The sequence below is a fragment of the Lygodium microphyllum genome, chromosome 1 (assembly GCF_053477565.2).
Source record: "Lygodium microphyllum isolate KBCC chromosome 1, Lygodium_microphyllum_v1.1.10, whole genome shotgun sequence".
Classification (NCBI taxonomy): Eukaryota; Viridiplantae; Streptophyta; class Polypodiopsida; order Schizaeales; family Lygodiaceae; genus Lygodium; species Lygodium microphyllum.
The window spans coordinates 108,499,981-108,617,150 of record NC_141135.1 but is presented as its reverse complement, the minus strand read 5'-3'; the positions used below and the strand labels follow the sequence as shown (position 1 = coordinate 108,617,150).

At 41.5% G+C, this 117,170-nt stretch overlaps 3 protein-coding genes across 4 annotated transcripts; 1 reads left to right on the top strand and 2 right to left on the bottom strand.

The window, feature by feature from the left end:
* Positions 1-21,747: 21,747 nt before the first annotated feature.
* LOC148041522 (uncharacterized) lies at positions 21,748-45,401 on the bottom strand. Its single transcript, XM_087680447.1, has 5 exons — positions 44,894-45,401; positions 23,923-24,399; positions 23,384-23,818; positions 23,158-23,277; positions 21,748-22,135 (listed from the first exon to the last, which is right to left on the bottom strand). The coding sequence occupies exons 1-5, from the start codon at positions 45,067-45,069 to the stop codon at positions 22,009-22,011; spliced, it is 1,335 nt and encodes a 444-aa protein (XP_087536573.1). The 5' UTR covers positions 45,070-45,401; the 3' UTR covers positions 21,748-22,008.
* On the top strand, positions 35,707-36,687 carry LOC148041523 (uncharacterized). The gene has a single exon (XM_087680453.1). The coding sequence runs from the start codon at positions 35,722-35,724 to the stop codon at positions 36,337-36,339; it is 618 nt and encodes a 205-aa protein (XP_087536579.1). The 5' UTR covers positions 35,707-35,721; the 3' UTR covers positions 36,340-36,687.
* Positions 45,398-65,178, bottom strand: LOC148041521 (uncharacterized). Of its 2 annotated transcripts, XM_087680444.1 has the most exons (12): positions 64,823-65,178; positions 64,300-64,694; positions 63,677-63,872; positions 63,522-63,594; positions 63,359-63,424; positions 63,024-63,234; positions 62,637-62,718; positions 62,431-62,503; positions 46,723-46,833; positions 46,389-46,616; positions 45,960-46,300; positions 45,398-45,818 (listed from the first exon to the last, which is right to left on the bottom strand). In XM_087680444.1, the coding sequence occupies exons 2-12, from the start codon at positions 64,484-64,486 to the stop codon at positions 45,398-45,400; spliced, it is 1,989 nt and encodes a 662-aa protein (XP_087536570.1). In that variant the 5' UTR covers positions 64,487-64,694; positions 64,823-65,178. The 2 variants fall into 2 exon arrangements, with proteins under 2 accessions (XP_087536570.1, XP_087536568.1); XM_087680442.1 differs by having other exon boundaries at positions 64,300-65,178.
* Between the last annotated feature and the right edge of the window lie 51,992 nt (positions 65,179-117,170).

The following is a 117,170-nucleotide window of genomic DNA, read 5'->3' as shown; positions in this document are numbered from 1 at the left end:
AAAAAGGTTTCGCTCTAGCAAAAGTTAACCAAATTTTACTATGTTAAATTAATGGGAGCAAATTGAAATGACTCTCTAACCTTATTTAATGGAAAAAGAAAGCCCATGTGTTTAAATTGTGAGTATGTATTAACTCAAGATTGACTCTATATGGTACTTACATTTTCTTCAATGGCACTTACACCACCCAAAACTATCGGTCTTTTAATGTCACTACATCGATCCAAATCTACAGCTATTTTCCAGGTTTTATGTATTGAACTATGTCTAGTTGATGCCAAAACCAACAAGCTCTAATTGTTAATGGCGATTGGGATTTATGCATACATTTGAAATGTTTATGCAAAAATTAGCATTGTGTTCTCTAGAAAACCATGTAAGGAGACATGTTACATGTAACTATATGGCCCCTTTACCCTCATGTGCTCTCTCTAATGGCATGTTGTGCCTAGACACATGCAAGGTTCGTTTTTAAATTGAACAACTTGGGTTTTTAAACTCATATGCAAGGCTCTCTTTCTTTACACACAACCCATAGCTACATGGGCTACATTTGGATCAACTTCCACCCCTTATAATATAGCTTGGACTCCCCTTTCTTAGAGCTCAGTTGAGAGGAGCTCAATACGATCATCAAGATGGATACTATTCAGCTACATACGACCAAGAATTGGTTGAGACCTACCTAGGATTTGGGGATAAATATGGCTTTCTATCAAAGCATCTTCTACAAGTATCCCTCAATGGTTTTGTGAGTTCAATTGAGATATGTGAGTGCACACCTATCCCATGGAGTACAATGTGCCATTGGTCATCTCCACACATGCTCGCATAAGTTTTATGGATGGAGATTGGCCATTATGGAGCAGATTCACTTCCTCCAGAGAGTTGAATCTGCTAGCTTTGCTAGATTGAGCCGAAGACCAAGGAGCACTGCATATGTAAGTGCCCAATGTACTATGAGATCAGAGTTGCACTGACATAGAGATCACCTCTTACTGTCTCAAGAAAGGCGTCTTGGGGATTCATGATAGTACACCCTTACTAACTTTTTTGGAGCTGTAGATACACTTGATACTTCAAACTATGCACCACTTCGACTCGTGGCTCCACCATATGGAGTCACCTTAGACAAAGCCATCGAGAGATATAGAGCATGTTGCCCATGGCCCACTAGTTTTGACATCCCAACTTGAGGCACCATAGGAGGATAAAAAGACGATATTGCCACATCATCCAACAACTCTACCCCAACACTTCAACTTATTCGTGTTGGATAGAACCATGAGAGATACATTAGGATGTTATTGATGCCCATATCAAGTCCACATTATATTAGATCCCAAATTCCTGGTGCTCTTTTTAGTATTTGTAGTTATCAATTCTTATTTGTTGTTTCCTAGCTACATGTTTCCTTTTAGATTACTATACTTGGGAAACATGACAATTCCTTGAATTTTAGATTTATCTATTTTTGTCTCATATGCCAATTTGGCATTTTGTAGATGTCAAGTTGCTTTTGGCCCAATTTCTCATTGCATATGAGTTTGTTGCTACTTTCGGGGCCCATACCTCTTTCCCTACAAGTCTCTAAGTGTGTGATGTGTGTGTGTACAAAGAGGTGAGAGATGGGAAGATAAAGCCACATAAATCCATTGCCACTAGTTTGAGGTTTTCGCCCAAGAAGTCCTTTCTCCTTTGTGCATTTGATCCCTTTCACCCCTAGTTACACATTAAATGTTTTGCCTCATCATCAATTAGATGAGCTCCATTTTTCACTATAGTAGTGGCAAGCAATCCCTCAACCTTAATGACATGAATATAATAAGTAACTTATTGTAGAGTACAATAGATTCTTAGGGTCTTTGTGAAGCAAGGATTTAGATAAGGAAGGGGTCTTTTGCTTATGAATTTCCATAGGATTGTATGGAGAAGCCAAGGATGAAGGAAAGAACCTAGTCAAGATCCAATGCTTCTTCAAATCTAAGATTTTAAGCTTCTACGTGTGATTCCTTTAAAGTGATTGCACTTGTCCTTGATCTCGACCTTGAAAAAGTCATTTCTCATATGTAGGCTTCTTGGATGTTGTTTTTATGTTTTGTGAGACTTCAATTCTATTGAGCATCATGTGATGTATCTCTTCTACTCAAACACTTAGGGCTCAAAATTCTATCACTTCTTGCAACATGGAGTACTTAAAATCATGGTCAAGTAAGGAATATGCTACCAATTGACTGTCAACAAATTCGTGGTCAAGTTGTTACGTATATCGAGTATGACACCATGCCCGTACCCCAAGCTAAAGGCATTGATTTTCATATATCTACATAGCAATCTCCACCAATGTGGATTTGCTCCTTCCATTGAAATCCAAATCTCTAGCATGGCTAGAAGGGACCCACATTCATTATGCTACCCTCTTGGTGGCCGTACCGGAGGCTAAAAACACACATGGTCAATAGAGGCCTATAAGGTTCAATGGTGGTTCTTCTTCTCGACAAACAACAAGGTTGTGAGTGAAGTGAATGTATGTAGGCTAGAGTTTGACTTAAATACATGGGGATGAATTTTTTCGCATTTGACTTCTCTCATCATTTTCAATTTTGCACTTTTTGACATTTGAATTACACCCTAAACCTAAGTATGACAATTAACCTCTAATGTCTCCTCAATGTTCTTTTTAATGTACTACTTCCTAACTTAGAACATGATTGACAATCCTTAGATTACAATAGTAATTGTAGGTTGACATGGCAAAAAGCATCAACCATTGAATTTGCACATAAGATCTAAGGTAAATGATTTGACACAAACTCGGAAATAGAATTGTGAATACTCCATGATGGTGTAATCCTTGCAGGTGAGATGGTAGAGCCAAGCCCTACATTGAACTTCAACACTTCGCCCATCTTGAGAGATTCCAACACTATATCCATGTTCCTTTAGCAATTTTAAGACTCTATGAAACTTTTGCAACTACAACTCATTGGGATGCTACTAACTACCTTTGATCATGTTTGCTCTCTTGATGGCTATGTTTGAGGCTAAGAGCAAGTGAGGAGACGAAGTCTTAGACCCACACATGCCATTTGCATTATGGTGGCACCATTGTTGTTGGGATCAAAGAGCAAGACACTTGCATCATTAGGATCATGAGAGTGTTTGGTTATATAATGTCCCACCTCCTTGTGCATGCCCATGCAAGTTGTTGGATTCGTAACATGACTCTACCTTACTGGTGACATTGATAGAGTACCTAGTGTTCTACAAGTTGTGTTGGATGCCATCTTATGTCATGCATGAGACTAGTGCATGCAATATCAAATCCACATATGCCACTAATGCTTCCCAGCAACACATGTGCTTTGGTAATACAAATGACATGATGGTGATGATAGATCATCTATTTGCCCTTAAGCATACAAAAGCATACATAGTTGCTCCTTAAGCCTCCCATCTTCTCTAGTAGATTAGCAACTAGAATTAGAGATAACTTCCTCTTTCCCTTTCCTAAAATTGATGAGTGCAAAATCATCTTCCTCTCATACACGTTAGTTGGCTAACATCTACCTAGACCTTCATATGCATCTTCACTTTTCGACCCAGGTTATCCATATTAAGAGTACCAACATCTATTGATGTGTGTCTCAAGTTGCAATATCCCTCTCACAGAGTAATGAATTGTAACATTGACTCAAACCCAAGCTCTAAAGTGTGGTATCCCAAGAATTTACATTTGTGTGAGCACTGCCAATGAGATAGAATTGGTATTTGGAACTTCATGAAATCAACAAAAAGTAAAAAATAAATTGCCTTTTACCAAGAAAATGATTAGTTGATTGAATTGTTTAATCATGTGAATAGACTTACATGTTTTGTGGTTTGGCTAAACTATAAATATGTATATGAATGTAAAGGTGTTCTTAAAAAAATATCATCAAATTTTCTTAACTCTACATTTCCATTGCCTTAAATCAACACTATGTAAGTGATGAGATTTATTATAGTCATGCATTTATACACATCTATCAAGTATATGATGTATCATGACAAACTTGACATTTATATAAATGGAATTTTCTAATGCTAAGTGGAGTACAACATGAAGGAGAATTCATAGTTCAAGAAGGATTGACTTATGGGGATATTTAGTGGCTAAAGTGAGCCCACCCTCACTCTAAAACTTTGTTGTCTAATACTTACCAAACAAGGCACATAGAAACAAGTGAATGTGAGCATATAGCATGTTGAAGCCTTGAAAAAAACTTTTATTGTTCTCTTTTTCTTTAAGCTACCAATTACTCTGTGTGTGTGTGTGTGCGTGCGCGCGTGCGCGCGTGCGCGTGTGGTGCACGTGTGGTGTGCGTGTGCATGTGGTGTGGTGTGCGTGTGCATGTGCGTGCACGTGCGTGTGCGTGTGCGTATGCGTGTGCGTGTGCGTGAGATAGGACCTTGCATATGCTTGCATCTTGAAATTTTGACATCTAAAAGTGAACTCCACTTGGCCTAGTCAACAAAGTTTTCAAATCTTGCATTTTCTTGCATCTTTGAACCCTTAATATATGGTATCTCTTGGTGTAATTTTCTAAGGTTGTCACCTTAGTTGACATTTTAGAAAAACCCTAATTTAGAAATCATGAAATAAAATAATCAATAATGATATTGATGAAGCACAAAAAATTTATGAACGATTAAATATGAGAAATCACATCCAATTTTTTATGATTCAATATTAAAAGAGGGATGGGAAAGTATGTAATAAAGTCAATCCAATTAAATAATGATAATAAAATAGGATGAATCATTTATAAAATAATGAAAAATAAGTTTTAAAATCACATTCAATTGATTATTAAAGTAGGGATGGAAAAATATGTACATGCAAAGATGAAGCAAATGAAGAGATGTAAAGACAAAAGTGTGGTAACTACATTCAATAAACAATCGCCAATGTAATGTTAGAGAGAGTATCAAAAGCTCAATATATGTTTTTTTTAAAATGTAGTATATTAGAGAGAGAGAGAGAGTGAGAGAGTGTGTGTGTGTGTGACCGTGAGCTCTTCAAACACATAAGAAAAAACAAAAATTATAACATATAGTACAAATGTATATAAGCAAAAAATAGCATTTAAAAATATAAATTAAACTTTAAAAACAAGAAGCATATAGTAGTTTTATTTTCTATTGCTTCTATGAGAGAGAGAGAGAGAGAGTCACCTATAGGTCGCAAGTTTCGCATGGAACCCTCAACCTGTAGGAGGAGATTTATATTGTCATGCATGTGGAGGAGGAGTTGTGATACCCTTTTATAGTTTTACTATGCAAGCCAAAAGTCATTGATAGGGAAAGTAACTATACCATGATAGAATTAGAGTGCTTGGCAATGTGTTTTCCTTGAAGAACTTTCAACCCTACCTTTTGTCAACTCATTTTAAGTTTTATGTGGATCATGAGGTTCTATTCTTCCTAATGAATAAAGTCAATGTGAAAGGAAGAATTATGAGATGGCTACTCCTATTCTAGGAGTTTGATTTTGAAGTAGTGACAAAGCTCAATCACTTCCATGTATTGACCAATCATCTATCGGGATTCCTTAGAGTGAAGAAGAGGTGTAGGATGATCCAGATATCCCTAATGCTTCTTTAGTTATATTGGAAATAATAATCCCATGGTATGTAGACATTGCAAATCTCCTAGCTACATAGCAATATCCTCCTATAATCTCTATTCAGGAAAAGAAGAAGCTTCTATTACAATCAAGCCCCCACACCTACTAGGTAGTGCATTATATAAGAAATGAAAGGATGAAGTGCTAGAAAGATATGTCGAGATTGGGATTGTGCTGAGAGCATGCCATGATGAGCCATATGGTAGTAGACAAAGAAACAACTTGAAAGGCTTTGCTTGCATGATATTGGTGGTCAACCTTACATAAGGATGCTTGCAACTATTGGAAGTGTTGTGACACATGTCAATGGATGGGAAAGCCTACCAAAATTAGTGTCATGCTATTACAACCTATCCTTTCCTTGAAGCCCTTTGAGAAATGGTTATCAACTTTGTTGGACATATCCACACTCCTACTAGAAGAAAGCATAACTATTTCATCCTAGTGTTATGATATTACAGCCCATCCTTTCCTTGAAGCCCTTTGAGAAATGGTTATCAACTTTGTTGGACATATCCACACTCCTACCAGAAGAAAGCAGAATTGTTTCATCCTAGTGTACACAAACTATGTGATGAAGTGGTGTGAAGCTAAGGACCTCAATGGAAATAGCATGGTCCTCTTCCTACACGAGAACATTATCAATCGCTTTGGTAGTTCCCTAGACTTGATAAGTGATCGTGGCACCTACGTCTTGAACAAGATCGTGGAAGAGATGATAGAGATCTACAAGATTATATATTGAAAGTCAACATCCTACTATCCCAAAGCCAATGGCTAAGTCGAAGTCACCAACCACATCCTTTTCTTGATCTTGACAAGAATGATTGATGCCCATCACCATGATTGGGATGATTAACTTACATAGGTCCTCTAGGCATAAAAACTTTCCACAAGGCCACAACAAGATAAACCTCTTTCCAATTGGTACTTTCTTATTGAGCTTAAATTGCCACCTCTACAAGTGGCTATTAATAAGGGGTGCTTAGGAGACGATGAGTCCCTACAACACCACCTTCTACACTTGGAATAATTGGATGAGATTTGATGAATCATTGTATAGTGCATGGAAGCTATGTAGGCCCATTGCAAAGCTTACCATGATAACTTTACCAAGCATAAAGTATTCAATAAAGGAGACCTCATTTTGGCACATGATTCATGCTTTTGAAAGTTTCTTGGAAAACTCCAACAGTGGTAGATGGGCCCCTACAAGGTACTCACTATCAGCCTTAACAACTTTTTCCAAGTCCAAGCCATCGATGCCTTTGATGATCCTTTCTTGATCAAGGGCTACCATCTGAAGAAGTACTTCCCTCCTTGGGGATCTTGGCAATCATAATGGCTAGTCCCTCTCCCCGCTTAGGTGTCACTTACTATTGGTTTTTATGCTATTGACAATAGTTTTCCTTCATATTCTGATGAGGTGGCATTTTGTTCCCTCAGCTTCTGCCACTGTTCCATTGCCTTCAATCCTACAAACATGGCGTAGATGGTCCTAACAAAGGGTGGCCCTGCTATAAAGAAAAACAACAAGGGGAAATTTTTTTGGTTATGGGAGAAACAAACCTTGGTCCTTGCCACTCTTAAAGAAAAGGTGGAAACAAAAATAAACTGTCATGGGAGAAAAGGGAAAAAAGTCACTGACATAAGCCCTATTCCAAAGAAAGGTAGCAAAATCCTTGGGTGGAAAGTTAGCTATGCAAAAGGTGATGACACCCACAGTCCAAACCAATCAAATCATCAGTTGCATTGTGTCACTCCTAGAACAGATGGAATATCTTACACTAACTATAAATTCTTAATCTATTGGCTATCTCCCTTGGTATGCCTCTTCATCAACAAATATTGTTAGACATCATCAACAAGCCACTCTTGATCAACAACCATTGTGTGACATGAGCTTTCATCTTAACAAGATGGGGATATGATTATGGATTGCCCTTTATATCTATCAAATGAGTATGAGACAAAGGGTGGGGTGAGTGGTGAGTGATCAGTCCTTTCCTATCCATCAAACGAGAGGTGCGATGTGTGAAAGGAGTGTTGCATGCATAGGTTGGGCCTCTTGATGCACCAACCATAATTTTTTTTGGGCATGCCATTGTAAGGCTCCCTAGACTTTTGTTTATCGCATCATATACTAATGCATGATTGCACCATCAATTGTACATAAGGCATACAAAATTTACATAAGTGGTAGTGAGGATATATGAATGGGTGTCAGGACAAGGGTTGCCCTCCTATATCTATCAACATAGTCTAATACAGAGGGGGGTGGGCATGACACTGATCTTTTGTTTCAACACTTGAAAAGTGAGAATTAAGGAACATTATGACCCAATGTGATAAGTATGTTCTCATTTTCCTATGTACACACAGGATCGGCCTCTACAACCACCGTTGTACTATAAGGCTCCCTCGCCTTCAAAGTTGCACTTATTTGGCAACTAGGTTGGGACATACTAATATACCATCAACTATGTATGCCAGCATACTCCCTTCAAACCCCTAAAACTTGTTAGCTTCTAAATTGGGCATGCAACAAGGGTTTCTTCATTCCTCCTTAAGTAATATGAGTATTCGAGAGAGTGAGTGCTTGTTTTATCATTTCACATTGAGTGATTGGTGAGTTGAGCCTTGAATTCTTCACCAAAAATAACCTAGTAGTCTTCAACAAGAAAGCTACCTCCATGGGTACTACGCAATGTCCCTAACTTGCTAAACACATGCTATGACGAGCCATGGTGCCTCTTATAATCAACTTCTTCAACACCTCACTTGTCTCAATGACCAACTACTAAATGGGCCAAGTATTTCTAATCCTACTCTTGGTATTCTATATATGCGTGTGTCATCTATTAAGTATGGGGATACAAGGGTAGGCTATTTATCAGTATCTAGGTCCTTGTTGGTCATGTAAGGTCTTAAGTGTATGGATCCATTTCACATGTCTATCTCACACAAAATCATTTCAACATCTCTTATAATTCTCTAATCAATGATATTTCTTTTTTGCACCCTATTAGGATCTCTTCCCCACCTATCCATCATGTTACACCTGTACCTAGGGTTTCCTTTTGTACCTTTTGTAAATTTTCTATTTTTTGTTCATTCCATATGAACACACTCTTGCATCACCAAATTTGGATTATGATGTTACAATCCTATTCATCCCTTTGAACTAGCCATTTTTCCTTTTTGAAATTTTTGTTTTGAGTTATAGATCATTTGCTATTAATTTTTGACGTTTTTTAATATCTTTTTATCTTTTGTCTATGGGAACATATATTTTAAGTGGCAAAATTGACATTTGACCTTTTAGTCCTATCCAATCCATCGAATAAGACATTTCTCCTTCTTACTAACCATCATTGCAATGTTTGAATTGTTCATTATTAATTGTTGAACGTTCTTGTGCGTTTTTCTTTCATGTTTTTTACGCTTCTCTATGTGAATATGCCTCTTTCGTATTGGAACTATATGTTAATTGGTCTATCTTATCTAGTTCTTCAACTCATACATTTTTCATTTTTACTATACTCCATTTCGCCTAACGAATTATTCAATATTAATCTCGGACACTTTTTGCATGTTTTCTTGCGTGTACTTTTCATTTGTTTTCCATGTGATTACACCTTTTTGGTACTAGAAGTGGACTTTGAGGTGCCCATCTTGTTTATCTCATTGTCCTACTTGAGTTTCCTTTTTCCTACACTATCATCAAACTCTTGGATTTTTAAAAATTAATTTTTGAATCTTTTTTTAGATTTTAGTTCTGGTGTGTTCTAGCATGAGCCATTCTTTTTTGTTTTTTCACATCACAATGCACCCCATATCCTCTAAAGTCCCATGCCCCATCTCGCCCGTACCCCCAGCGCTTTGTTTTCATTTACACAATTGCAAAATTTTTTTGTCCCCACCTTGTGTACATGCTTGGGGAGGGGGATGTTTCTTACTTACTTAATAAGATTTGAAATACAAAAAGTAATTAATAAAAATTCAAAAAATGGTCATATATTCATTTTTCTCCTTCTTCCTCTCCTCCTCCTCATGCATTTTCCATTACCTCCCTGTTCCTTGATGCTCCTCCTGTTGCTCCTAGCTCCTTTCTTCTCCCTCCTTGCCCTCCCCTCCTCTAATCTAGAGAAAACCAAGAATACAAGAAAATAACTACAAGTTGGAAGCCAAATTCATTTACCAAATGGCTTACAATGAATGGGTTTCCCCTATTTGTGGTTGTACCAAAGAAGAAGGGGAAGCTTCACATTTGTGTGGACTTCTACAAAGATAAACTCCAAGATGAAGAAAGATCATTTCTCTATCCCTTTCATATATCAATTGTTGGATACAATCACAAGACACAAGCTCTATTTTCTCATGATAGCTTCAGTGGATATAATCAAGTGTAGATTGTAGAAGAGGATCGATCCAAGACAACCTTTACTAGAATGGGACACCTATACCTATAGAGTGATGCCATTTGGGCTTTGCAATGCCCAACCACCTTTTAGCAAGTCATAATGGCTACATTCGAAACCATTTACATAATTTCATTGAGGTATAACGAGATTATTTTTATATCTTTAGCCTACTCTACAACCATTGAGGACACTTGTATTAGTGCTTTGATTGATGCAGCAAGTATTTGATCTCCCTCAATCTCGACAAATGCATTTTTTTGGTGTCTTCAGGTATTCTATTGGGCCACATAGTATCTGTATAAGGGATTGCAACCAATCTAGTAAAGTTCGAGAAGATTTCAGCTCTAACTACACCAATCAATCTACTACAAGGTTTCCATGGCCATTTGGACTACTACAAGAGGTTCATTCTACACTTTGCAACAAAGGCAACCCTCTTGCATAAGCTCTTGGGAAAATATGCATAGCTCATTTGGATAGATGATTGTGAAAAAGCTTTCAACACTTGAAATTTCCTCAAAATTTGATCAGCCTTTTTACTATGCAAGTCATAAAGTCATTGATAGGAAAAGAAACTATACAGTAACCTGATTGGAGTGCTAGCAATGGTATTTACCTTGGAGAAGTTTCATCATTACCTTATATTAATGCATTTGAAGTTTTATGTTGGTCATGAGGCTATGTCCTTCTTGATGAAAAAAGTGGATGTGAAAGGAAGAACGGTGAGATGACTACTCCTATTTTGGGAGTTTGATTTTGAAGTAGTGGCAAATCTCGATCACTTGCACGCTCTGGTTGATCGTCTCTTGAGAATCCCTCAAGATGAGGAGAAACAAGATGATCCGGGGACCTCCGTGATACTTCTTTATTTCTAGTAAAGGTTATTACCCTATGGTATGCAAATATGGCCCACTCTTGGCTACACAACAATACCCTCCTAGCAAATTTAGCTAACAAAAAAAGAAGCTTCTATTAGAATTAGCCCCTACACCCTGTTGGGTGGCACATTGTACATAAAAGAAAATGATCAACTACTGCAAAGATGTGTCATAGGAGATGAGATTGGGATCTTGTTGAAAGCATGCCATCACAAGCCTTGTGGCAGAGATTTCACAGGCGAAGCAACAACTAGGAAGGCTCTATTTGTAGGATATCGGTGGTGGCTGATCTTACATAAGGATACCTATGGCTATTGCAAGTATTGTGATACCTATTAAGAAATGGGAATATCCACCAAAACTAGTATCATGCTATTAAAATCTATCCATTCCTTGAAGCCATTGGAGAGATGGGGTATTGACTTTATCAAACCTATTGACCCTCCTACCAAAAGGAAGTAGAATTGCTACATTCTAGCATATATTGACTGTGACAAAGTAGTGAAAAGACAAAGCCCTCGAGAGATGATGGAGATAGCATGGTGTTATTCCTATATGAGAATAATATCACTTCCTTTGGTAGTCCTCTAGAGTTGGTAAGTGATCATGGCACCCACTTTTTGAGCAATATCATGGAAGAGTTGATAGAGATCTATAATATCAAACACTGAAACTCAATATCCTACTACCACATAGCCAATAGCCAAGTCGAAGTCACTAAGCACATCCTCTGCTCGATCCTAATAAGGATGATTATTGCACACCAATGTGATTAGGATGATCAACTTACAGAGGCCCTCTGAGCATACAAGACTTCCCACAAGGCTATAATACGATAGACCTCCTTTTAGCTGGTGTACAATGTAGAAGCTCTCTCCTATTGAGCTCGAACTACCCTCTCTATGAGTGGCCATTAAAGAGTGCTTAGGAGATGATAAGCCCCTATAGCACCACCTTCTACACTTGGAATGCTTGGATGAGATTCATCGGGGATGGCCCTATAGTTCATGTAAGCTACATAGGCCCGTCGCAAAGCTTACCATGATAGTTGTATCAACAATAAAGAATTCAAGGAAGGCAACTTGTTTTATCATATGATTCACACTTTGGAAAGTTTCTTGGAAAGCTCCAATAGCAATGGCTAGGCCCTTTCAAGGTACTCGTCGCTATAAACCCTAATGCTTTTGTCTAACTGCAAGCCATCGATGCCTCTAAAGATCCTTTCCTAATCAAAGGCTACCACCCAAAGAAGTACCTGTCTCCCTAGGGATCCTAACAATCATAATAGCTAGTCCCTCTCCCCCTTTGGCATCACTTACTATTGCTTTCCATCATATTGATGATAACTATCCTTCTTATTCTGAGGAGGTGGCATAGTTCTTCTATTCTCTCATCTCTAGCTTCCACCATTGTCCTACTACTTTTTACTTCAGTCATCTTACAATCATGAAATAGATGATTCTAACAAAGAATGGTCCTACTATAAATAAAAACAAAAGAAAAAAAGGAAACAAAAATAAAAGTTTGGTTATGGGAGAAAATTACCTCCATCATTGCCGTACCAACTTACTACTCCAGAAAAGGTGGAAACACCTTTATGGGTAGGGAGAAAAAAAAGAGAGAGAAAAAAACAATAACAATAAGAAACTATTACGGGAGAAAAGAAAAAGCATTGCTTATCACAATAGGCCCCACTCTAAGAAAGATAGCAATACCCTTGGGTGGGAAGCTAGCTATGAAAAAGATTGTGGCATCCCACAATCCAAACCAATTGAATCAACTAATGATCCTTCAAGGATGCAGTTCTAAAGCCACCTCCCTTGGTGTGATGTGTCTTGCGACTCTATAGAATGTTTGACTCCTACCACAAACAAAAAATCTTATGTCCAACACAAGTTCTTGACCTATCAAATACCTCTTTGGGAATGCCTCTTCATTAGTAAATACTATTTGACATCATTGACAAGTCAATATTCAAGGATAACCATTCATTGAAATGAGATTCATCCTAACAAAATGGGGATGTGAGCATGGATTGACCTCTATATCTATCAAATGAGCGTAAGATAGAGGGTGGGGCAAGTGACCAGTCTTTCCCCTTCCAATCAACAAGAGATGTGATGTGTGAATGAACTGTTGTATGCATGGCTTAGGCCTCTCAATGCACAAAGCACAATATGTTTTATGCACATCATTATAAATCTTCCTGGCCTTCTATTTCTTGCATTATATGCTAGCATAGAGCAAAATGCATGATTGCACCATCAATTGCACCAAGTCATGCAAAATTTACTTAGGTGATAGTGAGGAATACATCAATGGGTGTATCAGCACAAGGGTTGCCCTCCTCTATCAATAAAGCATAAGACAGAGGGGGGAGTTTGAGCGTGACTAACCTTCTATTCCAATGCTTGAGACCGTGAATTGTGCACGTTTGTATACTTCCTCTAAACGCTTGAATCTTGTAAACTTATAAACTAGGTACATGCAACAAGGCTTTCTTCATTCCTCCTCAAGTGGCATGAGTATTCAAGGGTGAGTGCATGTTCTATCATTTTACATCGAGTGATTGTGGTGAGTTGAATGCTAATTTTTTTGCCGATAAGAACTTGGAAATCTTTAACAACCAAGCTACCTCCTTGGGTGCTATGCAATGGTCCCTACCTTGCTAAATGCATGAATCGATGAGCCTTGGTGTCTCTTGTAGTGTTCAATGTTGTCAACGACCAAAACTGTTGAATAGACCTAGTGTTTCTAACCCCACTCTTGATATTCTAAATATGCATGTATCATGTCTTAAGTATAGGGACACAACGATAGATAGTCTGTCAATGTTTAGGATATGTTGGTCATTATAACCTGGTCACATAAGGTCTCTTAAGCACATCCCTACTCATTTGTCTTGCATAAAAACATGTGCACATCCCCTATATTTATCTGATCGATGTCATTTCTTTTGCGTACCTTGATAGGGGCCCTTTCCCATGTAATCATCATGTTTTATGTCATACTCGAGGTTTCCCCCTTACATCTTTTTTCATTTTTCTCTTTTTCATTCGTTCCATGTGAATGCAGTCTTGCATCATAGAAATTGGATTTTGATATTACAACATAATTTCACATAACTCCATCTAATAATATGCTAATAATTTACTTACCACAACACAAAACACATTAGTATCCTTCTATATTCCTTACAATGTATAATGCAACTAGTATTGCACACACACATTCATGTAATACGTCACAAATCATGCGGCAAATATACAATATCCACAATAATCGGAATGATCTAAATTCTATAAATTTTGATAAAATATCATAATAAATGTAACATCACAACACGAAACACATAAGTATCCTTCCATATATCTACCATGTGTAATGCAACCGTATTCATGCAATAAGTCATAGATCATGCAACAAATATATAAAATTCATAATATTTAAAATTATATATTTTACAAATTTTAATAAAATACTATAACAAATATAATTCCATAAGATTTTCTAGGGATTAAAAAGCAATTATTCCTAGTTGATAACTAAAGGAAAAATGCAAGGATGGCCAACCACATGCTAGTGCTGGCTCTTGCAAACAAATTCGTACTATAAAATTCCAACTAGTGTTGCCTTTTGTAGTGCAAATCTATACTATAAAGTTCCATGGTTTTTACACAAAACATTGCCTTCTATGGTGAATCTGTGCCTGTGGGATATTTTAATGTGACTATGAGTGGTAGGCATTTACTAGATTGTAATATATCGGAGTTAACATTGATTTTTGAATCTAGTATGATTCTTCCCACATAATGATTTTTTTGCATGACTAGATATCTATCAAATTGATTTCTTTTTGGTCATGGTCATGGTCATGGCCAAGGATTACTTCAGGAACTAGGATTTTAGTATCTTCCTCTAACAAAGTAGGGTCATCAACTGGAAGAGAAACTAGAGGAGTTTCCTTAAATGGTTTCAATAGACTAATGTAAAAAATAATTATGTATTTGCCAATTGCATGGCTAAGTTATGGAAATCTTTAAAAAAAATGTACTTTCTATTTTGATTGGAAAACATTTTTGTAGAGGTGGAAAATGATTCAACCATCTTTACAACTACCTCCACAATCTTTTTGTAGTTTGTTGGATGGCTCGCATCCACAAAGTGCATAATTTTTAAAAAAAAAAACATGCATGCATATAATAGTACTTTGGCATTTGTTTCAATGGATGAAAAATTTGATGAGATTTTGCCTTGAAATGAAAGTGGTTATACATTTTGGGTTCATGGATTAATATGTCATTGTATAGGTTTTTTGTTTCCAAATGTGGATGAGAGGTAGATATTAAAGTTTACATAACTTTAGGTGTATGATATTGAACACGAGCTATCAAATCACATGGGGATTGTCTTGAACTTATTAGAGGAGCTTCAACAAATGATCCATGATCACAATGTTTATGCCCAAGCATTCAAAGTAGTGGGTGCAAACTTGCAAACCAATCCCTCAATGGAAATAAAAGTGGCAATCTCTGAGAATTGGTCCACTTCCAAACAGTATCCTATTCCAACCATGAGTGAAGTTGTCACAATTATACATGGATAATGTGATGATGACACACTTAAACATGGCAATATTCAAGTTTGCACTCAATAAGGGCAATTGGTTACTATGTCTAATCTACATAAGGCATATATATATGCCTTTGTTGTATGTTCTTCTATTTTCAAATGGAGATGATAGATAGCATATTTGAGTCCCTTAAAGATATGAAGATTCTCAATTAAGTGCTGAAAATCTCACAAACAAAGAAGATTATGTTAATCAAATGCAATAATAGGCTTTTTGACTTCAAATTCGCAATGACACTAATGCATGTCACTTACGTGGTGGCTGCTTGCTACAATAATATATTGTTGATACTTATTGCAATATTGAGCAATGTAGATTAGCTTGGTGTCATCGTAATCAAACAACTTTGTGAATTGAAATATATAAGGGACTAGCAAATATGGTGAATGCACTTGATGCAATTGAGACCAATATTAGTGGAGTTACTGTAGGCAAGAGAATAGTATTGCCATCTTCTTTTACAAGAGGATCTAGATTCATGTAACAACTATATTAAGACACTATAGCAATTGTATGCATCAAAGGAAAGGTTGATTTATTTATTACCATGGCATATAATCCTAAGTGGTAAGAAATTATGGATGCTTTGTTGTCTTGGCAATCTGCACATGATGGTCAAATTTGATTGCATGAGTTTTCAATGAGAAACATAAAGAACGTGATGAAATCGATGGTGAAGAAGGAACTTTTTGGCAAGGTTACTAGTATGCAACTATTATAGAGTTTCAAAAGAGGGGCTTACCTCATTTGTACACCCTCTTGATATAAGTGCCACGTTTAAGCCATTAGAACCACAACATTATGATAGATTAGTATGTGTTGAGCTTCCTAATTTAAAAAATGTTCATCTTTGTATCAAATCATCACTAAGTGCAACATACATGGTCCATGTAGGGTGTTTAATGGAAGAAGTCCTTGCACAAGGGATGGGCAATGCATTAAAAGGTATCCAAAAAAAGCTTCTACATGCAACAACAGTTTTGATATCATTGGTTATCATTTCTAGAAACGTTGAGATTATGGGAAAAACCATAATGCCAAGGGCAATATCTTAGACAATTGATGGATTGTGCCTTACAATCCTTATTTGAGTTCCAAGTACATTGCTTATATAAATGTAGAGGTATGCTTGACAATTGCAGTAATAAAACATTTGTGTAAGTATATTTATAAGGGCCATGATCGTGCAACTATTAGATTGACAACTATGTATATTTTCATATCTAATGGAATAATAAGCAAGATAATGATTGTGGCAAAATATTGATGAAATTGAGAGCTATTGAGATGCATGATATGTATATGCTTTTGAAGCATGTTTGCAAATATTTGAATATAAACTTCATGATGAGAAACCCGATATATTAACAATTGTAAATGCATTTACCTTAGAAAATAATGTTGTTTTTCATGACTTTGATAGTATTCACAATGTGGTTCAAAATGAGAATGCTCAAAAGACAACTCTCACAAAATGGTTTACTTACAATCACCTACATCATGAAGCTAACACCCTTCTAAAAAAAACAAGACTTTTCCATGTATTGGATTTGGAATGCACAAAAAAAGATGTGGACAAAAAGGAAGCAAGGAAATATATGTGGCCGGATATATTTTGTTGCTCCTACATGTGGAGAAAGATATTATTTGCATGTATTCTCCCACTATATGTAGGGGGTGCACTTCATTTGAGGCATTGCGTACGGTTGATAATGTGTTGTATTCTATGTTTAAGGAGGCTTACATAGCAAAGAGTTTATTGGAAACTGATGAAGAATGAAAAATGTACTTATGTGAAGCTACAATAATGCAAATAGGTACACAATTAAGGGCTTTCTTTGTGTCTATTTTGGTATTTTGTTCACCTACCTAGCTTGGTGTACTTTGGGAAGAGTTTTTGGTGCCGCTTAACAGAGAATATAATTCATTGATTATCTTTGCAAAATTGACAAAATGTTTATATGCAAGATATAGGCAATGATAAAGATTTGATCCATATTAAAAAAATTTCACATCAATATGGATATTATAAGCCCATGGAAATCCTTTGATTCTCGATGAACAAGTTCATGATAGGATAAAAGAAAAAATATTTATTGGAAATGGAAAGTATGTTCAATGATGAACAAAGGAATTGCTTTATAGCAATGCTATTGAATTCGGATCATGCAAAATATTTTTCTTGGATGGCCTAGGTCATTCAGGAAAAATGTTTCAATATAAATGTTTACTTGCAAAGTTGTGAAGTCAAGGTTGCATTGCCATAGCTACAACATCCTTTGGTATCATTGTGTTGCTTTTCTCACATCGTCGTACAATCCATTCAAAATTTAAGTTGTCATTGCAACCAGATAGTGGCTGATATGCTTTCATGAGCAAGGTTTGAAGATGAAGAGGAGCTGATGGAAGATGAAGAGGATGGCATGATAGGTGCTGAAAATGACTTTATGACAATAGGGAATGAGTATGTAGCTGATGTTACTTCAACAATAGATACAACAGGTACAACTGTTGTAACAGGGATTTCAGTAGTAAGAAAAGAACTTACAGCCATGAAGAAGAGATGGGCAGTAGAGAGAAAGCATCATCAGTGTTATGCTTCAGGGAGAACACAATTTTTGAAAGAGTTGTATGAGGATGATTGGCTAAAAATAGGCAAATATCTCAACCTTATGACAAAGAAGGTTGCGTGGTCTCAAGCTGAATTCAAAAGGATTAAAAGAAAAGCTTATGGGTTTTTCTTGAAAGATGGATATTTATGGAAGCATGCAAAGAAAAAGAGAGGAGATCCAGTACGTGTATTGGGAGATAGGGCTTCTCAACAACAGGTGATGCAGGAGTTTTATGAAAGCTTATGGGTTGGACATAGAGGAGTTTGGGGCACATTTGCCAAGATCAAAGAGAAGTATTGGTGGCAAAACATGTATTCTACTTGCAATATACTTGTTCAAAGTAGTCTTGTAGCATTGTTAAAAGAGACATCTTATTTTATGGGATGAAGCTCCGATGATGCACTATTATACTTTTGAAGCACTTGACAAAACTCTTAGGGATATAATGCAATGTGATAAGCCATTTGGTGATAAGATTGTCCTTCTTGCTTAACATTTTAGTCAGATACCGCTTGTTGTACCAAAGGGCACCTGTGAGGACATTGTTGGTGCGACTCTATGCTATTCTAATTTGTGGAAATATTTCACTGTATTTAAACTTACATAAAATATGCAAGTGACTGAATGAAGATCACTTTATCGCATGCTTGCAAGATATTGGTGATGAAAAAAATTTGTCGCATAGTAAAAACATGTTACAAATTCCATCTACAATGCTATTGGATAGAGGGTCAATGGAAGCCTTGATTGATATTGTCTATCAGGAAGTACATTGAATACATGATTATGGGTCCAACAATTATTGCACCTCAAAATAGAGAGGTGAAAATTTTAAATAATCATGCATTGCAATGGATACTAGGAGAGGTTAGACAATACTTCAATGCTAATTTCGTCGATAAGGCAAAATAAAATTTCTTCATCTACAATGTGGAATATCTTAATCCCCTTAACCTCGATGAATGTATTCCTCCCCATATCTTGCTACTAAAAATAAGTGATCCAATAATTTTACTTAGGAATTTGAATCTTTTCAACTTGTGAAATGATACCAGACTTATATGCAAGACATATAATAACAAGGTCATTGATGCATAGATAATTAATAGGGACCAATATTCGAGGGAGAGTATTTATTCTAAGAATAACTTTTATCCCAACTACATAACAACTCACTTTCTCTATGAAATGTTTGCATTTACCTAACCATTTAACATTAAGAATGACAATTAACAAATCTCAAGGCTAAATGTTATCATATTTGGGGTTGTGTCTAAAAACTCCAATCTTTATTCATGGATAACTCTATGTTGCACTATTGAGAGTAAAGTCACCAAACAAAGTAAAAGTTTTGCTTCGTAACAAAGAGAAAGAGAATATGGTAAATGCTACCATCAACATTGTGTACAAGGAAGTTTTACATAAAGGCTTATAACCTCTAATATTCCTCTTCAACTAAAAGTTCTTTCAAATGTCAATCAGTTGATTATCTTTCTTTGCTTGCTCTGATTGCTTATTTCTATTCAAAATACATACACACAAAAGTTTTGCTACCATCAAATCAAATTTATTTTCTTTGCTTATTTGTTTACATATAGACAAATGAGCTTTAAAATAGGTATTTTACTCTCTCCTTCTCTATTGAGTGGTGTAATCTTTCTTTCCTTGCTCTAGGTGCTAATACGACTCTAAACATATATATGTGTAATTTTCAACTTTACGAATATCATATTTATTTATTTTGGTTATCTATTTACATATGTACTAGTTTTATACATTGTGTTGTAAAGTCTGTTTCTTTTCTTTAGCAGATAGTTATTTAAATTTGAAGTCTCTACATCAAGTGTTGTTTCAATTTTAGTACTGTCAAAGTGATTATCTTTTCTTATTTGTTTTTATTTTATTCTTAAAGTGAATAAATTTAAAAGATAAAATTACTATTTTTTTGTTTGTGTAATTAAAATGATTTTATTTTCTCATTTTTCTTTAATTTATTCTTAGAAGACTCTAAGGTGCCTTATCTTTAGGATTAACATAATTCTTACCAAATGCAATTTTAAGAGGCACTACAGCAATCAACAACAAATGATATCATTTGTAGATCTCTTGCAAGGCTAGTTGAAAGATTACAAACTAATAGATTCACCAATGGAAACTCTTCTTTATATATGGAGATTTTGTATTATGGGTATATTGAATGTTACTACATTATACAAATTAAAGATGATTACAATATGTACCGCTCACACATAAAACAGATAGCAAATGATTGGAAATGGGAGTTCCAATTTTTATTGTGCTTTGTTACTTTGCATCAGATTCATCTGAATTTGGTCAATTACTCTACCAATACTAGAGGTCAATATATCATCATACCATATAAAACCTACACAATTTTCACTTTTTTAATTTTATTACATCAAATACGTTGAGTAAAAACTATTATTTCAATAATTAAAAAAAAGACGTGTTAAGTAATGCTAAAAGACTACATGTTACAACACAGTTTGGGAGGGGAGATGGCACACTATCACCCTTACATATTGTGCAACCCACGTCAAGTTTAATAGTTCGAGTAGAAAGAGAAAGCTATCTTTCCAATAATTGATTTTGCAATAGAACAATGGATCTATGTTACCCAAACAATACATACTTTTTTCTTCATTCAGCTTTTCATATAATTGGAATATATGTGCAAGTGAAATTTATGTGAGCGTTATGAACAATGTTATTAACTTCTTTCTTCATACTAAAGTCAAGAAAATGCTAATTAAAACTGATAGAATATCAAAATAATGAAACTATATTTTGAAAGAGTAAGTAGTTCTCTAAATAATTGATATGGGACAATGAATTTATCTTAGGTGAAATATGTATATTTTTAAATTTATTTATCTTTTTGTGTGACTTAGATACACATAAAATTATTTTTATTATATACTAATCTATTTATGGTACTTGCACTAATTTTATTACTTGTATTATGCACTAATCTATTTATGGTACGTTAGCATCACTATGTGAAGGGATAATGTTTATATATAAGTATATGTGCAAGTTAAAAATTTATGTAATAAATTTGAAGTGTCCTCAATCTAGTATTGGATGGATTCATTCTACAATCATATTGAAAAAACATTTAAAATACTAGTACATCTGTAGAGCATGTTTATATGTGTAAACTCAAATGAGACATGCATAAGGATGAATAGAGTGCTGTAAGTATTATAGATATTGATACTTCAAACTTCCATGTGAAGAGCCAAGTGAATATCAGTGCAAAGCAACAAGAGAACACCAATGCAAAGCATTGGGGGAAGCTAGGCATCGACAAAGCGCCATGAGCAGCTAAGTGCAAGCACCTTGTAGCTCATTTACAGGTGATTACTATGCGGGGCGACCTTTGGCACAGATGTGTACTTGAGAGAGTGGGATGATAGACTTGAGTCTCCACCGTTGTATGTATGTGCCCTAGTCTAGTTATACACTCGGACAAGTGTTAAGCCATTTGCCTTGGAAAATACTCTTACCCTTCAATCAAATAGCGAGACATTTTTCAAATTACTTTGCATAGGCAAGTATAACAATAGTGACGAATTATTATTTAACAAATACACTAAAAAAAGAGAGGCTTTATTGTCTCCTGTCAACGAAGAATACTCGTACACGAAGACCGACGGAGGAGTCTCTCCTGCTAGAAATGCTGATGATGCCGCTGCAGCAATCCTCGTCAGTCTCTCGATGCTCTTACTGCAATGAATTTCAGAGACCTCAAGCGACATTGCCCAGAAACTCATTGCCAAGGCCACTTAAACCCAGCATTAGAGGTTGCACTCTCTTCTTTAACCATGGGTTCCTCTACCACTGCACCATTGTCAGTCAGCGGCGTGGGCGCGCCTGGCGGTTTCAGGTCAGGGAATCTGCAAAACAAAAAAAAAAAACAGGATCTTGATGGTGATATGTACAGAAAAATCTTTCAGTGTGTGCTCCTGCCTGCCAATGTAACGTCAGTTCAAGGATAATCACACGAGAAGATCTGTAAAGAAGAGGTTTTGAGGAGATCAACAATGGTAATACATATTAGCTCGAAAATGTTTAGTTTATGCTCCTGCCTGCCAATGTAATGTCAGTTCAAGGATAATCACACGAGAAGATCTGCAAAGAAGAGGTTTTGAGGAGATCAACAATGGTACTGCATATTAGCTCGAAAATGTTTAGTTTATGCTTCTGTCTTCCAATATAATTTCAGTTCAAGGATAATCAGATAAGGAGATCTGCAAAGAAGAGGTTTTGAGGAGATATGCAAGGGTGATACATTATGCTAGTTTATGCTAGTTTCGTTTCAAGAGATGATCAACCTGAGGAAATCTGCAAAGAACAGGTTCTGATGTGATATACAGTGCAATACTTTTTACTAGGAACTTTTCAGACTATGCTTTTGTCAAGCAACCTAGTTTCAGTTCAAGAGATCAACCTGGGAAAGACATAATGGTCCAGTGAAAATCAAACAGTGGTTGATCATTTCTTGAACTGAAACTTTATATTGCTTGACAGGAGCATGCTGTGAAAACTTGCAAGTCAAAGAGAATTGCCTAGTTTCAGTCCAAGAGAAGATCAACCTCAGAAATTTGTTTCATGTTTTTTGCCAAGCAAAATGTGCTTGTCTGTAGGATTGTGCTTTCAGGAAAATTTGTAGACATGAGGACATTTTGGTAACATAAAGGAAGGTAAGCAGAGCATATGGGGTGGTGAACAGCCTGGTTGTTTGGCCATATGCTGCTTGCCCGCATAAAAGAGGAATCTCTGTGTGACCTTGATTGATCATACTTGAGTCTCAACGATGATTAAGAAGTTGGTGCTGCTATTTTGGCAACAATATATTTAGACAATAAATTGCATTGACAAAAAATATTAGCTGTGGTTTATCTTACTCCATGCTTACACTGAATATGGTGAAAGTGGTGTTGAAGTTTCTTGGGGCACTGTTGCTTTTGGTTCGGACTGGATGGGCTTAGATGGGGGAGATGGTGTCGGTGAGGTTGGTGGTTTGAGATTAGGAAACCTGTTCAGATTTCAACCCCATTATTAGCTTCCAATGTTCTGTTCATGCAAACAATCGCTCATCTGAAGCTATATGGTAAATACTGCTTTGGTTCAGTTATACGTACTGCGTGTAAGGTGATAGGGGTCTTGAACTCGGTGGGAGAGTTTGTGGTCCTGCTACTAGCACTCGAGTTGGAGGTGCAGTTTCTTCCTTGTTTGACTCAGTAATGGCTACTTTTTCCACTGATTGTTTCTCAGCTTCTGGCTTCTGCCAAGGCCAGGTAAATGTAGTAGCAGCCTTTGCCTTGTCTAGAGCTTCCCTCTCTCGTTCAGCAACCTCTTTTGCTAGTAGCCTCTTGGATTCTTCATCCTCTTCGGTCATTCTACCTTTGGCTTCTTCACTTTTTTCAGCCTTATCATCCTCAAGTGACTCCTTTGAAGTGACTTGTTTATCCTCGAAATTTGCTGACTCTGCTTTTGAAGGTGTCACTGTGCCAGTCTTTGCCCATGGTGAGGGAGGGCTTGGAGTCGGTGAAGTAGGTGGCCTTAACCCAGGATACCTGCAGTTCATGGAAATTATTGTCATGAAATTCTGCATCATCATTAAGCAATAACCAAAAAAGTTGAGACATGATAGCATAAAATTGGACAAAAGCTTGCTTACATTGCATACGGGGAGAGAGGCCGTGTGCTGGCTGGAAGAGTTTCAGGGACATCCTTTGTCACTTCATTAGACACCATGGAAGTTGAGGAAGATTGGAGGACCTGTTTTGATGTTTCCTCAGATATTGGTGAGAGAGACTCTCCTTCAGTAGTGAGATTCGCAGAGGGTGAAGTTTCAGCAGGCTCCTCTATGGTTCTTTTAGGCTTCTGCCAAGGCCAGAGGAAAGACGTTGCTGATTTTGCTCTTTCTAGTGCCTCTTTCTCCCTTGCCATTGTTTCAAGCACCAACTTTTTGCGTTCAGCCTCGTCTGATGTCTCTTTAGCAGGTTGTTCGGCACTCACATCTGTGTCCTTTTCTGCAGTTGCATCCTTGGGCAGGCTTGTTTCACTGGCTGCCGCATCCACCTCAACTCCAGAGCTCTCTGAATCAGTGGATACTGCAGAAGGGCTCGGGATTGGAGGCTTGAGCTCAGGAAACCTTTACAGGTTAAACAAAGACAATACTGGTGAAAAGCAGTGATTGCAGAACTGGTTAAAATATAGTAAACAGTCGCTAAAATGATCAAACTAACAACAGAAGGATACAGTGAATACATACAGTAGTTTACAAAGACAGTGTCATAACTGAAGAGGTGAAGAGGACCATGCAAAACCAAGACACAATAAGGCAGTCAATGAGAATGGAGGAGGCATATGAAAAATTATGAGTTGTCATTTCATCTCCAACTAGCAAGAAACTAGTCATGAAACAAGTATGTGCTTGATCTATTGTAAGAGCCAACTAATTCTAATTAGCAAGAACACTCCTGCCAAGCTCCAAGGGAAATTAAGTCTACATATTGTCAAGAAAAGTGACGGGACGGTATGCACTCATACCATATCAGAGAGATAGTAGGGGTTGCAAGGAGAAATACAAAGTGTACGGCAAACATTGAGAAAAGAAAACTCAAAAACTCAAAAAGAAGAAGAGTGAAAAATGATGAACACTGAATCATACTAAATAAATCAAGTTGATAAATGGAGCAAAAGCTCAAAGATGACTACACTCTCCTGGCTGATCAGGTGGCAGCACTTGTAGGGAATCTGCATAATGAAGGGAGTGAAACATCGTCCTCTGGGTAGTAGAATATTGATGAAGATGCCAAAAGATGAAGCACAACAATGATAGGGAGTGAAATGCAGTCCTGAAAAGTGAAGAAAACAACAAAACGCAGGTATCTGTTATAAGGCTGATAAAGAGGGTGTAACCTGCTGTAAACAGCCTGAATTTGCTACAAACAAAGCCTTAATTAATTGGCTGATGGCTGGGAATTGTCCTGTGGATGCTGGGGTGGCAACAAGAGCTGAAAACACACGAATGATGAAGATAATCTATTGTACCAGTCCAGGAAGGAGTGAAACCAGCAAATGCAGCAGTAGGGACGACAATTTGAAGAAGACCTCGAGAATGAAATCACTTGCTGATATGGCATCATAATGAGTTGGGACAGCACCACAAACAAAGATATCCGCCAAGGTAGGGGTGTGGACAGCAGTGGTAGAGGGCCGAGGCTGAAGGTGTGATGAGGGAATGATGAAGAATGAAAGAGAGAAATTGTGTGGAGTGGAGTGACGAATGGATGAATGCCCATGCCCTATTTATAAGCGCATGAGTCAATTGAACTCTCTAGGGTGGTGCCCCAATACTAATAAATGATACAAAAAAGCCTTTTTGGGGTTGTAAATGGAAACCAAGCTAGGAATTAAGGTAATATAATGAATTGAACTTAATGGCTGGAGTTTTTCAACACACCCCTCATGCCCAAAAAGATGCCATGACACAGAGAGAGAGAGAGAGAGAGAGAGAGAGAGAGAGAGAGAGAGAGGAAGAAGATCCACCATGTAATCTTAGTGTTCCACTTGTAAGGTAGCTTGTAGTGAAGAATAGTAGACATGATGAGTTGATAGTACCTGAAACTCAACCTCCGGAGAGAAGCCACTAGCTCTATGACTCCGTGTTGGAAGGAATACGAAGGCTTAGCCACCAAGTCATGGCTGAAACATCCAAGGCCTTGAACTAGGAAGAACCTATTGATCTTGGGTATCAATGAGAATCAATGGGTGAGATGGCATGGAGATTTCAACCACCCCAAGAAGGTAAAGGGGGTGTGAAGAACCGCATGATGAGTAAGGGTCCCCTCTGAAGCAAAATAAATGGAATTCCCCTCTAAAGGAGAAGAAAGAGGAGTCTTCTTTGAGAGAGATAGAGAATCTTAAAACTCATTGATTGTGGGCTTTATAGTATCTGATGACGTAGGAAATGCTACCAGTGGTGCTGAAGAAGGTATCTAGGGCTTCTGTCTATGTAGAGGCCATAGCAATAATGTGGTAAACCTATAAAGGGAAGGTGGGAGGGAGAAGAAGATAAGGGTATCTCTGATGATGCAATGAAAATAGGGAAGAATTGAAGGTAATGCCGAACCCACAACCTTTATTTACCTTCTCCAATGAAGAGGACCTTTAGCTCTTTGTGGGGAGAAACATAGAGTGTATGGCAAGCACTGAGAGAGACAAACTCAAAAACTCAAAAGAAGAAGAATGAAGAATGATGAACATTGAATCATGTTGAATAAATCAAGCTGATACAGTGGAGCAAAAGCTCAAAGATGATTGCATTGTCCTCGCTGATCAGGTGACAATACTTGTAGGGAATCCGCATAAGGAAGCAAAATGCAATCCTCCAGGCAGTAGAATATCAAAGTAGATGCTGAAAGATGAAGGATAGCAGTGTGCATAGTACCCCGAAATGGAACTGTCGAAATAGAGTTTCAGCTTGGCCATCCTAGGGCGAAACGTAAGTTATCTGGAGATATTTTGGCTCTTTTTCCTTCATCTTTTGGGCATCCATTTCATCTCCTACTCCCACCTTCTCCTACCTGTTGCCGACTGCTTGCAGCCCCCTCCTCCTCCTCCTTCCTTCTCCCTCCTCCCTCCTTCCTTTCTTTTTTCTTCTCCTTCCTTCTTTCCTTTCTTTCTTCTTAATACTCCTCCTTAAATCTTTTCTTTCCCTTCTTTTTCTTTTTCTTTTTCCTTTAATCTTAAACCTTCCAAATTATCTTTCTCCTTCCAAGTTTAAAGTCATGGCACTAGATCCATATTGGACCCATGTCACTTCAATTATGGAATACGAGGGCTCTAGTGGATCAAAGAAGAGGCGATGCAAGTATTGTGGAGTAGAGAAATCGGGGAGTGTAACTTGTGTGAAGGACCGGTCACTTGGCATGTATATCCAATAAAGATATCAAGCCTTACACAATATACTAGCCGAAGTAACGGTAAGCATCCATCTTTGGCATCGAAAAAGGTTGGAACTTGGGATAGTTGAGGATGAATTTCCCCATCCAACATCTCATGGGACAAATGAGGCTCAAACGAGACAAACAGAGGCTAGTGGCGCCAGCCAAATAGGAAGTTGAGCATCAAAATATTGCAACTACTTTGGTGTAATGAGGATTAGTACAATAATGAGGAGTTGGAAGGCTTCATGGACTACATGAGGCACATTACAAGGGATGATTTTGATATAATGAGGATGATTTGCTAGCATTCCGTAATCATTTTCTTCATTTTGGCTGACCTACTGCTAGGCTTCATGAGACGCACCTTCAACCCATCTCATGTGAAAGAAATATGATAACTAAGCTTTTACTTTGGTATGTATAATGTGGCTTTTGATAAGCCAACCTGGCGAACACAACCTGGACTACCTAGTGAGCTTTGCTAGCAGACAACTCACTGAAACGGAAATGAATTACTCGACAACAGAGAGAGAGGGCTTGGCCATGGTGTTTGCTGTGAAGAAATTCTGGCATTATCTATTGGCTACATTCTTTACCTTCTTTGTGGACCATCAAGTCTTGCTATATCTTGTGAATAAACCTTGCGCTACAAGACGCATAGCTTGGTGGCTCCTAGTTTGGAGTTCGACTTCTCCGTGGTTGTATAGAAAGGAAAACAACACTACATGGCTGACCATATGTCACACATCCCCACGAGAGAGGCCACTGGAAAAGGCATTGCCGATGAATTGCCCAACACCCATCTCTTTAACCTTTCGAGAGAGAATTGTTTAAGGCAGATCTAATGCCATATTGGGTAGATGACGTAGTCCGAGTGCTTGAGTGAGAGAGGAGGGTATTAGAGAGCAAGGAGATGCTTGATTTCCAACCACCAAAAGGACCATTCCTATAGTAGGTGATAGCAGTTTGGAGCCATCCACGAGTAGGTGACAATAGGCCAAGGTCCTTTTGATGCAAGTGATGATCTTACAGTAGGTGACAGTAGTTTGGAGCCGTCCATATGCAAGTGACAGCAGTTTGGAGCCGTCCACGTGTAGGTGACAACATCCTAAGGTTCTTCTGATGCAAGTGACAACATACAAGAGCGAGCAATTACCTTTCTGCTGGTCCTCAGTTGTAGATGATATCTTCTATGTTAGTTTGAGCAACGCAACAATAGTTTTTCAGTGTTTCTCGCGATGAGACTTTGAAATTACTCTCTTTGCAGCATTCTCTCTTATCTCCTAGCCATTTCTCAAGTTATCTCAGTAAAATCCAACCAATTGAGTCATCAAAGATGAAGATTTTGGTAAACATCTATTGTAAACCTTAATTTATAGTAGAAATCAGGGTTCGATAGCCACCTTGGGATGCGTGCTCAGAATTGAGGACCTAAGACTTAAATTTGAACAGCTAAAATGGAGGAATTTCAAGGAGATTCAAGAGGCTAGCCAGCCAATATCAAATTTGGAGCTGAATTTGTTCTTCAAGAAGTAGGGTGAAGGCCAATTCCCTAGCAAACCAAGGGGCAAATTGGTTTGGAGGCTTGCTAGTTAGGTTTGATAGCAAGTGACATTTGAATTAGTAGAGGAGGTTAGAGTATCTCTGTTGTATTCTATCCATTTGCAGTAAACGTTAAAGACATACTACAAGGGGCACTAGTTTTGGGGCCGACAAGCTATCCATTGATCAAGATTAAAGTGGTAACATTTGCATTTTTAGTTTATGTGAATTTTATGCTTGCTGTAGTTATTGCTAAATCAGGTTATTGCCACTCTTTCTTTCCTAGAAGGAAGGCTGGTTTCACTTGCCATCGCCAACCTTTGCTTCCTATCTCAACAAAATATATGTGTATACCTACAAGCACTTCTTGTGCCACATCACCGTTTTGAGTGACAGAGATTGTTATGCATCAACTATCAAAGTTATATGCTCAAGGCAATAGGATGCCCATGATGTGCATTAAACCTTTTCAACAACAAGAGGCTCTAAGACCTCACGAAGCTATAAGCCCTCTTAGAGACCACTACAATGCGGCAAGGAGGTTTCTCCTATCTATTCTTAGGGTTTAGTGGCTTCCATGACTCTCAATTCCATAGTCCACTCCATTGGACATAGACAACAATGGTTGTTCGCCATCATTGTTTACTCCATAGTCTACTCCCTTGAGAGACAAAAGTTATCACCGAGAGCTGTGCACTCTCCTCTTCCTCATATGACTTCATGGAAACAAGTTCCACCAAGGATATTAAAGAGAGTATTTGTGGCTATGCCTTCAAATCTTGTCCAACATGGAGATGAGGATAATGTCCTCTCTCTTACGGCCTAAGATTAGGCATGCCTTCATATTCTTACCAACAAGGAGATGGAGCTCGTGGCTTCTCTTTCAGGGTCGAGTTTTGGGCTGCTATTCTTCCTCACAGGTTTCCTCTCTAGTGGAAATCTTTTCCTTCTTCTACTGTAGGTAATTCTCTTTTAGCCTTCCTCTCTCCAACATCTAGGGTGGACTTAGTTCCACTCCCATGTTAGCCATAGCCTATTGATGAGATCTTCTTCATTGACTACCTTGCCACATAACTATCCTTGATGGAGCATCTTGCTGTATATTTATTGGCTTCCAACGCTTTAGTAACCAAAAAACAAATTTCGTCCGAACAAAACGTGAAATCCCAAAGCCAATCAAATATTTCCTTTCATTTCACAAAAGGGGGTCACCAAACAAAACATTTGAGGTAAGTTTTTTTCATTTACAAAAAATGTTTTCTACGAAATCTTTTGGACTAATCGACCTTGTACATATTTTCGAGTAATGTGCATTTTGTTTCTAGCATATCATTGTCTCTCTCTCGTTTCTTCACGAACCTTCAAAATTCACCACCTTCGCATCTCTGCAAAGTCCATGTCCTCCATTAGCTCGACAATGTCCTCCTTGTCCATTTCACACTTCTCTTTCTCACACACCTCCCCAAACATTTCTTTCTCTTCCTCCATCTCTTTCTCCTCCACATGCACTTTCACCTCTTCCTCTTCCTCCTCCACACTCTCCTTGTAGCTCACACTCCTGCATCTCCTCCTCTACCTTGAGGCTTGAAGTTGGACCTCAATGACTTCCCATAAGGATTCCACTTGAGATATCGAGGAGGATACCTTGTTTTATCCATTGCTATGGAATGTCCCAAATCAAAATTGTGGCTTGTAAGTAATGTGGAGACACCTTGTGAGGTAGTTTCACTTTGTGCATTTCACATGAACCGTGAGGAAGGGTGGACATGGTTGCAAGAGAGTACCTAAGGGTATTTTCTTGGCACATGGTGGCTAAATTTTGAATGAGTAGATGAAATGGATATCTAAGTTCTAGGCTTTAAACTAGTGAAGGATCTAGATACTAATAATTTTAGTATATAATAACTTTAATTATTATGATTACTATTTTTCCTTCAGCTCTGCAGTTTGCTCCATTGAGTGACAGCGATTGTCACCAATGTGAGCCTCTCTTTTCCCCACCCTCAACTACTCGCATTTGAGAGGCCACCTATGGGAGTTCTTTGACATCTTTGGAACCCTAGATACCTTCTTCTCCACGACCGACGGCACTTCCTTTGTCATCAAATGTTTTGGAGTCCATAATCCATGAATTTTTAGATTCCCCATCTCTCGCAAGGGGGATTCAAAGGGAAATGTTCTTTCTTTGCCCTTCGCGAGAACTTCTACTTCTTTGACTTCAAAGGGATCCCCTACATATCCAACCTCAAAAAGAGTATCTCCTCATCCTGAAGTTCTTAATCCGCCATTTCGAGGATAGCTGTCATTTCTCTTATTGATATCCATGATATCCAGGATCTTCAAATATCACCTAGATCGGGGTCTTCCAGGTTCAACCGTGACTTGGTGACAATGCCTTAAGAATTGGTGGCAAGGAATGCATTTGTAGCCATAGATGTGTGAAGAAGATTGCTAGGGTTTGTACTAAGGAAACATAGAGTGTACAGTTATGACATAAACACAAAGAGAGAGACACAAACACAGAAAGCAAAACTCAAACCCTAAACGCAAAACTCAAAACTCAAAACTCAAACTCAAAAACTCAAACACAAATAGAAGAAGGGAGAGAAGAACACAACTTTGAAGTGAATGAATATTGTAAATGAATGTACACAGATACTCAAGTGTTGGATAGTGATGTCCACCGAAGACAGATCCCAAGTCTGTAACCACCAATCAGAGTGTAGGACAAAGAGGATGCGGCAAACACAGGTGTTAAGGATTTGGAGCACAAACGCAAGCTGGATAGGTGTCGAAGAGGGCTGACAACTGTTGCTTTATGTGGAGGAGGAGTTGCCTTGATGGAGAAAGTTGTTACCTAGAAAGATGACACCAAATGCAAGCTGTAGATGTAGTCGCCAACTATCGCCAAGTGATCAAGAGGTCCAAACGTAGCAACGGAAGGTCGCCTGATGAGGGAGATGGGCTGCTAGTTGTCACCTATACATTGGAGGAGCAAACGTAGCAGTAGAAGGTGTCGCAGCAATCATTGGGGCTGGACAGTTGCGTGTGTGTGGATTGATGGCTGAAATCTGTACTCAAGGGTGAGAAACTTGCATAGACGGGGTTAGGCTGAGTGGGGGCAGCATGTCTATTTATAGATGTTGAAGGGTGGCCCAAAGGATTAGAGTTTTTGGGGGACCACCGAAACTCTCTCAAACCACTTCCCTTTTTAGGGTTTTTCATTAATTAAATGTGTTTTAGAACTGTTTAAGATTGCTAATCAGCTGAAAAGCGTGTTTTAGCTACAAGATGTTGCCACATATCGGTTGCAAATTAAAGATTGTTATAGTTCTTTTAATATATGTAAGTCTAATGCAAAATCTAGAGTATGGTTGTATGCTTTAGATTGCGTAGAGAAGGAGAAGACATCAAAGAGTGAATTGATAAATGTTGGTCAAAGTATACAGGGTATGATTGGATGGGAGACATTGGTAGATTCATTTATAGCCTATGCATATTTAGCTAAGGTACATAATATGGATCCTATTGTAAAGAAAAAGAGAAGAGATGATGAGGAAGCATGTCCTTCGAATTACATGACACGGAGCAAAGTGGAGGAACAGAAGGCTACTAAAAAAGTCATTCCAGAACATGTCATGGAAGAGGCATCACATGCGAAGATGCAAGAAGGGAATAAGCAAGGCGAATAGCTTGGCTATAAGTTCTAGTTTGATATTGAGACTACTACAAACATCAAAAAAGTATTTGAGGAACACATTCTTGGAAACAACATTGAGTTTACACTTGGCGAGGTTCTTCGCACTGTTAAGCATGAATTTCATGATGAAATAATTGATATTATCAAGAGAAAACAACAATTTATGGGAGAGCCTAATCAAGCATTATTGAAGGTTTAAGAAGATACGGATTCACAAGGGATTTAATTGGAATCTGTTGATGATTTCATTGTTATCATAAAGTAGGCTGAAGCTAAAAATGGGATGAGGTGATTAAGAATGGAAAGAGTGATGTCTTGGCTAAAAATGTCGTGGTGAGCATACTACACACATTGATGTCTTGCAACGTCGATGTCATGAGGGGAAAAAAGGTAGTTTCATTCCGAGCAACCATTATTCACGCACGCATTGGGCATTCCTTCCAACATGGAGTTATAGAGCTAGTGGCTTATCTCCTGCGGTGGATATGGGTTCTACTGCTCATCTTGTCTACTATTCTTTGCTACAGGTTACCTTTCAGGTGGAAATCTTGGATCTTAGGGATCTTTTGGTCTTCCTCCTTACCTCTCTTCACTCCTCTTTCTTCACCCCTTTTTGAACCTGAGAGGGGATGTTGAGAAACCACTTATTCTGTATAGTCACTTCATTTAGGGCTTTGCATTGACAACCCCAAAACAGGCTAGATGCCCATATTATGAGCACTTTTTCAATGGGGCGCCTACACAACGGGGAGCCACCCTAGATTGACTGAGACCTATTTATAGGCCATCTCTCCACCCATTTTTCAACCATTCCACACTTTTATTCAATCACTCTCTTCCATATTCTTCTCTCCTTTCTCCATCCTCTCCATTGTCGTTCACATACGAGGACATTACAATTCATGGCTTCTGCATCCATCTCCACTTGGTGTTCTACTACTGTGTTTTATTGTGGCGTTCTACTGCTTGCATTTGGCAATTGGCACCTTTCTGACTTTAGATGAGCTTTGTCTAGCACTCTTCAGCATACTTGAGGCTGCGTTTTGCATCAACAAGGTTTCCTAGGATTGTTTTTCAGCCTTCCGCTGGCTGCCCTCTTGCTCGACACCTCACGAAGGCCAACTGTTGCTAGTGATCATCTTCCTCTTCTATCATGACATCGGAGGATTGTGTTCCACTCCCTCCACAACTATCCTTCACCTTTTAGCGATTACTCAGTAGCCCACTGCCCAAAGGATTGCATTTCGCTCCCTTCGCTTTGCATATTCCGGGCCAGGGTTGCACTTGTACGTCGCACGGACAGGTTCGTACCATACGAACCGTACGGTACGTATCCGTACTGTTTCGTACGAGATTTTAGACATGTTTTGGCCACGTATCTTGCGGGACAAGGCGAGCTATCCAGAGAGTTTCCGCGTGAAATGGGTTGGGGAAAAGGCGCAAACTGGGCACGATTGATCATTTGCGACACACACACACTCTTGCAAGTCTGGACTCTCTCCTCAACCCTCCCTCTTGTCTCCAAGACTCCAAGGCTGCATCAAGCTCCCATCCCCTCCAAGCTCCCTCTTTCTCTCTCCTCTTCCCCTCTTCTCTTGAGTCTTCCTCGCATCCTCTCCCTTTTCAAAGTTTATTCTTCTTCCAACTTTCCAACTTTCCCCAATCCCCTCCCTCTTCAAGGCTCAAGTATCATATCACTCTCTCCTCTTTCCCTCATTCCCTCCTCTTCAAGCATCATCGCCGATCGGAGTGACAAGTCTCGACTCTCTCCTCTTCATTGGGCCTTCGGCCTCGCCTCGGCACCATGACACGCGAGAAGCATGAGGCCTTCAACTTGCACGCCATCCATGTGGAGAGGGACACAAAGAAGTCCAACTCCCACAATTGGATATGCAAGTATTGCAAGAAGAGCTATACAAGTGGTGCAACCCGGCTTCTCCAACATCTTTCCAAGGCGGGGGAGCAAGTCGCTCCGTGCAAGTCGATCCCTCAACACATTGCGGACGAGATTCTCGCCAAGATGAGAGGGGGATCCACTAGAGGAGGAGGTGGCGAATCGGCGGCAGCGGCATCTACACCTATACCTACTCATGAGGAAGCCTCAAATGTAGGTCTATCCTCGACCGATGCGGGTGAGGCCTCCACCATTGGTGGTGCTGACTCCACATCCACTTCGGGCTCCGGCATTGGCAAAAGGCAAAGGTTAGAGGCTCATGCGGTACCAGAGAGGCAATCCTCTCTCTCTCAAGCTCCCGGTCATACACGTGGATCTATTGCATTTCTTAGAGAAAGGCAACGACAAGCCGATGTTGAGATTGCACGCACGGTGATCGAGTGCAATTTTGCATTCAACATCCTAAAGCATGAGCAATGGAAGAAGATGGTGAGAACCATCGCCAATGTGGCCCCATGTGATATGAGGACGAAGAAGATTGATGAAGAGGAGAGGATTGATAAAGCCCTTGGTCCTATTTGGGCCGCATGGACAAAATACGGTTGCTCCATTCTTACCGATGGATGGAGTGACCGTAAGAAACGAGGTATCATCAACATACTCCTTTCATGTCCACTTGGCACATATTTTTTGCGGGCCGTAGACACCGGCAAGAGGGGAAGAAAAACGACCGGGCCATTCATCTACCGCCACATTCGGCAAGCTATCATTGAGGTACACATTGTCTTTTTAAAATTGCTTTCATTATTCATGAATCATAATTAGAATTTTCAAGTCATGATTCATGATTCATCTCTCCCTGAAGCTTTTATAATTTGTGCCATGTATGATGTGCTTGTAGATGGGCCCATTGAATGTGATGCAAGTTGTGACCGACAATGCATCCAATTGTCGGCGCATGGGCCGTTTGCTTGAGGCCGAGTTTTCTTCGATCGTGTGGACTCCATGTGCAAGTCACTGTTTGGACTTGCTCATGGAGGACATCGGGAAGCTAAAATGGGTGAAGAGGGTAGTACATAAGGCTACATGTGTTGTCACCTTCTTCACGGTGAAGGTGAAGGTGCTTGCGATGTATCGCGAGCATAGCAAACTTGAGTTGAAGAAGCCTTCTTCAACTCGGTTTGCTTATATGTGGTTATTGTTGGAGTGGCTTTATGAGGTGCGGTCCGCCCTACGCAAACAGTGGTGTCCACTCTATGGAATGAGTGGAATAAGCATGAGACAGAGGAGGCGAAAGCCATGCAGCGACTGTGCCTTGATGAGCAGTTTTGGCAGAAAGTCCGTGCCATTGTGATTGTTGTGACTCCCTTTTATAGGGTGTTGCGCATGACTAATTGTGAGGGGTCCACCATGGGCCTTCTTGTTCACTTTTTCAGAGCGGCATTGGAGGAGGTACGGGCTTGCACGATGATCACAGATTCTCAGCGTGCATACATCATAGAGATAGCAAAGAGGAGATGGGCATGGATGCATAGGCCCATCCATGGTTTTGCGGCATTGGTGCATCCGGTCTACAAGTCGCTGGCAATCATGGATGACAGAGAGCTCCGGTCAGATCAGCTTGCATATTTGACTTGTGTGGTTCCCATAGATGACCACAACACAGTCCTAGAGGAGCTTGGATGCTATGTAGATCAGAGAGGACATGTGGCATTTTCTTCTCCCACTTGTTGGAGAAGGGAGTCACTTGTAAAGCCTCTATTTTGGTGGCAAAATTTTGGATGTGCGCTGGAGACTCTTCAGCCCTTGGCCATGAGAGTCCTTGCGCAGGATTGCTCTTCGGGTGCATGTGAGAGAAATTGGAGTGCCTATTCTCTCATTCACACGAAGATTCGCAATCGTCTTAGCACACGACAGTTAGAGCGGCTAGTCTATTGCCGCACTAACTTGCGCATGATGAAGGCCATGATGAGTATGGATAGTCCAAAGCAGGTAAACGCCTAACCATAAAATGATAAGTCAAGTTTAATTTTTAAATTTGTTGGTTTCAACTTGTTGCTTTATAGTATTATACTCAACAATTTAGTATTTATAATCTATTATCTTATGTGCATTGTGTAGGTGAATGTTGATACATTCAAGTTGACGGGTGACACTCTTGCGAGTGTACATCAGGAGGCCGATGAGGAGTAGTTCTTTGCAGAGCTCTATAGAGAGCTCATAGCAGCAGACACCCGCGACACTCGTAGTCAGCGTGCTCATGGGCGAGGAGTTCGAGTTGCCAGCAGGGGCATGGTCATTCTGCGCCCTCCGAGATCGACGAGGGGTGGTTCAGGTGGTTTGTAGTATATATGAGGCGGGACTCTAGTAGCTCTCGTGAGTATGAGAGTGCCTCATCATTCGATGACGAGGAGTCATCTTCAAACTCTCTTGATGAGCACTCAGATGATGATGATAGTGATGCCTCATGAGTCATCCTAGCCTCTAGGCCTCAACTCTCTCGAGTCTCACCTTTTTGTATCTACTTAGTACTATCACTGATGATTGTATCCAGTTTCACTATGATTGTATGATGTATCTAGTACATTGTACCGTTGCCTGCATGTTTGCTGCTCGCATGTGATTGCAAGGGATTTTTACCTCATGTATTCAGCATATTTTGTAATGGCATTGCTAGTTTCACTTTAAACATTGTTCTATTATTTATAGTTTTTTAAAAAATAAAGTTAATTTTTTTTCGTACTAATATCGTACCGTACCTTATAAAATCTTAAGGTACCATTTAGTACCGTATTTTATCGTACCGTACCGTATCGTACTTTTCGTACCTGACAACTATGATATTCCCTACAAGTGCTACCGCCTGGTTCAAACAGGACAGAGTAGCCATCATCTAAGCTTCGGCTCCGCTGTATCATCTTTTCTTCACATAGCATGATTTAGTGCTTCATCTTCATCTTCTTTTGTGTTTTTTGAGTTTCTCTTCTCTCTCAATGTTTGCCGTACACACACTGTGTTTCTCCCTGGAAACACTACTATCTATCTAGTTCATCGCATATTTTGACACGGTATCAAAGCATTCTTGTTATTTTGACAGCGCATTCATCCCCAACTAGTGTTACCCTTTTAGCAACAAGGCGAAGGATTTTATTCCAAGCCCCAATCATCTTGGATACCGTAGGTGGGTGCGGCCAATACAATGACTTCAAATTCTCCCTTTCAATTAGATGCTCAGGGAAGATTGCTTGCTTTAAGGGATGCTCTTTTATCAGCAACAACAATATCCTTCTAAGATGATAGTTGATGATTTGTAGAGGGCCCACCTTGTGGATGTCATTCAAGTGAGGTGGAGAGGTTCAATGCAGAGTTTGGTAGTAAAGAATATAGGATGTGAATGACTATTTTTGCTCGTAATTCGGATGTATTCTATGCAGTGGAGAACGAGCAACACTCAATGGCTACTGCCAATCTATGCATATAAAGACTACATTATTTCCTTTAATGCATGCTCCTTATAGATCTAGAGTTATGTTGGTTCATTCTATATAGCTGTCATCATAACTTACTTTGTCCGAATGTCGAAGCAAATTCTTGATAGTGGAGATTGTTAGAGATCGTCGCCTGACCAGGACTGCACAGTCCAGTCGGACTGTACAATCAGACTGTCACACATGGCAGTCCGACTGACTGCAGTCCAGTCGCCTGCATTTAATGCAGCCGACCTGCCTGATTTTTTCGCCTAGATTCTGGCTATTTATAGCCGAGGTTTTCAGCAGTCTCCCGCACTTCTCTGCTCGCAGATTACAGACTGGTGGCATGCGCAGATTCCGTCTCTGTTCGCAGATTTCAGACAGGAGACAGTGCAGACTGCAGCGGACTTCGAGGTGAACAGCAGCTTGCATCGTCGAGGTGGAGACACGCAGTCCAGCGCACTGCGCCCGTGTACATATCTGCTTATCTTTGTATACAGCACACTTTATACAACAGATCTTCATCTTCCATTGTCTCTTTCTCTCTCTTCTCTCTCTGCGTTCTCTCTCTCTCAGTCCTACGCTTCCGCACCGCTGCACTCTGACATGGTATCGGAGCAGTGCTAGAGGGCTGACGGAGCGCAGAACCAACCTGAAGAGGAGTTTCTATCGCGACACAAGGTTGCGTTTTCAGCGTTTGAGGGCAGGCAGGAGGGCTGTGCCTCGGAACAAGGCTGAAGCGAGCGTGGACGCGCAGGAAAGGAGTCCAGGTGATGGATTTGCTGCTGTTTACTGCTGATTGACGAGGAGGAAGTTTGAGTTTTCAGCTTTCAAGTGCAGGTTTTGCTTTTTCATCGCCTCCGGCGGGTGAAGAAGTTTCAGGACGCGGAAGAGCCTTAGCAGGCTGAGTTTTCACAATCAGAGGGGGCTGCTTTTGTGTTTGTGAAGGCATTACAGGTGAAGATGTCTACAGAGATTGACTTGGAGTTCCAGACGATTATGGACCGGAAGGTGCTTGTCTTACCGGCTCTTCCCGCAGATCAGAAGCTCAATGGCGACAACTACCGCATATGGTGCGTCATGATGTTGGCCATCCTTGAGTCCTATGATTTGGCGGAGCTTGTATAGGAGGAGATCGACCGGCCCTCGATAAGAGATGAGTCCAAACTCTCTTCTGATGCTCGTGCGGAGTTGGCCAAGGCTCAGTCTCACTGGGACAAACTGAATGCCAGGATTCGTTCCTTTCTTTTTCTGTCTTGTACTACAGCCGTGATAGCTCACATCGAGCACTTGACAGTGACTCGGAAGATATGGCTGGAGCTTGATCAGATGTACAACCGGATGACCCTTATGAAGCGGGTTTCTTTGGAGGTTCAGATGCAGACCTTGTCCGTAAACAAGTCTTCTTCGTTGCGGGAACATATCAACAAGCTTAGACAGCTTTAGATGCAAGTTCAGAATGCGGGGAAGCCGATTTCCTCCGAAGACATGGCGATCACACTATTGTCCCAGTTGCCGCTACGATTTGGTACTTTCTACTCCGCCCTTATTGCTTCGGGGCGAGAGTCTACTCTTCATTGGGAAGAGTTGGTTCCTATGGTCTTGGACCAAGAGGAATAGCTAAAGGGACAGAATGCTTCCAAGTCGGAGGCACTGACAGATCAAGTCTCTCAGAAGAAGGGTAAGGACCAAAAGAAGAAGAAGGGGGATAACAAGTCAAAGAAGGACAAGGACAAGGACAAAGAATCCACATGCCATATTTGTGGAAAGACTGGCCATTGGAAGAAGGATTGCCCTGACAAAGACAAGGACACCAACGAGAAGGACACGAAGGATTCTGGAGCGGTGGCTGCACCCTCATCAGCTACATTTCTTTATCTAGCTGTCATTGAGGACTCTTCACCGAATGCTTCTGATGCTGCGATGACGGCTCCCCAGGCTCGAGAGTGGATTGTTGACAGTGGTGCCTCCCGGCACATGACTCCTTCATCAGATGGTATTGCTCAGTTGCGACCCTCGCGTGGGCAGATTCTCATTGGAGATAGCTCTTCAGTGTCTATTGCAAGACGGGGTAAGATCCATCTTATTCTAGATGGACGTGGTGGTACCTATACCTCAGAGGTCTTGCATGTACCAGGTTTAGGGTATCATCTCCTGTCAGTTCATAAGATTTGCTCCCTTGGACTTTTGGTGGAGTTTGACAGTAACTCGGTGCGAGTCCTTGATCGTGGGTCAAGGAAGGTTCTATCTTCCGGATATGAGGAGAACGGCATCTATAAATTGATATGGCATGCTCGGTTTGGTCACCTCAACTATGATTATCTTCGGAGGGTGTCACGGGGACAGCTTGTTCGAGGGTTGCCGGATATAGTGGTGAGCCAGCAGCCATGTGTCTCCTGCATTCATGGGAAGCAGCATAGGGATGCCATTCCCCACACAGCTTCGCGGCGGTCTACTTCACCGATGGAGCTTGTATCTACGGATCTATGTGGCTCTATGAGGAACGAGTCCTTGCGTGGGAGCTCGTACTTCATGCTGATCGTAGATGATTACAGCAGGATGACATGGGCCTATTTCTTGGCATTGAAGTCAGAAGCTTTCTCCCACTTCAAGGATTGGCTTCTCTTTGAGGAGAACCGATTAGGCCGGGGATTGAAGACCTTGCGATCCGACAAGGGTGGTGAATTTGTTTCTAATGAGTTTGGCCGTTTTTGTGCAGATAAAGGTATTCACCAGGAGTTTGCTAATACCAACACTCCTCAAGAAAATGGCATTCTTGAACGGAAAAACCGCAGTGTGATCGAGATGGCGCGTACCATGATGGAGCACCGACAGACCCCTCAGGTTTTGTGGGCCGAGGCTGTGGCTATTGCAATCCACATCCTTAATCGATCCCCCACTTCGGCCGTTGATGGGATGACACCTTTTGAGGCTTACTTTGGGACTAAGCCCGATGTTTTTTACTTTAGGGTCTTTGGGTGTGATGCCTATGTTCACATTCCCAAGGCTCACCGTGATAAATTTGAAGCAGCTTTCCGAAGACAGGTATTTGTTGGCTACAGCTCCCAGTCCCAAGGCTATCGATTATATGATTCCGTCAAGCGGGATGTGTACACTAGTCGTGATGTGCGGTTTGTGGAGGTTCCGGCCATATCAACGGGTGAGGAGCATCCCGTTCTTGGAGATCCAAGGGAGAGTTGGGCTCTTGCTACAGTTCCTTTGGAGCCCGTGCCTTTTGATTATGATTCTGTTTCTGACACAGAGTCTACTGTTCCACCGGTCACCCCTGAGGAGTTACCACCGGTGGATATTCCAGAGTCTTCACCTGATGGAGAGAGACGAGGGGAGGTTCCGCCTCCTCCTTGATGGGCCCGTGACACACTCCGTGATTCAGGGATCGAGGGGGTTCCTGAGGAGTGGGGACCGCAGGATGGTCCGCGGCGGTCATGGAGGCACCAGGCACATTCTACGGAGCTTGTTTGCTCTAACTATTGTTTGATGACCCATGTTATACAGGATCGAGAGCCCACCTCTGTGAAGGAGGCTTTACAGTCCGCACCATGGAAGAAAGCTATGGAAGCCGAGTTGGAGGCTATTGAGAGGAATCGCACTTGGTCACTCGTGCCACGCCCCCCGAATAAGAAGGTGATTGGCTTCAAATGGGTCTTCAAGACCAAATACCTTAGCGATGGTTCTTTGGATAAGCACAAGGCTTGCCTTGTTGCTAAAGGTTTTGCACAACGCCCAGGGATTGATTGTTAAGATACTTTTGCCCCCATTGCTCGTATGGCGACCATTCGAGCTGTTCTTGCCTTGGCTTGCCATAGGAGATGGCCTGTTTATCAGTTGGATGTGAAGTCGGCCTTCCTCAATGGTGATTTGAAGGAGGAGATCTATGTTGAGTAGCCTCCTGGCTTTGGATCCTCAGATGGGAAAGTCTACAGGTTGAAGAAGGCCTTGTATGGCCTCAAGCAGGCTCCGCGTGCATGGAACGAGAAGATTGATTCGTTCCTTCAGTCTCAGTTGGGATATGGGCATTCTAAGGCCGATCCGCAGCTTTATGTTCACACTTCCTAGGATGATTGTGTGCTTTTTGTGTTATATGTTGATGATTTGATTGTCACAGGTGATCATGCACAGAAGGTCCAAGAGACGAAGGCAGCTTTACATCGGACGTTCGATATGACGAACTTGGGTCTACTCCATTTCTTTTTGGGCCATGAGATTTATCAGTCTCAACGGGGGATCTTCATCTCTCAGCAGAGATATGTATAGGAGCTCTTGGTTTCTTTTGCGATGGAGGATAGTCGGACCCTTTCTACTCCTATGGATCCGATTTGGAAGGCCACTTCCCATTCAGCTTCTCCCATGGCGGATGCTTTCCGCTATCGTCAGTTGATTGGATCCTTGATTTGGCTTCTCAACACTCGTGTTGATCTTTGTTTTGTTGTTGGGCTCTTGGCCGGGTTCATGAGTGAACCTCAGATGGTGCATTGGCAGGTTGCTCAGAGGATACTTCGGTATTTGAGGGGGACGTCGGATTTAGGGATTCATTATCCCACAGGGACAGATGGTTCAGATCTTGTACTTGCAGGTTGGAGCGACTCGGATTGGGCCGGTGATGTGGACCACAGACGGTCTACTACAGGTTACTGTTTTACCTTGGGTGCAGGTGTTATCTCATGGAGTAGCAAGAAGCAGCCCACGGTAGCCCTTTCGTCTACTGAGGCGGAGTATCGGGCCGCGTCTTCCACCACATGTGAGGATGTGTGGCTTCGGAGATTGTTGGAGGAGCTTGGCTGCCCCCAGATTCGTCCTACTTTGCTGCAATGTGACAATGAGAGTTGCATTGCCTTGGCACGGAATCGTGTTTTTCATGCCCGGACGAAGCACATAGAGATCCAGTACCACTTCATCAGAGAGAAGCTTCTGGAGGAGACCATCACTGTGGAGTACTGCAAGACGGAGGACAATCTTGCAGATTTGTTTATGAAGGCACTTCCCCAAGCTCTACTTCGGAGACATTCCAGATCCCTCAGGCTTGTGCCCTGCCCACGCTCTGAGAGCGGGTGTTAGAGATCATCGCCTGACCAGGACTGCACAGTCCAGTCGGACTGCCACGTGGCAGTCCGACTGACTGCAATCCAGTCGGCTGCAATGCAGCCGACCTGCCTGATTTTTTCGCCCAGATTCTGGCTATTTATAGCCGAGGTTTTCAGCATCTGGCTATTTATAGCCGAGGTTTTCAGCAGTCTCCCGCACTTCTCTGCTCGTAGATTACAGACTGGTGGCATGCACAGATTCCGTCTCTGTTCGCAGATTTCAGACAGGAGACAGTGCAGACTGCAGCGGACTTCGAGGTGAACAGCAGGCTGCATCGTCGAGGTGGAGACATGCAGTCCAGCGCATTGCGCCCGTGTACATATCTGCATATCTTTGTATACATCACACTTTATACAGCAGATCTTCATCTTCCACTGTCTCTTTCTCTCTCTTCTCTCTCTGCGTTCTCTCTCTCTCAGTCCTACACTTCCGCACCGCTGCACTGTGACAGAGATAATGTATGAGGTCAAGGTTCTATGGTTGGTGGGAGTGTATGCACCCAATGCAGCTTGGGATTGTTGTCAACTTTGAGATGACCTACGAGATGCCAAACAAGTAATACAGCTGAAATCCTCACTATTGTTTACTCATCTTGTCCATTTCGCCAGTGGTCCTTAAGAAATCTTCTTAGTGTCCCTCAAGTAATTAGTTGTCAACAATTTCCTTCTTGGCTGAAATTTTGGCTACTTTTAGAATTGTTTCTTGGGATGCCAAACACAATTTGAAAAAGATGACCAATTTAGGCCTAATCTCTATTGCTGATGCACTATAGCCAACAAGAAATGCCTAATTATGTGCGGGATTTTTCATGTGCCTAGAGGACTGATTTATGGGCAACAATTTCAAACTCTTAACTTGTTTGGAAACATTTCCTAATTCCGACCTACAACAAAATTTGTAGGATTGGGAAATTAAGAATAGTTTGATCTAAGAGCAAGCATCTACCAAATAAGATATATCATTTGCTTATCAAGGATCATGCATGGTTGATGGATAAGGGCTATTGCTTATGCAGTCTACACAGGGTTAGAGCTTGGTGGAAATCTATAGTAATGGAGGGTTGGCTTAATACAAACCCTTTTAAATCTAAGTGTTCGTTTGGCGAATGTTCTTTGATGGTCTCCCACTTACAAGTTGCTCCTGCATATCAGGATCCAACATTTCCAATGTCTCTTGCTTCTTTTGCACTACAATTGAGGAGACCCCTTGTTATAGGTTTGTAGCTTGCCTGGGGGATTGGCCACATGGCACATATGGTCTCTTCTATCTCAAGTTTGGTGTTTTGGTTGTCAAAGCTTCCATGCATCTTAAGGATTGGGCTTTTGGAATCCCCAAATTTGCAGGATCCGTGCAGCCACACGTGTTGGTGGTCTTCTACTTTCAGTGTTCTTGGGGATGCTGATATAATTGGACTATCCAATGTGCATTCATTTTTTATTCCCACTTTGGAGTGCACAATCATATTGGTTGTTTGACAGGTCTTCTTCAATGGCAATCAAGCACCATCAAGTATGTGGCTCTTCTTACCAAGGATGATCTAGCTCCTTAGAGTGCTGCAATCTCTTTAGTCTCTCTGTTTGATACTTAGTACTCGTGTGACTTTTGTACATTCTATAATTTATTGCCTATTACGGAACAAAAAAGGGACCAAATAAGTGTAGTCCAATTGTTTGGATGAATGCATGATGACCATGATGCCTAGAGGTCAACCTCTACACTCCACATGGTCGTATAGAGGGAAAAAAGTGAGAATTGAACCTGGGTCAGCAGGTTGGCATCCCAGCAGCATGCCACTAGGCTATTCGTAAGAGCGAGAGAGCAATGATGACTAAGCTCAGAAGGCAACAAAAGGCAACCACACCAAGTGACATGATAGCAAAGAAGCTTTTGATGGGCTTTTGAACTTAAAGCTAGAGCTTCCAATATGGTTCACTTTAATTAAAAAGCAATAAGAAATCAGAAAATTTCACAAAGTAACAGGGTACCTGGTGTAAGGAGACAAAGGTGTTAGAGAAGGAGATAGCGTGGACGTTTCAGTTTCCACTGTCACGTCAGGATTGACCTCAGAACTAGGAGATGCAGTTGCAACAGTGGCCTCAGGTACAATGTCCTCCTGTACAGCAGGCTGCCAGAACCACCTGAAGCCCTTTCCTGGTTCCATAGCTGGTGCTGCAGTCTTACCAGGTGCATCTTTTCCTGCATCTGTCGAGTCTGAACTTGTTGCTTCAGTATTTTCCTTTGCAATGTTTTCTGTGTCAACTTTAGCCTTATCCACCCCAATAGTCTCTGCTGCTTTCTTCTCAACCACCTCAACCTTTTCTTCAGCTGCTTCTTCTGGTTTAGGCTTAGTTTCCTTCTCTGTAGAAATCTTAGCTTCAACAAGTGCCTCCTTCTCTTCTTCCTCTCTCTTGATCTCTGCAGTACTTGCAGCTTCTTGCTCTGCTAGTCTCTTTGCTTCGAGTTCTGCTTTTTCTTGTTCTTCTTTTTTCTTAGCTGCAGCAATTCTGGCAGCTTCTTGCTCTGCTAGTCTCTTTGCTTCGAGTTCTGCTTTTTCTTGTTCTTCTTTTTTTTTTAGCTGCTGCAATCCTGGCAGCTTCTTGCTCTTCCAGTTTTAAGGCCTCTGCCTCTTTCTTCTTTTGCTCCTGAAGTTTTTTCTCTGCAAGCTTTGCAGATTGCAGCCTGGATTTTACTGTTGCTTTTTCTTCTTCTTGTGCATCTTGGCTTTCTGTGGTGTCAATCTTTGAATCATCTGTACTTGTCTCAGTTGCTTTGGAAGAAGGGAACCGTCCAAAAAAGGGGATTCCAGTAGTTTTCTGGCTTTGAGCTTTACTCTCCTTCAAGCTTGCAGTGATCATCTGTGCCTCCAGTTTCACTGCATCCAGTATCTTTTCCTTCTCCAGCTCAGACAACCTGACAACATAAATAAGTAGAAACAATTGAACATGCACACAAAGATATGCTCATATATGTCACGTTTTTCTGAGATTGTAAGGGCCCATTCATGTTTGAAAGTATTTTAAATGAAGATTGTCAATAAGCATAAGTTTTTACACTTGGCCTTTTTGGGCTGCAGCTAAAACAGCAGCTTCAAGAGCTTTCGCTTGCCGTGCTGCTAGGGCAGCAGCTTCAGCCTTCGCTCTGGTCTCAGCCGTTCTTTTTTCCAATTCAGACTTCTCTGCAAGTGCAGCCTTGGCAGCAGTCTTTGCCTCCTCTTCCTTTTCCTTAGCTGCCAAAATTTCCTTTTCGTACTTAGTTCTCAAGGCTTCCAGCTTGTGCTTTTCCTCCTCTGCTTTCTGTAGCTGTAGGCGCTTTTCCTCCTCCAATCTCTTGGCCTCTTTTCGCTTCTCCTCTTCTTGTTTAGCTTGTAGCTTCTTCTGATCAGTAGGCTTTTCCTAGAAGGAGAAAATCTGAAACATCAGAATCCAGAGTGACATGACTATTGAAGGATCCAATGAATGAGCTACAGTGTGTACAACGAACCTCTTCTAGTTTCTTAAATATCTTTTGTGCATCAATGCCGCCACTCTTTTGGCCAACTTTCTTCATACTTCGTTTCTCAAGTTTTGAAGTCTCCTCTTCAAGGGATGGAATTTCTTCAAGCAGTTCTCTTATGGGTCGTAATGGAGCAGTGGTCTCAGCAACTACTTCTAGAATCTTGTTCTTTGAGAGTTCAAAGCTACCCACAACACTTGCTATGAGCTCAGCCACCTGAAAAGAATGGAGCTTGTAATCAGATCAGCAATGGGATGAATTGCTTTATAGACATCTAGACAAATTGTTTGCAATGCGAGCTTGTAACAAAACAGCTGCTCACCTGTAAATTTGAGACTTGGCCACCAAAAAGAGTGTCTGCTTCTGCAAGCCGGAGGTTGTGAGTTTCTTTGTACGCATCTGTAGGCCTTTCCATTCCTCCAGGCCTGACAATCTGACAGTTTAGCAATTTTCGTTAATTTCAGCCATATTTTCAACCCTTTATTCATGCACCTAAGTATGGTTAAAGGCAAGACAAAATTGTCCTTTTGTGTGAAGTTGTACACAAACCCACCTTCAAAAGCTTAATTGTTCAAAGTCTAAAGAGATAGACAACACTTATCTAGGACAACAAGAACTTTAATCATAATCATTCCTTTAAGGGTTAAAAAGAGAACCAAATATGCATAAAATTCACTTGTGTGCCCAGACAATAGCACACTCGACAAAAGTCACTGATTGTCGGCAGACTTGCAAAAGCAGATCTCTTCAGTTGGTCTATCTGACTTTATGTGCACAGGTTTTTGGTACTAAGATTTCTCCTATCAAGTTGTTTAGGGTGTGTTGTTACATGCAAACAATAATTCTGCACTTGCCACATGCTAGAATTCACACGCAAGACTGCAATCCTGAATTGTGTTGTTCTTGCAAGAAGCTGGTAAGCTGGGCTAAGATAATTTGTTCCAAAAAGTGTGAAAGGCAATGTAAAACAGGTTTGAGACCTGCAGTTCTTAGGTTGTTAATTGGTGGCCTATGGCAGAATACGAGGATACTCTTCATCAAACTTGCCTTATTTATGTAGTGGGGCTAATTTTTCCACAGTATTTGGCAGTTAATACCACCCTATGCACAATCAGAGATCAATGTTCCCAAGGCTGGCTTCTTGGATCGTAATCAGGCATTCAAGGGATACTAGATAGCCCTGATCTAAGCAATCAAGACTAGAGGTTGGATGGCATGACCTCAATGTTGTTGGACCTTAAGTGGGGCCCTTTTGTGAATTACTATTAAGTTGTGGAGAAAATGGACAAATTTGTTTTGAAATGTTGTACAAATTCTCTGCCCATGTGCAGAAGTGTGGTTTTGAGAAGATACTCAAAGATTCAGAAACATGTAGTACCCATATGCAAAATATTTTTGCAGGATAATTTGAAGAGCAGGCCCCACGGCCAGTCCAGGGTAGGGCAAGGTGCCATGGGTTGATGTGGTGAAGGGGAGTTAAATGGGCTCTCAACTGGCACAAGAAGCATGCCAACAGCAAGACAACTCTAAAGGTCAATCTAATCTACCCTATAATGTCGTTGATGAAATAGAGAGAAATTCTCACTTAGGGGGAAGAAGTGATATTGTATCATCTCCCCAAGGCAAAATTTTGAAAATGGGGAGGTCTAATCAATCACTTTTAGTTATAAACACCAGAAAGTGCTTGGCTGAAGATTCCACTTACAACTATTTGCAAGATGTATGGATGATGGCCAATATACATCTTCAATGCAAAGTTACATCTCCTATGAGCTTAATCGAGTCAAATAAGAGCCAATTGAATGATGGGAACTATGCATAAGAACTTTACTAATATTTTGGGTCGCAGTTTCATTACAAGACACAGTATCACATAATTTATATAGCATACAAATTTGAAGAGATCAACAATTAGCTGGATATAGATAAAGCTAGCCATCATGTTAGGTAGTCATTTCTATTATGCTTATGAAATAAAGGTTATAGTCTAGCAATAATACAGATGTGTACAAGGGTAAAGGCTGCCAATAGCAAATCCACATTGCACTCCAGACCTGAATGAGGTTCTGGAATCTGCATTCTCCCATTCTCAAATCCTCAAAATAAACCAGTCCCGGAAGTTTGAAGGGCACAACTCATTTGTTAGTAGTCAATGCATTTCGACTGTCATCTCCTGGTTGTGAGCTCCATTGAAGTCTGGTGAGACATGGGAGCTCTCATATTTGTGTCTGTACATGCATTCATTAGCTGCTGTTATTTACTGCATTTCCAGCCTGTTTTGTCATCATTCTAGAGGCACATTGCCACATGGCATTTGATCATATTGGCAGCCATCAGTTTGGACAGTATTCCACATAGGTGATGTCATTTGTAGCAGCTAGTCAACCAGATTTAGTGGGCAGCAGGTCGGCCATATTCTTCTCCCTTGTGTGGTTGTGAGCTCCATCAAAGTCTGGTGAGACATGGGAGCTCTCATATTTGTGTCTGTACATGCATTCATTAGCTGCTGTTATTTACTGCATTTTCAGCCTGTTTTGTCATCATTCTAGAGGCACATTGCCACATGGCATCTGATCATGTTGGCAGCCATCAGTTTGGACAGTATTCCACATAGGCGATGTCATTTGTAGCAGCTAGTCAACCAGATTTAGTGGGCAGCAGGTCGGCCATATTCTTCTCCCTTGTGTACATATTAAGCAGCCACAGCTTTAGCCCTCATCATAGTTTTCAGTCTTCAGCATTTGCCTCTAACTCCAGTGCCCTCATGAACATGCTTCAGCATTTATGCAAGGGCTGCTTGTGCTCAGTTCATTATTCACGAAGGTTTCAGTCTCTCTCTCTTTTTTTTTGTAGCAAAGTCTCTTTTTTTTCCGTAAAAGGTAATTGTATTAATTACGAAAAAAAGTACAAGTTTACTTGATTACAAGGTACATGATGACACTAAGCCATCATGTAAAAAGGTTCCAGTACTAAGAGTTACAAAGTCATGGCAAAGATGTAGATGAAATTGCCTTATGCCAGGGACGCAAGTCTTCCCGTGAGAGTAAGTCAGAATGTTGAAGAAGATCTATCTGCCAATACAAGAGACCCTTAAGCCTAGCAATATGCCGCTGAACATTACAGGCGGAATAAAAAAGAAACGCATTCCGAATGGTCCAGTTATGCCAACAACTCCAATATCGAAGAAAGTGAAACACGAGCTTCATATGTGGCTGTGCCGGTGTTGGGTATTTGGGCTGCACAAAGACCCAATCAAAGGGCCTTAGCGAGAAACCAACCACCGCTCTCCAAACGGCTGATAAGAACGACCATATCTGATACCATGTGAGAAGTCTGAAACAGAAACAGGGAGGGTTGGACTCAATAGTGTAGAACAATGAGCTCTCACACATTTCTACTATTCTTCCATTCCACACATCACTAAAGAGAATAGTTACAACTTAAGGTCTAGGACCATTCGCACCAAACAGCTAAGTCCTAACCACCAACTTATTTAATGTCTGCATCATGTAGTACAGCTGGACAACTCAAGTGTCGGGTATGGTCATACCAAAGATAGTAGATCGAGCTTGAAGTCTTGACAAGACTACTCATCCTTAGGAGGAAATGTTGGAAAAAGTATCCTCATCTTTGGCCTAAGTCATCCCAAGGTCCTCATTGTGGGAGACTACTCATCCTTAAGAGGAAATGTTGAAAGAAGTATCCTCACCTTTGGCCTAAGTCAATGGAAAGAGGCAATAAGTCTAAGTCTACACCAACCACAACAATAAAATTTGTCTTCATACACTTGGATGAAGTGGAGGGCATTGGCACCACCATTGCTACGTCTTCATTAGTTCGGATGTGATAGGCTCCAAGATCTCTATGATAGAGAGGATCCACCTGTCAGAGTATAGCGATGCGGAAGCGTGGGACCAAGACTGAGAGAGAGAGAACGCAGAGAGAAGAGAGAGAAAGAGACAGTGGAAGATGAAGATCTGCTGTATAAAGTGTGCTGTATACAAAGATATGCAGATATGTACACGGGCGCAGTGCGAAGGACTACGTGTCTCCACCTCGACGATGCAACCTGCTGTTCACCTCGAAGTCCGCTATAGTCTACACGATCTCCAGCCTGAAACCTACGATCAGAAGTGAGAGAAGCAGTGCTGGACATCGGCTATAAATAGCTAGGAAATATGCACCAGAAAAGATAGGTCGACTGCATTAAATGCAGCCAACTGGTGCAGTACAGTCGGACTGCAGTCCGACTGGTCAGTCCGACCAGTCGCCGTACTGTACGGCCAGGATCTGACATCGCTAACACCCCCTCTCAGAGCCTGGACGGGGCAGAAGCCTGAGGGATCTGGCATGTCTCCGAAGTAGAGCTTGGGGAAGCGCCTTCGTAAACAAATCTGCAAGATTGTCCTCCGTCTTGCAGTACTCCACAGCGATGGTCTCATCCAGAAGCTTCTCTCTGATGAAGTGGTACTGGATCTCTATGTGCTTCGTCCGGGCATGGAAAACAGGATTCCATGCCAAGGCAATGCAACTCTCATTGTCGCATTGCAGCAAAGTAGGACGAGTCTGGGGGCAGTCAAGCTCCGCCAACAATCTCCGAAGCCACACAGCCTCACATATGGTGGAAGATGCGGCCTGATACTCCGCCTCAGTAGACGAAAGGGCTACTGTGGGCTGCTTCTTTCTACTCCATGAGATAACACCTGCACCCAAGGTAAAACAGTAACCTGTAGTAGACCGCCTGTGGTCCACATCACCAGCCCAATCCGAGTCGCTCCATCCTGCAAGTTCAAGATCTGAACCACCTGTGCCTGCTGGATAATGAATCCCTAAGTCAGATGTCCCCCTCAAATACCGAAGTATCCTCTGGGCAGCTTGCCAATGCACCGTCTGAGGTTTACTCATGAACCTCGCCTAGAGACCAACAGCAAAACAAAGATCAACACGAGTGTTGAGGAGCCAAATCAATGATCCAATCAACTGATGGTAGCGGGAAGCATCCGCCATGGGAGAATCTGAATGTGAAGTGGCCTTCCAGGTCGGATCCATAGGAGTAGAAATGGTCCGACAATCCTCCATCGCAAAAGAAACCAAGAGCTCCTGTACATATCTCTGCTGAGAGATGAAAATCCCCCTCTGAGACTGATAAATCTCATGACCCAAGAAGAAGTGGAGGAGACCCAAGTTCGTCATCTCGAACGCCTGATGTAAAATTGCCTTCGTCTCTTTGACCTTCTGTGCATGATCACCTGTGTCAAATCATCTACATATAACACAAAAAGCACAAAACCAGCCTCGGAAGTGTGTACATAAAGCTGCGGATCGGCCTTGGAGCGCCGATATCCCAACTGAGATTGAAGGAACGAATCAATCTTCTCGTTCCATGCACGCGGAGCCTGCTTGAGGCCATACAAGGCCTTCTTCAACCTGTAGACGTTTCCATCGAAAGATCAAAAGCCAGGAGGTTGCTCGACATAGATCTCCTCCTTCAAATCATCATTGAGGAAGGCTGACTTCACATCCAATTGGTAGACAGGCCATCTCCTATGGCCAGCCAAGGCAAGAACAGCTTGAATAGTCGCCATACGAGCAGTGGGGGCAAAAGTGTCATGACAATCAATCCCTGGGCGCTGTGCAAAACCTTTAGTAACAAGGCGAGCCTTGTGCTTGTCCAAAGAACCATCGCTAAGGTACTTGGTCTTGAAGACCCATTTGATGCCAATCACCTTCTTATTCGAGGGGCGAGGCACGAGATACCAAGTGCCATTCCTCTCAATAGCCTCCAACTCGGCTTCCATAGCTTTCTTCCATAGTGCAGACTGTAAAGCCTCCTTCACGGAGGTGGGCTCTCGATCCTGCATAACACGGGTCATCAAACAATAGTTAGAGCAAACAAGCTCCGTAGAATGTGCCTGGTGCCTCCGTGACCGCCACGGACCATCCTGCGGTCCCCACTCCTCAGGGACCCCCTCGATCCCTGAATCACGGAGTGTGTCACAGGCCCAGCGAGGAGGAGGCCGGCGGACCTCTCCTCGTCTCTCTCCATCAGTTGAAGACTCTGGGATATCCACCGGTGGTAACTCCTCGGGGGTGACCGGTGGAACAGTAGACTCTGTATCGGAAACAGAATCGGAATCAAAAGGTGCTGGCTCCAAAGGAACTATCTCGGGAGCCCAACTCTCCCCTGGATCTCCAAGAACGGGATGCTCCTCACCCGCTGCTATGGCCGGAACCTCCATGAACCGCACATCTCGACTGGTGTACACATCCCGCTTGACGGGATCATACAAACGATAGCCTTGGGACTGAGAGTTATAGCCAACGAAGACTTGTCTTCGGGAAGCTCCTTCAAATTTATTATGATGAGTCTTGGGAATGTGAACATAGGCATCACACCCAAAAACCCTAAAATAAGAAACATCGGGCTTAGTCCCAAAGTAAGCCTCAAAAGGTGTCATCCCATCAACGGCCGAAGTGGGGGATCGGTTAAGGATGTGGACTGTAGTGGCCACAGCCTTGGCCCACAGAAAATGAGGTGGTGGGCGCCATCTCGATCACACTGCGGTTCTTCCGTTCAAGAATGCCATTTTCTTGAGGAGTGTTGGTGTTAGCAAACTCTTGGTGAATACCTTTATCTGCACAAAAACGAGCAAACTCATTAGAAACAAATTCACCACCCTTGTCAGATCGCAAGGTCTTCAATCGCCGGCCCGATCAATTCTCCTCAAAGAGAAGCCAATCCTTGAAGTGGGAAAAAGCCTCCGACTTCAATGCCAAGAAATAGGCCCATGTCATCCTGCTGTAGTCATCTTCGATCAACATGAAGTACGAGCTTCCTCTCAAGGACTCGTTCCTCATAGGGCCACAAAGATCCGTAGATACAAGCTCCATCGGTGAAGTAGACCGCCGCGAAGCTTTGTGGGGAATCGCATCCCTATGCTGTTTCCCACAAATGCAGGAGATGCATTCGTGCTGGCTCACCACTATGTCCGGCAACCCTCGAACAAGCTGTCCACGTGACACCCTCCGAAGATAATCATAGTTGAGGTGACCAAACCGAGCATGCCATAGCTCTAACTGTGTCTAAGAGGTAAGAAGAAGAGTAGGGAGGGTGGTAGAAGACGTCAATTTGTAGATGCCGTTCTCCTCATATCCTGATGAGAGAACCTTCCTGGACCCACGATCAAGGACTCGCACCGAATCACTGTCAAACTCCACCAAAAGTCCAAGTGAACAAATCTTATGAACCGAAAGTAGATGATACCCCAAACCTGACATATGCAACACCTCTGAGGTATGGATACCACCACGTCCATCTGGAATAAGCTGCATCTTACCCCGTCCTGCAATAGACACTGAAGAGCTATCTCCAATGAGAATCTACCTACGCGAAGGTCGCAACTGGGCAACACCAACTGATGAAGGAGTCATGTGTTGGGAGGCACCACTGTCAACAATCCACTCTCGAGCCATGTCTTCGGAGGAAATCGGCTTCCCCGCATTCTGAACCTGCATCTGAAGCTGTCTAAGCTTGTTGATATGCTTCCACAACGAAGAAGACTTGTTCACGGACAAAGTTTGCATCTGCACCTCCAAAGAAACTCGCTTCATAAGGATCATCCGGTTATATACCTGATTAAGCTCCAGCCATATCTCCCGAGCCACCGTCAAGTGCTTGATGTGGGCTATCACGGCTGTAGTACAAGACAGAAAAAGAAAAGAGCGAATCCGGATATTCAGTTTGTCCCAGTGAGATTGTGCCTTGGCCAACTCCGCACGAGCATCGGAAGAGAGTTTGGACTCATCTCTCACCGAGGGCTAGTCGATCTCCTCCTGTACAAGCTCCGCCAAATCGTAGGACTCAAGGATGGCCAACATCATCATGCGCCAGATGCGGTAATTGTCGCCATCGAGCTTTTGATCTGCGGGAAGAGCCGGTAAGACAGGCACCTTCCGGTCCATGATCGTCTGGAATTCCAAGACAATCTCTGTAGACATCTTCACCTGTAATGCCTTCACAAACGCAAAAGCAGCCCCCTCTGACTGTGAAAATGCAGCCTGCTAGGGCTCTTTCTTCCGCGTCCTGAACCTTCTTCACCTGCTGGAGGCGATGAAAAAGCAAAACCTGCACTTGAAAGCTGAAAACTGAGACTTCCTCCTCTTCAAACAGCAGTAAACAGCAGCAAATCCACCAATTGGACTCCTTTCCCGCGTGCCCATGCTCGCTTCAGCCTTGTTCCGATGCGCAGGCCTCTCGCTCGCCCTCGAACGCTGGAAACGCAGCCTTGTGTCGCGATGGAATCTCCTCTTCAGGTTGGTTCTTCACTCAGTCAGCCCTTCTACACTGCTCTGATACCATGTCAGAGTGCAGCGATGCGGAAGCGTGGGACCAAGACACAGAGAGAGAGAGAGAGAGAACGCAGAGAGAAGAGAGAGAAAGAGACAGTGGAAGATGAAGATTTGCTGTATAAAGTGTGTTGTATACAAAGATATGCAGATATGTACACGCGCGCAGTGCGCGGGACTGCGTGTCTCCACCTCGACGATAACCTGCTGTTCACCTCGAAGTCCGCTGCAGTCTGCACAATCTCTAGCCTGAAACCTGCGATCAAAAGTGAGAGAAGCAATGCTGGACATCGGCTATAAATAGCCAGGAAATATGCGCCAGAAAAGACAGGTTGGCTGCAGCCGACTGGTGCAGTACAGTCAGACTGCCACGTGGCAGTCCGACGGGTCAGTCCGATCAGTCGCCGTACTGTACGGCCAAGATCTGACATCGCTAACACCACCACCATTGGTGACAATTGATACTTGCTATTTGAGGTGTGGATACCTTTCCTTTTCTTTCAGATTGTCATGATTCCCACATGCAGTAGCTAAAGTTGTTTATTGGGTGGAGGATACTTTATCAAGAAATACTCTTTAAATTTGTCAATAGGAATTTGGACTATACAAGCTTATTAACTTGACAACTTGTTCTTCTTCAGAAGTTTAGAGTTGGGGCTGTTGTGGGATCCTTATTATGTTCATCTCAATTTCAACCCCCTTTGGCAAGCTAGCCATCAAGGTATGATAGTGGGTTCACCATAGTTTCCTTCTTGGCTTCCATCACTTTGCCTTAGTTGTCTTAGGGCAAAGCAACATTGGGCACAAGGAGGCTTGCATGTTGGGCTTCCATATCCTTGGAGTTGTTAATAGATTAGTTACCTCATAAGTGAGTCTGTGCACGTATTGTGGGATGGGCATATTATTATGCATTTCTTTCTATGGGCGCTTGATTTATTGGGACTTGATTTATGGCTGACAAGGCACTTTAGCTACCTAACTTGCATATTTTACTATAACTTATGCTGGCCAACTTTTTGTTGGTTTTGGTCTATTTGTTTCTTGGCTCTCTCCCTCATAGTCATTCATCACTTGCAGTCTTCCAAATTAGGTCTGTTTGGAGAGAGGGAGCGAATGCCAATGTCCAAATCAGCTGATACCTCACTATTGTGTTTGATCATCTCATGTCTTGGTATAAGGATTCCATTTCCCAAGCATATCTTTGAGTTCTCCCTTTGCAATGTTCTTTTGTTCTCTCTTTTCTCTTTTCTCGTGTTGTGTAGTCTATTACAAAAGTCCTCTACGCTTCCATCATTGCATCCACTCCTGACATGGTATCAGATGTTTGTGTTCGGGATCTTGGTGTTGTTTTCAGATGTGGCTAGTCTACCCTCACACTCGGTGCTGATCAACCTTCTACTGCTAGCTGCTATCCAGGCAATTTCATTTTGGAGCAAAGCAATTGTGTTGTCTTTCTTTGTCTGTGTTTTTTTCTCAGCTGTCTGTGTTTGTATTTTCTGCATTATTTTATTCATCGCCTGCTGCATTTAATGCTTCTACTATTTGTGTTCTGCTGTACAGCATCTGCATTTTCAGTTTTTCTACCTCTTGCTAGCTGGGCAACTGACTTATCAAGCTTTGTTGGCTGTGTTTGATCAATATTTTCTTGTATTCAACAGTAATTTTGTGACCAGCTGTCTCTACACTGCATGTGAACCTATGCTAAATGCAGTCTATGGTGTTATTTGGTTGTACTCTCTCTCTCTTCTCTTCTTTGCTTTATCTTCTCCTTCTATCTTCTCCAAATGGCATCTCCCTATTGCTCTACTGAGGATAAACGTCATGGCCTGACTATCTCACATGGAGTGTTGTCATGCAAGTATGGTTTGTCTGGAAGCGATTATGGTGCGTTGTTTCAGAGCTATTAAGCAACCCCAACCTCCTACTTCTCTTCCACTTGATTGGCACCCTATCAACCATGAGGATACTATGCTTACATGGGATTACGATGATGCTCATGCATATTCTACTATTCTCCAATGTATTTCTAAAGAGGTTCTATCGGCAATCACTTTTCACATAATAGCTTTGGCAGTATGGGAGAAGCTTCAGATGTTGTACAAGGCTCCATTGACTATGCATGCAGAGACCCTCTATGGCTAGCTTTAGTAGATGAAGTTCAAGCCCAAAGATACTATTGAGTCTTTCTTACTTCATGTTACACAGGTACATGATCAACTTCGGCACATGTAGTCCATGCTTTCAGAGGTTCATCTTGTTGGGACTATGCTCCATAAGCTCCTCCAAAGTTCAATGGAGTAGCCATAAATTGGTACATGATCAACTTCGTTACATGTAATCTGCACTTCTAGGGGCTCATCTTGTTGGGATCGTGCTCCATAAGCTTCCTCCACAGGTACATGATCAACTTCGGCACTCCACTTTTAGAGGTTCATCTTGTTGAGACTGCGCATGATCAACTTCAGCACATGTAGTCTACACTTCTAGAGGCTCATCTTGTTGGGACTGTGCTCCATAAGCTCCCTTCATAGGTACATGATCAACTTCAACACATGTAGTCCGCACTTCCAGAGGCTCATCTTGTTGGGACTATGCTCCATAAGCTCCCTTCAGGGTTCAATGGAGTAGCCAATGCTTTGTGGACCTAGACATCATTAATGCCAATTGGTTGTACACATATGTCCTCGATTTTACTTGTGCATGAGGTATCATTGAGATTAAAGGGGAGGTTTCCATCTCGCAACGGTGGCCATGATGAGGCATTTGCGATGTTCGAGAGGGGTGACAAGAAGAAGAAGTCAAAGGCATTTGTATCAGTTCACCCATGATCTAAGAGAGGACGTTAGCATATTTGTCAACCCATAAGTCAATGCATTTATTGTGGGCTGGGGATAATATTGTGCATTTCCTTCTATAGGCACTTGATTTATTGGGGCTTGATTTATGGCTGGTTCGGCATTCTAGCTAGCCAACCTACATATTTTATTAGTATTTATGTTTGTCGATTTTTCGCTAGTTTTGGTTGATTTATTGCATGGCTCTCTCCTCTACAGTCATTCATCACTTGCACTCTTCCAGAGCAGGCCTGTTGAAGAGAGGGAGCCAGTGCTAGTGCCAATGCCCCCACATCAATCGATGACTCATTGTTGTATCCAATTGTCTTATGACTTGGTATATGGATTCCATTTCTTGAGCATGCTGCATATCTCTAAGTTCTCCCTTCGCAATGTTTTTATGTTCTCTCTTTGCTATTTTCTCTTGTATTGTGTTATCTATTACAATAGTCTTCTATACTTTCATCATTGCACCCACTTCTAATAAGAGCTTGTCCATACAGATTTGCGCAGCCCCATGCACACTTCTTCATTGGGCAAGGCCATCTATTTGATGTTGATTGTGGATGACTTTCAAGGATATGTTTAGGATTTCTTCTTGAAGCTCAAATCACAGGCTTCTCACACAATTAAAGAATATAGAAGTAACCTATACTCAAAGCTGAATATGGGAATTATTTTGAAATTTACAGCCATGGATACATAAAAGAAATAGAGACAAGTTGAAAGTTGAAGATGGGTAAATACAACCCCCCCCCAAAAGTTGAGACAATATGCAAAGAGGGAAAGTAGAATAGCATAATACAAATATCCAACAATATGTAATGAGGTGTGACAAGTTGTGGGACACTTGGAAGCTAGTATAACAAGTGTCCTGAAACTTTCTTTTTCTTCATGGCTTTTCTTTTTGGATTTAGAACTCTCAAGAATAAAAACAACTAAATTTAATAAGCACCATCATAAACTTACTAATTTTAGAATGTCATTCCTATTTTTTAGAACCAATATTTTTAGGCCAATTTGAGGCTCCTATTCAATAGCTTGTAGATGTAAAGAACTGAAGAAAATCAGTCATTTATTATTGCTGCCTTGTCTCAACAGCTTGTAGATGCTGTCACTTGTTGTTGATTGATCTTCTCCAATCCTTGGCTGCCTCAAAAGGTTCTCCAATGGCTGCAAATGAGACCAGTAGCATCTCCTCCCTCTCTCTTGCAGGCTGAATATACTAAAATGTCTCTCTCTAGCCTCTAAAGACGTTTTTCAATCTTGCATGGGCATTTTTGACAAGTGGTAGCCTTCCCAAATGGTTTTTCCAGCCTTGTCCATAATTAAATATTAATTTTCAGTCTTTAATTACTGAAAATTAATCTAATAATTATTTCGGTGCCGAGAAAAATCATATGACTGGCCAATAATTAAATTGGCTAGACAACTTCCATTCTCGAGTGTCTCTGTGCCATCTTTGATCATTAGATTGGCATTAGGTACCATTAAACGCCACTTCTCTAGTGTCACCAACTGACACTTACGGCCAAATGAATGACCTAGGCCAACAGTTGGCACCAGATATCACCAAGTACTTGTGCGGCATAACTTATAGCAACTTTTTCCTTTGATATCCTATGATTTTCTCAGGTTCCGGGCTCGTAAATTTACTCTAACCCCAGTTGCATCTCACATGTGCAACAGGTTCCGGGCTCGTAAATTTACTCTAACCCCAGTTGCATCTCACATGTGCAACATTTACTTAATCATGTGTTTAAAAATTAATCCACATGTTAAGTGAGGTTTCAAAAATACACATCCTCCTGACAAGAAACAACTCTAATAGATTCTTTTAGGTTTTGCCCTACGTTCTTGAAAGCCATCTCCTCTTTCATCACATTGGGATGAAGACAACCATGGAGGAAGTAATCCTTAATTGTGACAATACTAATGAAACCAGCCTTCCTTCTTGGAATGGGTGGTGATAACCTGATTTAAGAGTTAATTACAGCAATAAATAAATGCACATAAAATGAAATATACACTTTACCATAACATTCTTGGACAGTAAACACCATGTTGGCCCCAAAATTGACGCCCCTTGCGGTATTTCTTTAGCTTTCATTCAATTGGAAGGAGTACAACTTGAGATTCTTCAATCTCCTCCTACTAACCAATTGCTCTTGCTGTTATAAATGTCCAGCAAGCCTTTTGGGTCATTTGTCCCTTGTTTCACCCAGGACTTCTTCTCCTGCTGCCCCAAATCAATTCGGGATGAGCTGGCTCTTGAAATCCCTTGATAATCTTCAATTATCAGCTGTTGATTTCAGTCCCTTGAGTCTTCAATCTTTGGCACGGATCCCAAGGTGATTGCTAAACCCTAATTTCTGCTGTGAATTAGGGTTTACTGCAGAAATTACAGATCAGCCCACCAAAAATGGCTGAGATCTCCTCCGAATGGCTGAGAATTGCTGAGAATGGCTGAGCATAGGCTGAAGGAGATGAGAGAATGCTGTAGAGAGAGAAAATTTTGAGATTTTTCGCGAAGAACTGATCAAAATCAGTTGCTGCCCTGCTATACCAACCCCAAACAGATGCACCAACAACAATAGGAGCATCAGAGACTGTGATCTTCACGAGAAAGTGCATCAACGGCAATTGTCAGCTTCCCAAGGTCAAGAATATGCAATCTCCATCACCAAAATGGTCTCCAATGGCTAGGAATTGGCCCCAAAAGCTGGCAGCAATAGTCCAACACCTCTTTCCAACAGCTCCAAAATGAAAACTCCCTTCAGCCCTATTTAGCCTTTCCCCCACTTGCATGGGAAAGTTTTGCCAAGTGGCAGCTTTCTTAATCCATTTTCAACAATTTCCAGCCATTTAATTAATTTTTAGAATTAATTAATTCTGAAAATTAATTCAGCCCTTAATTCATGCCCAGAAAATTGACCTTGCCTATCCAAAAATCAATTGGCTAGGCCATTTGCAATCCAAAGTGGTCCCATGCATTGATTGACCTTTGGACAAGCATTAATCCATTAATTAATGCCTAGTCCCTAGTGTCACCACTGACACTTAATGGCCAATTAATGGTCTTAGGGGCAAACTGACACCAAAATTCACCTAGAATCTAACAAGTGTAACTTGTTACAACTTTTGCCTTTGACACCCATCTTTTTCACAGGGTCCTTCGGCCTTCAATTGTGAAAAAGTAGCTTGCACCCCACATGTGCATCTATTAATTGCACATTTGATTAATCCTTTAATCAAATGTCAATTAAAAATAAGCAAAGCATCAAATTTTCACGTCCTCGTGACAACTAATGCCAAAGTATACAAAGCTCTTCTTCAGTGCATCTTGAAGGAAGTGATCCCGATGATTACCTCCCACATAACATATATAGAGGTATGGGAGAATCCCAGGTTTTGTTGACCATGCAAGATATGATCCTCTATGGCTAGTTATAAACCGTTTAGTTTAAGGTGACCAATACGATTCAATCATTTCTTCTTTGGGTGACAGATCCACAATTAGTTTTGCAACATGCAATTCGCTTTTCTCAAAGCCCATCTTGTTGGGACTATACTCTACAAGCTACCTTCAAAGTTCGATGGTATTGCCGGTGCCTTATGAGCTCAAATTTCAACAACATCTATCACTTTTGATCATATGACATCGATGCTCCACAAGCTTGATGCTACTTTGCATTTTCAAGGGAGATTACAATCTCGATCTTGTGGCAAATCTTCAAATGATTCTCTACTTTAGAGAGGGGTGACAAGAAGAAGAAGAAAAGTTGGCCCTACCATTGTGGTACGAAGGGGCATCACCAAAAGGACCATAAGAAACCATGGGGGGACACTTTGGCGGTTTGCAAAAAATCCATGGTCATACTAGCGTTTTCCACAAAGCTAGTTCATGGCAAGCATCGAGATTCAATTATGTCTACTCTCTATGATCCTTAATCAATGATCGGTGCAAATTGACATTGGTATGAGTGTCTTGCTGAGGCACCTTGGTGGTGGCTTGATCACTCACTTCTTGTGTATCCGTGGTCCTATCTAATTGTCACTATACACATAATAGTTTATGTGTTCTTGCTATTGTTTTCTATTCTTTGTGTTTACAGCAGTTCTATCAACTCTACCTCTTTGCTTCCATTGCTCTACATGATTCTAACACAACCTTGATTAGCCACGATCACTTGTGCTAGTGGTACAAACTTGCCAACTAACTCTATTCTTATCTAACTTCCTCAACCATGAATGAAGTGTGTATCTAAATAGCCCAACGTGCTTGAAATAAAATATAAAGTGAGCTCGATATATTAAATTGTTACAAAACTAGCCAAAATCTTAAAAACACACATTTTACCCATTAAAAAGTAAATGTTTGAGGCTATTTTAAATTTCTAGAACTTTGGCTAGCTATACCCATGGTCTAGGAACATTCACGTAATAGATGCACTATAGTAACAGTGGGGTAGCAAGGATTAAGTTGAATGGTGACATCATAAAACCTATTAGTCTAACGTGGGCATTGAAGTGAAGGTGTCCATCTAGTCCTCTAATATATGCTAGAGATTGTTGCTGTGGCAAGAGAGTTCCATGGTTTCAGTTGTTCTTGTTCCTTGAAAAGTAACAACTTTGTGGATAGAGATCATCCATTCTACTCCTGTTCAGACTCCTTCATGATATCTCTTTCTACTGTTAGCGTATTCAATTTTAAGTGGTTTCTACATGTCTATTTGGCTTTAGCTGGTACACTAGAGGGGCCATTTGTTATCACCATTCTGACATTCGTAGTCTTCAAACCCGGGGGAGCGAAAGGGGGGGGGGGGGGGGGCGCGCACTGTAGATCTTACTGTATAAGGGATGCCACTTTCAATGAGTGCTTTCTCAGCTTTGGCCTTCCACACGAGGACACCCCAGAAAAGGCTGTACCAAATTTCAAAAGAATTTGCATGTTATGTACTGGTGACAATTTGCATGTAGGACATTAAAAGCATAGCTTATTTTGTCACAGGCTGAATATAAGATAATGAACTCTAACAAAAGCATTATCACTTACTTAAGCACTGCTGCAGGAAAACCAAACTTTTGGGTTCCCAATGAAGTCAACAGCACGAAATGATTAACTTGAGCCTCAGATGCTGCAACCATAAACTATTTAGTCATGATACCGAATACAGTCAATTGCTACAGTTCTGGCATGCGCCTTGCAATTCACAACCAGCAAACATCGATGTGAATGGTAGTTATGCAAAACCATGTACAGAGATCATGCATTCCTACTTAAAAATCCCCAAAAATGGATGCGGTATTTTCATGCACAATCTGATCCTCGTACATTCCTATTGTGGAAGAGATCTTCAGTGAAGGCTACAAAATTCTAGCTGCATTGCTCATTCACTTGGTTCAAGCACCACCTTCTTAGTTCCTTGATTTTCAAACATACCTGCATCTATTAGATTTTTGGTAGCCTTATAATCGATGCGAAATGGACCGGTGACATCAAGAACCTCCTTCTCACTTGCACCAATGCAGCAAACCACTACTCCAGCATTGCCCAAAGCAGCCTCTATGCTTTCTCTGCTTTCCAAATCACATTCTATTATATCCACCTGTTTACCTGCCTTGGGCTTCAAAAATCCAAAGAGATTTGCTGGCTGCAACAAATAGGGAAAGTTTGGATTGAAATTTCATCTTTAAAGACTCAAAGTCACAAGGTTACCCTGACTAGCCAATGTGGCCATTGGGCATGGGCATAGTTAAAGGACCCATTGTACTTACTGAAAAGATTGAAAATGGTCCTGAAGGTTTTGATTCTTCTTCAAATGACACATCCTGTAATATATTCTGCACGTGTAGGAGAACAACCAAACAGTGTTAGGCATCCTAAGAAGAAGAGCTATGTAATCTGCCACAAATATACAACTTATAATTGCAAGCACACCTCAAAGAAAACCCCAGCCTTCTCCTTATTTCTTGTGCTTGCACGGACGCGAAAACCCAATTTCACAAGCTCCCTAACACCAAGTACAGAGCCCATCATTGCTAATTGTAAGAAACTCCAATGAAGACCCCTATGCTGCTCAAAGTTTCACAAACCTTACTGTTCTGGATCCAACTTTGCCTGTGGCCCCTGCCACAAAGACTAATTTGTTGTCCCTCGCAAGTGATTGGTTATTAGTCGCGAGTATTCCAGGTAAATTCGAAATCTTCTTTGTTCCACTACTTGGTTCAGATTCAGTCACATCAGTAATCTCTTCATCATCCTTTAACTTGACAGTTCCTCGAAGGAAGCCTGTCCAGATCAGACATAGAATGTCATGAAAGTTGACCGGCTGAGACCAGCAGCAAGCTTGCACAATCAGAAGTGTGGTTGAGAAATGACTACTAGCTTGTTAGTTATAACTGATACGTAAAAACATGGGAAGCCGGTCATAAGTGCATTCAATTATTATCCAACCTTACCATCAATCTGTAATCTGAATTAACAGGTGTCAAAATTTTAATACTAGTAAGGAATTAATAAACTGGACATTTCAGTCCCAATTAACACTGTTTGCTCGTGTTTATTACCCACCCAATTTTCAAGGTTTATGAAGAAGCTATGTAAGTCAGAAAATTCTCGCACGATTTTTGTCCAATGTTTGATTATACATCTTTAGCAGCTAAAAACTTGCAAAGGAGATGAGGACAAAATCAAGAAGATAGAGGTTAGCCTGTACCGGCTCTACTTTGAACTGTAATGCCATAAAATCGCATACGCCTTCTAAGATGCAGTTTTCGTCTGTCAGAAGCATTCTTCTGTTGCAATGGTTCTAGAGGAGAGATTCTTAAAGCACTTCCTGACCCACGATCTGTAGATAATAAGTAAGACTGGCTATAGTGCCCAGCCGCATTTGATGCAGCCATTGGTAAGGTGATCAGAAAAGCTGCAGAGGTCAAGGTTTGGCGGCAGCATCAACAGCTGATATTTGCAGTTCAAATGTGCACCATAACTGCATGTTCGAGAGAGTGTCGATAACCCAGCAGAGGAGACCAGAGAAGTAAATGACCCAGAGGCTGTAATGAGATGGGATGCTGTTCCAAGAACACCCAGCAGCTGCAATCAGATGAGGTACTGTTTCCAAGGGAATTCAGAAGCTGATTAGCATATTAACTGGATTTGTTCAGAAAGCTCTCAGTTTTGGCACTCCAGTAGTGAGGTCAGTAGGATTGCTATAGGGCCTGTGATGCAGAGGCACATACTAGGAAGATGGTAAATGCGGCTTCAGATAAGCAATTCCTCTTTCGCCCACTCCAGGTTGCGATAGTCTGTCTAGCTTGTCACAATACTTTGTCTCACTTCTGAAGCGAAATTCTGATAGCCCACTCCAGTAACCAACCTGCTCTGTTTTTCCTCAAGACTCGGTCTCTGAAGTCAATTCCTGATAGCCCACTTGGGTTGATAGACGACTCTGTTCCTCGAGACGCTCTCTGTCGCCACCTCAGGAGCCAAAGAGAGAGAGAGGGGAGATAGAAAATACAGCCCTTTTTTTTTCTCGGGGCGGAATTTGTGGAAAATTTGCAACCTCTCTTTTCTTCCTATCGCAGCCATTTTGCGAAATCAATTCGCCTAGCCTATGCTTTTACTGCTGATTGCTCCCCCGGGATAGGAGATAGGGTGACAGTGCCACGCGTCAGCCTCTCATGGGTCGCTGCGTCAGGACAACCTGCATACCTTCTACTAGAGCCATGTCTCAGCTTGTACTAGCCTTCTACTAGAGCCATCTCTTGTACTAAGCTTGTACTAGGCATAAGCCATGCCTCTATGCCAATGCTTTTAAAAAATGTACTCTAATCAAACCTTTAAATTTTGAAAGATACCTCTAAATTTGATATTAAAAGGTGAAAAAACCTTCATAATCTAAATGATTTTAGATTAGCAAAGTAGTGTAATCAACCCAAGGTTATGGGCTCCATTCTTGCGAGCAATAGGGCGGCACCTTGTATGATGTATGATGTAAGAAGTTGTTTATGGCTCTATTTGGTTGGTCACCAAGATGGACATTGTGCTGGGACCACTTGTAAAATGCATGGTCAAGGGTTTGAGCACCCCTTAACCACAAGTATTGATGTAAGCTTGATGTTTAATTAAACAAAATCATTTCACATCTAAACTCTAGATAATTTTAGTATAAACACCTTCAAATATAGGTATTTTAACTCTTAAAGTTTTCATTCTCACCCTTTTTGAAAAAAGTATTTTTCAAATACTAGGACTCTATGCCTAGATGTCAAACTTGTTATGGAGGATGTAAATTGTTGTTCACACAAGGCCATTGTTTAAAACAAGTCATTTCATCACAGTTCTTGTGTTGGGTTTCGTAAAGCACAGTTGCCAACTACTTGTCCACCAGCGTGAAATCCAAATGGCTTGCCACAATTGCAACCAAGCCAATATTTTTCACTGGGAGTCACATGGTGGCTTAAAAAAAGAACTAACTGCAAACATTCTACTCTTGCCATCACACTAAAAGTACATAAATTTATATGAAATGATCTCCTTCTAGAGTTGTACGTAAATTTACCTAAATTGATGCAAAATTCATTGTCAATACTTGCCCTTGTGTATGAGTCCCATCTAAATTATGTTAACCATTTTAGGTGCAACATAGAAGTTTTTCATATGGTTTTCTAATTATAATGTTTGGTAGCATTGAGCTCCAATGGCAAGGTTGTTGTAATGGCTACCATGTCATTAGGATTAGCCCCAAAGTCATTGAACTAAGTCCAAAGTCAATTTTGGGCCCTTTAGATGTATAGAGAGAGAAGTCAAATTTGGGCCTTTTAATATCGTGCACGTGCAGACACACATGTGTGTGAAGGGCTCTCAACAACCGTCTTCTCTTGTGTTAATTGTCATCTTTAAACACATTTTATGGATATTGTGAAAGGTGAAGAACAATATTAAACTCTTCTCTACATAAATATTCAGTGATATTAGTGGGATTGTTGTCCACACTTAAAAAGATAGTGTCATTTGTCAATTGGGTGGTTATCCCCACTAATAAAATAAAATGTTGCTGTTATTAGTGCATTCATGACTTAGTTGGCTAATGTTTTAAGTTTCTAGTTTTGAATGGGCAAAACCTTCCTCCAAGTCTCAAAATGCTTGCTTTCTTTTCTTTGAAGTGCACTCTGCAAGTCTAGTGACAAAGGTGCCATTCATTGTCTTAGAGTGCCACCATCATAGAACAATATCTATGGCATGGAGAATTAGAGGTGGACCAATGAAGCTTTTGATAAGTAGCTAACGCGTGTTGAAAATGAAGGGAGAGGAAAGATTCACACCTATAAAGGTAGGGTTATAAAATTTAGGCTTAACACAAATGGAAGGTTTGTAAGGGGGGTTTGATATAGTATGCATATAGCTATTCAAGCTTCCAAATTGCCTTCTAAGTGATCCAAAATAAATCAATCCTTTTGGCTATGTTCTTTTGGATTTGGTTACTCTAGGTCCGTTAGATTTATGGTGTAAGGTGTGTGGTTTGACACGTGTGTATCAATCCATCTTTTGAGTCGACAATATTGTGGGACCATTTGACACATTGCATGCATGTGTCAGTGTTCCAATACAACGAAAGGTTTGCCATGTTGCTTGTAGAAGTAGCATTCTTCTATGACACGTGCTACATATCACCTATTGCAATAGTTTACGGCTCCCTTATACCATTATTCTAGAGTGGCCATTGCCTCCATGTGCCCAAACAATCAAGTTGAAAGCATCCTCTTTATGCCACTCTTTTGTTGTATATTTCTTCTATGCAATGAGAAAAACAAAGGCCATGTCCATAAGTAAGCTAATTTATCAATGCTAGCATAGAAGATCTCAAATTTGAGTAATATATGGGTGAAACATGAGCAATTGTCTGCAGTTACAAATCTGTTATACTCTAGTCTCTACTAGAAGTGTGGCATAAAAAAGGACTAACAATTGTTTTTATACACAAATAGCAAATGTCTCATTATGATAGGCTACAACTGACCTTTCAAACAACGCTAATGCATAAGCATCATATAATTTCGTATTCAAATGTAGCCATCAAAAGAATTGCATGCAGGCATGCATACATACATGCATGCACACATAGACACATACTTGTAATAAACTACCATTATATTGCCTCAAGCTACAATTTAACCATACATTTCAAGAAGGATAGAAAGGACTTATAAAAGGACATCAAAGTTACAATGATGTCATTAAGAAAGGGCCATGGCCGACATTTGTAGGGGATGGCGTAGAAATGCTAGCCTTTCACTAGTAGGCATGCCCCTACTTTTGCAACTAAAAATATTAATGTTGTATCTTGAATAGCCTAACATATGTTATGTGCATTATCCCATCAATGGATCGTATGCACAGGTAATGTGCTAGAGTAAAAATGAATAGTACTAAATATGATAGCAATTTGAAGCAAGGTACTCATATTTGTGTTGAGCTTATAGGTGAAGCAATAACATCACATTGTAGCAAACCTTTAGTCATAGTTGTGACCATGGTTTTAATATAGGCGATTGGCATTGTGCAATGATGGAGGTATCCCATAGGAGCAATAGTTGTCACAAGCTTTTGAATATAACCACAAAGACATTGAAAGTTTGCATAGAAGAAAGGTATTAAATACACTTCCTTACAAGTTATAAACTAGGTATGTTGTCTGGTTACCTAAAAACCTCAAGTAAAAGTGGTTGAAAATAATAATAAATTTGGTCTAAATGAAATAAAATACCAATACCTTATAGTCATCCGAAACATTAGTGAATCAATCCACCACTTCAATATCTAATAGTAGCATTGTGCATAAAAGTGAGTTAAGAGTAAACACCGTGTTTTAAGATCAAGACATATTATGATAGATTGCAATTGCAACACACAAAGTAGTGTAAGTGCATGTAGAAGATATATACTACAAATAGGTAGAGAAAATGTGACAAACATGAGAATGACCTTAATGATTGCCATTTCAATGGTCCACCATCATTTCTCCTCACCCATACAAAGATAAAGTGTTCTTCTCTTTATCACAAGGATAATGAGGGGATATCAAGCTTTTGATTCTCTATTCATGGCACGTGCAACTTCCTTTTCCAATATTTCTTCTTCAAGCTGCCTTGTTTTGCAAAATCTTAAGCATTCTACATTGAACCTTGTTTCACTAATATGGGTGGATCTCCAACACTTCAACACTATGTCCTTGCAATGATGAAATCTTAAAAATCTTTTTTATTTTTTATCCACATAATAGTTGGGCCTACAAAAACTTGTTGTACTTGAAGCATTGGAGGCATAAGAATTGTTTCTCCTAGCCTAAGATATTCACTTCATGCATGCACTACAAAAATGTAGTTGCTCTAGGATCATTCAATCTCCAAAAGCCTTGTATAGACGTGATGCTTGCCACCTTTTCTTGATATCATTTTTCCTCAAACAAATTTCCCTCTTTAGGCATCAAAGAAATTTTTTTGGAATGGTACATATTGTGTGCCAACAAGCAACGTAAGCCCAATGTATGGTATGAGACGGAATCACACATTGTACTATTTTAGAGAACTATAGGCATTGTATAGAGACCTATTACCTACCTCTTACCCAAGCTACTCTATCATCCTATTGTTTCTCTCTCTCTTCATCTAAACCACTCTTGTTCTAAGAATCTAAGAAATATCAAGAAACAATGTGAGTTTATTGTTGAGGAAAATAAAATCAAAGAACTAAAGTAAGTGTCAATTATCATGCATTTTGTCCTAATTTAACTCCATTTAAAAAAACTTCAAAAATCTATTTATGAACATTGCAATTTTTAATAGTAGGGCCAGTGTCCAAAAATCTCCTATAAAAGAACATACTGTGGGCATCACTTTGCCATCCCTTATTATCACACTTGGTTTTAGCTCTTCATCATCTTCATTACCATCATTCTTCACCACTGATTGCTACCCTCCACTCAACATGTTGTTGCCTAGCTATCTAGAGGTTTGACCTACCATGGAAGTCATGGCCCCCCATTTTTCTTATTACCACTCTCTCTCTTGTGCTATGCCCCAAATGCAAGCTTCTACATAGCAATCATGTTTCATCCTAGCCTTTGGCCACCTACATCTAGTCTACCGTGTGGTACCCCTATAATTGTGTTTTTCATAGTTGATATGCTACCATCAATTGTGGGGGATCTCTTGGGTTGTTGGAATTTTAGCTAGTTTTGCTCGATTAGAGACCCTATTATTGAGTAGTAAACTATTGCATTTTTCATTGTTCTAGTCCCATAGACTAGTGAATTTTGACATCTAGCTTACTACCCAACCATCTTCGACACTCTACATTAGCTTTCTTGCCCAACATTGGTTTTTGCTACACTTGATCTTTGATAGTCTTCCTTAACCCACTCCACAGAGAGAGAGAGAGAGAGAGAGAGAGAGAGAGAGAGAGAGAGAGAGAGAGAGAGAGAGAGAGAGAGAGAGAGAGAGAGAGAGAGAGAGAGAGAGAGAGAGAGAGAGAGAGAGAGAGAGAGAGAGAGAGAGAGAGAGAGAGAGAGAGAGAGAGAGTGTGTGTGTGTGTGTGTGTGTGTGTTTGAAATGGACAAAAACCTATGATCATAAGCATCCCTCCGAATGAACATCATACATTATGTAGAATGATTCCATTTTATCTCATTGAGTGAAGCGTTTTTGAGTGTGCATTACTCACTCAAGACCTTGCATAGCTACCACATTCCATGTTGTAATTCATCATCCTCTACCCTTTTACATGTTTATGCTTTCTACATCAACACCCTTGCCACACAACTATTCTTCATAGGTGATCTTGCTATCCATTTTGTTCTAACTTAGTATCTTCAAAAGAAGATAATCATCGTGTCTATGATCTTACTAGGCCATTGGGAAATCCATTGTGACACCCTTGGTCTCTTAGGATGTGACCCTTTGGATAAATGAGAATAGAATTATGCTCTTTCTTGCCTTGGACATCTTTTGGGTCCAAAAAGTGGTGCTAGAAAATGAAAATCAAAGGCTTCAATTAAAGAAAAATGTCGTGCATTTCAACCTAATTTAACTCTGTTAAAAAACCAAAAAATCATTTCTAAAAAATTCAATTGGTTTGTGACAGTAGGGCAATATGCTCAAAATCTCCTATAGAAGGACATGTGGGCATCCATATTTTATCTCTTATTTTTGGATTTAGTGCTAGCTCTTCACCACCTTCATCATCATCATTCTTCATCATTAGGTGTTGCTATCCACTCACCTTGCTGCCCAACCATCTCAAGGCTTTGACCTTTTGTGGAAGCTGTGCTCCCTACTATTCTTGCCAAGCTCTTTGGTGGTTTGACCCAATAGTGCCTTCTCCAAAACAATATTTTTTCATCGTAGCCTTCTGTTGCATACATCCAACTTGCCACATGGCAACCTATACCTACATTTATCAACTTTGGGATGCCTTGTGTGTTGCTTATTTTTAGCTAGTTTGCCTTCTATTGCCTACATCTAGCTTGCTACATGGCAACCTATAGCTACATTTATCAACTTTGGGATACCTCGTGTGTTGCTCATTTTTAGCTAGCTGCCTTTTGTTGCCTACATCCAGCTTGCCACATGGCAACCTATAGCTACATTTATCAACTTTGGGATGCCTCGTGTGTTGCTCATTTTTAGCTAGCTGCCCTCCATTAAAGATTAGTGCCAAGTTGTACACTATTTCGTTTTAATTATTTTATCCCTAGAGACAACAATGTTATGTTTTGATATCTAGCTTAGTTCCCTAATGTCCAACCCTTTGCATTAGTTTTTTTCTATAAGCTTGGTGGTTTGCTACACTAGAAATCAATTCTTGAAGGATGACACTCTCTCCCTTAGCCTGCTCCTAAGAGAGATTGTGGTTGTTGGAAAATGTCTTCTTTTGGGCTACCTTAGTTGTATCTCATCCCTTCATAATCATTCATCAATTTAGAAAATTTTCACTCTTTATTTTCTTCTTCTTTATTTGCATTCTTATTTGACTTTCAATATAAGTTAGTTCAGTTCATACACTCTCACTATTTTCTCTCCACACTAGTGTATATTTATAGTTATTGTTGCCTTCATAATCTTGACGGTCTACAATTCATGTTTCTAACTTAGCTCACATCTAATCAACACATCATCTATCTATTGATCAACACCATGAGTAAGAGATATCCACACACAATAGAGAATTTAAGGGAGGATACAATAAGGGCATTACACTCTCTCACTCTAAAAATAGCTCTACATATATGATAGACTCACTTTCAACCTCAAGATTAAGCTTTGGAGTTCAGAGAGAGAGAGAGAGAGAGAGAGAGAGAGAGAGAGAGAGAGAGAGAGAGAGAGAGAGAGAGAGAGAGAGAGAGAGAGAGAGAGAGAGAGAGAGAGAGAGAGAGAGAGAGAGAGAGAGAGAGAGAGAGAGAGAGAGAGAGAGAGAGAGAGAGAGGGATGAACAAGTTAATAAGATAGTAAAAAAGGGCGATAATTCATTACAACAAGTTGATGAAATAAAATTAGGCTATGAAGAGGATGAGAAAGGGGGAGAGAGAGAGAGAGAGAGAGAGAGAGAGAGAGAGAGAGAGAGAGAGAGAGAGAGAGAGAGAGAGAGAGAGAGAGAGAGAGAGAGAGAGAGAGAGAGAGAGAGAGAGAGAGAGAGAGAGAGAGAGAGAGAGAGAGAGAGAGAGAGAGAGAGAGAGAGAGAGAGAGAGAGAGAGAGAGAGAGAGAGAGAGGTCTAAACTTTTGGGGGACACTATCCGCATGTTGAACTGGTTCCATCCTAAACTTCTAAACTTCAGGGAATTCCTATTATAATTTTGTATCCTTGCATCCTTCAAAGCTTGACATATCAACCTACTCCTCGAGAAAACTTGTGATAATTATAGTGATTAGGACTAGTGGCTATAGATGAGATGCTCATGCTGACCATCCTTCATTTGCAGTTCTTTGCTATTGGCATTCCTCTCTCAACTTTATGCCTAACCCAGAGTTCACATTGCAACCCCACAAAATGTCCTTGGAATACAGAGTAGTGACAAGCTACTTGCTACCCCTCCATTTGCTATTGAAGTCGGGGTGGTCTATTTGGAAAGCTTGTATATACGGTTAACTACAACCACCTAATGAACTACTGCTAGTTGTACTCTAGTCGGTGGCCGTGGATCTCTCACATTGGGATTGCACCAACAAGTCTTAGCTTCATGACTAGCTCTATTATAGTACTGGCAAACTTTCTTATGTCCTAGAAACTCCTAAAGCTTTTAATTTTTTAGCTATCTTATGATCCAATTTACTAGTAGATTTCTTTTTTGACAGTGATTTTGATTTAGAGGTTTTATGGGAGGGCCTCTTACCTTTAGATTTCTTGGTATGTTTCTTCTTCTTTTTCTTCTAGCCTCCTTCATCATCTGAATCATCTAAATCTGATTTCAATTCTGAATTTGAATGGTCACTTTCATCTTCTAACTCCTCATTCTCATCCGACTCACTATATGTATCACTTTCAAAATTAGACCTTACATCTTTCTTTTTATGGGAATGAGCAAAACCAAGCTGTTTTTCCACCCATACTACTACCTCACTCAAAGTATCCAAGTTTTGCTAATGTCCTAACTCCACATTGATAATTGCTCCTAAAATCTTGCCACTTAATCCCTTCAAAAGATTAGAAGTTTCCAGATCCAATGATAGCATATTATTAGCATCTAGCCTATTTAGCACATTTTTAAAATTTTGCACATAATTTTCCACCAACATTCTTTTTTGATTAATTTATTTGATTTTCTCTAACACATCACTGAGGGTTTTATCCTCATGGAAACATAACAAAAAAACATTATTCAGTTCATCGTAATTGTTAAAAGTGGCTAACCCATATGCATTGAATCAATCCATGGCCTTGCCTTGCAGGGTGGTGGCACACTAAGTCTTTTTAACTTGATCATTGAATAAGATATCATGTCCACTTGCAACCCTGTAGGTTTCAAACTACGCCATATGCCAATCTCGATCATCCTTCTTTCCACCATAAAACTTAGTCTGCTTGACTACAAGATTAGGTTGAGCCATGATGGTGGCGGGAAGTAGTTTCTTAGGTGGTTGTTGTGGTAAGGAATTAGATTGTAACTGCTTTCTTGGATTAACGGTGTGATTAAGAATGCAAATTCTTAGAACAAGATGCTTAAGGTGCAAAACATTAAGAGGTGTACTCATAATAGATTGCACATATGTACCCAAACTTGAAGCCTCTCCTGATGACGAACTTACATTCTATGCTTATGCATCAAATTGTCCGTGACAATTTCTTCTTCATATTATAGATCCTTGAACATGCTAGAATTCTTCCCATTTGCAATTGGCATGAGCACAAAGCCATCTTGCTTTAGAGTGGGTAAGGATGACATCTGCTATAAAGGGAAACCACCTCTGTTGCGCACTCGTTGATGGGCTACAATTGCCATAACCACCACCTAGCACTGCCCAAGTGCAACATGGCACTACATGCAATTGCATCAACATAACATGATTGAATTGATTTCTTCTACGCTTAGTCTATATTTATCCAATGTGAACAGAACAAGGCAAGATCGCCAAGTGTTTTTGGTCTTGCTACATAACTAAACCAAGCATAGACACATCTTGAAACTACAACAATATATGAAACTTTAGCGCATCGTAAACAATAGACCTTGAATAAAAAACATAGCAGAAACATCACTCAAAGTGTGCAAAAAACAATGGACATAGCATAGAATAGATCACTTCTCCATTCATCCATCATATTGATACAAAATGATATCCTTCTCCAAGAATTGCTAATGCACTAATACCAATAGACACCAAACTTCACATGAAAACTAAAGTGCATTTACACTAAAAAGAACCAATTGCATATGCTCTAGTGGAGCAATCTTGCCATTACAACAAGCTATCCATGGAGCTTGTATGGCTACAAGAGGTGCAAGGTGGCTAGCTTGACTACTTTGCTTACAAAGAGAGATTATGGCATTTGGACTTCTTCTTCAAGGTGCTTTCTTATTGAGATATATCTAGCAGAGTGCATGTTGCTCGAGTATCCATGGTGTATCTTGGGTATTCTTCAAGGTGGCTAGCTTGACTACTTTGCTTACAAAGAGAGATTATGGCATTTGGACTTCTTCTTCAGGGTGCTTTCTTATCGAGGTATATCTAGCGGAGTGCATGTTGCTCGAGTATCCATGGTGTATCTTGGGTATTCTTGTTCATTGCTTGTTCACCCATTCTCTAAGAGAGGGTGTTACAAGTGGTTATATCATAGATTCATGGACACACATAACCTAATTTATGGGCACTCTTTATTTTTTGTTTGGTAACTGGCCAAAACCTATTTTATGGTAGGACTACTCCCCTTATTTTTTGTCTATAAAAGGAGGGAGAGTGGCCATAGTCCATTGTCTATCCATTCATGTACTTGTAGATTCTTGGTGTGGAGAGAGTGAGCTTATGGAGTGTGTAAGTTGGGACTCAACCATTATACTCTTTTCATAGTAGATTCCTATTCACAATTACATCTTATGCATTATCTCTTTCATTGATCTTGTGTCTTTTGCTATTTCATTGCGTGTTTTGATCTTCTAATAGTTGGATCATAGGCATTATGCCACATGTGGCCATGATTGGTTCAACTCATGGATTAATCACTCATGGTCTACAAGGCACTTGTGGGTAGGTTGCCATCAATCATGTATTGGTGATCATCAATCACATGCTAGCAATTGCCAATCATGTGTAATATTGTTAGTCAAATATTTCTTTTCTTATGTTGCTTTTTACTTTTTTTGGCCATAAAAGCACAAGAGTATGTGCTTTTCAATTGAGGGTCACTTTCTTCAAGCATGTTTTGGGTTGAAGTTGAGAATGCATGATTGATATTATAGCCTTGGTGGATTTTTACTCTCAGACTAGCTTAGAGATATTATAGCCCTAGTGGATGTTTTCATGAATGATATTATAGCCTAGTGGATTTTTACTCTCAAGAAAGCCCAGAGAGACACCTCTAAACTAGTCAGGGGGTAGAGTAGGGGTAGGCTAGGACTCACGATCATGTGCTCATGTAGTTAATTCAACTAACCCTAGTTAGCCCCAATCAAGTAACCACGGTTAGTCACTCATGAGCAATTGGTCATGGGGTAGCTAGTCACTCATAGACAAGCCAAGGTAAGTAAGCTAACTCTCTATCTTGCAATCGTGGGCTCCAACAAGCACTTGTGGGTGTATCTTTGACTCTTTACAACACATTTGTGGGTTCTAGTAACAACCTCATCCACTTCTAATCTCAACTTGAGTTCTCAAGCAAATCAAATATGAGTCTCATGCAAGAATGAATCATAATGCACAACCTTGCTCGCACGAGATTTAAAATTATATTATTCTAAGTTTTTGTCTCAATGCAACTTAATCTACTCTGATATATTTTAATCCACTTTCAATTTTTCAAACCAATTCCTCACCAATTTTGTCTTCTAACTAGCATGCATGCTTTGAAGTGAGAGCAAGGTGCAAGAGCAGAAGATCAATTCCTCACCATTCCATGCCTCCCTTGGCTATTTGGTACTTTATTGGTATGCTTTCAGACTTGATAGAGACTACAACCTTGCACTTTCCAAAAAGTGCATATGAGTGACCTCCAATGGGTTGAGTTTGGCATTAGTTGTGGTCTGCCAATTTGAATCCAATGATCGTGAGTCAAAATATTAAAGTCAGCTCCCTCATCGATCAATGCATCAAATGTATGTGTTTGCTAGGCAGTGACAATCATGCGCAAGTAAGCCGGAGCTATGACTTCCTCATCTTCATCTTCAATTTTCGTGATAGTGGCCACTCGTACATTGACAAGGGACTCTAGCATTGGAGGCTCGTGTAGTGGGTGCATGGGCGGGTAGTACTTCTTTATGTGACTGCCATTGAAAAAACTTATGCCCTCACTCTCTAGGGTTTCGAGTTCTACATTGTCAGTTCGGTTGATGGTGCGAACTTTGAAAGATCCTAGCCCTCTAAACTTCATCTTCTATTTATGACCTTTGACTGAGTACAACTATACTAAGTCTCCCTATTCGAAATCTCGCTATTTGACATGCTTGTCAAACCAGCTCTTTTGTCGTGTCTTTTTGCAAATCAATGCATGGGTGCCTAGAAGTCAATTCCCTGATAAGTGTTCTAGCTCGATTAGGCACTATGTCCATGCCTCCCTTCCGTCCCATTTCTCTTGAAGAGCTATTCTCAAGCTCAAAACAAAGAAATCAACGGGTAGAATTGCTTCAGTTCCGTAGGTCAACCTGAAGGGAGTTTGTTATCCCAGTCTTCATTGCTGCACAAAGTAGAGACTCGTTTGGTCAGGATGTTCACTAAGATTTTATTAGTAGACTCAGCCTTGCCATTCACCTGAGGGTAGTAAGGTGAGGATTTTTGATGGATGATCAGGAAGGTGGATAGGAGGTGAGTGATCACTTCATTGATGAAGTGCGTGCCTTGATCACTAACCAGTTCCAAATCGTGAGATCACTTGCTCCCATAGGAACTTAGATGTGGTCCTAGTGTGATTTTTCCTTGTGGCTCGCGCTTCCGTCCATTTTGTGAGATAATCGGTGGCAACAATGATGTACTTGGCTTGCGAGTACTGTGCTGCAAGACTAATAGGCCCAATGAAGTAAATCCTCCACCTCTTGAATGGTTGTCTTACAATGATTAGACTTAACTCCATTTTGTCCTTGCGAATACGTTCCTTGGTCCGTTGGCACTTGTCGTAGTGCTTTACAAATCGTGTTGCATCTCGAAAAGAGTAGGCCACCACAGTTGAGACTGTAGCACTTTGCGGGCTATCGCATCTCTGCTGAAGTGTCCTCTTGCAATTCCATCATGTGTCTCTGCAAGTGCATTATGCATTTCATGCTCGCACACGCATCTTCGCAGCAACCCGTCTTGCCCTAGCATGGAGAGTTGGCATGCTAACAATTGATAGGGTTGGACTTTAAGAATGAGTGGCCTAAGTCAAGCCTTTTCGATGGGTTGTTTGGATAGTATGTGTTCAAGCACTTGGACTATGTCATATGCCCAATATGGTATCAAGTTAGCTCTAAACAAATCTTGTTTGTTAGAGACTGGTTAAACAAATGCGCATATGGCAATTCATATGTGACTCCATGTCCCCAGCGGCTTCTCCAGTGGGTATGCGAGACATATGATTAGCCATGTAATGCTGCTTTCCTTTTCGTACAACCATAGAGAAGTCAAATTCTAAAAGCAGAAGTAGCCATCAAGCAATGGGTCCTGTAGCACAAGGTTTATTAACGAGATAAAGCAAGGCTTGATGGTCAACAAAGAAGGTGAAAGGTGTAGCCAAAAGATAATGCCAAAATTTCTTTACAGCAAACTGTTGGGGTAAAGGCGCCTCCGCCATGCCGCCCCGTGTATTACTACACTGACAGTACCTGCCACTGCACACTGTAGGTGGCGGGCGCCCGTCGCGTCACTTTATTCTTTACATTCATTTTAGTGACTAGTAAATAAAGGAAGGCCCGGTCACACACTGTGACTGTTGGAGTTCCCATTTCTTGTCTCTCTCTTTCTTGCTCTTGCTCTCCTGCCATAGCTCACGTGCAAGCTTCGATCCTTCTCACCTTTCAACTAGTATCAGAGCTTGGCTTCCTCTTGCTCGAGCTTGACTCGGTGCTTCTCTACCTTCGCATCGACTCCCTTCACGCATTGGGCTCCATCCCGGCAGCCATATCCGATCTCCCCGAGCTCTCTCGTCACTCCCCAGCTTCCCGAGCACCTTCCCGGCCTATTGAGGCACCTTCAAGGCATTGGTACTGAGGTATTTGATCATTCTTTCAGGGTTTTATTTCAGTCTACAGGTTGCAAACAGCAAGGGCAGCCATGGCTTCAAACCCTTGAAGCTTATTCCCCTCATATTGTGCCTTACACCTATCAAGGCTCAAAGAGGCTTGTCATAGGCCTTTGATAGGCCCTTCTTGAGCCCCCCATTACCCCCTTTCAGTCCACGTGGAGCAATAGCAAGTTCAGCACCAACAGGGTAGATTGCGCCATTTTTTTCCAGGCTGTTAGCACTCGTCTACTTCAGCTCCACACTTGGCCATTGCTTCTTGCTCTCTACCTTGATCAAGAGGGCTATAGACTTCATGTTTGATGTCATTCAAGATTTGGGCATTGGTCTTGATCATTCGGGGCTGATTTCTTTAGATTTGGGACTATCATAAACTGTCATAATAGGCTGAAAACAGGGCAACACCATTGGCATTAGCATTTGTTGCTTACACTCCATTCCGGTTGTGCGATTTGATGCCCGTATACGGTCTACATGATGCCTAGTGCCTTGGGAATGTATGCACATGATTATGCCATGATTTTGGCCTGAAATATTGGCTGATTTGGGACTGTCATTTACTGTTATATAGTGCTGGAAACAGGGCAGCCACACTTGGCATTGGCATTTGATGCTTATACTCTACTCCGGTTACCTTGTTTGATGACCGTATGTGGTCTACATGATGCCTAATGTCTTGGGAATGTATGCATTCGATTTGCCCATGATTTGGCATTGTTTTTGGGCTGGAAATTGACAGTTTTGGACTGTTTAGAGCTACTGTACATGAGCGGGCTGAAGCTCATTTGTCACATGTATTGCTTCTCTATCGATACCGGATGTATGCTATGGGTTATGTCATGATATATTACACTTTGGGGATCGACTTCGAACTCATGATCGTGATTCCGGAATGCTTTTTGAGCATCGCATTTGCTCCGTTGTTATTGGTTTGTCATTGGCAGTTTGGTCGACTTGACTGGCATTTGGGCCGCTTATGCCTATTGTCTGTACTTGACGGATAAGCTCTATGCATTACATGCTTTGGTCCGTGGTTGATGCCTCTTAGTTCATCCATGCTTGAAAGATATTTTGGAGCTCCGATTTGGATGTTTTGAGCACTTTCGACTCACAGGGATATTGACTTTGGCTTGCTACTGGATGTATTGACTTGACAGAGATCTTGCCATTGGGATTATGTATTGCTTAGTGGTTGCTACATCAGTTGCTTCATGTATGTCATGCTCTTGGGAAGCGTATGACGCATTGACTTGGTCACTTGTCACTGGTACTTTGTCTTGGGTTGCTTGAGCCCTTAGCTCGTTTGTACACCTTTTGTGCCAGTGGGAGCATCTTGCATGCTTACTTGACCTTGAGCAGGGATTACATGCTATTGGAGCAGTTACATGTATTGAAGCAGTCTATGTCATTGAGCAGTTACAGATGTATTGAGACTTTGGGATTATACTTCGAAAATTGGATGTTGCATTGAGTATATGTCTCGGTTCACAGGATGCTTATGAGATGAGTCTCAGTTTTGGATCCGCTTTCTTTTGAGCAGACACCTATTTGTGTCAGGTTTTGGCAGTTGGTTCTACATTTTGCCTAGATTGTCTGGGGGTGTGCCTCTTACTGGCAGATGCTATTTGACATCTCTCGGTGTTATGCTCATGTATTTTCACTGTCATTTGGCTTTGCTTTGTCCTCTTTATGCCGGCTTTGGACCTAGCATTGTTTAGTTGACATTAGATCCAGTTTTGGGACAATTTGCTCTCATTATTGCAATTCTAAAATTTATTACAGCAAGCATTTATTGGTGGACATTGGTGGACTGAGCAGTATTTTTTATGCTGAAATTTCCTGATTTGGTGTACCGCACCTAGTAATAAGTGGGCAGCATCTTTTGGCACACTTTTCTTGCCATTTGGAGCTCATTTCTGTGGATTTTGGGCATTTTCTGTAGTAAAACAGCCAGCAGTTTTACATTGTCTGTGCATTTCCAGCCTGCATTATGGCGTCCTCTTCGACTGATAATGCCATATTTAACATCACAAAGTTGGATGGTACCAACTACTCTTATTGGAAGAGTCAAATTTGGCAGGTCTTGGTGCAGAAATCTTAGATTAAGCCACTTCGGTTGAGTGGGGAGTAGCCTGAAACTATGGACAATGATGACTGGCTTGAACTTGATGAGCTATGCAAGTCCACGATTGTATTGTCTCTCACTGAACATGTACATTATAATGTATTTGAGGAAGCACAGAGTGCATGGGATCTATGGAATAAGATCAAGAATCTTTATGATAAGAAAATTCCGGCGAGTCAGATGTACTGGTTGAAGCAGCTTATGGATCTGCGCATGAAGGATAATGCAACTATGTCTGCTCACTTGAGCCAGTTCCATGCTATACTGAAGAACCTGAATTCGTAGGATATCACCTTTGGAGAGGAAGTAACTCCTTTTTTCTTGCTTGGGACTCTGAATGAGTCATGGGATGTATTCTGCATTGGCCTATGTGCCTCTAGTGCTACTCTAAAAATGAATGATGTTGAGAGTGCTCTTCTGCAGGAAGAGGTTAATCGCAAAAACTTGGATGCCTCTCATGTTTCACATGCTTTGACAGTTAGAGGCAGGAATGACAGGAATGAACATGGGAATGGCCGTGGCCGTGACTCTCAGAAGGGTCGGTCTAAATCTCGTGGAAAGTCGCGTAGTAAGTCCCGTGGGCGCAACGCTAATGTCACTTGTCATCATTGTGGAAAAAAGGGCCATATCAGACCACAGTGTCATGAGTTGCGCAATGAGAAGCGCAAGGATAAGGGGAAAGAGAAAGTGCAGGAGAAGTCCTTTGATCGTAGCATAGTACCTGCGAAGTCCAGTGTCAAGATTGAAGAAATTAATGTCACGCAGACCGAGGATTTCGATGGTAGTGATGAGTTCATACTTGCAGCTAGTTCTTCTGATGCCTCACACTTGACTGAGACACCTAGTATGTATGCACAGTGCTGGTTATTGGATTCAGGTGTGTCCTTCCATGTGACACCTTACCGTGAGTGGTTTCGCTCTTATTGTACTGTATCTGGATCAGTCAGACTTGGAGATGACAGGTCTCTTGATATTGTGGGCTGTGGAGATATTCAGTTGTAGTTTTCCACTGGCAGTTCCTTTTTGCTCAGGGATGTACGTCATGTACCTGCGCTTACGCACAGTCTTATGTCTGTAGGACAGTTGGATGATGGAGGGTTTCATGTCTGTTTTGGGGATTATGCCTGGAAGATTACCAGAGGCAGACTTGTGCTTGCTAGAGGCACCAAGGCTGGCAGCCTCTATCCTCTTGTTGTATCTGGGTCTTCTGTAGACTATGTTTTGGCAGTGGGCTCTATCCCACATGTATCACTTTGGCATGCCCGTTTGGGGTATATGTCTTTGAAGGGAATGAAAATGTTATCTGGTTTGCAGTATCTTCCACCTTTGGACTATGCACGTTTTGACTCGTGTGATCATTGTCTTTATGGTAAGCAAAATAGGTCTACGCATAAGAAATCGGGTAGGCCATGCATGAGTGAGCCCTTGGCTTTGGTGCATTTAGATGTTTGTGGGCCCATGCCGTGTATGTCTATGGGTGGGGCGAAGTACTTTGTTACCTTCATTGATGATTTTTCTAGGAAAGTGTGGGCTTATCCCATAAAGCAAAAGTCCGATGTCTTGGCAGTCTTTCAGCATTGGCTTGCTCTTGTTGGGAACCAGACTGGGTATAGGCTGAAATGCCTTAGGACTGACAATGGGGGAGAATATGTCTCACGCGCTTTTGAGCTGTTTTGGGATGACAGGGGTATTAAGCGTCAGTTGACCGCCCCTTACACCCCCGCCCAGAATGGTTTGGCTGAGTGCATGAACATGACTATTCAGGAGCATGTCCGCTCTATGCTTAGCCATGCAGGCCTACCACAGAGCTTTTGGGCTGAGGCAGTTAGTACGGCAGTGCATGTCATAAACCGATCGCCTTCTAGTGGATTGGATTTCCAGGTTGCAGAGGAAGTTTGGACTGGTAAGCCACCCTCTTATGCGCATCTCCGTGTCTTTGGATGTGAGGCATTCTGCCATGTACCCAAGGACAAGAGGAGTAAGTTGGATCCAAAGAGCATTAAATGCATCTTTCTTAGTTATGGTGATTCAGGAGAGATGGGATATCGCCTATGGGATCCGCAGGCATGGAAAATAGTACGCAGCCATGATGTAGTCTTCCATGAAGACAAGATGCACAGGCAGCCTGAGAAGGTGGTTGAGATCCGCAGAGTGATCTTTCAGGAGGATCCTAGAGCTCCTGCACAGCCAGTTGGATAGCCTACAGCTGCAGCAGATGCTCATGGTCAGGGTATTGGACAGGCAACTGGGCAGGTAGCAGAGCCTGCAGTGAGACGGTCTGCTAGAGACAGACGTCCACCTGATAGATTTCAGCCCTCTATGCATTATGTTTTGGTTACAGATGCATGAGAGCCTTTCACTTATGATGAGGCTATGCGCAGGGGTGACAATCACTCCCGGGAGAGGGCTATGCAGTCTGAGATCGATTCCTTGCATAAAAATGAGACTTGGGATTTGGTTGCCTTGCCTAAGCACAAGAAGGCTTTGCCATGCAAGTGGGTGTACAAGCTGAAAAGTACCCCTGGACACCCCAAGCTGGCATACAAGGCTAGATTGGTAGCAAAGGGTTTTAAGCAGGAGCATGGTGTAGACTTTGATGAGGTCTTTTCTCTTGTGGTTAAGATGACCACCCTGTGCTTGGTCTTGGCTTTGGTTGCTCAGCTTGACTTATATCTATATCAGATGGATGTCAAGACGGCTTTCTTAGATGGGGACTTGCATGATGAGATCTATATGGAGCAGCCTAAGGGCTTTGCAGAACCTGGCAGGGAGCACCTAGTGTGCAAGTTGAAGAAAAGTCTTTATGGCTTGAAGCAGGCACCTAGGGAATGGTATCATAAGTTTGATGCCTTTATGCAATCACAGGGCTACAGCAGGAGTGCTATGGATCCATGTCTTTACACGAAGAAAGCCCGTGATGGTTCATTGCTTATTTTGGTACTCTATGTGGATGATATGCTGATAGCAGGGAAAGCTCATGATGAGCTAGATGCTCTTAAATCTCAGCTGAAGAAAAGCTTTGAGATGAAGGATTTGGGACAGGCCTCTCACATACTTGGTATGTGCATTAGACGCGACAGGCATCAGGGACTCCTCTACTTGTCACAGAGGGAGTATATTCATAAAGTCCTTGAGCGCTTCCGCATGCAGGACGTAAAGCCTATTGGTTGTCCATTGCCTTCTTATATGAAGGTATCACAGGCCGATTGTCCGCAAACAGATGAGCAGAGGGCCGAGATGGCCCAGATCCCTTATGCTTCAGCCGTGGGCAGTTTGATGTATGCCATGATAGCCACTCGTCCAGATATTGCATTTGCAGTTGGTGTTGTGGCACGCTATATGGCTACACCTAGCAGGAAACATTAGGATGCCGTGAAGGGTATCATGAGGTACCTGAAGGGCACAACAGATATGTGTATTTGCTATGGCAGCCAGGATACAGGGGTTGTGGGGTACACTGACTCCGATTATGCAGGACATGCAGATAGTAGGAAGTCCACTTTGGCTATGTATTCACCTATGTTGGAGGTGCTGTCTCTTGGATGTCCAGGGTTCAGAAGTGTACGGCTTTGTCTACCACTGAGGCCAAGTATGTTGCAGCCACTGAGGCTTGCAAGGAGGCCATATGGCTAGGCCGTCTAGTTGTTGCTGACCTTGGGATTGATGCTATACCTACACTGCATTCGGATTCTATGAGTACCCTTCAGTTGGCTAAGAATTCGGTCTTCCATGCGAAAACGAAACACATTGAGGTGAGGTATCACTTCATATGTGGTATCGTGGAGGACAAGTCTATTGACCTTGTCAAGATCTCCACTGACGAGAATCCTGCAGATCTGCTCACAAAAAGCCTCACTACTGAGCGCTTTGCCTTCCTCAGGAGATTGATGGGCATTGGATGAGATGTTGCCTTTCCTCATCCCTTGTACCTATGTACAGTTGTACTGTCTTTTTCTTTTCTTTTCTCTCTCATTGGGGTAGATTCGCCTTTAAGTGGGAGGTTGTTGGGGTAAAGGCGCCTCCGCCATGCCGCCCCATGTATTACTATACTGACAGTACCCGCCACTGCACACTGCAGGTGGCGGGCGCCCGTCGCGTCACTTTATTATTTACATTCATTTTAGTGACTAGTAAATAAAGGAAGGCCGGGTCACACATTGTGACTGTTGGAGTTCCCATTTCTTGTCTCTCTCTTTCTTGCTCTTGCTCTCCCGCCATAGCTCGCGTGCAAGCTTCGATCCTTCTCACCTTTCACAAACACCATGGCTAAACCCTCTCTCTCTGTCATTGAACAGTTTATCTTTGTATCCATGATTTATATACTAGCAAAGCTCACTGGATAGTCTAGATTGTGTTCACCAAGCTAGCACAACACAGCTTCCACGGCAGCAAACTTAGAAGCGTCAATGTGAACGTGGAAGGTTATGGTTTAGTCAAGGGCTTGTAGGATTGGTGTTGTGGTTAGAGCCTTCTTCAATTCCTCGTATGCACCCTGGCATTCTTCGGTCCATTCAAATATTATTAGCAACTTGTATAGAGATCTAGCAATCAACGTATAGTTCAGTACAAATATTTGATAATACCCTGTATGGCCTAGGAAGCATTGAATTCCCTTGTAATCAAATGGTGGTGGTAGATCAACAATAACCTTGACTTTCGAAAAGTTCGTAGCAATGTCGTTCTTTGACACCACGTGACCCTAGAATGCATCCATGTTTTAGCCATAACTAGCACTTCAAGGGGCTCAACGAGAGACGATACAACCGACATCATTCAAAGACTGCTCGGAGGTGTTCCTTCCAATTAGAGTGAACATACAGATCATCAACGAATGCTTCTAACTCTTTACAAACTGTAGGCCTCTTTACCAGCTACTCGCTCGAGCATATGATCAGTGTACGTCAATGTGTAATTGTCTCTCTTGATAATAGCAGCATTGACTTTCTTGTAGTTGACAAGCACTTTGATCTTTATGTTTTTCTTCAGTGTACAATCACTATGGGTGAAACCTAGTCAGTGTGCTTAATCTTGTAAATGAATCTTGCTCTTAACAGTTTATCAATTTCTTATTTGATAGCGTGAGCTTGCTTGGGATTCATAAGATACGGTCGCTGCTTAACTGGTACTGCATTAGGCGTCATGGGTATATTGCGAGTCACTACACTTAGATCTACCCCTTTAACCTCACCAAGGGACCAAGCAAAGACGTCTATATACTCTTGTAAGAGAGCAATGAGACTAGCTCCCTCCTCCTCGGTCAAGTCATCAGCTATAAAGACAAGTGGAGGCGTCTTCCCTTCCTTAGCTAGATTAACCTCCTTGACTTTGGTTGGCCCTTCTATTGGTTCACTCACTTGCCCTTGTTGTTTGGCTCCTAGCAAGACAAGTGGAGGCATCTTCCCTTCCTTAGCTAGATTAACCTCCTTGACTTTGGCTGGCCCTTCTATTGGTTCACTCGCTTGCCCTTGTTGTTTGGCTCCTAGCAAGATCACTACCCTGTCGCCTTTCTTAAACTTCATGAATCGTTTCGATAGGACTTGCGACTTTCTTTGCTCCTCAACTTGTGATTCCTTAGGCTATTTCTTTCGTTCTTCCTTCAACCTTCGGTGCCTTAGGTGGACTCGTAAGTCTCCTTTGGTGCATCTGGTCTTAAGTGGGCCAAGGTATCTCAGGATCACTATTTGATCTTACTTTCAACTCGCAATCAAACTCTCTGTCTTCGCTAGAAGAGGGAGTCTCTCCTGGTGATCGTAGCTCAGATGGTGACTCTATCCTAAATAATGAGATGGCACTCGGTTGGACTAGGCCTGCTTACTCATAGTCAATTGCACCTATGTGCTCCAATCATGTGCGATCGCAATCCATGTGCATGACTTCTCTCTCGATTCTAAAAGTGTTCTTTTTTTGAGGTTTGGAGTCTGCCCGTATTTGCTCAATTACATGTCCCTCAGTGTCATATTCTATCGTATCAATCTCTCCTTCGCTCTTGTTTAATAGTCCTTGTATTTGTCATTAGAAATATCCTCATCCGACTCCTCGTCCTCCCCTAATTCTTGATATAACGTTTCCTTTTCATCGGTGACTAAGGCCCAATTGTACATTAAGTTCAGGTCGTGCACCTTAGTCCACCGTCACTTGGGTTCATCCAAGAGATCCTTGAGTGGCTTGAGATTGGCTGCTAGGTTGCTAGCTAACTTATTTGTTAGATGCTCTAAGATCTCAAGGAGTTCTTGCTTGTTGTTCAGTATGTGGAATATGACAGGGTTGGGTTGTCTATGCGAGCTCCTAGCCATCATGTAGACTGGTACGAAGGGTGTGTCACTAGGCTTACCAATTGCCTTAGTGGCTTGCTCGTACTCCTCAGTATTCGAGAATGGCAAATCGATCATGGCTACTACGTGCATCCAATCTCGCTCATCCTTAGGACAAGGGTTATACTTGGTGAGTAGCTCTATGGTTTTCTAACTTGCGCATCACCCTTCAACATGGCTGAGATGGCATCTAAGTTAATTGGCGTAGTCTTCCAAGTATCCATCTCTATCCTTACTTAGGAAGATTAGACTGTTGCCCCAGTCTTCTATAACTCGTGCATTGCACATCAAGGGTCGGCCTAACAAGATGTCGTAGCCCACTCCTTTCATGACTATGAAGTCTATGGAGAATTAGACTCTCACGATCTTTAATGGCCAATTATTTAGTACTCCGAATGGCTTTACTTTCATTCCGTTAGCTAGCGTGACATTAAATCTAGCATTTTTGACATGCGGGTTACCCTAAGCCTGGAGCACTACATGGCTAAGCACATTGACTCATGCCCCCATGTCTACGATTCCCTTTCTCATGGTATCACCGCCTAGAGTCATCTCTTTTTGATATTCGACCACTTGGTGAGTCCTCTCCAATTGAAAGCCTACCAGTGTCTCTCTTTGCGCTTCCAAGTTAACCATTGATGTTTTCTTTTCTTCCTCTTAGCCCTCTCTAGCTGAGAGAGGAGCTCTTTAATGTACTCATTGTAGCCCCTTGATGGCGGCACTAATGATGTAGGAATGGATGTCTTGGATGCTTCTACTTTTAGCTTCTTTGGGTCTTGTCTTGACTCGGCATTTTCCAGCTACCGGTCTTTTTGTTCCAGTTGTCGGGGCTCCTCAACTTGGATTTGGTGCTTCCTCTTGCACCTTATTTATTACCAGGAATTGAACCCACACCATGAGATTTCTCCCATCCATCGTGGTTGAGGTACCTTGGGTCGATGTGGCAGCTAGTGTAGTGGGCACAAGAATAACTAGGATTGGACACTTCTTCTCCTTGCAAGCTCATGGTAGCCAACTCCTCCTACCTAAAGGGCTGCTCTACCGACATGTGTATTGCTAGAGCCATATCTTCTACCTCCTTTCTTCGTAGCTTGTCTGTCTCTTCGTCTGCCCTCCTCTTTCTTTCCTCTTTGGCTCTCTTAGATTCCTCTTGGATCCTTCGCAGTTCGGCTTCTTCTTTCCTTCGTCTCTCTTCGTCAGCCTTCTTTGACACTTTTTGTGCCTTCTGCAAGTCAGCCTTCTCTTTTTTTGTCATTCTTTCCCCGACTTCTTGTTGTCCCTTCTGGGGAGTCTTTTTCTTTGACTTTTAATGCCCTCCTTGGCTGGATTGTGTCTCATTTTCTTTCTTTTTGTTCTAGCTTTTGATGGTGGGGATTCTCTGCTGGCTAGCCTGCTCCCTAAGCCTAGTGCTCTAGCAGATTGATCGATTGTCTTTTGCACATAGCCAGTCTAGTCGATCACATCGGGTGAATGGGCTGCCAGGCTCTCCAACAGAGGCACTCCAATCATGTGCACGAGCGAGTTGTACCTCTGGCTTGAAAACAATGTATGGATGACCTTGGGTTCTCACCTCAGGATTGGGGATATCCTGGATGTTGATGCCATCATTTGTTAGGACTTGGTCCTTGTTCATTTTGAGCATGGCATAGACATCCATTTTTGGTCTCCTCTCCACCTTGTGTGCTAGCCCCAGTGCCTTCTCCACCAAGGCCTTGCTCAACTCTACCTGCATGTGTTTGGCCTCTTTGCCTCTACCCACAGTCACGGTGTTGCATGCTCTATTAGTTTGTAGGTTCTCAAGAACTCTACGCACCGATTGTAGTCGACCTTGTGCCCAAACTTCTCAACGTACTTTGCGAGGTTGCATTGTTCTACGATCCTTCTAGCTGCTTCCTCCTCGGCCACTACCTTGTCAACATTATGAATGGTCTTGAACTTTAGCTAATTTATAGGCCTACTTCTCGAGGGCGATACCATATCGTTTTCTCTCTTCTTTCGTGAACGGAAGTCGATGAGCACAATCTTGATGTCTTGCCATTTCTAGCTCCTATTGCAGCACAATAAGCTTAGTTCATTTGCAAGATCGTTTTCTCTACAAGAAGACAAAGGGTTGCAACACAATTTTCACTTCAAGGAATTCATTTATTCCAAGCAAGCATTTCCCCCTTGTTCTTTTTAAAGTATAAAGTCACTTTTCAGTTTTAAGGTTCTCTTATTGTTTTGTTTCCTTTCCATACTTGTTTTGTTTTTTTTTTGGTGTTTTGATTTTCAATTGATTTCCACCATATCCCCTTCTCCCCCCCAGGAATGAGATGAATCCTTTCAAGGATTATAGGTTAAAGGGTTGAGGGTATTTAGCGCATGCTCAAGGTGCTGCATGAGCCAAGAGTAAAAGTGCGGGTTGTACTCCAAGTTAGCATAGCATTCCATGTCGAAAGGTCAGATGCCTACTTGAGTGATGTAGGTGAGGACATCCGTTAGGAAGTCACCAGAGTTGATTCTATTGGCAATGTGTAGCTCTTCTTTAGTAAGGATGCGATCTAAATGGTTTTCAACTCTTCAATTTCCTGGTTTGTGGCAGAGACTGTGCTCTTGTCATAAGATGTGATGAGTTGATGTTGGCATGCTTGCTCCTAAGAAATTTCATTGGCCACTGTCGTGGGGGCCTTAACGAACACAAATTCTGATTCCTCCCAAGTGCAAGGCAGTGTGCACACTTTTGTTGCTAAAGGCTCTTCTAAAAGACCTAAGTCTAATTGCTCATAGCTTTTAGCAAGTGTGGTAAATGTAGTATCCAAACGTCAATGTTGCAAGTGACCAAGTCATCCCCCATATTTTTAGCTAAGTCAGAGGCCAAGGTAAGGATGGATCGTCGCTCCTCATAAGAGGGTCTAAGGCCAGCAGAAGGTTGGGGCTTGATTGGGCTAGACAACTCAGTGACTAGTGTTTGCAACTTCAATTGATCCTGAGGGGTGTAGTTTAGCCTCTTGTGCGATAGGCGAGGTTTACGGTGTTGATATTGTGTTGTTAAATGCTTGTGATGCCCTTGGGATATGATCAGTGCTAGGTTGAGGCAATTTGGAAGCAAGAGCGCTATGGTCTCTATCAGTAGACGTGTTGAGACTCTACAAGCCTAATAGTTTTGGGCTCTAGAGCCTTAGCAGCTTGAGTTTCATATGGTTTCGATTCCTTAACTATGGTTCAGGCTTGTGTAAAATTAGTTTGAGGGTGGCGCTTAAGTGGTGTCCTTGGCACTCTTTGCTTTAGGTACCCATATCTAGGTATTGCCCTCATAATAGCCTTGCGCTTACAAGAGGGTTTTGGGGACCCATAGTGGCTTGACCGTTCATCTATGCCTATAATGTCTTTGTTGCCTCTCCTAGGTCTCGAGTATGAGTTTCTAGCAGCACGAGGTCGTGTGTCTGCTTATTTCTAGGTGGGGTACTTGGTGCTTAGGCACTCATTTGAACTTGGGTTCATTGGCCTTGATTACACACTCAATGGTTTGCGGGTGTTGAGGCTTGGCGAGTTATGATGCGTCACGACCCCCCTCCTTGGGGCTTAGTTGTAGGTTGATCCATTGGTGGATTTTTTTACAAGTGTTGATGGGGGCGTGCTGCCTTTGTTGAAATCTATCACGATGCATACGTTGCCAATGGAAAGGTGAATGCATTGCAACTCATAATCAACATTGCAATGTGCATGTTTCTTAAGTGCGTGCCCCAACAGCAATTCCTTACTAGCATCCTTGTGCTTGGAAACACATAAAAAACCATGGATATGCTATCAGACTCGATAGAGACTGCAACCCTTGCACTTTCCCAAGAGCGCATATGAGTGACCCCCAAACGGGCTGAGTTTAGCATTCGTGGGTTGTAGTTGTGGTGGACTAATGAGGGTCCAATGATCATGAGTTACGACATTATAGTTGGTCCCCCTCATTGATCAACACATCGTTGAAAGTATACACTTGTTGGGTGGTGATTGTTATACGTAAGTAAGCGGGTGCTATTGTTTCCTCATCTTTGTCCTCCATCTTTGTAATTGTGGCAACTCGTACATTTGCAGGGGACTCTACCATCGAAGGCTTATATAGTGGATGCATGGGAGGATGGTACTTCTTCATGCGGCTACCATTGAAGAAGCCTATGCCCTCTTCATCTAGGGTTTCAAGCTCTACATTGCCGGTTTGGGTAATGGTGTAGACTCTGAAAGGCCCTAATCCTCTAAACTTCATCTTTTGTTTATGCCCTTTCACTGAGTATAACAATACTAGGTCACCCTGATTGAAGTTGCTTGACATGCTTATCAAACTAGCTCTTACATCGTGCCTTTTAGCAAATTAGTGTATGGGTAGCTTGAAGTTGAGTCTTTGATAGGCGTTGCATCCATGCCTCCTTTCCATCCCATCTCTCTTGGATGGTGACTCTCAGGCTAGGGACAAAGAATTCCACTGGTAGACTAGCTTGGTTAGGACGTTCATTAATATCTTATTTGTGGATTCTACTTGGATATTTTCTTGACGGTAGTAGGGTGAAGATTTTCCTGTGGATGATTAAGAAGGTAGAGATGAGGTGGACAATCACTTCGTTGATGATGTGTGTACCTTGGTCACTAACTAGTTCAATGGGGCAGCCAAACCATGAGATCACCTATTCCCAAAGAAACTTGACCATGGTCCTAGTGTCATTTTTCCTAGTGGCTCATGCTTTGCCCACTTTATGAGGTAGTCTATATGGCGACTAAGATATACCAGGATATGACTAGTTTCATCTTGCATTGGAGAGCAAAGACTTGACTATAATGAAGACTCCACTTGGCTTGGTTTATATGTGTACATTGCTATAGGGAGCTACAAACTCTTTGGCTCATATGATGAATGCCATGAACAAGATACTTAGGGATTATATTCTAGGTCTAACTATGCAATTCTTAGATGATGTGCCCATTAAGTGGTGTGTAGAGAAGGATGAAGAGCTAAACGAATAGGGTTACAAAATTTTTGTGAAAGATTATATATCAGATTGTGAGAGCATCCCCTTTTTGGGTGAGAGACATTCTCTTTGACTCAAATTTTGAGAAAAATAGCTCTATTATTAAATGCCTTTTTACGAGTCTATATAGTCTCATAAAAGTGCAATGAGATTTGCTTCTTCTTGCTTGGTCAAGTCATTAGCTATGAAGATGGGGGTCAGGGCTTCTCCTCTTCCCTGGCTAGGTCAACCTCCTTGAATTTGGCACTCCCTTCTATGGGTTCGTTTGCTTGTCCTTGCCTCTTGCCTTAGGTGGACTAGTAGGTCCCCCTTAGTGCGTTTGGTCTCAAGTGCTCGGGGTATTTTCAGAATCGCCATATTTGAGCTTACTTCTGACTCAGAATTGAACTCTCCATCTTCACTAGAAAAGGGAGTCTCTCCTAGTGGTCATAGCTTTGAAGGTGATACCGTTCTAAATAATGGTGCGACACTTGATTGGGTGAGCCTTGCTCATTCGTTGTGTCAATCTCTTATTCACTCTCTTCACTGAGGGAACAACAATCTTTGTACTCGTCATTCGAATTGTTCTTATCCGACTGCTCATCATCCCCTAGGTTTTCATGCCTTTTTTCTTTCTCATCTATGACTAAGGCTCAATGGTACGTCACATTTAGATCGTGTAGCTTGGTCCACTTCCACTTGGGTTCGTCCATGAGATCCTTGAGGGGTTCAAGGTTAGCGGGGTTGGGTTGCCAGCAAGCTTATTCGTCAAGTACTCTAAGATCCTGTGGAGCTCTAGCTTCTTCCTTGGGATGTGGAACATGGCATGGGTGTGTCGGCTACAAGAGCTTTTGGGCATCATGCATAATGGTGCCAAGGGCTTATTTGTGGGATCACCAACTGTCTTGATAGCTTGCTCGTATTCCTCGTCGTCGTCTGAGAATGGCAAGTTGATGGTGTCTAGCATGTGTATCTAATCTCGCTCATCCTCAGGGCTAGGAATTTATTTCGTTAGCGACCCATGTAAGATTTCCTAACTTGAGCGTTACCCTTCAGCACAACGAAGATGGAGTTCAGGTCAACTGGTGTTGTCTTCCTCCAGGTGTCCATCTCCACTCTCAATGCTTTCTTTCGACTACTCAAGAAGATTAGACCGTTGCTCCAGTCTTCTATAACTCATGCATTCCACATCCAAGGTCGATCTAGTAGGATATCATAGTCAACTCCCTTCATGACGATGAAGTCAACTAAGAACTAGACTCCTGCAATCGTCAATGGCCAATTCTTCAACACTCTGAATGGCCTAACTTTCGTCCCATTGGCCAATGTGACATTAAACCTAGCATCCTTGATAGGTGGGTTACCCCAAGCCTAGAAGACCACGTGGCTAAGTATACTGACTCCAGCTCCCATGTCCACGGTTCCTTTCCTCATGGTGTCTCCTAGTGCTAAGACTGGCAAGACTACATGCATCTTTGTGCCTTCCCAGAAGGCATTAACATGTAAGGACTTGGGCACTGAGTACAATGTCGTCAAGCTAAGTATCTAAGTCACTGCGTCATGGTCATGTAGGTTAGTTTCCCCTTGCTCAATTGGTCCTTCCACCCACTACTTCAACTCTTGCCACAGCATTGGGAGTTGCCTAAGCAGGTCTCCTAAGCGCAAAGTCATAGGGGTCGTCACTAGCATTGCAAGAAGAGTGTCAGCCGCTTGCTTTCCTCCTAATTCCATGCTTCTTGTCCAATGACCCTGGTTCGATTTTTTGTTGGCCTATGGCACTTGAGCTTTGCCTATGCGCCACTACTCGAGGTGTAGAAGTGTCTCTTGATTTCACTTGCGTAGGTGAAACTGGCACACTCACACTAGAGAGCTCATCAATTTCATCTTCTAGGATGGGATCAGCATCCTTCAAGTGCTCTTGGGCTTCTCTCAGCCACTCCTTGACCTTATCTATGGCTTCAAGTTGGTGCCTTGGGTTGGGGTACTCCCCAACCTTGGCACTCCCCTTTTCCACAGTCTTCTGAGCGGATGTTTCTACTTCTGCGTCTGTGACCTTTTTCCATGCGGTTAGCGTCATGGCACTCTCTGTCTTTAGCATGACCTTTGCTTTGGTTCTCTTCCTCCTTTGCCTATGACTTCTCGGGTCATAACATGCAATGGGATAGACGTAGCCTCTCCGTGTGGAGTGTTTCAACTCCAAACAGCCCCAATGGTACTAATGGCACGATCATTGAACTAGAGGGTGGTTTTTGTCTACTAGGGCAATCGGCACAAATAGCCGGGTGATCCCACAGTTTAGGCATCTAAGGTCAGTCTTCTCTCGATTGGCTTGCTTCCTCTTGGTGCATCACAAAGAAATATGCCCTGGGTGATCACAAGTCCAACATGCAATTGGCTCTTGGGTCTGCCCTCCTAGGCCTCTACTCTTACCTCTACCTAACACCATCATTTAGCACTAGTCGATAGTCCATGAGAATAGAACTGCCCTCCTTGTCATACATGATGTAAGGGTCACATATGCTTCCATTAGGAAAAAAATGAACTCACAAATGGGCCTTTTAGCCCCCCCTCTCACCTCCTTAAAACAGGAAAAGAGGAGAGAAGAATAGTAAAATAATGCTCCTCTCTCTCCACTTTTGCAATCTCATTTTGCCTTTTTTATATTATCTACAAAGATATACTCAGATTTCTTCTCTCTCCTCATTCAAGAAGTCTTTTTCAACCAAATTTTATATTAAAAAATGAGTTAGTTACGGGAGTGTGGTGCTTCATTTTCAATGCAAAATGATTAGTAGATACGAGGTAATTGATTTTTTAATCGAGAACAAGGAAAATGAATTTTCGAAAGTTCATTTTAAGATATTTTGGGGATTTTTTATATCCTAGCTTTTGGTTTAAAAAAAACCAACTGGTCAAATTTCGTGTTTTTTGGAGAGCTTTTTGGAGGCAAAATAGAAATATCTAAAATACAAAAAGTCTTGGATATCCCTACCCTTTGAGCTATTCCCCCCCATATCTATACTCTCTCATGGCTCTATTGTGACCTCTTCTCTGTGTTTATGCAACCTTCATTAATAGAGTGAATTACTTACACCCTCCTTTTGCTTGGCACCTTTGTGTGCCTCTCTGTGCATCTCCACTCTACCTCTTGTGACAACCAAGTAGGCTCCCCGTTTCTATTAATAGTAAAATGAATATAGGAAAGAAGGAGTTGCATATTGAGGTAGAGATTGAATATGCCCCATTATTCAAAAGAACCCAACGTACCAGTGTCAACCCTCAGGTTTTGTAGAGTTACAGGCAAATGGGATTGAAACATGTGGATTGGTGGGTTGATGGGAGAATCTACCCAATTGACCTCTTTAACAATAGACCTCCAACTTTCTCAGGAATCACAAATTTGTTGAAGTATGTATGCGAGGGTGAAAATGGGTTACTTGATTATACTAGGTAGCTCAATGATCAGGAGTTCAAAGTATTTACAACTTGCAAGAAACCATAAAAAATTGCCATTATGTGATCGTTGCACATCAACTTCATATATACAATAGCTCATAGGACAAGTGATACAGCTGAATGACACTATAATTCAACAAAACAATCAAATTATTTCAATGCAGGACACTATCCATGACATTGGTATCTCATATGAGGAGTCAAAGGCACAATTGGACGACTTGAGAAAGATCAATAGAGCAAGTTAACACAGGAGCGCAAATGAAAGAAGAAGCCAATCAATGAGTTAATTGTGAATAGCGGCTGGTGGAAGCGACGTATCAAAGCATGTAAGGTAGCTCAGAAAGAGAACCTAGGTGAGGGTGAGGTTGGATCGTATATTAGTAGATTGCTGAAGGCAAGTACATTGGAAAACACTTTGAGCAATTCTAAGTTTAAGGTTGTGAAGAAAAAGGTGATTGAGTGCACATTAAAAGATGAGTCAAATGAGTTCTCAGCTGTGGATGCACAATCTATTTGTGACAAGGCCAGTATTAGCACAACGACTTACTCAAAGATATTCAAAGGTGTGAAGGCTGGGTTTGGTTGTGTGTTGAAGAGAAATAGAATCATGCCCCTTTCTCAACCTTCAAAGTTAATAGAGGCCCGACGGCAACTTAAGACAAAGGTTTTGGAGTTGATAGGAGATCCTATGCATGTTCAATGTGTGGAAACACTAAAGGTTGGGACCAAAAATGCACATGAGGTGAAGTTCACCGAACTCAATAATTACTATTTAGATTTGAACAAGGTGCAGTCGGCAATGGTAATGTACTACAATATGTCTGTTGAGGAATGTAATGGTAAATTGCAGTTTGTTATAAAATTAGATGAAAGTGAGGTCGTCAAAGGAGTAAATCTTGAAAGAGTTAGTGTAACTTTGATGAATGGAGCTTTACAATTTGACAAGAACAACCTAGGGAACTTTAGTGTTCAATCTGAGCACCATGTGTGGTGGCTCGCTGCATTTGAAGTTCCTAAGGAAACATTTGAGGTGCTGCAGCTATTCTTTATGCACACAAGCATTCCAAGCATCATCGATCGTCAGGAACATGGTGAGATGCTCTCGGTTGAAGGGTATGGTCAATACTTGGTTGAATGTGATATTGCAGGAGACTTGAAAACTTTAAAATGCATGTGTGGAATCTCCAATGGTGCAAATACAAAGAATCCATGCCTATATTGCTTGACAGAGAGGGTGGAAGGAAAGGACTGAAAGAAGAACTGGCGAAGGGTGACAAGTGCTGCACCAACGCACAATAGAGAAGATTCCACTTGGAAGCCCATCTTCAATATTCCCTTGGATCGTATTCACATTTTTTCATTGCATGCTTTTGTCAAAATCATGGAGAAACTTGTATATGAATACATTTCCTTTGCTTATAGGATGCAACCAGAAAAAAAAAGCCATTGCAACATGTAGGAATGTGGAGTGAGTGCTATCAGAAATTGGGCTACACAAGCATTAAGTGACGATTGAAAAAGATGAGAAGAGATTAGGAAAATTTGGTAACTTGCTAAAAAAGCCTTGCTTTGGAGGAGCAAAGGCTAGGAAGTTTCTCTCAGCACCACAATGAGGAAGGGAATGTCATGGTTCGTAGGCCATAGGACTATGATGGGTAGAAAAAGTTACACTATGCAGTTCCTGATCAAAGTAATGGAAGAAAAACAAGATTGGCCAAAGCTAAGGTTTGGATAAGTCTTAACAAATTGGCTCTCTTACTTTGCAAGATGGTGTTTAACAATGAAGATAAGCATAAATTTATCAATGCTATGCATAGCTTCTATGAAAACATGGTGGAAGCATGGGGTAAAAGCTCTATCACACACTACATGGTGCGTACTAAGTTAATATTTTAAAATTGTATGAATTATATAAACTATTGAGCATAGTTTTACTCATGTGTGATATGTGTCTTTGTAGCATATCCGTGAGGCACATGGGCCATACTTTGCAGAAAAGGGAAGCATCGAAATTTGGTCCACACAAGGGATGGAAAATTCACATTGGATAGAACGTGGTGCATACCAAAGAAAAACTAATCATGGTGGAGGGGTGAATGGTAGCAATCCAATGATCCAATTGCTATCTTGGTGGTATAGGATTATAGTAGCAAATAAAGCTAAACTCTCGCAAAAGAGAGCAAATGAAAGTGCTGATGAATCGGCTGCAGACATGATGGAATCACGTCGTGTCACTAAAAGAGTGCGTTATGAAGCCTCAAGTGCCAAAGAAGACCATGCCAAGTGGTTAGAAACAAGGCTTGGACAAGGCAGCAAATGGGTTCGAAGAGAGCTAAGATAGTAAGATGAACAATGTGAGTCAGTGTGAATGCAATTCATAGTTTAAGAGAGAAAGAGAGAGTGTGCATCTATGTGAATGAGTCTCATAGTTTAGGGTTATATAAAAGAGGGTTTCACTTTCTATCTTATTCATTGAGTTCTCACATCTCTTGTGTAGGAAAGATGGCTAGGTCTAACGTAGTTGCAAATAAGCTTCTGCTCAGAGCCCCATATCGTGTTCAGCCCCTTGGAGCATCTACTAGCTCAGATGCACCCCCTTCTCAACCTAATCCACCTTCATCAAGCCACCCTCACAAGGGTCCTCCTCAGCATCCCCACAAGAAATGCAAGTGAAAGCTAGGTACAGTGGCCTTGAGAGAAATTAGAAGGTATCAACGCTCTTTTGATCTCATCATTCCGAAGGCGAGCTTCTCGAGACTTGTTCGCAAGATTGTGCAAGACCTCTACTGCACAGAAAGTAGGAGGTGGTTTTTGGCACAAGGTCAGGATAGACCTAATCGCTTCACAAAAGAATGTCTTCATGCTCTACAATGTGCTGCAGAGGCCTTTTTAGTTGACTTGATGATTGATGCTCAACGTTATGCAATACATGCGAAGCAGGAGGTGGTTTTTGGCACAAGGTCAGGATAGACCTAATCGCTTCACAAAAGAATGTCTTCATGCTCTACAATGTGCTGCAGAGGCCTTTTTAGGTGACTTGATGATTGATGCTCAATGATGTGCAATACATACGAAGGGCATCACTGTAACTCCCAAGGACTTCCAACTTGTAAGAAATCTTCAAGCAGCGAAGGATGCATTCATTCCAATGGAATGAACACAGTTTGTAATGTTATCTTTTTTGATATAGTGTTATCCTCGTGCATTGGACATATGACTATGTCCCAGTGCAAAACTATTGTATGCGCCCTTAAAATATGAATTAAAATTTTACACTTGTCCTTCGCTCTCAACTTTGACTGTACATCTTTGCTGTATTTTCAATTCATACTTACAGTTTTTATTAGCACGATCAATTTCAATAGGAATAACATGCAAAAATTTGCCATTTCTTGTTGTAGACTTTACTCCTGATGCCTATGTATAGTCTATGTGGTGCGAAGTTTCTAAGGGCTAGTAGTCACGATGTTGATTTCTCAATTATCAATCCATCCATAATTTTGGTGTGGGATAATTTTTAAAATACTAAACTGTATTGGAATGCGACAAAACTTCACACACGCACTCGTTAAGTGGTCAATAGTCCAATTTTTTTTTAAAAAAAAAGTGCTTGTAAACCCCTGGTCGGTAGTCTGGTGTCTGGAGCCACTTTCTTCGCACATGCACTCGTTAGGTGGCCAAGAGTCCAAATTATTATTTTTTTGAAAAAAAAAGTGCCTGCAGACCCTTGGTTTGAAGTTTGATGTCTGGAGTCACTTATGGATTTACGATCACACGATGGACAGTGCGTATGAAGCTGCATTAACCCAGTTTTGGGATTTAAATGGGTTAAAAGTTCGTTCTTCTTATTTTCACATCTTGCTTTCTTTGCTCTCTCCATTTTCATATCCCCAACCTCTGTCTCTTCTCCGTCGTCTTACCCTCCTTGATCTTGCATGGCATGGACCAAGCAAGCATGTTGCCATTTTGGCCTCGGGAAGACATCACGCCAAGGCCCACCACCTACAGCACAAGGTGGAGCCTCCTCTAGTGCAGCAACAGGTGCTCCCCGTAGAGCACAAGGATCACCACAGAAGAAGAGGACATGGAAACCGTGCACTGTCGCTCTTCATGAGATAAGGAGAATCCAATGCGGATACAAGCTTCTCATCCCAAAAAGTTCTTTTCATAAGGTTGTTCGAGAAGTCATGCAAGACTTAGAGCTGAAAGGGATGGGAAGATTTTGGGCACGAGTCTGGGATGGCCCATCAGCAGAAAGGTGGACTGTTGCAGCTATGGAGGCCCTACAAACAGCTGCATAGGTGTTTCTCATCGACTTGTTTGATGATACACAGCTTGCGACTATCCATGCAAAGCATGTCACAATCACAGATAAAGACATGAACTTTATCATTCGGCTTCGACACGGCAAGGGGACTCTGCCATAGTTTACTAGATTAATGATGCAAGGTTTGTAATGAGTGTTACAACACCATAACATCTTGGAAGGCCAAAAAATTTTGTATATTCTGCCACATTGGAATATTTATATATATATACATAATATCTCATGCGATGTGTAGTGAATTAAAATAATTGAGTAGAGTTGTTTTGTTTTGTTTCTTGAAACGCATGACTCTTAATTTTTGTTTAACGTACGAACGCATCAAAAGTAGTAATACGTATGGATACAAGTTACATTATTGCTTATGCACAATTGCAAGTGCAGTACTATGCGTTGAATTATGTTAATATATGCGGATGCATCATTTACGTACCACACATTATCGTCACACTTACACAATCGCAAGTGTAGAACTATGTGTTGAATTATGTTAACGTATGCGAATGCATCATTCACGTGACACATATTATCGTCACATTTATATGAATCACACATTTATTTAATAAATATTTATTTGTAGAGACAAAGTAAAGCATCCTATATTCATTTAAAAAAAAAGATGTGATGGCAGTTAGTGATGTAGATACAAAAAACTGATAGTCAACAAGAACTCTCAATTGTTCCTTGGCTTTTTCATCAGTGGAGAGGAGGGGCTAGCTTTCGATGAAAATATAAGTTCCTTCTTTGCTTAAAAAATGATGCACTCCCCCTTCAGCTCTTTCTTTAGGAGAAGCGGATTTGACGCTTTAGTGAGGTCGCCTAATGTAGCAAGTACACACATTGCTCCACCACGCATTTGGTCAAACAAGTAAAGAAGCTTTGACTGCTTGATTAGCACCACCTTCTCCAAGCTAGATGTCACAAATATCGCTTGAAAAGGTCCAAACTTGGTCAAAGATCGAATTTTCATGATTATTTCTTGCCCTCCTGGTGAGCACTTCTTATCGAAGACCACCAAATCTGCAACAAGGTTACCAATATACTCCTTCAGAGCTGAATCCTTCTGTCGATCCGCATGTCGAGCTCCTCCTTGCCTTGATGCAAACTCGTCTATATACAATATGTCCTGAATGACAAAGTCAAATCAAACAATATATTTAGCGACTAACTTAGAGTTATCAGAAAGCAATGAAACTTGACGGTAGGGTGCGTCGAGTTCCTCAGAGTCCATCGGTGAAATCTTGGCAAAAAATGATGCTTGCAGCTGCCCCGTCCAAAGTTTGGTATCTGGGGCCACTTTTTGGGCCGGTGGACTCCAGGGGACCCGATGCACCCTACCGTCAAGTTTCATTGCATAAAAATATATGGTAGTTAGAAAACTCACCTTCTCCAGATCATCTTGTATCTTCATTTCCTCGTGTGTCAGGGAGGCACCTCTTTGGGCATAGGGATCTACAAACTCCTTGGTAGGAAGCTAGCACCTTAGTCCGAACAAATCATGATGTAGTGCTTCAAATTCAACATCTGGCACAAGGTAATCTTCTTCAACCGGGGTAATATGCTCCTATGCTGATATGATCACACTCTAAGCTTGTGCCATCGTATCTTCCAATCTCTGCCATTATTGGATGCACATCCATGTAATCATAATCGATCAGGTCTTCCATTGAATCCATAACTAGGATAGAAAACAACTCTTCTTCCTTCATTTCCAAGTATTTCAGTACATCTAATAGAAGCAAGTATTGTACACCATCTACTTCAATGGGTGTCAAGGAGGTAAGGTTGGGTTTGTCGACTTGTGGCTATTCTGAAGAAGATGGCACCATGAGAGCCAACCCTTGCTCTGCCACCACTCGATGTTCCTCTTCAACATTTATGAGCTCTTCAATCAGTTCTTCTCTCGTGTATGTGATAGAAACAACTTGTGGAGTTGTATCTTCATCGCTCTCCTCCTCTAGGGGTGTATCCAATGCAAGGAGGTAAATTACCAATGCGCGATCACACTCCATGAGATCCAAATGTGATGTACATGGTGTACATCCCATGGAAACAATGCATACTTTGTGCAAAGGATCCACATGGGCCAGACACCTATTCACCACTTTTTGGTGATTCTTCCCTGCCTGAAATACCATGAGCTATTCCAGAGGCACCCAAGTCATGTCGGATCCCTCGATGGAGTATGTGCATGTAGCAATGGTGCTCACAAAGTCTTCCAAAACCTAAAGGGGGGGATCCAGTGCTAAGAGTACGCTTTCAACACAAGAATTTTTTTGTGCATTGGCAAAAGTAATTGTAGCAAGGATTCATTTTCTTTTTAGGATGCTAGTAATTTAATACTTCATGAATAGTTGTCAATGCAAGTGCAAGGGAAGTTGCAAGGGATATCCAGTGCCAATGCCCTCATAGTGAAGAAAGACAAGGCTATACTTTTGTTTCACCTCCTTACATGAAATCCAATGCTAGTTTTTGGGAGTGTAATTGATGAGTCTCAACCTTGCTATAGTTAGCAATGACTTGGGACTAGATTTTTCTTTGACATTCTCATTGCTATGATCCCTCTTTTGCTTTTGTTAATCCAAGTCCTCCTTTTGACCTCTCAACTATGACCAACTCCCATGCTACAACATGCCATCTATATTTATTTCCTTGCTTTACTAGAGTTTTGGATGGTTCAAGGATAAGATCCAAGCCAAGGTTCACAATGGAATTCAATTTCCAGAAAGTGGTAACTTAGAACCGTTTCACAGTCCTTTTTACACACAACCACAATAAGGAATTGTGGAGGATTAGGGCTCTAAAAATCTTAGGAGAAATCAAGTCAAAGGTCAAAAGATTGATCTTCAAATTTCTTTACAAGCCATGAGCTATCATGATTAAAGACATGTGAGAGAAGGCAAAGACATATGTGGAAAATGGACATCACTCACCCATAAGGCAAAGTTACATGGGAAAAAGTGGACAAAACTTACATGGGTGAAAATGGACAACACTTACTTAGAAGGATAGTGCAACTTGCCAATGTGAAAATCTAGCTCCGAATATCTATCACAAGAAGTGCTCATTGACCAATGGAGATAAGTTGTATCCAAGGTTCAATGAAAATTTGGAATGGAGAGTTACATGAGAGGCAAAGTGTTTCTACAAAGTCTCTGGTTTCCCCAACCTTATGCTATGAACATACCTAGATTAGCATATGCTTTATGTCGATCCTTGGTAGCCTAAATAGTTGTAACGTGCCCATCTATTGACTGTCTAAGCACGTTTTTGGTAGTCCATCGAGAAACGAATCTAGGCATTGCCGCGCGGCACTCCCACGGAATGTCACAAGGTTTGTTGCCTAGGTTTTCCCGAGTCTGCCTCGCAACGAAATGTTCATGCCCGAACCCACTAGGATTAATCTAAATCTTGAATCCTTGGTGGTCAAGGTTTCCCGGTCACTCTACTCTATGTGGAGTTACCCAATCCAAAGCAGGTCCATACCCCTCTAGGTCCAAGGAGAAGTAGGAACGAGAGGGATGTGTCGCTCCACCTCTCTGTCCGCAGGACATAATCCCCTTCTGGTCCCCAAAAACGATATGAATTCCGGAATTATCCCGCGCTCCCCCAAAGGTCTAACGATGGTAAAATCTTGTGAGAAGCCTCCCAGTTCTCTGGGACCACCCTGCCGTAGGACAGATCCGTCGGGGGTTCCGCCCTCCTGCTTCCCTCATTCAGCATACTTTAGTTATCTAATTAGCCCTATCACTTTTAGGTGTGACATGTAAAAACAACTTCCTTAATTAGCCTCTTAAAGGGCAGGGTTCCTTCACGTAATCTTATGGCACTGACACGAAAACAAATTCAAATAAGTTCCTTGGAAGTAAACTTAATATTAGCAATTTATCAAAGATACAAGTCTTGTTCAAAAGGGACAATATCTGCAATCCGTAAGGATGCACTTTACTTCCACCAAGTTTTCGCCTTGCACTAGTAACAAGGGCCCCTCAAGAATCTATCCCAAGTCATGCTGATCATTTGACTTCCTAGCATCCAAGTGTCCTCCTACATTCAAACCAACCTGCGGTGAGACCTCTCGTGGTGGGTTTGGTCCACATTCCTATCACAGCTATTTAGAACCCCTTTAGCTAGGGTTGGTGGCCAACTAGGGGTGGTTTGGCATGCCCTCCAAAAGTTCAACCTGATTCATTATTCTCATTTTTGAGTTTGGGATTACACAATCTTTTTTTTTAAAGCAGTGTTTCTAAATCTACAAGCACAAACAAAGGTATAGGTGAGTGCTCGAGACATCTACTAAGGTGGGGGTCCCTATCTTGATGCTTAGCATTTAACCTTCTTGCCTTGGCAGAAATTTCCAATATCCTCTGAGGGTTAGGGAATACCTTCTTTCCAACCCCGCTCCTGTGTGATAGGAGCGAGCACTTACGCAATTGGATCTATATCTGATAGTTCTCGGATGGAAGCTATCCTAGCTTGCTAGTCTTTAATCCAAGGTTCTTGTCATTGGAAGAAGCGACACTCAAACCTCTTGTATTAACGACATATTGCATCATGGTTAAAGGTGATATCTTCAAAGGTGTTTCAGCTTTATCAAGGCCAGATTTGGAATAGAGGCCAATGAGTGTTTTACTTGTCTCATGATCCACTTATGAAGTAACAATAGATTGGCTCAATCACCTTTAATCCCAAATAAGTCGAGTTAAGCCCCATATAGGATTTATCTCATTGAACTACCTGAGCAATTAAGGTTCATGCTTCATATGCTTGTCTTATAACTATCTTTAAGATGACTTGCTAACAGTGCAATTGAAACCGTCTGTGATACCACGTAACCTAAATGCGAGTCTTTCCTAGGATGATGATGCAATATGGAGTTCTACTCTTGGGAATTTCTTTTCAATGCACTTACGCAAATGATAAATAGAGGCTCGTATTTTTCTTTTGTACGAGGAACACGAAGTCATCAGGCCTAATGCATGTGCGAGCTACATCTCTCTAAAGGATTATAGGAGCCGAGAACCCGGCTTATTGTTGCAATGACCTAAACATACTTAACACATTATTGTAGCACTCATGATTCTCATGGACTTGATTCAAGCTCTTACCTCTACCTTTTCAATTTAACTAATTTCGTGATGCAAAAAAAGTATGATTTCCGCTTAATGACAAATATGCATAAGCGTCCTAACAACCCATTTTTTGGTACCTTCAAGCATGCCAATGTTAGTGCATAATCTAAAGCACTACGAGCACAATCAATAAGGTCCTTGATTTTTTTAGTGTGCATGAATGCAAAAGCTTTCATGCAATTTATTCATTCAAAACTTGCCAAAGTGCAAATAAACACAATTTCCAACATGATAGAATGATGCAACCTAAATGGTGGTTCGTTATCATAGACTTTTGCCGAATACTTCTCCCTTCCCAATGAAGTCGGTCTAGTTCTTAAGGGCTCCCATCAAGGTAGGATTTATGGGACACACCTGGTTACCAAGCGTTGCGATTCCTTGACCCGCAGCTCCATCAGTTGAAGTGGGATTCACGCTCAATTGAACCTTACTTCGCTTGGGAGGCATTGTATAACTCAGCTTTTTCTTCGTGGCTACGTACCTAAGTTACGAGAGAGACGACTCCTCATGGAAGAGATTCGTCCATGAGAACAATCTCGAAGAGGGGGGGAAAGAAAGACGGCAAGCTCAAAAGTCTTCAAAGAGAGAAATTCCCTCTCTCTCTCTCTTTCTTTCTTTTTTCTCTTACTCTCCCTTTCCCTCTCTCTCTTTCTCTCTCTCTCTCTCTCTCTCTCTCTCTCTCTTTTCTCTTACTCTCCCTCCCTCCCCCCTCTCTCTCTCTTCTCTCTTACTCTCTCCCTCACTCTCTCTCCAGTCACCAGTCAAGGAGCAACAATCCTCCTTCCTCCTCTTCAACACCCAAGGCCCTTTTATAGAGGGGGGGAGCTTTGGTAAGGTATGGAGCTTCTCCCCCTCTACTCTCACTAGGGCGGCCAGCTGGATGGCCATCGCCATGCAAGTAATGGGGGGAGGGGAAGAGGGAGTATTTGTTACCTCCCCCCCTCCTTACCATGTCATCCCCCTCTGGAGCTCCCCCTGCTACCCACGTCGTCAATGGCAGCCCCCTCCCTCCTCCCTCAGTGACATGTGGTAGCCCCCTCCTGCCTCGTTGACACACGACATTCCCCCCCCCCCCCCCCCCCCCCGCGCGCTTCTGCTAGTTGGCAGTGTGAATAGGGGGGAGGATTTATTCCTCTTTTTTCAATTAAAAAAATCTTTTAATTAGGGGAAAGGGAATGTCATATGGCTAGAGGGAGGGGAAATGTTACATTCTTCCCCCCCTTGAGAAATTGAGATATCCTCATCTCGAAAGGAATTGGGGGTATTGTTGGTTGAGAGTACTTTTATCAATCCATGTGGCATCTTCTTCTGGAAAGCCCTTCCACTGGATGAGGTACTCCTTGAGGATTCTACTCCTCAATCTCTTTTCCCGAATGTCTAGGATTCTAGCTTGCCAGAGCTCAAGGAGTCCTTGGCTTGGCATTACAACTTGTTGATCATCGAGTACATGGCTAGGATTGGATACATATTTCTTTAGTAGGCTAACATGAAATACATTGTGAACCTTTACGTTCTCAAGGAGTTGGAGTTTGTAGGCATTAGGCCCTAGGCATTTGAGAATCTTGTAGGATCCGCAATACCTTGGACTCAGTTTTTAAAGTTCCCCCAATGATAGGGAACTCCTCTTGGGCCGTACACGAATAAAAACCATGTCTTTCTCATTGAAGAGTCGCTCTTGTCTATTTAGATCTGCATTGGCTTTCAGCCTATCCTTGGCAGCTCTAATGTCTTGTTTGATGGTCTTAACCTGCTCATCCATTTCCTTGAGCATTTCCTTAGAAGCTTCTACCCTTAAAGTAGGATCTGAAAAGTTCAATGGGATACGACAATCATGCCCATACAATGCTTGAAAAGGTTTCATTTGAATGCTTTGTTGGTAGGAAGCATAATAGGCAAACTCTACGGGTGACGGTGTCAAGAATTGCGTGGTGGGGGGACTTGCTCAAGATGTTGCACCAAACACACACAGAATGCGCAAGGAGAAGCTCACTCAAGAGACAAGAAGAGAGATGGAGGCCAAAACGTTTTCTTCCTGGTTTCTTCTTCTTCTTCCACACATTTTACAATGTACACAAAGTATAGATAAGATACAACATAAAGGAAAGTGGCCTACTAAGTCAAACAATGCATAATCGACTACACTAGTCGACTGGCGCTATAACTATGCCAGTTGTAAATAGGTGTAATAACTTGAATATAATAAGTAATGAGTCAGTGGCCATGTGAGAGTCATAATGACCACTAACATGCTAAGTGTAGATGTGTGGACCCATCTAACCAGGCGGTCCATCATTAATATCTGCATGTGTTGAGCTTGTCATCTCAACACTCCCCCTCAAGCTCAACTGCATCTCTGCAACTCCAAGTAAGCTTCAAAAATTTTGAAGCTTCTCTGTACTCAATGCCTTCATGAAGATGTCAACTATATGATCCTGTGTGCTGACATACACCAAGTCAATCTCACCTGCTAGTACCTTCTCTCTCACAAAGTAGTAGTGTATCTCAATATGTTTTGTCCTGGCATGGAACACAGGGTTCCTAGCCAACTGTATATTGCTCATGTTGTCACAATAAATGATAAATAGACCTTCCACCTACACATCTAAATTAGCCAATAACTTTTGCAGCCATACTACCTCACGTGCTGTAGCAACACCTCTATACTCAGCCTCTGTACTCGACAAAGCAACTATAGATTGCTTTTTGCTGCTCCAAGTAACTGTTGCACTACCAAGAGAGAACATGTATCCGCTGGTAGATCTTCTATCAGACATACTACCATCCCAATCTGCATCTGTGTATCCAAACACGTGTACATCTCTACCTGCCTCATAGAAAAGTCTATAACTTCACATATCTCAATATGCATCTGACTGCATCCAAATGTGGCTTTCTGGGTACTTGCATAAACTGACTCACAAGACCAACAATGTAGCTCAAGTTGGCCTTGTAATGGTCATGTAGATCAAACTCCCCACTATCCTCCTGAACATAGTAGGGTCTTTTGTCTCATCCCCAACATTAGCACTCAACTTTACATTATGCTCGAATGGGACTGAAAGTGGTTTGCATGCTGTCATACCATACTTGGACAACATATCCAAGCCATACTGTCTTTGGGGCAACCATATACCATCATCACATCTGATCACCTCAATGCCAAGGAAGTACCTTAGCTCACCTAAATCCTTCATCTCAAACTTCTTCTTCAAAAAGTCCTTGACTTCAGCAATCCCACTATCACTATTACCTGTAATAATCAAGTCATCCACATAGATGACTATGATGACCAAACCTGCATCTCCCTTTCTCACATAAAGTGAGTGATCAGCATCAAAAACATAAAAGACAATGTTGACAAGATACTCTCTGATCTTGTCAGACCATGCTCCAGGTGCTTGCTTGAGCCCATAGAGCACATTCTTCAACCTGCACACATACGTGGGATGCTCTAAATCTTCATAACCTGCAGGCAGATCCATATACACTTCTTCCTGCAAATCACCGTGCAAGAAGGCATTCTTCACATCCATTTGCTGCAACCTCCAACCTTTGGCTACTGCCAAAGCAATCACACATCTGACAGTTGCCATCCTAGCAACTAGACTGAAGGTTTCTTCATAGTCGATGCCATATGTCTGGGCAGCCTTTTGCAACCAGCCTAGCTTTGTACCTACTAATAGAACCATCTGCATTATGCTTAATCTTATAAATCCACTTACATCCAATAGCTTTCTTGCCCTTCGGCAATGATACTAGATCCCAAGTCTTATTGGCCTCTAATGCAGCCATCTCCTCATCCATCTCCTCATCCATTGCTACATCCCAATGAGTATGACCAACAGCATCCTCAAAACAAGTGGGCTCAACATCCTCAACTAGTTTCACCATATAAGCATAATGGTGAGCTGCATAACCTTCAATACCAAATCTTTTAATAGGGTATCTAACCCTGCTAGATCTGCGTACCACCCGATTACTCAATGGAGCCTTTACATTACTATAAGCTCTCTATACACCTGGTGTCCTGACAGAAGGAATACCAAGCTCATCATCCAAGCTCTCTGAGCCACTGGAGTCTCCATCAAGAACTTCATCAATGCCATCTGACACTTTATTCTTTCCTTTGTCTTTATCTATACTGCTACTAGATGCACCTGAAGATGTAGAGCTACTCCTTAGTCTTAGTCTCCCAGACCAAGGACTACCAGATGATGTCTCTGGTCCACTAAGAGTCCGTGATTCTTGCTTTTCAGCCTACAGATGAGTGTCATGATCATCATCATCATCCAATGCATCACCACTAGATGCATACCAACTACTCATTTCATCAAAGATGATATCCCTACTCACTCTAAACTTACATGTGACAGGGTTATAACAGTGATACCCTTTCTGCTCTAAAGAGTATCCAATAAAGACACATTTTTCTGCCTTTAGATCAAGCTTCTTCCGTAGCTCATCTGGCACATGAACATATGCAACACAACCAAATACCTTCAAGTGCGATACATCAGGCTTCTTGCCAATAAAGCATTCTTCAAGAGCCATCCCATGAACTCCAGCTGTGGGAGTTCTATTCATAATGTAGACAGTAGTATGGACAGCCTCAGACCAAAAATGTTTGGGCATATTCTTTTCAGCCATTAATGCATGTGCAACTTCTGCAATATGCTTGTTTTTTCTTTCTGCAATACCATTTTGCTGTGGGGTATACCTGCATGTGAACTATCTCTTTATCCCATGAGACCTCGTAAAATAACTGAACTCATTCAAGAGATACTCTCCCCCTCCATCTAACCTCAAGCACTTTACTTTCAAGCATGTTTCTCTTTCAACTACAGCCTTGAAAGTTCTAAAGTGCTCAAACGCTTCACTCTTTTCATTCATAAAATATACCCATAGCTTTCTAGAATAATCATCAATGAATGTGACAAAGTATGGACTGCCTCCAAGAGATACATTTTGTGTAGGCTCCCAAATATCTGTATGCAAAACATCAAGGATATTTATGCTTACATCTCTGTCATGTGAAAAGGGTTGTCTTGCCTGCTTACCAAACTGACATGCTTCGCATACCTTATGAAATTCTGCAACTCTAAATGTAGGCAAACCTGTAACCAACCCTTTGGACTGCATTAATTTCAATCTTTGTACATTTGCATGTCCAATGTGTGTGCCAAATTTCAATATCTACAACAACATCTTTTCCTTTAGCATACATAGCAGCATTCATAGTACGAATTCCAGCATCTAGAGTAAACATATGTCCAACTCTACTTCCCTTTGCAACCAACCTGCACTTGTCATTGAAGTCTTCTACAAAGCAGCCCTTTGCATTAAATCTGACTTATAGCCTTTGCTCTACCATCTGACCGACTAACACCAAGTTCTTTGTAATAGATGGCACATGTAATACATCTGAAAGACTCTTTGTCTTACCATCATGCAAGGACAAGGGAACTTTTCCAATGTGAGAAATTGGGTGGCATGAATCATCACCCGTCTGCACATAACCTGCATTTTGCAAATCCTACATCTCTCCAAACCATTCTGCATGGCTGGTCATATGATTGGATGCACCTGAATCAACATACCAAACATCATCATGTGTTCCCTTTCTTGTACCAGCATTCAACATATGCTGCATAACAAACAGACGTTCATTTTTGTCTTCATTCTGTCATGAAGACGATGCATAGTTTCCTTGCTGCAACTTACCACTACGAATATCATCTTTCTTAGCATAACATTGGGCTGCAATATGACCTGTTTTGCCACAGTAGTGACACACAATACCAAAGTTGTTAGAACCTCTGTTCTGCCATGCACCTCTTCCTCTAAAGCACCCCCTGCCTCTAAAGTTACCATGACCTCATGAAACCTGCATATCGCCAAATTGCTGATTCAATCTGTTTTGCTGGTTATCACTACCACGTCCTGTACCATGGCCTCTTGAAGAGGATTTGCCACGTCCCCTTCCTGAACTAGAGTAGAAAGCTTGGACCTATTCACCACTTTTTTCAGGTGTCTCACTCTGCATCTTGATCTCTTTAGTGATCATAAGGGAGACCAACTCATCGAATCTGGAAATGGCTTTTTAACATATACGGAAGTTACAAAAGACTTCCAAGCCTTTTCATTGTTAAGTCCACCCAAGGTAGACGACACCAAATTGCATCAATCGTTGCCAAAGCATCTACAATGCTCCTTACTTTTAGTGCATACTCATTGATAGACATCTTCCCTTTCTTCAATGTAAAAGGAGAACTCGTAGAGGCTTTTTCCAATAAGGAAGTTCGTGACACAGAACTTCCATGAAGGGTAGTTGTTCTTGTCGAGCTTCTCAATGATGGGGTTTCCACTGTTCTCTGCCATTATCACAAAACTAATACCAAACAGCAAGCAAATCTTCTGCAACCCTCGACCCGTAGTGCACAACAATACACTAGACAGCCTTTTTCTCACTGTCTGCTCAACAATACATGCAATCTGACCACTTTGCAGATAAACCTTGTGTTTATTCACTGGTAAACACCTTTGAACTTACAGATCTGAAATCTATAACCTGTGCACCTGTATACAGCAGACACAGTTGAAATTGCAGGATACCTCGAATTGCTGTCCGCAACCTTGCGAGTCTAAAACGGGGCCTGAAATGACCTCGAATGGCCAAAATAGCAGCGGGATAGCCCTAAAGGGCTTATATGCAGAATACACAGCACTCTTTTCTCTTTGCACTGAGATTTGGTGTGCTCTTCGCACACACCAAATCTCATTGCAATCTGAGATTTTTGCTCTGCCCTGCTTCCGGTGCCTCCACAGGCACTGTCTAAGAGAAGAAGTAGAGAATGGAAGAGCTTCTTACCCGTTGCTTTCTTGCTCGAATTCTTGGCTCCTCTCCTTCGCTTTAGCCTTCAAAACCAGCCTCAATCAGTGGTGCAGCTCTGATACCATGTCAAGAATGGTGTGTTGGGGGGACTTGCTCAAGATGCTACGTCGAACACACACAGAATGCACAAGGAGAAGCTCACTCAAGAGACAAGAAGAGAGATGGAGGCCAAAACGTTTTCTTGTTGGTTTCTTATTCTTCTTCCACACACTTTACAATGTACAATGTATAGATAAGATACAACATAAAGGAAAGTGGCCTACTAAGTCAAAAAATGCATATCGACTACACTAGTCGACTGGCACTATAACTATGCCAGTTGTAAATAGGTATAACAACCTGAATATAATAAGTAATGAGTCAGTAGCCATGTGAGAGTCATAATGACCACCGACGTGCTAAGTGTAGATGTGTGGACCCATCTAACCAGGCGGTCCATCATTAAGGTCCGCATGTGTTGAGCTTGTCATCTCAACAGATAGGCTATGCTGAAATAGAGTTGAGTCCTGATGGCCCCGAATATCCCTCTCCAGAAGTGAGATGTGAAGAGGGAGTCGCGGTCACTAACAATCCTTCTAGGAAACCCATGGAGCCTGAATATCTCCTTGATGAACAGTTTGGCAATATCTAAAGCTTTATAATTTGTCTTGACTGGAATGAGGTGTGCAACCTTGGTGAGCATGTCTACTATAACCATAATTGAGTTGTAGCCCCTTGCATTGAGGGTAACCCAACAACAAAATCCATTCTGATATATTCCCACTTCATTTGGGGGATGTCGAGAGATGGCAGCTTCCTAGGCATCTTGACATGTTCTGCCTTAATTACATTGGCAAGACAAACATTTCGTGACATATTTTGAGCACGTCTCCCTTAAGCCTTCCCCAATGGTAGCTCTTTCTAACCGTATTGAGGGTCTTGACATATCTGGGGTGGCTTGAAAAAGGGGATTCATGTGCTTCTCAAAGTATTCTCTATTTGAGATTCTTGCTCGAGGGTATACATAATCTTGTCCTAAAATAGATAAGTCCCTCATTGACGGAGAATTCTTGATATTTGACCTTGAGTCTGGGGTTTTGGCCCTTCTCCAAAATTCCCTTTATCATCTCCACATATTCGGGATCATGGCTAGCTTCTTCCTTAGCTAGTTCGAGGATAGGGTTGCTAGGCATTGACACCATAGTTGCCAAAGATTCGGCCATTGAGGGTTCGTCCATAATAAGAGAGTTGAGAAATGCCTTGCGACTTAGAGCGTTAGTGACCACATTCTCTTTGCTGGGTCGATACCTGATCTCAAAATCATACTCCTATAGAACTTCTATCCAACAGCGTTGCCTTATGTTGAGGTCGGCCTAGGTGAAGATCCATTTAAGGCTCTTATGGTCTATGACTAAAGAAAACTTGTTATCAAGCAAGTAATGTCACCAAAGTTTGAGGGTGTGATCACTGCTAGCAATTCCAGGTCATGGGTGGCATAATTCCTCTCATGGGTTTTTAGCTTCCGCGAGGAATAGGGTATGGGATGACCTTCTTGCATTAGTACATAGCCCAGTGCAAGTGCACTAGCATCCGTGACAATGTCAAATTCCTTGTTTAAGTCAGCGAGCTTTAGAATTGGTGTTGTCACCAAGCTATGCTTGAGTTGATCGAAACTTGCTTGTTCAGAGGGCGTCCACACTATGTCAACTTACTTTTTTAGCAAATTTGTGAGGGGTGTTGCGATTAAAGCATTGTCCTTAATGAAGATCCTATACCAACCTGTTAATCCAAGAAAGCTACGCACTTCTTTAATAGTAGCCGGTGGGGACCACTCTTGGACATCTTTAACCTTGGTAGGGTCTACAGAGATCCCTTCACTTGACACAATAAATCCAAGATATTTAATCTGCCTTTTGAGGAAGGCACACTTTTTCTTCTTAGCATTGAGCTTATGAGTCCTCATTGTCTCAAGGATGATACAAACTTGGGATTTATGATCCGCCTCTTCCTTGGAATAAACCAAGATGTCATCAAAGAAGATGAGTACGAAATCATCAAGGTGTGGTCTAAAAATGTCTTGCATTAGCCTGTTAAAGGAGGTGGGCGCATTAGTCAATGCAAAAGACATTACTGTGAATTCAAAATGACCATATCTGTATTGAATGCCGTCTTTGGAATATCCTCATCCTTGATGCAGGTCTGATAATATCTTGGCCTCAAATCAATCTTGGAGAAGATGTTTTCTCTTTGCAGTCGATCGAGTAACTCATCTATCCTTGGAATGGGGTATTTGTTCTTGATGGTTACTTGGTTCAGGCCTCTATAATCGATGCAAAGTCGAAGTGTACCATCCTTCTTCTTTTGGAACAAGACTGGAGCTCCCCAAGGAGATTTGCCGGGGCGTATGTACCCTTGGTCCAGTAGCTATTTGAGTTGTTACTTTAACTCAATGGCTTCAGGAATGGACATCTTGTAGGGCCTTTTTGCAACTGGAGCAGCTCTTGGGATTAGCTTAATCTCATGATCCACTTCCCTAGGCAGTGGTAATTCAGTCAATTCTTCTGGGAACACATCCACATATTCCTTTACCTATGATGGTTCTTCATTGGTGTCCTCTTCTTGATCTGGTTTGTTAAGCTTGATCAAGTAGATGGGTAACCCCTCCCTTATTCCTTGAGCTATTCGTGTTGGCTTAGCTAGCTAGATCTTTGGTTTACATACTTCACCTTGTGTTGTAACTAGCTCACCCTTAGGATTCCGAAAGGAGACTTGACCCTTTCAACAATGAATGTGAGCATCATTGGGGATTAGCCAATCCATCCTGAGTAGACATTCATGGACACCTAGATTCATTACTCTGAACTTAACAGTTGTGGGCTCATTTCCAAGTAGGATTTCCACCTTAGCACTTTGTCTAGTGCAAGTGATTTCTTGCCCATTTGCTAGTTCGACAAGCAAGGTGGGTGCAGCTACAGTGGCTATCCATAATATTTTTGCACAAGTTGGTGAAATGAAAGAATTAGTGCTACCACAATCAATCAAGGTTTTGAATTCCTTACCCTAGTAGTCCAATGGTGTTTGAATCATCGAGAATTGGCAGTTAAGCCCCTTCTTATTGAGAGTGGCATGAACGGTTGCCCTCTCAATCTCGGCTTCCATACACGGATCTTCTTCTTCATCTAATCCTTTAGTGGTAATATTGGAAGTTTTTGCCCTTCCCAATGTTGCACGACCACGGCCACGGGTAGCCCTGGCTTGGCCTCCAAATTTTCCTTGACGGCGATCTCCGCCAAGTTTGGAGCATTCCCTTTTGAAGTTCCCAAGTTCATTGTAGTGGAAATAGCGCAGGCTTTGATCACTTCTTTGAGTGGGGACAAAGTCATTGATTGCATTTGCTCTTGGCTTCTTCCATTGCCCTGTCCTTGCGCCCTTTTAATTTGAGCTTTTGACATCCCCGAATTCTGGTCTCTGTAAGCCCACTTGGGCAATAGGTCCTACTCTTATCAATGCATCTTGCAAATATGAAGGACGCATTGATTCCAACCGAGTGTTTATTGGTGGATTCAGCCCATCACAAAAGTTCAAGACCTGTCGGGGGATACTCATTGTCGGGGCATATTTCAACAAGGAAACAAATTTTGAGTATATGCTTCCAGAGATAGGCCCAACTACCTCAATTTAAAGAACTCATTCATCTTTTGAGTTCTATACGCAGGTGGCATATACCTTCCATGCACTGCTTCCTTTAGTTTTTTCCAAGTTATTGTGCTTTCAGTGACTACTTGGTCTTACACCATTGCTTCCACCACAGCCTAGCCTCGTCGGTGAGCTTGAGCTTAGCAATCATGGCTTGGTTCACAGGTGTTGTTTCGGCTGCACTAAAATAGTCCTCCATGGATTCAATCCATGTTTCAGCATCAACTTCAACAGTCTTCCCTTTTCCATCAAATTCTGGTGGTTTAATTTGTTTGAGAAGAAACTTCTTCTCTTGTACCTTTGTTGGGCCTAGTGCAGAAACATGATTCTAGATCTGCACTTGGGGTTGTATTTGGTTACCATTTAAACTTTCCCGTGTTAGGATTGCATTTACACACCCCTATACAACTTAAATCAATGCGCACATATTTTTCATTGCAACTATGCAACCATTCAAATGAACATAAATTTTTATTTAACCATAGGGAAGCATAAGCCTCAAGTACAATTATTCAGAAATAGATGGAGTTTGGCTGAGATGATTTTCTTTTTAGGAGTTACATTAGCACCAAGTTAATAATTCCCTATTGGAATCATCTACAAGGACAAAATAGTAGTATGGATTGGGGGAATGGATTCTTAGGAAGCGATAAGTCATGGGAAGTTCAAGAAATCCCTATTTTTGATAGCCATGACATTCATTTTGCCCCATTACTTTAATTTTGTCCCGTTGGTAAAACTTTAGCCACCTCTTCGTAGATGTAGAGGTTTTGATCTACTCGCCGGCATCTGATGTGTAGGGTTGAGTTCACACAAGCCTCATGGAAGATGAATAACTTGATAATCTTCAAGTCTTCCAACCACTTTAACCTCTTCAGATTGTTTTGAACATAGGCGAGTTAGTTGGCATCTATGTAGCAATATCCCGCTATCAAGCGTTTTTTTGAAAACTGAAAAACCCTAGTCAAACAGTAGTTAGGTTTGATTTTTGCTAGCTTAGTTGTTTGTGTGACAGTTTGTTTTGTTATTTTGTAATTGGATTTCTTGTGTTTGTCTAGCTTAGGATTTGTTTTTGACATTTTGTTTTGTTTGGTTTGTGTGAAACTTGATAGCCTTGGTTGAGCTTGGTATTTTTTTGGATAGGTTGAAGTAGGAGTTTGTTATTAGCTACCGAACATTGAGGAGCAAAGTATATTTTTTTGTCGAGACTCTTGCACATCACGGGGATAATGGGTTCACGAGCGCTTCACGTTACACTTGTTGATGCACTGCACTCGGGGGTCATCTCCTATTCTTATCAAATACTTCCATGCCATGGGTTGGGTTTATGCACGTTTTGCACCATTGTACAGCACTAGCACGGCATGAGGCCTTCTGCAGCTATATGCAGTAACTTTTAGATGCACACCCACATGAGAGAGGACATGTCATTAAGCACGCACCATTTGGGATGTTCATCACAAAGTTAGGAACCTCTGGCTGAGAGTGTAAGGTGGTTGGGTGAGTTTGAGGGTCGTGAAGGACGCCGTCAATTGTGAGATGGGTTGTTCTTATCTGGTCAACATCTTGAGGACCATCATTTTCTTGAGAGATTGTGAGAATTTGGAAGGAGTGGAGTACGTCATATATTTTAGAAGAGCGTTGAGAGGTGAGGATAAGGATTTAATTAATCAATGAACTATGTTTGCATTTTGCATGACGATGCACTAGCACATCTAGATAGGCTAGGCACAATTCTTCCAATGCATCCATATTTTTTGTGTGAGCATTGTTTGAATGGT

Coding starts and splice junctions, on each gene's coding strand:
- LOC148041523 (XM_087680453.1), top strand. CDS start 35,722: ATGACTAATTGTGAGGGGTCCACCATGGGCCTTCTTGTTCACTTTTTC.
- LOC148041522 (XM_087680447.1), bottom strand. CDS start 45,069: ATGGAACCAGGAAAGGGCTTCAGGTGGTTCTGGCAGCCTGCTGTACAG. Junction 24,400..44,893: donor CCTTTGTCTCCTTACACCAG/GTACCCTGTTAC, acceptor TAACCTGTAAAG/GTTTCCTGAGCTCAAGCCTC. Junction 22,136..23,157: donor CCACTTTCACCATATTCAGT/GTAAGCATGGAG, acceptor TTTGTTTTGCAG/ATTCCCTGACCTGAAACCGC.
- LOC148041521 (XM_087680442.1), bottom strand. CDS start 64,486: ATGGCTGCATCAAATGCGGCTGGGCACTATAGCCAGTCTTACTTATTA. Junction 63,873..64,299: donor TACAGTTCAAAGTAGAGCCG/GTACAGGCTAAC, acceptor TGATCTGGACAG/GCTTCCTTCGAGGAACTGTC. Junction 46,617..46,722: donor GCCAAGTCTCAAATTTACAG/GTGAGCAGCTGT, acceptor CATTCTTTTCAG/GTGGCTGAGCTCATAGCAAG.